The 144,179-nt window shown below is 36.0% G+C and overlaps 1 protein-coding gene and 1 pseudogene across 1 annotated transcript; one reads left to right on the top strand and one right to left on the bottom strand.

Moving 5' to 3' along the window:
- Positions 1 to 61,535: 61,535 nt before the first annotated feature.
- LOC102971522 lies at positions 61,536 to 129,357 on the bottom strand (annotated as a pseudogene).
- Positions 129,358 to 139,797: 10,440 nt separating this feature from the next.
- On the top strand, positions 139,798 to 140,292 carry FERD3L (Fer3 like bHLH transcription factor). The gene has a single exon (XM_007089076.1). It carries the CDS (start codon positions 139,798 to 139,800, stop codon positions 140,290 to 140,292), a length of 495 nt encoding a protein of 164 aa, XP_007089138.1.
- Positions 140,293 to 144,179: the final 3,887 nt, after the last annotated feature.

Here is a 144,179-nt window from a genome sequence, read left to right as displayed (position 1 = left end):
TCAAAGACTGGTTGACTGTATTTATGAAGGTCTATTTCTGGGTTCTCTATTCTGTTCCATTCATCTATTTGCCTGTTCTTTTGCCAATCCACACCTTCTTGATTACTGTAGCTTTGTAGTAAGTCTTGAAGTTAGGCAGTGTTAGGCCTCCAACTTTATTATTCTCCTTCAATATTTTGTTGGCTATTATAGGTCTTTTGACTCTCCATGTACACTTGAAAATGAGTTTACTGAAATCCATGAAATAACTTACTGAGATTTTGCATTAAATCTATAGATAATTTTGAGAAGAACTTGACAATACTGAGTCTTCTTATCCATGAATATAACTAATTTATTTAATTTATTTAGTTATTCTTTGATTTCATTCAAAGTTTTTAACTTTATTTTTCTATTCTTTAAATTGTTTTATCTTTTGTGTCTATTGGTTTAAAGAGAGGGTAGGCACACTGGGAGGATTAATGGTTTAGTCCTTCAATCATTCATTAGTGCTGTTGAGGAAATAGATACTTCCTAATGAAAATCCATAGTATAACTTATTCACCTTATTTTTTTCTAAAATTAAGTAAAAGTAATACTCATGAGTATGTTTCTGATTTAACCTTTATGAGCTAATTAAATGGATATTTCTTAACTGTTTAGTGCCAAGATTCTATATTCAGGTACAAAAAAGCATAAATTGCAAGAGAATGAAATACTTGGTTTTGATTTTTTTTAAATACAAGGTTTTACATTTATTTAAGTCAGAAAAAAAATTTTTCCCCTCTGTCACTTCAGGGCTGGGTAGAATATTTCAGACTCTGCACGACACCTTATTAAGGAAGAAAATGAATGGTGAAAATCTTAAGGAGTCATCCCAATATTAGTATCTATAAAACACACAGATTCAGTGTGTGCCTGGGTAGATCAGTCGGTTGAGCGTCCTGCTTCAGTTAGGTCATGATCTCACGGTTCCTGGGTTCGAGCCCTGTGCCGGGTTCTGTGCTGCCAGCACAGAGCCCAGAGCCTGCTTTGAATTCTGTGTCTCTGTCTCTCTCTGCCCCTTTCCTGCTCTCTATCTCTGTCTTTTTCTCTCAAAAACAAACATGTAAAACACACACACATGCACACACAGACTCAAGCTTCATTATCTCCTCAACACTAATTGGGTTTTATCATTACAATTGTTAGACAGTTTTGGTCATAATTAGATTCAGGGTAACTGGTATAAACCTAACAATTTTGGAATAACAATTTTAGTTCCTAGTTTGTAATTTCATTCCATGGTTGTCATTCAAATGTCGGTGAGTCGTTAAGAATTTGGAATTATCTCCCCAAGGGTTTGCTGTGACTTTTGCAAACTCAATCACAGCAGAGCTCCTAGTGTGTAGAGCAGTCAATGTCAACAGTTCCTCAAGATACTTTGCATTAAAAATAAAAATTCCAACCACCTCACACACATTTGGATGGCTACTATTTAAAAAAAAAACAACCATAAAATAACAAATGTGGATGAGGATGTTGAAAAACAGGAACCTTTGTGCACTGCTGGTAGGAATATAAAATGGTTCAGTTTCTATGGTAAATAATATGGCGGTTCCCCCAAAAATTAAACACAGAATTACCCTGATCTAGCAATTCCACTTCTGGGTATAGACCCAAAAAACCCATAAGCAGGGTCTCAAGGAGATATTTGTACAAGCACATTCATAACAATATTACAATAGCCAAAAGGTGAAAACCACCCAAGAGTCCATTGCTGGATAAATGGATAAATGAAATGAAATGGAATATTATTGAGTTAAAAAGGCAGGAAATTCTGACACATGATACAACATAAATAAACCTTGAAAACGTTATACCAAGCGAAACAATCCAGCAACAAAAAGACAAATACTGTTTGATTCCACTATATGAAATATCTAGAGTAATCAAATTCATAGAGACAGAAAGTAGCATGGTGGCTTCCAGGGGCTGGAGAAGTGAGGGGAAATGGAGATATTGTTTAATAGGCATAGAGTTTTAGTTTTGCAAAATGAAGAGTTCTGGAGATGGAGTGTGGCTATTGTACCAACAACGTGAACGCACTTCACATCACTGAACTGTACACTTAGACAGGGTTAAGATGGTAAATTTTATGTTGTGTGCATTATGCCACAATTAAAAGTTAAAATACATTAAAAATAAAAGACTTCTAAATTCAGGACTATTTGGTATACCATACATTGCTATGAACTGATGGGAATATAAAATAATTCATAGGTGATTCTACATTTTCAGGTTGCTAATAACAGGGAACATTCTTTGAGTGCTTTTTATGTTCAGCACTTAAATGCACCCACTATCTCCTTTAGTTCTCACTCCAGAAGAAATGAGTACTATTAGTTTCCCAGGTTTACAGTTAGGACAACTAAATTATAGAGCCTGCCCAAGGTCAAACCTGTCAATGGTTGAAAATGGATTTGCACCCAAATCCATTCACTTCCAGCCGATATACAAATTCTGATTTACTTGGGTAGTTGTTTATTTTTTCAAGTATAAAAGTAATAGATACAATTCTTTTAACATTTATACCAAATCTTTCATGAGAGGTTTTGTGTGTGTGTGTGTGTGTGTGTGTATTTATAAACACATAAGAATCCTGTTCACTATTATGCATGTCACTGAAAAGTACAAATTTGGAAATGTAGCACTGTTAGTCCAATACTGGGACTAGCAATCTGGTGGCTTTAGTGATTGATATTCCTGCTTTTGTTGCTGACATTATAGCCTTGCACATCACCTGAGTCTTAAATTTTTCGTTAGTAATGTGGGATAAATTTATGTTTTCACTCACAGTGTGGTGTATTGGAAAGTGTACTGTTAAAAGAATCGAAAGATTTCTGTTCAATTTTAATGGATGTTATTTAGTTATGTGGCTTTGGAAATATCACTTCTTTAAGTCTAGTTTTCTTACTATGTTCATGACCCTATTGCAACAGGAACACATGGGATTAATATTAGCTACTTATCTTGAGTTCCTTAAATATTGTAGGTCAATCCAAATTAGTACTCAACATTTGAAAAGTAGCATTTAGATGTAAGATTATGAGCTATAAGCATGTATATCTGAACAAATATTGGTTTATAAAATAAAAATAATTACACCAAATTGGTTTTAAAAAGAATTTTTTCTTTTATTTATTTCCATGTTTAGGAAAGGGAAAGAAATCATTACCGTAGTATTTACTTTCTTCTTTCTCTTCTTGCATACTGTGATGAGTATTCTTACTCCGTCATTCTATCATCATCTTGACAGTCTCCAAGTGATATTTCATCCTTCCTTTTTCATCACCATCCTTATTTTGTACATTCCTTCAAGAAGCAAAAACAACTCTCTCCCCTCATCACAAATAATTTAAGAAATCCTGATACATATGCAAAAACAGCCTGTTCAAGGTCTCTCCATATTTTCCATTTCCATGCAGTTCTGTTTCACTTGTTGAATGTGGGAACTTTGGTTTCAACTTCTTTCACAATATGGTTCTATACAGTGTCATTTATCTTCTGCTTTCAGTGAACATGATATGCTCTAATCAGTGAAGAAACATTAAACTATGTAAGGATGGTCCATTCAAATCTTTGCAGGTCAACAATGCACTCCTTAGAGAGCTAGTCAAAATATTATGGTGGTTAAGATGAAAGTATAATTTAGATAGGATCTTTAAGTTTTGCAAATACCAAATTCAGTTCAATGTGTTGAATATGTCTCTTGACTACTTCCAGTTTTCTCTATATGCTCTATGGCTTTCTTCAGGCTATTTTTTTTAATGACTATAATCCTAGTTCAATTTTTCTTACCAATATTATCTGTTACATAAGTTAAACATATTTATTTGACTTTAAAAAATAAAATAAACAAAAACTTTCCCTAAAAACCCCATTTTCTTAAAACTGTTGTATATAATTTGTCATCAAATTAGGTGTAAGATTTACACAAATTGGAAAGTACATTTTGAGGGCAAAATTTTAAATGTTGAGGAGACCAGTGCAAAATGAGAAGACACTTTGTTGAGTTCTCCCATCCAGAAAAAATATTACTGATTTGTGGAGTAAGCTACTGTAGCAACATGTTATTTGGCCCGACCATTACATAAAAAGAGGCCCCTGCCATTCTTATTCTTCCTTGCAAATTTACCTCCCAGAAAAGAATGAGATAGGTAGAAATTTTCTTTCTTCAAAGAAAGAAATTTTGGACCTATGGCTTCAACTACTCTGCCAAATCCTTTTTCGTGGGTGTCTAGCACCAAATTCTCCTCAATTTTAGGCAATACATTTGAGCAGTTAAGTTAGAAAATTCAATATTCATTCAATTCATTAAAGCAAGGTAGGGAGGAGTCTTTGGAAGCAGTTTGAAAAAATTTTATACTACAGGTTGTATTATTCTGTGGTAAGACTGGAAAAAGAGCATTAGTACATTTATATTAAAGATTTATTGTACCAAGTAACGATTGCATGAGTAAGATCTGAACAAAACAGCCTCTAATCTCATCTTCTTTTAAGAAAGAGCTAAGCATATCAGTGAAACTGGCAGACATATAAGGCTGTTCTTTGATCTGTGCATAATATAAAAAATGACTACAATGTCATCAATGTGAGAGTTCAGAAAAAAGAGAACTCCGGCAGCTTAGGAATTGGTAATCCTGGTCTTTAAGAAGTACTGTGCTGTTAGTTTCCTCTATTTCATTGTAGGTTTTCATTTGTAAGGCTTTGTAAAAGATGTATATGGAAGAATCCACAGGTATGTTCAGTAAATACAAAAAAAAAACCTTAATAAAAACAAATGAAGACATCTATCTTACAAGAGTCTGCACAATGTCTCCAATTAGGCAAATCCTCTCATTACAATTCTATTCTTTACAACCTATTATAGTCACTTAGTAACTGCTATCAAAACAGTCCTCTTGATTAATTTATCTGGAAGAGTGGTTCTTATCTTCTTTTGGAAACATAGTACTTCATATTTTAACTTTTCTCAAGGACCTTTAATTGTCAGCAATTTTTCACTAAATCATCTGCAAAGTACTCTACAAAAAACTCCAGATAGGAATTCTAGACAGATTAAGCCTTTTAATTAGTTACTCTTTTTTTCCTTTCAATGGCAACATAGCTAGGGGATGTGGCTTCCAAATATTTTAGTCCGATTTCCTCAGGCAGGATACTGCTCCAAGATGAGAAAAACAAACATTTAACACATTAAAGTACAGGAATACTTGGTATGAGTCAATGTATTTCACTTTCTGCCTAGTTTAAATATCACATTGTCAAATGACAATTTTAAGCACCTGATTACAAAATACAGAAGTAATTGTGTCTCATGCTTCTCCATCTGCAAACCTTTTCACATATTGAAGGGTTTTGTTGCTTAGTTTTACTGATTTTTTTTTCTTCACTTACCTTGGCAGTGACCCCATAACCATCAGCAGATCCATTATTAGTGTTTTTCTAATTGACACTCAGTTTCACGTTTCGGGTTATAAAATCATTTTCTCCCTGTGGTTCCTAAAGAAAGTCATATTTTTCTACAATAAGGGGTATTTATCACAGAATTATGTAGAAAGAGTATCTGTTTTCTTGTTACAGAAATAACTTAAGAACTAAAAATATAATCCATTGCATAGGTAAAGATGGCTTGGCTTAAGAGCAATTGTTTTCTGAGAACACACTGCATCTTCTAGAAGTTCTCTGATGGCCACCAGTCTCAGTCTGGGTGGGTTGCATTCCACTGCTGAGGTACTTAGGTTTTCTATTTAATTCAAATGTCACCATTCGGGATGTTGATTTTTCAATGTTTTAGTCTTGGAGACCCAACAAATCCGCAGCCAATGAAAACTCATTCTTTTAGTTTTGTGCCCGAAATATATCATCATGTAACTTTAAAAGATCATAGTTTTTATTGCAATATCAGATGGGCTGCATTTGTTACCTCCCAGCAGATTAACCTCCAAGTCTGTACCAATTCATTAAACATGCACATCAGTCACCAGACTGCAATATAATTTATTGCAATTAAGCACTTCTGTGTTGGGGAACCAAAATAAGATTGTCCATTATCAGTACTGTTAATGGTTTTCTGAGCAGTTGCCAGTTCATTCACCCCACCCACCCTTCAATAATAAAATAATTTTGACAAAGGGTCCATGTTTCAACATTTTTAATAAAAACAAAATAGAAAAACCATCAGTAACTGAGCAGTAAAGTTTCCTCTCTCTTTCTTCCTTGCCAAAACTAACAGAAAGGAAAATGTCAGTCTGGCGTTTTGCCAAAAAAAGAGGAAATTGAATGGTCTCAGTTCTTATTCTTTGACTAGTAGCATTGTGTACATAGAATGCTTGGCTCTCGGGCTCATTTTGACAGAAGTGAAACACAGATAAGAAGTTTTGAGGACTCCATTCTGCAATTTATAGACCTTGATTCTGTTCAAGATCTTTCAATACCACATAACAAATCAATGTGATTTAGAAAATAATGTTGTTTCTGCCACTGACATAAGCCATATGTGAACTGCTAAGCTACTATGCAAGCCACAGCTATAAATTTTGGTCACTTGCAGGAGATACCTTATTATTTAGGGGCCCAAAATAATTCAAGCCATTATCATCATCTTGATGATGTCTCACTAAACTGCTGCCTGGCAATGAGCTGAATGAAAGGTCTCTCACACTAAGGGCAGATAGAGCTGTTCTTAAACAAATTTCCCAGATAAGTCATTCAGAATAATAGGACAGTAGCTTCTGTCTAAATAACAGATTTTGATATATCAAATCATTAATGTTCCTTTGTAATCTATAGAATTCAAAAATCTGACACAATGTTTGATCCAGATAGCAAAGTGATTAATTACAAAACAAAAACAAAAAACAAGTGTGGCAATTTGTCTCCCTGCAGAAAACAAAACGTGCTCTTGCTACACTGTTAAACTCAGTCTGAATGTCTCACTGAGAAGCAGCCTGAATGCTCATCATTTTTGCTGGAAACAGCTGAATTAGTGTATGTGGTACAAAGGACAGATGAAATACTAAACTGTACATAGGATAGAAAATTTTCTGCTTTGTTATCCTCTTTTATAGTGTATGCAAAGCATGGTAATGAAATTCCTTAGTCATTAGATATAATCTCACATAAAAAGAAATCTAAATTATTAATACCCTCTTCAGATTTGCCAGTTATTCTATTTCACATTACAAAAATAGGGGCACCTGGGTGGCTCAGCCAGTTAAGTGTCTGGCTCTTGGTTTCTCATGAGTTCAAGCCCCAAATGGGGCTCTGCACTGAGAGTGTGGAGCCTGCTTGGGATTCTCTTCCTCTCTCTCTGCTCCCTTCCGCCCTCGCTCGCTCTCTCTGTCTCTCTTAAATAAACTTAAAAGAATTAAAAAACAAAACAAAGGAAAACAAAACTACTTAGAATCAGAAAGTATTTTCTTTAACATCAAATCCCCTATTAAGCTTACTTTGTAATTATAGGGGAAAGAATTTTTCTGAGAAATAAAATGAAATTAGATTAATATGTCTAAAACAAGTTTCCAAAGACTACTCAGGAGCTATATAGTCTCAAAAGAGTGTTCTAGTTTCTCTACTTTTCTTCTTCTCATCTCTTAAATATTCATTTTTATCCAAATATGGCCTCTTACTTTACATTTGCACAGAGAGCCATTCAACTGCTTAGCCAATTTCTAAAATGAACTCAAATCCTCCTTAATCATAATCATATGAAATATACTTAATTACTTTGTATAAATTATTTTTAAGCACGCCAAGTTCTAGAAATGTTGGGTTCAAAACACATAACCAATTAATATTAAATTTCCCTCTGATATTCTTAAAGCTAAGAATATTTGCTTATATTAATTATATTAATAATAATATTAGCTACTAGGCTAAGCAAATTAATTGTTTTAAAACATTTTCATTCTTCAAAATTGAATATTTTGAAATGATTGGCCATTTTAAAATATCTTATTTAAAATGATACCACAAGAAAACTGTAAGGAGATCTTAGATTATTGGTGTAAAAAGTTAATACTTTTTAAACTTACCCCTATGAAATATAAAATATTTACTGAACTACGTTTTGTAATTAATATCTATCTTCTTATCTTTAAAAAATGACTTTTCAAGTTGAAGAAAGGCACAGAAACAGAGTTCAAAATTGTCATTTGCTTGAGTTTGAAAATAACAGAAAAAGAAAAAATAATTTTTCTACTGATTTTATAAACACATAACATGTAAGACATATAATGTAATATATATAAGTGTATATATATAAGTGTATATGCAAGTGTATATACAAGTGTATATATATATAAGTATATATATATTGCATATAATACCTTGTATTAGGAACGAAGTGAGACATAAAAAAAGTCTAAGGTACAGATCACTGGATAAAAGTGATTAATTAACATAATTAAGACAGTAAAAGAAATATTCATTAAGGGACATTGTGACATTGCTCATAAGTTTTTTTATGGATTAAATTTGTTATGGTTCAAATTTGAAAGAAAAAGATTTGACTGTCAAAGGTGGAACAGTTTCCTGGAGTGGAATGTGGAGAATGAAAGCATGAGGGTTGAAGGTGCACCCCATGGGTACAAGGGAGAGAAGCCAAACAGAGTAGTCATGAAGGTGAAAACTGGGTCAAATCACCAATAAAGAGAAGTTGAAATAAAACCTGAGTGTGAAGCAATAGCTTTCTAATTATAAATATGCTTGGCTAGAACATAGGGGGTGGATTGGCAGGAAAAGGCTAACATTAATTTTGGTGGATGTGTTGTAACATGGAGAAGCTCTAAGGAGTTTAGAAAATCACTATATATTAGCAGATAATGTATATAATGCAGCCAATTAAAGATGAGGAAGGGGCACAGGATCGCTGTGGTTTACATTATTATCTTGTTTTAAAAGAAATGGCCCTATATTAATGTTACTAATGTTACGTTTGGGAATCAAAGAGGAAAAGTTGAAACCATGCTGGGTTCATTTCCATCCGGCAGAAGAAAAGGCACAGAATGCTGAATTTAGTTTCATGATATTCTTGCATGGTTAAAATAACACATAAATCAAAAAACAATAACCAAAGAAAGGATCCCCTTAATACACGGACTGCAGTTTAAGACCAATTATCTAAGGATGGACAGTGATTACATGTCCTCTCTCAAATGTATCTCAAAGGGTAATTTTACATGAGGTACTACTACAGGTTGGGAGATTTAATTACAATAAAGGAAACACAATCCTATGATTAGGCAAGACCTCATATGACATTAACCTTTACCCATTATGCCTCTGGAAACAGAAAAAGAGTTGAGCTTCCTGAACTCTGGTTTTCCAACCTATTCTGACCATTTTCTAAGCATAAGAGTAATAGAATATAAATCCTAAGAGAATGGCACTTAAAAAGCCCTACTTTAGAACTGAGGGAAGAAGCTAGCATGGCGGACTGGCTCCAGGGAATGTGGACTTCGTTGTACGGCTATTTCTGGTGGTTGGCTGACAGGTGGGAAGAAGACTTTCCAGAGGACCAAAACTACAGAGAAAATTAAATAGATGCTTACTTATGTTTCTCCTTCCTCCCTCCCTCCCTCCCTCCCTCCCTCCCTCCCTCCCTCCCTTCCTTTCCCCTCCCTCTGACTTCTGAAAGGTGAAGTGCCTATAACTTCCAAGAAATTGTCAGGAAAGGACTTAAAGCTGCTAACACTGAAACCTCCAGATCCTCCCCTAGCTTTTCAGTTTACTGTAACTGAACTAACCAACATTTTCTCATGATCAGATGAGGAAACCCAACTAATATCAATGCCATAGGGTTTCACCCTTTCACTGAATTTTAACATAACCTTCTTCAACACAAGTGCAACAGAGTGAAGGGAGCACCTATTTCCATCATCCTGCAACTAACTGGATATCTTAGCATTCCCCTGTCTTTAGACACAGAAGTTCAGGCCAAGGACACCAGGGTGGATCTGTGGTCTTTACAACATTCATGAAATCACTAATACACTGTAGAACCAATGGGATCTCAAAAATTAAATCGTGTGGAACTCAACTTATCTGCCTCAGAGGGATTAAGAGTACAGTTCAGTCTGGCAGAATTCAGAACTCTGGTTCCATGGAGTCTAAGTACTAAAGACATGGGGCTGAACCATCCCCCCAGCTATAATTATGCAAGTGGTGTATGGCAGGCAAATGCTATAATTAAAATCAGAAATTTTTTTATCATAATTTTCTTTTATTGGTGCATAACTTTGTGAGAAAAAATGCTCTTGTGTGTCTAAAATTTTCTTCTCTGGCATTGCACACTTCTTTTAAAAGACGTGGATAAATAGTGGGTCAACTCCTTCAGAATTAAGGTTGTATAAAAATATTACAAAATAATTTTAAAAGTTAACATTTTTATTTTCAAGTTGAACTTTGTACTACTAAAATGTCTCACATCTTCCACGCTAAAATATTTCCTCTTCTTAGGTAAGTTCCCTTGAAAAGTTACTGCAATGTTTTCTTGTTAGACTATTTTAACTTAAAAAGAATACAGAGGTACTTAAGCCTTTTAAATGAGAATGCAGAAGAAAATAAATAACTCATAAACCATTAACCTGAAAACTTTCCTCCAAAGAAGCATTCTTTCTTGCTTTCTGAAAATTCTATATGTGCCTGTTTCCATTCTCCAATTTAATTACAATTCCATGATCCCAACACCGATGTGGAAAGTGTCACTGTTTCCCCTATGACACCTGGAAAAACACATTATACATGGGGGAGATCCTCAACAAATACTAGTGATCCCCCAAATCCTAGAAGATGTCTTACTTTCCTTAAATTGCAGATTGTTTTTAAGTTAACTGCAATTTTAATAACTAGATAATACTCAGGGATGTGAAAATATAAACTTAAAACACATGGGAAATATTACACCGGGATATTTTTCATCAGTTTTGTTTGCAGAAATCAAGCAAATAAAGCACATGATTAATTAAAAAGAAAGCTGTAATGCCTCCTACAACTATAAATAACTGTTGGCCCTTGGTATCAGTGGAAGAAAACAGAAGGGTGAACAACCCAAGCTGACAGATCCTTGTCGGAAAGCCTGTGTTTTGAATCAAGCGATTGTGTTTTTATACTGACATTTGACTAAGGTGGAATCTGCTCCTCGGGGGACCCACTCCAAGGGAAATAATAACGTCCTACTGTAACGACACCACACAGGAGGCTCAATAAAGTTGTTCAGTTTCTCCAACCTTTTCCCTTCTTCACATTCCACCCCGTGCTGGGCGTATATCATCATGGAACAGATTCACGTAAAACTCCCTCTTTTACTTTTCCCCCAAAGGATTGCAAGTGGTTCAGTTTTCAAGTTTACAAAATCTTTTGTTAAAAGCTAAGGTAGAAATGACAACAAAAATGCTAATCAAACACACAATACACAATGAATGAATTTTGCCTGATGAATCACATAGCAAATACAGTGGTTAGCTGGAATTGTGATGCAGATATTTATACCAGATATTAAGAGACAGAAGCATGTGTCCTAGACTTGGATGCTCACCAGAGTGAAAGTGTTTTTTTTTCCCCAGATCATTTTTTAGAAAGAGTATTTTACAATCCTGTATCAAATTAAAAAGAAAATCTTAGGGGTGCCTGGGTAGCTCAGTCATTTAAGTGTCCAACTTCGGCTCAGGTCATGATCTCACGGTTCATGAGTTTGAGCCCTGAATCAGGCTCTGTGCTGACAGCTCAGAGCCTGAAGCCTGCTTCAGATTCCTTGTCTCCCTCTCTCTCTGCTCCTCCCCAACTCACACTCTGCCTCTGTCTCTCTGTCTCTCTCAAAAATAAATAAATGTTAAAAAAAATAAAAAGAAAGTCTTAAAGGTTTTACTTATCATTAGTGGATTTAATAATCACAGAAGTTGTAAGTAATTAAAAATATTTTTCTCAATAAAATTAAACTATGCTCCAAAAGCTCTTGGCAGCCTGTGAAATATAACAAAGAAACTTAGTTCATTATAATATGTTCCTAAAAACAGAAAGTTAACCTCATAGAAATATGAACATAAAAATGATTAAAAATCATTTTAGATTTGACATTTCAACCTTACTATTTAGACCAGTGTGCCACAGATGTGCAATGTGAAATCAGAAGGAGTCCACCAAGTAACAATTGTCAATACCAAGAAGACAGAAAAGACATCGGTTCACTTCTCTCTACTCTCCACACCTAGAACAAAATCTAATGAACAGAATGGCTCTTTAGAAAGTACTTATGAAACAAATGAATACTCTACAAACATGTTTTTTTTTAATATTTTTTTAAGTTTATTTATTGAGAGACAGTGGTGAGGGGCGAGGCTCAAGGCAGATAGAGAGGGAGGGAGTATCCCAAGCGGGCTCTGTGCCATCGGTGTGAAGCCCCATGCAGGCCTGGATCTCATGAACCCTGAGATCACAACCTTAACTGAAATAAAGAGCTGGGCGCTCAACCGACTGAGCCACCCAGGCACCTCTCTACAGACATGTTAATAGGCTTTTCACTCAGAAGAAGGAGTAAGACGAAAGGAGTTAAAAATTATTAAGACCCTCTCCCAATATTAAATTATTCTTCCAGATCTAAAGCCAATCTCAAGAATCCTGAACTAATCTGCAGTGGGGAGAGAGAGAGAGAGAGAGAGAGAGAGAGAGAGAGAGAGAGAATGAGAATGAATGACGTCACTCAGGTTGATTGCGACCTAGTCACAACTTCTCACCCTTATCTCAGGGGCAGAGAACAGATGTTATTCATTGTTGGATATACTGTTCTCCTCACAATACAGACACGTATATAGGTTGTAATACTGACTGTTTTATAAGATAAAAAGAGAAAACAAAACATTTTCCTAGGCCTAAGTACACCTTATAGAAACTTCCCCATTTCTTTGTTTTCCTCTCTAGCAAAGCTCTTCAAAATACCTGCCTATATTCAGAGAACAGTGTGTGGCAAATTGCAGGGCTCAACAAATATTTGTACAATGAATGAATGAAGAAGAATAGCACCACATTTAAAATGTAGTATCAGTATATTCCATGTTCTGGTTTGCCACAACCCTTTCTTGATTTACATATTCAATATAAATGTTTTGACATCTACCACCTATGGTGGCAATACTCTGAGCAAAGTACCGTGTGTGTGTGTGTGTGTGTGTGTGTGTGCGCACTACATGCATATATATGTACAAGGATGTGGTGGTGAGAAGAAATGTATCCCAACATTACAGCCCTCAAAGAACTTATAGTTCATATGTACAAAATTTAACTATACAACAAAGCAGTTTAATATGGTAAATGCAAGAGATACTTTATTTGTTCATTCCTTCAACAAATATTTGTTGAGCATCACCAAAGCCCACACTTAAGAAAAGCAACAAAAGTGGATGGAAATAAAAAGCAAAGTGAGACCACAGGGGATAAATGGCAGTCTTCTAGATATATTTAAGACTTGTATAAGTGGCAGGTTGAACTGGACTTATGAGAGTTAATAATAGATAAGATAAGAAGGAGGATTTTAGTGCATTTAGAAAAATAAGAAGAAACAAAAATGTAATAAGTGACATTTCTAAGCAAAAGCACCTGAAAAAGTGCAGGCAGTAAAATATCCCATGTAAAGAAGCATTTGCTTCAGTCACTCCCTGGAGAAGAAAGATATTTTTGTTCTGAATACATAGTATGTAGAAAAGACACAGACTCCACAAAATTTATTTCAGGCATGAGGGGAAAAAAGCCAAATACCAAGAAAAATATGTTCCAGACTATGACGATCAGATCAAATCATATTTTTATGAAATACTATGTGGGAGCATCCTGCATGGGCTTTTTATCCTAAATTTTTTTAAGACCAAACTAGCCAAGTTTTCATATGGAATTATTGCCTTGCTTTGAGTCTATAATGGTAGATATTATAGAATTGTCAAAAGAGGTTAACTTCAATTTTAGACCATTACATTCTTAGGCATTTTAAGAATTGCTCAACAGGAATATCTAACATCAATTCCGAAAAGCCTTTCACTTTGAAAAAAGTATTAGATACTTTGAAAAATACATAGTTTATAGCAGAAATGCTGTGCTCAGTATTATGTTTTTCAAAAGGAACGTTTGTCTGTTTAAGTGATAAATAAAAAGGTTCATAATGTGGTAACCATACGGGTCTGGGAAATTACCTGCTGCTCAATTGCTTCTGAAAATTTTATTTAGATCAATATTTGTGTTTAAAAATCAATATGCAGATAATTATCAAGGCAGAGAATTGGTTCCAAATTAACTAAAACATTCAGAGGGAAAAAATATAAGGAAACAGTGTGTCCTAGTTTCAAGTACATGAGCAAATTAAATGTCATGTTAGCAAGCTCTGAAAAACTTTTCAACTTGGGCTGTAACTCTTCATAATTCACCTGAGCCCCGATGTGGTTCTATCAGTCTGCAATGCTCTATCTTCAGAGCAGACTCTCATATTCATTAACTACAAAAAGAAGGAAAGAAAGAAAGAAAGAAAGAAAGAAAGAAAGAAAGAAAGAAAACAAAACAAAAACAAAAACAAACAAACAAAAAAAAACAGCACTTCTCTGCAGTAAGGAAGGATTAGGAAGGGCTGGTCCTAACAGACACAAAGAGTGGGCTCAGAAGCAGAACACCTATAAATTCACATTTTATTAGCCTGGTTCACATCCTGCTCAACTCCTCTCTCACCCCACAAGAGAAAATTCCTGTTTACATGTACAATCTCCTTGGGACTATGGAGGAGTATGAATTGTGCTCTCTGAAAAGAACTACAGTCATATGTGGGGAAAGCAAGCTTAATATGACCTGTGAGGGCTGTACATCTCCTAATCTAAATTCCTCTTAAGAGATCTACCATCATCAGTCCAATGAACTCAAACAGGAACCTCCTGTGAGCATCAGTTACTTTCAAATGTTCTACAGTTAATAAACCAATAAAACTGACAGTTAGGTATGACTGACATTCTTATTTTAAAAAATGAAGACGGACTAGCATGACTAAAGATAGCTTCATATTCTTAATGTAGAGGGCTCTTTGAAACATATATTGAGTGGGGGTTTTTTTAATCTGTTTTGTTATATAAACAAACATTCCTATTCATATGAATTCTAGCCTATCGAAGACTGAAGTTAAATGACTTATCAGAGTAACCTAATGGAAAAAACACATAATGAAAAAAGAAAAAGCCAGGGTGTCCAAATATTCTACTCAATGTGTTACCTGTGATAAAGACTGTTAGACTGGGTTACAAAAACATGAAGTTCTTAAAGATGCAGTTGGTGGAATTCAAATAAGATATAACAAATATATCATGCAACCCTATCTTCAGTTGCTTAACTTCTTGTTTCAGGTAAATTGTTTTGTTTTAACCACTCTCTGTTGACATGAGAAGCCTTAAGAACAGTAAACCATGGAGACACGGGTAGGAATCTGAAGATGGTTCAAAAGGGAATGTTCCAGAGCCAGGTTCGAAAAGTTTGAAAGAAAACAGCAAGCAGTCACCTTACACCATTGGCTTACATTTGGTGTGACTTTAAGGCAGAGGGGTTTAGAGTAGTTTACTTCTTTAAATCTCTCCTGGCCCTTATTATTTTATTTATTTCATTAATGAATATATAGCCGTCCCTGTTCCCAAAGTACTTGCAGTTGCTTATAAAATTCCACATGGTAAAACAAAATTTTAAATTAGGGAAATCATGGAATAGAGAAAAATGAGGCTCATATGTTATGCAAAAGCAAGAGAGTAACTCAGAAACAGATATGTACATTTCTGCAAAAGAATTAAAAGTGGGCCATAAATTAAGGTCCATCCAAGTCCTCTATAAGACAAACTGAAGTGAGAAATATGATTAGTTATAAAATTATCATCATGCATAAAATAAAAATATGCCAGCTAGTCCAGAGGAACACACATTTTCCTACAATGAAGTCCACATAAAATTCTCCCACAGTTCTTCTTAGAAGCAACACTGAGAAACTTTGGAAACATCATCCTCAGTAATACTCCTACATCACATAGAGATCTCCACAGAGCTGTTTCTTACTGTGGCTGCCCTACCATGTTCGCAGGAAATTCATGCCAAAGCACAGTTTAATAAACATCGCTTTAAAGGATTGCCAAAACCACACAATCTATGCACACAGTTTCTGTTTGCCTCACTTGATCCAGGGGTAAATTTGTAGGCAATTTAGCACACTAGATGGACTAGACTCCTACAGGCAATCTTTTTCAGTATTACTTCTCAAAAACCAAGTTGTGATAAGGGTTATAGTCTCTGACAATAAGCTGGAGTGTATAGATTGCATATGGTTGGCATGCTTGACAGTTTGTCCAACCCAGTTCCAAAATCACTGCTATTGGAAAATACAAGATACTGGTCTGAATCATTTTCCACTCCAAATCCACTGATAAGTGTACGAAAGTAGTATCTTCAGGAAAGCCAATATTATTTTGTGAAATAATTCTGGTTGTGCTACAAACACATACATTGTAACGCAGTTCACATAACACTAGAATTTAAACTCCCCAAAAAGTGGTGATCTTTGTCCATTTTATTCAATGCTATCTCCCCAATGACTAGAAACAACATCTGGCAGATAGTTGATACTCAGTAAGAACTTTTTGTTGTTGTTAATAATCGGCTAGAAAAATGATAATAATAAAGCTGCTAAGAGTCAGTGGCAATTAAAAATTGAACCTACATTTTATCACTCACAAAGCTTACATTTACATTTAATAAAGAGTAGTATGTGACATCTTTATTGTCTACAGATAATGCTTTCTGAATATTTGGACTCAAGGATGCCTTATATTAACTTGGATGTCACCCAGGGACCCACGATCCACAGATTGGGAAGCGCTGGATAACAACTTTGCTTTTATTATTTGGGCCTTGAAATACGTCTCAGAGGATTTCTCAAATTGCCCACCAGTGCTGTAGAAAAATGGTGTGGTTAAGTGAGTGGGATATGAACTTCGCAGACCTACATTTCAATCATGGCTCCACCATATTCTAGCTGAATGGCCTTAGGAAATGCACTTTGCTTCTCTGAAGTGTCTAAAAAGAGCATAATTATATGTGCATCAACTAAGTGTTGTGAAGAAAAATGAAATTGTTTCACACACAGTAAAAGTTCTTTTGTAAAGTGCTCCTGTCTTTCCAACAGATGTGAGATGGATATCAAAATTTAATTCATGACACCACTCTTGGTTCCTTGTAAGAAATTATTTCCATTAACATCTTTTTCTTTTCTCTACAACAAGAGGACCTATAGCCACATTTGAACCCAGTATCTGATCTACCAGGGGATTTTCAATGGACTTTGACTCTTACAGTGTCATTGAGATTCAGATTCTAAGTAAGTTTAATATCTGGATTTCTCATATAATTCTCATGAAAGCTCATCCTATAAGCAACCCCCTGAACTTAATGGTATGAGGCAAAGAAAAACGCTAATGATTCTCCATAGTTGTCATATTACTCCACAAATATTATATACTTAGTGACCTACTTCCATACCAGACCAGAAGAAAACATAGCAGCCCTGACAGTTTCCTGGTAAAATATTAACAATTAACATGATACTAACAAGTGAGCATTGCTTTAATATTTTTACCTAATATTTTGTTTAGGGTTATCCAAGAGAAAATCTAAATAATCAATGACCCTTTAGCATATCTGTGACAGGGACTACAAGGATCTCTTTCATCTTTTCCTTTTCTTGTAGCACCAGACAATAGTTTCTTTATTGTAGTTATTACTGACATTAATGCAAATATTTCTGACAAGTGGAAAATCTCCTTGTAATTAAATTTCTGTTGTACTTTAATGTTCAGTTTTTCCCTTAAGAAAGTCCCTGTTAACAGATTTCAAGCTGTGATAATAATATTTTCTTCCTATGTTATCGAAAATTGTAATCTGTTTTCTTTCTTGGACAGCACTCAAAATAGCTGTAAGATTTAAGAAAACTGGAAAAGATACTTTTTTCAAAGTTTGGGTGAACTGTTCTTGAATATCAACTTAGAGTTTCAGTAGAATGAAGAACACTACCAAACCTAACTTAATACCTTGAGCTGGAAATTAGTCTCAACAAATGTTATACTCTAGAAATTGCTGACTTCAAAATTTTTTTTCATGTTTATTAATTTTTGAGAGAAAGAGACACACACAGAGCATGAGCAGGGAAAGAGCAAAGAGAGAGGGAGACACAGAATCCGAAGCAGGCTCCAGGCTCTGTCTGAGCCGTCAGCACAGAATCAGACACAGGGCTCAAACCCATGAACTGTGAGATCATGACCTGAGCCAAAGTCGGATGCTTACCCGAATGAGCCACCCAGGCACCCCAAGAAACTGCTGACTTTTCAGAGGTGGATGGGGAAGTAAAGGGAGAGATAAATTAGAAAAATTGAATTTATATGTACTTTTAGACCCATAGCCTTTGTTATTTAACTTGTGACTTTTGAATATGACACAAATTCTGAAAATAATCTCACCGAGCTCAACTTCTCTGTTTTTGTTTTGATTATTTTACTTGAACAGGGATAGCCAACTATGTGTGATATAAAATTCCTTAATAAATAAGACTAAGTTCATGACAGATAAAACTCAGCCTTTTAAATCCTTATATTTCATATTCTAACACACCTACTTTGAGCCTTTTTTTACTTTTGATTTTTTTTTAATGGAGTCTCTCAAATAAACCAGTTTTCTTCAATTCCAGCCAAGTAACTGACTCCATTAAAAAATAGGTTATGGTATGTAAAACATTTAGAGAAAAATAAGCTGTTGTCCCCTCTGCACTAATCAAATACTTGTAAAACATAGATGCGATAATAAAAAGTGCTGCAGAAAAAAAGCCATAGCAGCTTCATAAGCTTTAGTCATCATCTAGTATTGCTAACTAACCCAAATGTTCATTTCTCAGGGTTTACCAACTGGCAAGTACTCACACCCACAGGGAGGGCAATGGCTACAATTCTTGGTCTCAGACAAAACTGGTGGGGTTGAGACCAATATTCACTGAGTTGGGGCAACGAGAAAATTTTAGAAACTGAGGTTTTAGTTTAACAACTGAAAACAATGACCTCAGATACATTAGAGGACTTTATCAAGATGTTAAGCTACTTTATCATCACACTAGAACAACAGCTTAACGAAGGCAGTTAACTTCCAGCCCCATAGTCCTTATTCCATACTGTACTGTTCATCAGTAGAGATCTCTTGTTAGAACTTTTCTTTTTTTTTTTTCTTTTGTATAAGTAGGCTCCACACCCAACATGGGGATTGAACTCACAACCCTGAGATCAAGAGTCACGTGCTCTACTGACTGAGTCAGCCAGGCGCCCCTAGAACATTTTTATTCACAGTTGTTTTATAGCTATGTGAATAGAGGATCCAAACTGTCCAGATGAACATCAGGGATTTTAAGTATTGGCAATTCTTTCTTCTACTGCATCTGCAAAACTAAATCATAGTCTCTGCAGAGATAAGCTATCAACTCACTCTGGACGTCAGGAAAATGTATCTGTAGAACATTTGATGAAAGAAGGATTTATAGTTTATCACAAGCCACTTAAATGGCCAAGTGGTAGGACAGTTCAGAGACTTCTGGTTTTCATTAATAGATAAACTTATAAAACTTGCTCCCATTTCAAAGATGAACTGCCTATTTGTAATCCTTAAACAAATAAAAATAACCATGAAAGAGACTCAGACGTTCAACAGACTTCAAATGGATGTGTTTGGGTTATTAGCACTTTAACCAACAGATGTACCCTTCAATGAAGACAGAAAGTTAACATCTTGGAAGGTTCCTGATAAAGGTAGAGTTGAAAAAAGAATCAGCACAGCCTTTGTCACAAATACTTGAGAAAGTTTGCTGCCACAATTACTAATAATTGATTTATCAAGGAAATATTTCCAGTTACTCACCACTAATATTTCACTCTGCTAGTTCTCATCCTAGGCTGTCAGTGATCGTTTTTTGAAAGCAACAAATTAAATTCCCAATTTGCTAATGCCATCAGAGAGAGACAAAGCCCTCCTAAAGAAAGACTTCCATGTGCCCTCAACTGTTACTTCCAGTGAGAAATCCCAGCTCCTAAATTACCAAACTGAATGATGATCTACAGCTAAAGACTTGTTTCTGGTACTATTATCTCTTCTCTAGAGCTTTCAAGAAATAACTCCCAGGATAAAGAGATCATATGCAACAGTATTCAGCATCCCCTGGTCCTGTGAAGAATTAACTTTCTCTGAAATCCTTTCTCCCCTTCCCATCCTACACACACACATTATTTGGTTGGTAGTCTTTAGCAAATGGCAAAAAGATGAAGGACAACTGATACTCAATGACTTCTAATGGCAGAAAATTAATCTCTCAGTGGCAGAATTAACCAAGAAACTTGTAGGCCATCAACAGTACAGCTTCATGCCAAATGCATGAAAATGACTTGTTTCCTAAGTGGTTTCTTTTGCAAGAATGTGGAGCTCAAGGTTCTTAACTATAGTCCTATCACTCAGAATGTAACATCCAGCTAGTTACTTAAGGTTTTGGACCTCATTTTTCTCATCAGTAAAACAGGGATAAAAATAGTACCTACATTTATAAGGTTATTACATAGCACAAATGAGATTATATACATTTACTGCTTAGCATAGTGCTCAATAAACATTAGCATTCTCATTGGATCCCTTTACTTTTTTAAAAAAGAATTTTTAAACAAGATTGCAAATACTGTATTTGGGAGAACATTTACAAGTCAGACCCAGGAAAAGAAAATTCTATGGCTCTCTCCAACATGCTTCTTAGAATGCATGTTCTTTATGTGGCAGACACTGTAAGCACTCTTGGAGTATATGTTTATGATATTGAATATGTGGTAATATATGCAAATTCTGTTACAGAATGGATATCCAAAAACATATAATGTAACTAAACTAAGAATGTAAGGAAATATGAGGGCATGCAGAAAAAAAAAAGGTTAATATATGAAAAGAATGCTTTTGGTCCACTAAACTTTTTAGAAGTGGGGCATGGATTTGGCTCTGTTTCTAGCAGTCAATGCAAAGAAGGTAATGTGATTATTGCATGAATCACCATGTTTAAATGATAGAAACACTGTAGATGCTGAGGATAGGAAAAGGGATTTTTTTTAACCAAACACTACTGATTACTATAACTCTACTAATACATTCAATCCTGATAAACTATAAAACTATCTACGGACAGCAACAAATAATATAACAGGAATTTATTTGGGGATGAATGAGATGACATTTAGGAAAAGAAATTATGTTGTGGCATTTGATAAAGTAACATATTATTTCTGGTATATATTCAAATCTAATATTAAAATGATTGTATAGCACTATAGTATTTTGGTCACTGTGTATCTTCATTCCTTATTATTGATGTCTAATATTTAACTCATGTTATATGCATTTAATCAGAAGATCGAAGTAAGGTTTCTAGCATTTTTGTAAATTCTGGCTTTAGTCTAGGCATATCACATGATGTCATGTTCTTCACAAAGCACTCTCCAAAAGAACATTTCTGAGAAGTGAATGACTTAGGGATTTCCTTAGAGGAAATTTATTCTTAAATCTGTACCCCCCCTCCACCCCTTGCTCCCTCTCTCTCCATTTCTATTTCTGTCCTTATCCCACTCCAGCTTGAAGCTAAAACTGGGCCCTAAAATCTAGAATTTACTCTGCTAATGTATAAATGTTGAATATGGTTGCTAAAACCTTTAAGAATCTTATTGGCTTTACAATATCAAACAGATAATGATAATATTATGACTACATGATAACTTAGCATTAAACTTATCTTTTAATATAATATTGTACACAAAAGGAACTAAGATTAAAAAAAGAAAATTATGTATATTCTGAGGGTTTCTATTATAGGTAAGTATATGAATAAAACAAACTATAAATATTCTTCTCAGTAGCTGAAGTAGAGAAATAGAGAAGCAAATTTTCCATCATTTAAAATCTAAATTCACATGAGAAATTGTCAATATCTGTGAGTTACTGCAACTAAATTCTCTATGTTACCTTAAATAGAACATAGCATTGGAGATGTTTACTGAGAATTCATCTTTTCATCACGTAGCTCCTTCTTTAATGCTTGTTTAGGTTTTGACGAATAAGGATAACTTAAGGACATCTCAAAATAGAGATACTGTTCCTTGATCTTTTACTGCCCAAACTCTCCTTTTATTTACTTATTTTGAGTGAGGGGTTTGGAGAAAAAGACTAATCATTGCTAATGAATTTGGTGCTGGTGAAAAATGCCAGATGGGCAGTCACAGAGACTGAAGTTCTTTTATTCACAGGCAAAAGCAGAGCATTTTCCCTGTTATACATGGCTTTCAGATGCAACTTAGAGTACAAAGTTATCGTGCATTCCCAGAGCTGTACAATCTCTTCTTCATTAATCAGCATTTTCACATTTCATCAAGTATCATTTCTGATAGGCATATTCCAGCTACAGAGAAATCACCATTTCTCATTACTCATTTCTCAGACAACTTTGCAAAAATAGGGGTTTTACATTAGCAATGTCTTTTGGCAGAAGGTTATATAGTGTAGGGAAAACAAAATAACATATATGATGACCTTTTTTTATTCCTTCAGTCATCTAGTTAGAGCAGATTTCTGCCAAACCAGTAGATGTATATATGTGTGTATTGAGCCAATCTGCCCAACTTAGAGCATTCCTGATTTTTAAAAAAATAGAAAATTCATACTAGCTTATAATGAATGGTGTTCCCAATTATTATGCCAAGAGAAATGTTCAGTTAGAGTGAAATGACAGTGGAGATGGCAGAATAGTTTTTTATGATTATTATTTCTTCAGAATAAACATTTTAACTGTGTCTACAAAGTACCAGTCCAAAATTCTTAAAGAATTGTTTTAAAAAACTAAGACCCCTCAAGGATTTACCTAACATGCTTAAGGTTACCCAGATAATAAACAGAAGGAATAATAATAAACCTGAATCTCTATGAACATAAAGTCTATGCCATACTATTTCTCTGTTATCAAATCTGTATCTCCAGACCAGATCTCCAGTCTCATGTGTCCAACTGCCTTTGAGATATTTTCAACTTACTATCAGCATGTCCAAAATTAAACTTAATATTCACTCACTAGTCAGTTCCCATTCTTTTGGAGTCCACATTTAATTTTTTTATCATTCAGGTATTCAATTTTCCATTTTTTTCCTGTAAAATTCTTTTTGGTTTTCAGCAATGGGAATTGTCTATATATATATATATATATATATATATATATATATATATAGACACATATATACATATAAAAAAAGAAGATTATGTATATTCTGAGGGTTTCTATTATAGGTAAGTATATCAATAAAACAAACTATAAATATTCTTCTCAGTAGCTGAAGTAGAGAAATAGAGAAGCAAATTTTCCATCATTTAAAATCTAAATTCACATGAGAAATTGTCAATATCTGTGAGTTACTGCAACTAAATTCTCTATGTTACCTTAAATAGAACATAGCGTTGGAGATGTTTACTGAGAATTCATTTTTTCATCATATATATATATGTATATATATATATATTGAGTGTGTGTGTATATATATATATGTATACATATATATATATACACACACACTCAATATATATATATACATATATATATACACACAATATATATATATACACATATATACACAATATATATATTGTGTATATATATACATATATAGTGTGTATATATATACATAATGTATATACACACTATATATGTATATATGTATATATGTATATATGTGTGTATATATATATGTATATATATATATACACACACACACACACACACACACTATTTCACACAAAATTTTAAACTATGTACCTCTTTAGATACCACAATGTCAAAATACATAAGACAATCAAGACTAGGAGGGTATACCCTAAAATAAAAATTCTTGTATTTGAATAGAACAAGTAAAAGTGATATTTTTCCCTTTTTTTCCCCAAAGTAACCTTTAATATATTGCATCATTGTAAGAATGTGAAAAATACCAAGGAGTGTCACCAAAAGTGTCAGTACTTCCTCTTTCCATTGCCACTACCCCTATGCCACTAACTCTTTGGGGCCTTGTCGTGAAAGTTTGCCACACACTCTGTTCCCTCTCCAACAAGCCATTCTGCAAAACTTTACGTACCTGATCTTCTTTAAATCGTTTTAAGACTCGTTCCTATACAAAAAACTTGGGCAGTTGTTTCAAGTCTAAAACACTGCTGGAAAACAGACTTTCCATAACTTTGGCTTACTTATGTTTCCAGCATCATCACTTCTTTAAAATGAGTACTTTCCTCTTGCTAGCTATCACACATTTCTTACTCCCATCCTTTGTTTATGTCCGAAAAGCTGCTGCATCTTTAACGCCTTTCGCTGAGAATTTAGTTAACATGCCAGGTCCTTTATAAGTCCTTCTCGATGACTTACTTTCTGCTTCCTTCATGTCTTGAAAATAAAGTCTATACCACATATTTAGATACTTGCTTACTCAGTGCTGTTTCATATTAGTCCCTTTGTATTTTTTTGCATATGTTTTCTTGAGACTAGGAAGTAGGTTTTATTGCCCTTCCTTTGAGCATTCAAGAGCATTCAGTAAATAGCAAAAGATTAATAAACTTTGATATATTGATTGAGATTAATGCTTCCTCTATAGCAGATATTTACTTTAAACACAAAGAGGTGATTTCAAAGATTTCATGAATTTTCTTTTAATTCAAATATTAGCATATTAAAATTTAAGACACCCAGGATTGAATAAAGCATGAGTTCTTAATCTTAATGGGTTAGGTTCTGGATTTGTGAACATTCCAGTAATTTCCTACCCAGAGAACTTCTATGGTTAAAATATATATATATATACATATATATATATATATATATATTTTAATTCTGTAATCTTTTTTAAATTCTAATTCATTTCATTATGCTTGACAATGACTTTTGGTTTATTAAGAAATATGTTATCAATTTCCTTTATACAGAGCAACCATAAATACTCTTCTACTAAAACTGCAAATAATCTTTTCTTGTAGGTAGTAGCGTAACTGTGTTTAGTTCCTTTAGGTGTTTCTGCTCAAATTGGCTTAATTTCTTAAGGATCTCAGGAAAAGATAGGTTGTATTAGTTTCTTTTTTTTTCATCTCTTTTTAAAACAAAATATTTGCAGAATTTTTTACTTGAGTTACAGCTTTTTTTTTTAGTGGTACATTTTATTTTTTTAATTTTTATTTTGTTAATATAATTTATTGTCAAGTTAGCTAACATACAGTGTATACAGTGTGCTCTTGGCTTCGGGAGTAGATTCCCATGATTCATCTCTTACATACAACACCCATTGCTCATCCCAACAAGTCCCCTCCTCAATGCTCATTACCCATTTCCCTTCTCCCCCAGCCAACCCCATCAACCCTCAGTTTGTTTTCTGTATTTAAGAGTCTCTCATGGTTTGCCTCCCTCTCTGAAACTATTTTTTCTCCTTCCCTTCCCCGATGGTCTTCTGTTTAGTTTCTCAAATTCCACATGTGAGTGAAAACATATGATATCTGTCTTTCTCTGACTTATGGAAAGAGCCCAAATGTCCATCAACTGATAAATGCATAACGAAGATGTGGTTTATATATACAATGGAATACTACTTGGCAATGAGAAAGAATGAAATCTTGCCATTTGCAACAACGTGGATGGAACTGGAGGGTATTACACTAAGTAAATGCTGTATTCTTAATAAAATAAAACCTCGGTAATTTAACTGGTGTTTGGATATTGTTTAAACCAAACTTAAAATCTTATTATTAATTTTTTCCAGAATCATGGAGTCTTGGAAACCTTATATTACCTTTTCAAGTAATTGTTAAAAATATTCACTGCATTAAAAAAAGCAAATACTATTCTTACATATTTAATTATATTAACCTTATGGCAAACTACTGACATTAAGATTTTTTTTTAGTTAATTGCCAGGGTGCCTGGGTGGCTCAGTAGGTTAAGCATCTGACTCCGGCTCAGGTCCTGATCTCAACGTTTGTGAGTTCGAGCCCTGCATTGGGCTCTGTACTGACAGCTTAGAGGCTGGAGCCTGCTTTGGATTCTGTGTCTGTCTCTCTCTCTTCCCCCCAGCACCTGCCTCCCCAGCTCATGCTCTGTCTCTCTCTCAAAAATAAACGTTAAAAAAATTTTTTTTAAGAAAACAACAAAAAAAACCAAAAAACAAAAAAATTTATTGCCAAATATTACCACTTCGTATATATCTAGCAAGTTTTGCAAAATTATGAGAAAAGGAAATGAGCATATGAAAATATAAAATTATAAAAAATGAGCAAAAACATACCTAAGGTTTCACAAATGTTACAAAAAGAATAAAAACGTTCTAACTTATTACCTAAAACTCTATTCTGGACTACAAAACTTTTAATAAAATAATATATAAAACAATTAAATAAAGGAGGTAAAATACCTAACAGCAGATAGTTCAAATCTAATTCTATCATTAATAGGTATGTACTTTGGACAAATTCATTAACATCACTGAATTTCCAGTCACTTCATCTGAAACACAATGAAATAATAATTCTTATCTGTCATCATGATGGGAATTAAATGTGAAAGTATATATGAAGTATATAGAACAGTAAACTGATGCACATGAATCACTGGTATTTTTATTGTCAATAAGATCAATGAGATTTTGAAACAAAATGACCTAGAACTGGGGTTGACTTCTAACACTTCAGATTTCCCTGTAGGATATTTTTACATACTTTCTTAAACTCATTGTTCAGCTCTGTATGCTTATACTGTACCCTACAAGAATCATGAGTACTATTTTTTTTAAGTTCATTTATTTTGAGAGAGAGGGAGAGCACCCGTGCAAGCAGGGGAGGAGGAGACAGAGAGGAGGAGAGAGAGAATCCCAAGCAGGTTCCATCTGGCAGTGTGGAGCCTGATATGGAGCTCTAACTCTCCAACCTTGAAATCATGACCTGAGCCAAAACCAAGAGGCAGACACTTAACCAACTGAGACATGCAGGAGCCCCTCAGGAGTATTATTTCTATGTGGCAAGAACATGGCCTCTATTTCCAGGCTATTCTTCACTTGCCTAAGTAGACCTCCTTGCTTATTAGTATGGTTTCCTCACCCACTATGTCCTTATCAGGTTCTGGGTTCCTCAGTCCTCAGTACTTAACTCTCCTGTATCCTCAAACTGCTTGTCTGCATTTGTTTTCTCACCAGTATGATAACGCATCTTTCAGGAACCCCACTTGGGACCATTAGAATAGGAAGCCAACTTGACCTTTACCCATACAATGCTACCAGGTGCATATTATTATTATATGCACCACAATTTAACTCCTTTTAAATGACCAATCAAATATAATTTAAAACTCCTTTCCTCTTATCTTCCATGGCATGGCTGCAGAGATTAACAGGCAAAAGAAGAGTAACCAGAAAGTTATCTTTAGGTATCCAGAAAGTTATTCATCTCTGAGACATATGATCATTCTGATCTCTGTGCTACTTAAAACAAAACCAATAATCACTTCTATAAGAAACATTGTTTTAATGACAAAAAAATAGATAAAATAACCTAAGCAATATCACACCTAGGAAGATTTATAAAATGTATCTACTTGATCCCAGCCCAAAACAGTTAAATAAAAATCATTTGGGGGCACCCGGGTGGCTCAGTCGGTGAGTGCCCAACTCTTGATTTCAGCTCAGGTCGTGATCCAAGGGTCAGGAGATTGTGTCCCACATCTGGCTCTGTGCTGATGGTAGAACCTGCTTAACATTCTCTCCCTCTCTCTCCGTCTCCCTCTCTCTCTGTCTCTTTCTCTCTCTCCCCCTCTGCCCCTCTCTCCTACTCATGTGCTCTCTCTCTCTTAAATTAAAAAAAAAAAAAACAACTCATTTGAAAACCAGTGCCCTGAAAGAAGGTAAACATGTGCATATCTGCTTACCGAGGCTTTCAAGCATTCTTCCTGACATGGCCACCAGCCTGGCTTCCATCTGAGCAGACAAAGGTTTCAGGTTCTTCATATCCAAACAGACTTCACAGTTCCTGGGCAATGCCATCATGAATGTGTGTTTTCTGGGCTCTGAGGGGGAACTCCTTGGCGGTGGCTGTGGCAGATGCTAAGACAACAGGTAATATAAAACTCTGCAAGGTTGATTGACTTTTATTTTAAGACAAAGTGACTCAAGAAAATGCATTTTGGAAGATTAATTTAATCCACGTTTTGTTCTTTGTGATAATAAAACTTTATCTGAGAGTTGCTGTGAAACTTTTGTGAGTCCCTTTGACCAATGTGAAACTTCAGTCAAGTAGAAACGAAACCATTTATTTACCAGAGTGATAAAACATGCAAGCGTCACATGTAGTCTCTATATACTTTTTCTTTAAAGAGCCTAATGGTTTCTTTAAGGTACAATTTAAGGACATGATATCAATTCATGTTACTTGAGCTGTGTTTACATTAAGACTTAGTTTCCTTTAAGTACTGTAAACATAGTAGCTTCAATGGTGCTTAGCGCATCCAGACACTCAATAAATGTTTTTTGATGATGATAATGACGAAGATGATTTTAACTCGTGCGTTCTTTCTCTTTACTTCCACTGAATGTCTTACTGAAGATCAGACCACGGGTTGTCTTATCAGTTTTATTTTTTCTCAAAATTATATAGTGGGGCTGTTATATAAGTCTATTTCTTTGTTGTCTTCATTTTCACAACGTCAAATTTTAAAAAGGAGGGAGCAGTACATTTTCTTAATCCAAGCTGCAATCTTCTATCAGTAAGCAGGTAATATGCCCTTTTATGCTCTGTGTCTTGTTTTTCGTTTCCTCACTCCCCTGATCTTCCTCAATAGCCGCTCTTCTGGTTACAGGCAATGTTCCCACAGGTAGTGCCATGAAGGGAGGGCAGGGGTCAGAGGTCAGTGGACTTGCTTTCATGTATGTAGCGCTTACTGTAACCCAATGCATCCCCCTCCCCTGAGCAAAGCATTTGTCTTCTCAGCATGAATTGTCTACATGCAGAACAGAGTAGGACCCCACATAATGCTTGAAGATCCACATTTGGAAAGTCAAAACCCACACTTGAGACTTAACTGCATTCCAGTCGATGAGAAAACAAGTATCAAACCACGCCAGCACCTCGTTATACTTTGAAAATTTGAAAATATTAATTGCCCGGAGTTCCAAAGAGTAGTTCTCAAACATCTTACTCGACTACAGAGTACATGCAAAGCGAGTTATGCACAGTTAGTTGTTGCAGTGGCTTCCCTATAAAACAAAGAATAGCCAAAAACACTACACAGACCCCTTCCAATCAAAGAGCCTGAGCTTTAAAAGTTAACTTTACTGCCTGATTCTGAAGTTTTCATTTTCTTTGCCAGACAGGTTCAAAAAGAATGTCTGTTTTCATTTCATCAAGCTTAATCCATACATAACATCCTTTCCCACTATTTACTAGACTACAGCTATCAAATGAAGATATGATGTCTGTGTTTGGGTTAGTTGCTTTAAATTCTAATGACCATGATGTAATCACTGTAATCAAGAAAAGCTTGTCTGTCTTTAGATTTAGGTCCTTTGCTATTGGCCTGGCACACTTTTGAGACTTTTCATTAAGCTAACCACAATTTTGCCTGATTTGTAATTATCAGTGAGCCTGCTTTACACAGTCTTGTAGCCCCAAATTAAAGCTTGTTCCATTGGTTTTTGTTGTGGTGGTTGTTGTTCTGACAAAACAATTTACAAATATTTGGATAAGAAAACTTTATCAGCAGTACATTTTTTACTATACTGATGTGTTTGTGCAATTTAGCATTTTTTTTTCAAATTATGCGCTTTTTTTTTTTACAATCACATCACAAGTAGAGGTTCTCCTCTTCCCTAGTAAATGTTTAGAGAAACTTGTACGTTTAGAAAGAATTAAGTTGAAAAAAAAAGATGAAAATCATCTTTTGTGTATATTCATGAGTGTATATTGTGAGTGTATATTCATGAGAATATATTTGTGTATATTCATGAGTATATACATGAATGTAAAATGTTCTCAAAATCTTCATTTCTTTGTTTCATAATCATCTTCATAAATAAAATGGAAATCATATACATTTTCCTAGTGTAAGGTAAGTTAACTTTTGTAAAGAAAACCCCATGATGTCCCTCTTCTAGGCACCAACCTTAAGAGTTACAAGATAATTCTTTTGGTTATTCACTAAAAAGGAAACTTAAGACCCTCTTTCTCTTTTTTCCAGGGAAAAATACTTGCTAATGAATTTGGAAATCAAGGGCCATTAAATGATTTTGGTAAAAATAACTACTCCAGTTGATAAAATTTTGCTACTCAAATCCACTTAAAACACCTTTCATCAGAGATGCCCTAGAAAACATTTGCATTTAGCTACTCTCCTGACATGTCCGTAAACCTACAAAAATCTGAATGTAGATGTCCATGTATTTATTTTGCACATATGGGATAGATTTTTTCAGTCTTTTAGGTTGCAAGGTGAGTTGACCAAAAGGGGAAGGAGAGAATGATCTAGTTGCTAAGCAACAGATTGGCAAGGACCAGGGATTTTTCAAGGAAGGCCTGATAAGCTTTCAGTAGTGTCCTGGGAATGTGATAGAGAAAGGGAGTATTCTCAAACTCCCTTGTTCCTTTTTTGCCACTTCTTTTAAACTGAAGGCTGTGGGGCTATTCAAATAGGAACATGAACAGTTGTTGGGGTTTTTTTCACAGTACGTAAATATGACTGTGGAAGACTTTAAACCTTCTGTGATGCCTTTACTCCTTTGCCTCATCAATGGCAGAATTATAGATGGATGGTCATCACTTAACCCCCACGGGATACCATCCAGCAAGGTTAATTAATTAACCCACATTAATTAATCACTAGGTTGGTTGAAATAAATGGATTGTCATGTACACTCTAGTACAATAACACTTTGGTAGATGCTGCTTCATTTTCCCCAATTAAAGTAATTCATGAAAGCCAAGAAAAAGAAAGAGACAGCAGCATTAATTCAGCTTATTTAAACTAAGCTCTCTTTAGAACTTATTTCATACTGGTTTTAATAAAGTAATACTTTAAATGCCTGATGTGAATGTCACCAATAGAAAGAACTAATTTCAGAATGGCAATAGTGACTTAGTTCCAGGAATGTAAGGGGAACAAAAATTTTCCTAGGTGGGAATGGTGGAAACTGTAATAAAATACAACCCAATATGACAGATATAATAGGGTGTTTAGGTTAATAGGTGTGGTACATGTATATTATAAAAAGTTGTTGTTGAAGCCATGCCTATTAACCTTTAACCCTAGAGCCTTATTTAGCAGTCAACTTGCTTACCAGCAGGATAGCTTTGTGATTTCTTAACTAGGTCTAAGCATAAGTAAGTCCTGACAGTGTGACAGGAAAGAGAAAAAAACAATTTCTCATGTTTCCTAGAACATAGTCTAGGAAACAAAAACTAAAACTAGAACTAAAATTTTTCTAGGAGAATTTTAGTAAACTGAAAAAAAATAGGTTTTTAATTTGTATTATGTGATAAGAAAACAACTATATCTATTTCAACATTATCAAGTTTTAAAATGCAAAATTTTGAAGAACCACTGACCAAGAAATTCAAAGAACCATGCAATTTCAGTGTGTGCTTTTAATCTGTATTAACTTCTAGTAAATGTTCATTGCGTGTTTTTATGTGTGTATATATGCATGAAATTGAGGTGTAAATTGATATAAATTGCATTTGTGCTTAGATTTTGTTTTCAATTTAAATGAATAAATTTTTTTAATTGACATTTTAGCGATACCCTTGAAAGAAACGGAGCTACTCTTGCACAGCACAAAACCAGGATTCTGATTCTCTAGCCTAAGGAGATGCAGATGATGCACAGATCTCTGTGGCGCCACTGGTTACACTGCTTCATCATATCTTCTCCATCATTCTAGTGATGTCATTTAATGCCCCATATGTTTAATTTAATTTTTATGTGTTTACTCCTCCAGATACTCTTATATCCTTATGGGAATGGATCCCAGAAGCATCAAACACAATGCCTCCTGAATAGTGGCATCTTAAGGGAGTATCTGTGGTCTTGGTTTGACTTAACTCTTATACGCTAAGGGTTTTGTGAGGCTAAGAAAATACTAGTAGAGTATGCGTGTGTTGTTTGCAGGGAAAGGACATCAAACATCATGAGGAAAGGAATGGGGTCAAACAAACACAAGTGAAGAAAGTGGAGCTGTGTTTGAAGAGGGGGAAACTCATAAGGAGATAATGAAAGGCAAAGCAGAAAACATAGATTCAGTGGTCATTGGTGGGGGGGAGGGGCGTGGGTATAGGATTGAAGCATTTATTTATCCTTTGGATGCAGAAGTCACAAATCCAATGCTAAAGAGTACCAGGGAGCTGAAGGTTATGAATGAAGCCAGTCAGGGGGAGATAGCAGTATTGCAGTGTCAAAGTGGAGTACATCATCCATGAAATGGGCACCAATACTCAGCTCTAGCCATCAGTGACATTCAGGAATTCAGGCACCATACTGCCAGACCTTCAAATCTTTTCAAGAGTAGCCAGACTCTATTATTTTGTAAAATATTCTAATTTTTAAAGATAACCTTTATTTAAAAACAACCACAGTGTACAGGTCAAATAAAACATATCTATAAGCTTGATACGATTCATGGACTATCAGTTTGTGACTTCTAGTGTCTATAAAGAAGAGTTGTGGAAATATTTTATCATTTTGTTTTCTAAAAGCATAAGGAATGAATTTTTTACTGCCATATAGGAAAGGACACAATATGACATCACATGACACATTTGGACACTCTCATATAGTGATGCTGCTCAAGAGACAACCAGCAATTTCAGCAACCGGTCCAGAGCATTGCTCAAAGTATAGGTGGGTCAGTAGTCCCGAAATATGCTGAGAAAATGGAGCTCCTTTATGCAGCTACTCTTCCACCTACTGGTTGGGGGCAACTGTGGGGAACTAACCTCTGGCTTTTTCCAGTCTAAAACTCAATTTGATGCACAGATATAACTCACAGTCTCTTTGAGTAGTAGTTGCTATCTTAGATGATTCCTGGGCACCTCCCCTCCCAAACCCTATACACGGGCTTCATCCACTTGTGCCCAGCAGAATTTTCTCTGTCCATCTGGTTTCTGGGCACTCTGTTTCTAAACTGTTCCTAAACTTCACAGCTGACTATTCTTGTGCATTCTTTGGGACAAAGGAAATCCCCCTGGGAACAGGGGCCACTTGACCTTTGCTAAGTTTTCTCCTCAGTTAAAACAGGTTCTCTTCTCAGGTGTCTACAGTCTCCAGATGGACCTTGGACTGATGGCCCATTTCGGCCTCTGCCATGGCTCACCACACCCCTCCTAAAAGGCCCAGTGGATCCCACTTCATCAACCACACCCATCTCCTTCCTTCTCAAATTTCCCTGAAGCCAGAGAGAGGAGGTATTCTTTATCATATCTGTTTTCTACAATGAAAGTGCTTTGTTGGCAAGCAGAAGGGGCATCCTATCTATACTAAAGTCCAACTCTAAGTATGGATCTTCCATGGTGGATTTTTGATATCTAAATGTGAGCTAAAGAAGTATGGACAATTCTTTCTCTAATCCCCAAACCTCGTTTCAAGCCTACTACCATCTTGCAAAAACATAGTTAAATATTGTCTAAGCCTCTCTCTCTCTAGAAGTGGGGTGGTTCAGTCAGTTGAGCACCTAACTCTTGATTTCAGCTCAGGTTACGATCCCAACTTTGTGGGATCGAGCCCCGCGGAGGGCTCTGCACTGGGTGTGGAGCCTGCTTGGGATTCTCTCTTTCTCTTCCCCTCTGTCCCTTTCTCCTGCTCACTCTCTCTCTCTCTCTTAAAAAAAGAAAGAAAAAAAAGAAATGTATCTAATCCACACATCACCCCTCACACCAAGCCCAACCTCCAGAGACAGGGAAATGTGCAAGCAGCATAAGCATGAAAGTCATGCATTTAGAAATGCAAAAGGGGAAATCATACCACAAATTCCAAAAATTTACCTGTGTTACCTAAGTTTTGCAGGGAGCTACAGAAATCAAAATCAAATGAAGCCATATTCCCTTCATCCCAAATTTGCCAAACTCCTTTTGCAAATCCTGTTTCTCCAGTTCCAACTCAAGGCAACTTTTAAACACTCAAGGCTTGTGCATCGTAGGTCTGATATAAATATGCCATGAACTTTTTCTGATAACAGGAACATGGATTCTGAGGCTTTTAGACATATTGAATGACTTATCTTTTTACTCCAACTAATTTCTACTCTCTGACTCTAGAAGGCACTCAAAACACAAAATGATTTAATACAAATGATGTAATGCCATGGATATAGTTTAGGCTTTTCCTTGCCAAAGTTCCATTAAAAAAAAAAAAAGGAGAAGAAGAAGAAAGAAAGAAAAAGAAATTATTCTCAGAAGACACTGCACGCGATGAAACCTATTTTTATCTCTCCACCACTCCCCCTTCGCTCAAAACGAAAACCTCCTCTTAAAAGCTTGTCAACAAATGTTTCAGAGTGGTACAGTAAAGAATCCTTGTTTTTAATGTGTCACAGTTAATAACAATGCTTGCATTTATTGCCTCCATAAAAAGCAAATATTCTGATTATATAAACAAAATCAACATTTGAAACCCCAGTGTTTTTATGTTGTTTCAGGAATATGCCAGCAAATCAGGATTATGTGTTGAAGGATTTGAAGTTAATGTAGCTAATTCAAGTCCAGTCACCTACAGTTGTAATTAGGTGGAGAAATTAGTGTATAATCTATACTAACTTAAGGATAGGGATACATCTTCACAGCAGTGTGTGACATTAGTTTTATTTTAAAGGAAAAAAAGAAAACCTACACAATTTGTTTCAATATTCATCCTCCCCCCCCCAAAATTAACAGACTGTTACTGAAATGAAAACTGTGATATTACGAAGAATTGTAACTAATGAATGAGCGTAAAAATAGCAAACAGCAAGGTTTAAGACGTTTGCTGTTCTTATTTTAGAAGATGACTACACAAAGCCAGCCTAAAGAGGAGGATAAGATTTCACATTTTATTGGCGTTTAGGGAAACTTTATACCCTGTCTCTGGAAAATCAGAAAGGGAAGTGGTTATAAGGAATCCACATAATAATGTATGGGAAAGCCAACTAGAATTTACAAGGGAGGGGATTCTGCTGGTGAATCAAAGAGCTGCCAAGTCACATGTTGCACAATTTATTAATCGTGGGCTGCTCCACCAGCCAGCAGTTTCTCCATTTTCTCCTCATTTATGACTCTATTCCCACTAAGCCAGTAAATTATTTTTGGTGCAAAATATGTGTTATGAGTAAAAACACAACACAGAACAAAATGAGAAGAAAGTAAACATTTGGCAGCTTTCAAAAGCAGGTGGAACAGGTCCAGCTTGTACACTGTCTACATTTTGAGATTGCGATTTTGGCCGGGGAATGGCATTTTGTTGTTAAATGCTACACAAGTCTCAGTTTGGTCTTCAAGGAACAGAGACACAGCATCGTTTTGAAGCCCAATTACTGGGGATCCACTGGCACTAAGAAATGGTATGTGCCCTTGACCTGCTCTAGCTTCCCACTGTGACTGCAAGTAAAAGAGGTTTATAGACAACTACTGACAGAAAAGATTTTTCCAGCAGTTCTCTTGAAAGATTCTCTTTAATCACTAATATGTATTGCCACTATTATCTTCTAACTGTGCGTGAATATCTATATAATCTCTTTCTTTGAGAAAAAAAAAAGATCTTTATACTTGGCCAAAATTTTAAGGTAGTGCATGCCTAAATGCATGAGATGTCTTTCTTTCCTTTTCTTTTCTTTTCTTTTCTTTCTTTCTTTCTTTCTTTCTTTCTTTCTTTCTTTCTTTCTTTCTTTTTTTCATGCACAAAATTTTCTAAACCTGGATAATATCCGACAGAGGTTTGCCTCAGGGCTTCTCACTCTGCATGCTTCTTCACCCTCAATCCAAAGCTAAGACACTTCCGACTACGGTAATTTGGGCTAAGCGGATGGAAAAGAGGAAAATCCTATGAATTTTGTAAGCCTCTTCCTCTAAATGAAATGCAATGGCTCAAAGAAACAGTATCTCCCTTCCAAACGATATCAGATGCCTTTTCCCCAGACCAGCCTGTGTGCCACTGAGCTTCACAGCCTCAATTAATCTCACTGAAACAGGACGATAGAAAAAGGTATGTCCATCTATCCCTACATTTCCCAGAAAAACAGTATTTTTTAAACATTCTGAATGATCACTGTCTGCCTAAACAAATAATACAGAGTTTGAGCAGGCAGAGCCACAAAGCAGCACAGAGCCTCACAGGTGTTTGGTAATTTTCGTTGCATCCCCTCTTCTCTGTTGCGCTCTTTGTAGCAAGTATTCGCATATGTTCCCAGGACTCCTCCCACTCCCCAAAGAGGAGGAGTTTGATACACCTTCTCAAATCCCTTCTATATCCCTCCTCTATCTTTATCCACCTTCTCTGTCCTCGTGGCCGCTGTGGACTCGTGCCAACTTGCCACAGTGACTGTCCTCCTCTTCGCCTTAGCTCTCATCCCTTCCTCCTCGAGGACTCTGCCTCACCACTTCTCTTGTGCTTCTTCACTATCTCTACTCCTGTGGACCGCTGCCTTTTATTTACAAATGTAATCAAACCATCCTTACACACAATACCTCTATTTACCCACTTCCCAATCTCTCCAAAATTTCTAATATTCGCAGAATCTTTGACTTCCAGAATATTACAGCAAGAAAGAAACTTGCAAATCTTTAATCTAATTAAATAATGTTGCAAATAAAGGGAAAATTCCATGCCTTTGTTAGTCTTTCCTCTATGCCCACAATTTTAAGAAATCCATTCAAAGGTAAGGAATGACTCATATTTATTTTTTCTTAGTCTTTATCTTTTCTGGCTTTGCTATTTTTGGTAATTGTTTCTTCTCAGAGAATTATTTCCTCCCAGTTACCCAGAACCCTACATTTATTCCAACATATAGTCATCTGGGATCATCCCAGATCCACACAGCTATCACCAGCCTTCCCATAAGATCTTTGCCCCCAATTCTTAGAACCATCCATGATTCCCTCTTTTTCATTTTTACTTTAAAAATAATAAGAAATTGGGGCACCTGGGTGGTTCAGTCTTGTAAGTGTCCAACTTTGATTTCAGCTCAGGTCATGATCTTGCAGTTCATGGGATCAAGCCCTGCATCAGGTTCTGTGCTGAAACTGTGGAGCCTGCTTGGGATCCTCTCTCTCTCTCTGTCCCTTCCCTGCTCATGCTCTCTCTCTCTCTCTCTCAAAATAAATAAACGTTAATAAAATAGTAAAAAGAAATTGCATCCACATTCTCTCTTTTCTATTGCCCTTTATGGTTCTTACTTTTTCTTTATGAGCCCTTATAACAAGCTCCTAAACAGGATCCTCACATTCTCTATCCTCCTCAGTAAAATTGCATGTTGGTCACTCTACCCTTAAAACCATTCTTAAGCTTAAAGCTCCAACCCCAAATGCAGTTGCCAGCTAAATAAACTACAACATCTAGCACTCAAAGCCATTCTGAATCTGGTCCCAATTTTTATTTCAAGCTCATCATTCACTAGTGCTTTTTGAACCTTAAATTATAGTCAAATTGAGGGACTGGATGCTCTATAAATTTATTCCATGATTCGCACCTGTATACCATGCCACTCTCTGTTACATTCATTTCCAGTTTCCTATACTTCTTTCCTTCACCACCACTTCTATTAACTAAAAGACTCATGCAAGGTAAACCTCAAGGAACATCTCACTCATGTAGCCCATCCTGATCATTCAAAGAGAATAGAGCTTTCTCTCTTTGGGAAATCACAGCACCACACATTCCATTTGATGCCACCTAGGATATTCTGTCTTATCTTTGAAACACTTGGGTCCTTATATCATTCCTTGCCTGAGAGTATAACTGAGAGGCTTGAAATTGTTTGATTTTGTTCCTTCCAGAAATCTTTGCACATTGTCTTGTGTTTAGATAATCAGCTATCAGCTATAAGTTTAGGTCTTGTCTTACAGATTTTAGAAAACTCAACATCATTTAGACTAAACACTCTACCCACACCCCAACTTGATCCCTTACTAAAATTTCTCTTTACAGAAAAGCCCTAGACTGGGCTAAGGGTCCACCAGTGATTTGGTACTCCAGTCCAAAAAGCTCAAAGTCTTCTTAAATTTCTCATCTTTCAGCATAATTCCCACCAATCATTCACACTGGTAAATAAGTCTTGTTGATGTGCTATTCAAACTCCTTATTAATCTCTCACTCTTTTCCATCAACACTCCTCCATCTTAGATCAATTCCTCAATATTTCTTACTTTGACCATTGCCATAGTCTGGAAACCGTATCTGACTTCTCCTTGTGACCTGCCTTCCACACTGCAACTAGGGTGATTTCTCTCAATAAGATAACTGATCATTTTAACCTTCTTTAAATCTTTCCAGGCTCCCTATAACTTAGAGGTGTGTCCAAACTCTTTGTATGGCTTGCAAAGTCTTTCACAATTTGTCCTCTGCCTTCCTTTCCAGACTCATTTTATGTTACCAGTTTACATAAATCATGCAAACATAGAAAAATTTTATAATGCCACTCTCCCTTAAGTAAATTCTATTTATTCTTCAAGACCCAACTTGATCTTCCTTCTGGTACACAACATAAAGGTATATAGCATATCTTTTGTCTGTCAAATCACGTAGTAACTGTAAATTTACTTACCTATTTTCACCAGAAACAGAGAATCTCTCCAGAATGGAACAGTGTAAAATTTTAGTTCATATTCATAGGGTTTAACAAAATACCTCGAATATATCTGTAGAATTTTAAAAAATGTATAAATTAATTACAAACACACAGTAATTCACCTCTGATTTATATCAAACTACATGTACTTATAGTAGCCTTTTCATAAGTTCAAAAACAAAGAAAACTAAGTAAGGTTTTGTTTAGACATGCATATTTAAGTTAAAAGTAAAAAAATAAACAAGAATACAATAAAAACAAATTTTAAAATAATTGTTTATTCTGGTGGGAAGGTGAGGAAAGACAGGATAGTGGAACACAGAAGTAGATACAAAATACTGTTAACCTACTTCTTTAACTGGACAGTAAATTCACTGTTGCTCATTCTATGTTGATTAATTATGTTTTTAAAAATGTGGCCATTCATGTACCAACAATAATAAAGTGTCATGAACCAAAGGATGCACTTAATCTAATTTAAGGGGGTGTTTGGAAACCACATTGGGCATCAGATTTCTTTGGCTACTAATTAACAAAAACTGCAATATTTTATTACTTACATCATAATAATCAAATGTTTATTAAAAAGTGATGTTTTTATAAGAGGATGTGCCTTTTGAGAGAGAGAGAGAGTGCAAGCAAGGGAGAGAGGTAAAGGGAGGGAGGGAGGGAGAAAGAGATAGAGACAGAGAGAAAGAGAGAGGGAAAGAGACATCTTAAGCAGGCTCCACACTTAGCACAGAGCCCAACACAAAGCTCAATCCCACGACCCTGGAATTGCGACCTGAGCCGAATCAAGAATCAGGCACTTAACCAACTGAGCCACCCAGGTGTCCCTCACTATACTCTTTCTGATCTGTTGTGTCATTGGGAAAAATATGAAAATATGACAGAACAGATAGGACTCCACAAATGTGAACGTGCAGACAAATATATCTACACTAATGTTCAGATTTGTATGTGGAAATTTACTTACAAAACGGATCTCTTCTCTGAGGAAAATTAACTACAATAAAAATAATACTCACAATTGAGTGTTCTCTTGAATACACTAATTAGATTAATTCAGTCTGTCATCAAGCATTTATTGAGGAACGGCTATATTCCAGAATACAACAGATACCGGGGGCACAAAAATAAATACAACAGGATTTCTGACAACAAAGAGCACACACAAACCAAAGCTTCCTCTTATGTCACATTTGTATCTTGGAAAATAGGCTTAGCAGCAACTTGATAGAGTGCAATTCATAGAAATGATTTCTCCTCTGTCCAATTCAAGTGAAATTCTGAAAATTTTGTGAAAGGTTTCTTTATATAAATTTAACAGGATGAACTGTTTATGGTACCTTAATTCCCACTATACACGAGTGCTTTTTTTATTTCTCTAACAAATTCTCTAGCAAAAATCTCTAACAAGATGAATGTGACATTTTAAAAGTATCATTATAGGCTGGTTTCTCGGAAAATTAATATTAAATGCAGTAATAGTTATCAAATCTTCATATGATACTTTTAAAGCCTTATTATTCAGTAATTTATAAAGGGAGTTTTATATAATTTTATTTAAAATGGAATAATAGCTTCGGCCCATTTCATAGTGACTTTGGAAACACTGTTTAAAATAATGTGAATCAAATTATAAATTCTGACTTCTTGCCTTTGGAATTTTATAGTAATTATTTATAGACCTTTTTGATATACACACAGTATCTACCCACTTATTGGTGATATCATACGTAAGAAACAAAAGTGATACAAAACTTCATTCAAATGAGAATGGAATAAGATATATGTACATCAGAAGACCACAAATGTGAAAAAGTATAAATAAAACTCACTACAGACTTTATACAGAGTAACATTACCTGTGAGTAACAGGCATGGGGGAAATGTTATAAGTTGTGTGTAGTATTGTGAATAGCATACATGAGTTAAAGATTCAGCTCAACACTGTTTTATGGTAAGTAAAGAAAGTGAAGGATACAGTGACAAAGTAGAAAGGTGAGATTAAGGTAAATGATAAATCGTCTGATTCTTTTTACTTTTATTTTACTGTTATTTAACATGCATTTCACAATTACCATATGATTCACAGGTGATATGCTTGGAGGGGGAATCCATACTGGAAGAAAAGTATTTGTACAACACTCTTAGAAGTGGCATGTGTAGTCTAAGTCATCTAAGTCATCAAAACTTCATAAAAGGAAAAGAAAAAGAAAAAGAGGGAAGAAAGGAATGATAGTTTTGTTGTAGGGATAAGCCTATGAGATTTCAGTGATTTATCATAATGGAAAGGCAGTAAGTAAAGAGAGAAAAATGAGAGCTTTAGCAGAAAGTACTTAGCATAAAACTTCAAAGAGACTTTCCATAATGTCTGTGATCCTAGTTATAAAGAAAAAAGAAAAGAAAATATCCATCTACTTAAATCTAAAACAAATGGTCATTTATATGGCATAAGTACCCTTGGTCCAGACAGGAGGGTCAAACCTGAGAAAAGAAAGAAGGTAACAATTCCTTCTTTGGAACACAAAGAGAACTCAATTTCATGGCTACACTTTCTAATGTTAGGAATGGAAAATCTGAGCTTCCTTATTCTAAATTCTCTGCATTCTCAGTTTTGAGAACTGAATAAGCCAAATCTAAACACATCTTTATGATTTACATGTATACATTTGTTTCTATTCCCAATCATAATCTATCATTAAATCTTAAGACATCGGGAAGTAAGAGAGAATAGTTTTGTTTTTTCTCAATATCTTGATGGGTTTATAGCCACAAAAAATGACATCTGATGATTTATAAGGAGTTGAATATTATTTTAAATGTGAACTGGTAATTTCATGAATTGTTATTGCACTTTATTTTTTCAAAACATATGTATCAACTCATTTGATCATCTTGGCAGTGTGGTGACATACTTTGTCATGTTACAAATAAAAACACAATGACAAAAACATTAAACAGCTGACCTAAGAACTCAAACATGTCAAAGATAGATGTGTGAAGGAAGCCAGGCTCCATATGACCCAAGAGTACATTCTGAAAAGACAAAAAAAAACTCCTCCTATTACAATCAAGAGGAATTCAGATGACCATTCAGACTCTCAACACTATTTTAGGAGACCTGTCTTGGGAGGTGATCACCTGTACCTTCACCTTGTGAGTCAGTGTCATGTAACATTCAGGTGTACCTCTTAGTATTTGTGTTCTCCCTCATGCCAGCATCAGATGATCACACAACTACGAAAATTACACAAATAGTACACGTTGACTATGGAAAGACGAAAGGCAGAACAGATTGAGTCATGATTCCTAAAATATACCTTGAAATACCTCAACATAAGCAATGTGATATAATGTATACCACATTATATGTATAGTATGCATGTACATATTGTATACATATACATATAAGTAATAATACATATTACTTAAGTTAAGGCAACACCCAAGTGCCCACCAAGAAAGCATATTTGCAAAGTGGTCAACTGACATGCGAATCAAGAATACCAAGTTTCAACGCAGAAAGATACAGCATAATTTGAGAATGGGCCACACTTGAGAGGTGGCTACCTATTCCTACTAAAATTTCTGCCTTTGATCAACAGCCAACATTTTGTTAATTAGGTTACTGGATATCCAAAATGGGTTTTTATTGGTGAAACTAATGACATATCTTGTTAATTTGAGTGATGAAATGAGCATTCATTAGCAAAATTAGAGGTAATTAAGATATATGGATTGCCTAAGATAATTTACAACTTTGCTACTGAAAGCAGGTCCAGTGTCCAACAGTATAAACATCACGTGGGAGCTTATCATAAATGTAAAAAATCTCAGGCTCCACTCCCACTGGCTATATCAGAACGTGCATTTTAACATCATCCCCAAGTGATTCACAGATACTAGTTTAAAAGGATTCCTAGGCAGGTTAAAAATGAACTCTAGCAAGACCTGTAACTTATACCCTAAGGATACTGCCTTGGGCTCAACCCTAGAGTGACTCTTCAATCATAACTTGGCTTCTGTTGACCAAAAGAATAACATAAAGCTGCTCTGGAATTCCGCGCCTGCTTAAGTAAATCTTTTATTCACAGTGCTAAACAGGGTAGATGATAGGACAAAGAGCTTTGATTCATCAAATCTACAGATGAGGTAACTATACATCCAGGACAGACTTACTTTATGCCTACTGTCTCAGTGTAATTACATCTAACACTTGAACAACAAGAGCTTGAACTGTACTGGGTTCACTCATACATGGATTCTTTTAATAAATATAGTAGAATGCTATAAATATATTTTCTTTACTTGGGATTTCCTTAATAACATTTTCTTTTCTCTAGATTAGATTATTGAAAGAATATAGTATATAATACACTTAATATGCAAAATGTGTGTTAATTGACTATTTAGGTTATTGGTAACGCTTCCAGTCAATACTAGGTTATTAGTAGTTAAGTTTTCTGAGAGAGTCAAAGTTATATGTGGATTTTTAACTGTGCCCTTAACCCTGTGTTGTTCAAGAGTCAAGTATACTAATAATGACCCATTTCACTTTCAAAAGTTTGAGTTTACATTATAAATTATGTGATCAATCTAATTATCAAGTCATATGAATTTCCACTTTTGGGCTTGCTTATTAATAGTAGTCTCCCACATTGATAGTTTTTACGGGGATAAGAGATGCAGAGCTTTTCCTTTTGGACCTCTAGCATTTATGAGGTCTTAAGATTATCAGTTTATTCTGCCATCCCTACAGTTCATCCTATCTAAAAGAATTACCAACTATGATGAAGGAGGTCTTGGTGGATTGAGAATTACAAAAGAAATCAAATGTACTTTCAAACTTATAGTCTGCTACCCATAACTCTGTAAGTCAGCTCTTCTACAAAACGTTTTATAATTTTAACAATAAGATGGGCTGGAAGATGCTCCAGTTCTAAAATAAACATATTGATGTGGAAGTAAATCAAGATTAAAATTTAAAATGTCTTAATCCAGGGGCAACTGGGTGGCTCTGTCTGTTGAGCGTCCAACTTCAGCTCAAGTCATGATCTCGCAGTTCATGAGTTTGAGCTCTGTGTCGGGCTCTGTGCTGACAGTTCAGAGCCTGCTTCGGATTCTGGGTCTCCCTCTGTCTCTGCCCCTCCCTCCTCTGCTCACTCTCTGTCTGTCCGTCTGTCTGTCTCTTTCTCAAAAATAAACATTAAAAAAATAAAAAATAAATAAAATGTCTGAATCCAAAAACTTAGTCCAAAAAAAAAATCTAAAATGTTTATTATTTATCCAGCCACATCTTTGCTAGCATTAATACAACCACTAAAATCATATGCATTTTAGCCAGTATTAAATCTTAATCAATGTTTTGAATCCCTATCATAATGTCTTACAATTAATAGGTAAATTGATGGAATTTTCAGGCTTTTTAAGTTCAAAAATCGAAGCACATCATCTAAACCAAACCACATTTGTAACAATGCAATTCAAGGCCATCATTCTAAGTTTTTGTTTTCTGAAAGTAAATAAAATGGTTTGGAGCTCTCATTTAAATAGATTCTAGATCTGTGGTATAGTTTTGGCAACGATAAGTTTTCTTGGTACATCAATGTTACCATAATGGTTAAGGAACTTATGAACATAGCATTTGTGGTAGTCAGTTTACAATTGAGAATCGAAAGATGCATTTTGGGGATCATAAATAAAACTAAATACCCTCTTATTCAAGAGAAGGAATATCCAAAACCTGACCAATTGTACAAGGATCCCAATTAACGAAGACGTTTCTTTCTAGCGTGCAGGCCAGTATGTGATTACCGTACAATTGTGGAAGAAGATCTCTGTGGACTTACTGTCTTAGACTATTCCCTTTTAATCTCAGCGACTTTCAACTATTCTTACATTAAACGTGGCAAATTAACTTGAACGTTAAGAAATAACAATAAATGCATTTATCAGACAGATTTATCAAGAACAAAATGGTAAATTGAAATACTGTATTGATTGGTCATAGAATTTTGTCAAAAAGATAGTTTTTGAGAGTACTGATAAATCAGGAGGAAAAGCTCACAACACACTCAGTTACAATGTTGCGACTGAATGAAATGCAAATAACCATTAATTTTTCATTCCAACTCATGTCATACTCCTCTCTCAATGGTTCTATATTAGTTTCTATTGGAAATTTATAAAGCACTGCTTTCAGAATTTGACAGAATACAGATAATTGTTTATAACTGACGAAAAATGGCCATTCAACACCACAAAACAAATCCATCCAGACAACTTAGCAGTCACACCAAAATATAGAAAGATAGGAGTATGTACACAGAACTGAAACACATAATCACTTAAACTAAATTTTTTGCCTTATCAGCAATCAATGCAATTTAAGAGTTAAAGAAATCGATGACAGTTAAATTCTCAACATTCCCATAACTGACATGTCAAATGTGTTGAAGACTAAGTTGCTAGAGATGTCTTTCAAATTGCAAATCTGTGAATATAAATTATTTTACCCTTGAACTTAGCAAAAGGAAACTAATGGACATCAATAACCTATATTTATTACCTACTATAAATTGGATACCCTATAGAAAGCACTAAATCAGAAGTTAGGAGATATCATAGGAGTTTCACTTCTACTCAACTACTCTTGTTTTATTCTTAACCACTGAGAGCATAAGATCTAACTAGGTTCATATCTTAATTGAGCCACTTACTGGTCATGTGACCTTGGGCAAGTTACCCTCCCTTTGCCTCAGATTGATCATTTGTTATATGGGCGTGAATATAATAGTTTTTCTTTGAATAGTAAGTGTGTTCATTCATACAAAAAGATTTAAAACAATGCCTGTCATAGAGAGTATTTAATAAATATTATCAGTACTCTGTAATGTGCTTGGTTTCACAAAAATTTAAGACGAGTGTTTCATAACAAGTATAGACTAAGTTTCTCCTTCCCCCTACATGCTCACTTGAGTAGATCTGATTTCAAGGCAGTCATCTTCAAACCTTTTATCTTACTCAGTACTGCATAGCTGAGGCAATCATAAGATAATCTTATTTAAACATATTTAAACTGTATTTTCAAACAGGATATGTATCTACAAGGAAATACCAAGGGAATATATGATGTCACAAAATAGTGTGACACATCCATATACAAATATAATCATATAAAAATTGAGGGGCTATAAAAAAGCAAATAATTAAACAATTAAACAGAACTATGAAGTAGAAAAGAGGTCACTACATTTTAAAGTAAAGCATAACAGAGATACTTCAATAGAATAATTTGAGAATCAGTACTCAAAACAATAAAGAAATGTGCCTGCCTTTTTTAACATTTATATCTCCGTGATTTGTGTAAGTAAACTTAGACCATGGATTCTACTACTGACGTGGCTGTTGACCTGATTTAAGTCAACTCTGGCACTAGAGGCTGAGAAATTCCAGCTGTCATTCTTGACAAACTGCTTCTTTTGTTGAAAGGTTCTTCTCCAAGGTTGTCTTTATGATAGCTGAGACATAACAATTTTATTATAACCAAAGACTCAAGTTCACAGGTTTTTGTAAAACCATCTTAAAGTTGCATGCATCAGTTTTATCTTTGTAAAAAAAAATTACTACTAACACTATGTACTTAAGAAAGCTCACAGTGGTTTTACCCAAAAGGAAAACATTGCTTTTGTCACCACACTGAAAACAAAAATACCTTTTAAAAACCTTGAAACAAAAAGTCATCCATCAAATACATCTTACTTATATAGAAACTAGTCATAGTTGTCTGGCAATGTGAATGTTTGAACTGACACACATGAGATTTTCTCATATCATAATAACAAGAATTTTGTACAAAATATAGTCATACTAAAACAAACAAAGACCTTAAAAGAAAGGGAAATCCTGGTTTCCAGAATTATGGAGATATATCAAACTAGAAGTGGTAAGCAGAAGTGAGAGCTCAGGGGAGTTTAGACCCACCTGTGGGTTCAAGAGTCTGATGACTGGAATTCTACTGCTGGTATGGGTACAGGAGATGAGAAACATGGTAAGCACAACATCTTTAATAGCGCCTGAAAATCTACTTCCTCCTTGAAAAAGGAACACAGTCCGTCACTGACCCAGATCTAGAGACCAAAATAAAATAAGATGAAAAGAGGAGAGAAATCAAAATTTCAGGAAGGGATCAAGCATGAGAATGCAAACTGAATTTATACTATTTTGCCTTTATTGTTCTTGTATAGTTTTCTTTATGTAAAACACAAATCCTTTGGGGGCGCCTGGGTGGCTCAGTTGGTTAAGCATCTGACTCTTGATTTCAGCTCAGGTCGTGATCTCAGGGTCATGACATGGAGCCGCACCTTGAGCCACATCTCATGCTGGGCATGGAGCCTGCTTAAGATTCTCTCACTCCCTTTCTACCCATCCCCTGTTTACACTCACTCTCTCAAATAAATAAATAAACAAACAAACAAATAAATAAATAAATAAAATTACAAATCTTTTTTACCTCAAATTGTTAAATCTACTTTTTTCTAAAATTGTAACTAAAAATTAACTGAATTTTATATTTTATTTAACATTTTACTCCTCATCACTATATTTCCCAACAGAACTATTTGGTAAGAACAAAATTAAACTCAGAAGGAAGAAGTGGTATGCAATGATGAAGAAATAAAATATTAAAATGCTAGTAAATCTAAATAAGTATTTGCCAATAATAAGTAGTAGTAGTACCTAATTTGGATAGTTTAAATATAAGATAAAAGGCACAGAAAGATGTAAATAAACAACTTTTTAATTCCCATGGTTGCCTTCAAGTAGAACTTGAACCAAAGCTTACTGGTGAGCTTGCTCCTTACTTGTACTCTCAACATATATATAACAAAATCACCCAAAACCCGAGCAACTATGACCATACTTCATTACAGCAATTATGAATGAAATGGAAGATAATATGGATAAATAGTAAACCACTGAGTAGCAAAGGCTCTAGAATACATGCATTTAATTTAAAAGGCAGAAGAGTTCTGTGTGACTCAAAAAGAACACTAAAGTCAAGTTAATTTGTAATTTTCTACAAGGTTATTGAAATGATGCAGAACAAACAAAGGTTTTCAGTATGATGATCATTTGCATCATTTCGCTAATACAAGAAAAAAAACCTCTATATAAACCTACTTGACATTTATATACATATACATATATACATACATATATACATATACATATATACATGTATATATTTGAGACAATTTGTTTTGATCACCCTTGTAAACTTAGAGCAGATGTCTATGATTTGCCTATATTTACACATGAATATTTGTTGAATGAAAGAATGTAAATATTTGCCATATTTTTAAAATAAATAATAAATAAATGTAAGGAAACTAATACACTTGACAAAAATAATAGAAAAAAAATAGGATAGAGGAAAGTAGAGTTAAGGCATTCTTGAGTTCTTTTATTATTCCAGTGAAGGACTCAAATGCCCCTAGCAGCACCTGGATGGTCCAATCTGATGACCATCAGACTCTTGATTTCACCTCAGGTCTTGGTCCCAGGGTGATGTGATCAAGCCCCAGCAGCAGGAAGCCTGCTGGAGAGTCTCCCTCTCTCCCTCTGTCCCTCTCCAACTCATGTGCACTCTCTCTCTCTAAAATTAAAAAAAAAAATTATAATGCCATCTAAATTCAGGCTTTTTTAGTCAAATATGAATATTTAGTTCCCATAAAACTAAAGAAATAAAAGGTAGGGAAACATGATGAGGGAGAGAAAAATAGAAACTGCAAAATAAAATAGTTGAAATTATTACAAATATCTGAGAAATTATAAGAAGCAAAAAAAGCCACTTATCTATTAAAAGACATGTAATTTCATCCTATATAATACAAGAGAAAATCCATGTATATCCTGTTGACAAGAATTTTGCAAAAATGAATAGCAAACACTCATAAATAAACTAGGACAAGGAAATAAAATAGAAACTACAAAATGGAAAGGAAAAACTAAAGTGTTACTTCTTGCATAAATATGATTTTCTGCATAATATATGGATAAGCATCTATAGAAAAATTATTATACCTAAAAAGAAAGTTCAGCAAGCTTTCTGAATTAAAGGTTAACATGTAAAAATCAACTGTACTTCTTTTTTTTAAATTTCTTTAAGTTTATTTTTTGAGATAGAGACAGTGCAAGTGGGGGAGGTGCAAAGAGAGAGGGAAAGAGAGAATCCCAAGTAGGCTGCTGCTGCCAGCACACAGCCTGATGTGGGGCTTGAACCCACGAAACTGGGAGATCATAACCTGTGCCAAAACCAAGAGTCAGATACTTAACCACCTGACCCACCCAGGCGCCCCTCAACTACACTTCTGTATAGTAGCAACAAATAAACAGAAAAAGATACTTTAAAAATGTGTAAGGTCCCCCCCTGAAAAACTTAATCTGAGATTTCTCCATTAAAATATAATAAAAGCAAGAATAAAAATATTATTTAAATAACTGAAAAGTTATACCATTTTCTTTGATGGAACAATTCAGAGATTCAGTATGTTGAAGATATCAATTCTACCCAAAATAATCTACAATTCCAGTGAATTTCAATTATAATCACAGAAAGGTGTGTGTGTATGTGTGTGTGTGTGTGTGTGTGTGTGTGTGTGTGAGATCAACATAACAAGCTTATTCTTAAATTCATATGGAAGGGTAAAGGGCAAAAATAATCAAGAAAAGTTTAAAGAAGTAAAAGAAGAGTCACTTGCCCTACTAGATAACACTGTAAAGCTAAAATAAAATTTAAAAACCTGGTAATAATTCATGTTTTATATAAATCAGTCAGAACAGAGAATACAGAAAGATACTTTTGCATACATAAGAACATACCGAATCACAGAGGGTAGCATTATTATAAATGAACAAGGTAATACTAGGATAGATAAGTAAGTAATGGTGGAGAAATGTTAGCCATAGAAAAAAAAGTTAGATTCCCACTGTATACCATCCATAAAAGTAAACTCCAGATGATCTAAATACAAATCTAAATATGAAAAACAGAACAATAAAATTTTTAAGAAAATATACAAGGATATATTTATGACCTCAATATCAGAAGCATTTCTTTAAAGCCATAAACACTAAAATCCATAAAGAAATATTTTGAAAGTTATGAAATCTAACATGTAGTAGGTACCTTCTCTGTACTGTTGTACTAGGAACCTGTGAAGTAGTATTATTGTTATTCCCATTATACAAATGAGTCTCAGAGAGGTTAAGTAGCCCAAGGTCTTAGGACTTACATGCAACCAAGACTTGATCCAAAGTCCATGTTCTTCATTATCATTTTATTTTGCATATTTGATTCAATTAAAATGAAAATCTTCAGTACACCACAAACCCAATTTAAACATAAGCCAGAAACTGAAAGACAACTGTCAACCTCTAGCCCATAAGTGATTACTATTGAAAAGATACTAACAACTCCCAAAATTAATTAAGGGCAATGCTTCTGTAAAGATAGGTAAAACAGTAACCACAGATATCAAATTAAAGCTACAGTAATACACTGGACTGGTAAAAATTTTAAAGTGTGCCAAACCAAGTATTTGAATATGTGAAGAGACAATTTCATAGGCTGCTGATGATGGTAAAACCAAAGGAACCCTCTTCAAGTAAACTGGCATATGCTAACAATGCAGATCCAGTGATTTACGGTCTTAAGGAATTCAGGATATTTCTTATACAAGGAGGTGTATACAAAAATTTTTACTAGATCACTCATAATATCCGAACTGTTTGAAAATTAAAAGCCTATCAACACAAGAAAATATGAAATATTTATCATATGTGGAATTCTATGTAAGAGTTAAAAAGAATGCATAATTTGTCAACACATTCATCTAAAGTATATAATGCTGACTGAAAGACTGCAGTAAAAAAAGTACAGTATATCTGCATTAGTTTCTCATAAAAATTAGAAAACACTAAATATACTCTACATTTGTGAAACACATGGTTACGATAAAAATACAAAAGCTAAAAACACGGTTGGTTAGGAGGAAGACAAACAACTTCAAGATGTTCATTACATCTGGAAAGAAAGGGCAAAGAATGGGCTCAGAAGACATAGAAAGGGGACGTCTACTATATCTCTGATGCCTATGCCTTTAAGCATAGAAAGTTTGAAACAGGGGCACCTGGGTGGCTCAGCCGGTTAAGCACGTGACTTCTGCTCAGGTCATGATCTTATGGTTGGTGAGTTCAAGCTCCACATTGGGCTCCGTGCTGACAGCTCAGAGCCTGGAGCCTGCTTTGGATTCTGTGTCTTCCTCTCTCTCTACCCCTCCCCTGCTCATGCTCTGTCTCTCAAACGTAAATAAACATTTTAAAAAATTAAAAAGGGGTGCCTGGGTGGCTCAGTTGGTTGAGCTTCCGACTTCAACTCAGGTCATGATCTCAAGGTCTGTGAGTTCGAGCCCCACGTCAGGCTCTGTGCTGACAGCTCAGAGCCTGGAGCCTGCTTCGGATTCTGTGTCTCCCTCTCCCTCTAACCCTCCCCTGTTCACGCTCTTTGTCTCAAAAATAAACATTAAAAAAATTAAAAACAAAAAAAGAATTACTGGCAATGTTCTATACAAACTCAGAAAGTTTAGTGTTTCTCAAAGTGTCCCTGGACCACTAGCACCAGAATTACCTGGGGAGACTGTCAGAAATGCTTATTCTTGGACATAACACCACACATTTTGAATAGAAATCTCTAAAGAACTTGGGGTAATCTTCCTATTTAACATGTTTTCCAAATGAGTTTTTATTTTAAAAAATGAATTTAAGAACAACTGATCTGTAATTAGTATCTAATTAGTAACTAATCTGTAATTAGTATTTGAAAAACAAAATGACATTCACTACATTAAACCAAAGTGTTGAAAGCAAAGACACATACATAATGTATGTTAGGAGGACAGAGATTTTTCAACTTAAGAAACTTCTAATTTATTAAAGTACTGTTGCTTCCACCTGAGTAACAGAAGTACATAGCAATAAATGCTATGTATAAAAATATGCATTTTTTCAAAAGTAAAATTCTTTAGATTTGCAATTATTAGACCATTACCCTAGGACTCTATAAGATGATTATTTTGTAATCATGAAGAGTATTTTCTATAACCACTTTTGTAATAATACAACATAATTATTTTTATATTATGTATCCTCATATAATATAAATGTTAGGGTCGCAGCCTTCAGAGAGAAAAAAAAGAATAAGTCAATTAGTAATTAAGGTCTAGGCCATTTTACCATTATTAATTGGTAAGAGCATGAGAATAATAAAAGATAAAACTACAGGTTTCATCTGATCCCCTAACTTTGAGCAATGTTACAATATACTTTTTTTTTATATTTATTGCAGCATTATTTACAATAGCCAAGATAAGGAAGCAACCTAAGTGTCCACTATTAGATGAATGGATAAAGAAGATGTGGTACATTTTATACATTATGCTAAATGAAATACTTAGAGAAAAACAGAGAAATTCCATAGGCTTTACTCATATGTGGAATCTAAAAAAAACAAAAAAACAAAAAAAAAGGGACAAACAAAAAAATAGAAACAGACCCATAAATACAGAGAACAAACTGGTGGTCATGAGAGGGGAGAAATGATGCTTTACTTATTATTTACATTACCATATTTTGTGTTTTCCATTTAACAAACAGTGGAAATGCATTAATAAGCACAGTACCTTCAAATATGGGCAGGAAATAGAAACTGGGGAGTTACTTTTATTAAAAGAAAAATTCTCATGGAACATTTCCTAACCTCATTATAAGAAGAGTGCATCAATAAAACATGGGAAATATGGAAGGAAATATATGAAAATAAAACAAAGAAGATAATAATATATCAAAGTAAGGGGTAACAAAAAATAGATATAAGTAATATATTTAAATATACAGTAGTAGGTCCTTTTTCTAACAATTTACTTTACATTTAAAGAAGGGTCTCTGGGAAGAGCATATAGTTGTGTCTTGTTTTTTGTCCAATTTGGGAATCCCTGCTTTTTAAACGGAGTGTATAGAACATTTACATTTAGTGTGCTTACTGATATGGTTGACATATTACTAGTTGTTTTATATTTGTTCCATCTATTTGTTCTTCCTGTCTCTCTTTTCTTATCGTCTTTTGGATTAACTGAAAAAAAGTTTATGTGTGATTCCATTTTATTGTTACTATTTGCTTTTCATGTGAACTCTTTGTTTCTTTACTGATTGCTCTATGGATTACATCATACACATTTAATTTATTATGGTCTACCATTAAATATCATACTACTTCATATATATTGAAAGACTCTTAAAACAATATAGTTCCAATTACTTCCTCCCATCCTTTCTATTTTTGTCATATATTTCACATTTTTGAGCAAAAAAATCAAGTATATAATAAAGACCATGATTTAAAGTTCTTTTTTTCTTTTTAATTCATTCTCTCTTAAGACCTATAAGAGAGCAATCTATCATTCCACAATCTGTACTTCTTTATTGAAGTTTAATTATCACACAGTGTTATATTAGTGTCAGGTGTATAATGATTCAATGATTCTATACATTACTCGGTGCTCATCAAGATAAATATACTCTTGATCCTCTTTACCTATTTCATCCCTTCCCATACCCACCTCCTCCTCTGATATCCACAAGTTTGTTCTCTGTATTTAAGAGTTTGGTATTTTGTTTGTCTCCTTTTTTCTTTCTTTACTCATTTGTTTCTTAAATTTCACATGAGTGAAATCATATGGTGTTTGTCCTCTCTGTCTGATTTATTTCACTTAACAACATACCCTCTAGGTCCATCCTTGTTATTGAAAATATCAAGATCTCACCTGTGTTTTTGGGCTGAGTAATATTCCATTGTAAATACATACCACACCTTCTTTATCCATTCATCTATCAGTCGACACTCAGATAGCTTCCATATCTTGGGTACTGTAAATAATGCTTCAATAAACACAGGAGTGCATATATCTTTTTGAATAAGTGTTCTCATTTTCTTTGGGTAAATACCCAATAGTGGAATTCGATTATGTGGTAATCCACTTGTACATGTTATAATTTTTAAATATTTTATTATTTTTCTTTTAGTTGTCAGTAATATATCAAGGATTTTTTTAAATATGTATTTCCAGTGATCTTTAGTCCTATACAAAGATATAAACTTTAACCTGCTATAATATTTTGCCTGACAAATTACCTGTAACTTTTCTTATAGCACAGGTCTGCTGACAATGAGTTCTCTCTGGTTTGTCTGGAACAGTCTTTATTTTTCTTTAATTTTTGGAAGGTATTTTGCTGCATATAATTCTAGAATAGAAATTTTTTGTTTGTTTGTTTTTTCTTTCAGTTAAGATGTTACTCTAGTGTCTCCTCACCTGCAAAGTTCATGACAAAAATTCTGCTGTCATATTTATACTTGTTCCATGTGTGTACTGTCTTTTTTCCTCTGCCTACCTGTAAACTGTCTCTTCATTACTTCTTTATCAGATATTTGGATATGATACGATTGTGTGGTTTTCTCCATATATCTTCTTGGAATTCACTGAGTTTTTGGATCTATGGTTTTACAGTTTTCAACAAATTTGGAAGATGTTTTACCATTATTTCTTTTATTATCATTTTTATTCTGCTACCTCTTCCTCCTGAATCTTCAATAACACATGTTAGAATACTTAATGTTGTCCCACAGTTCAATTTTCCACTACTTTTTTACAGATTTTTTTTTCTCTTTGGACTTTGGTTTGTATGTTTTTCATTGCTGTATGTTCAAACTGAAAGAACTTTTCTGCAATGTTGAACCTGGTATTCATTAAGGCATTTGGTTGTATTTTTCGTTTCAAATGTTACGTTTTTCATCTCTAGAAATTCATCTGAGTCTTTTCTATATATGTTTCTCTCTTATTAATATTCATTTTTCTTTACCTTCTGGAACATATAATAGCTGTTTTTCCATCTTTTTCTGCAAATTCTGTCATCTGTGTCATTTCTGGGTCTTTTCCTACTGATTGACTCAGCTTATCTGCATGCCTAGTAATTTTTAACATGATTCCAGGCAGTATGAATTCTATTTGTTGTATTACTTTAAATATTTTTTGAGAGAGAGAGAGAGAGACAGAGAGAGACAGAGTGTGACCAGGGGAGGAGAAGACAGAGACAGGGAGACACAGAATCAGAAGCAGACTCTGAGCTGTCAGCACAGAGCCCAACACAGGCTCGAACCCACAAACCATGAGATCACGACCTGAGACAAAGTTGGACACTTAACCAACTGAGCCACCCAGGCGCACCAAATATTGTTTGATTTTAACTTAGGGATGCAGCTAATTTCAACGGAATCATTTTATACTTTGAGACCTGCTTTTTATCTTTTAAGAACAATTTCAGAAAAGCCTCTAATTGAGTATAATTTTGTTTTGCCACTAGGGCAATACACTTCTGAGGATTCCACCCAATGCCCTATATATTAGAAAATATTTCCACTTTGGCTGGTGGCAATGTAGATTATTTCCAGCCTCATGTAAGCTCCAGAGATTGCCTTGTCTACTCCTTCCTGTTGGTTACTTAGTTTCGTGTATTTTCCTCACATGTATGTGCACTGCAGGGCTCAGCTAAAACCTCAAAAGGATACCATGCAGATATTTGGAATTCTGTGTATGTGTTGCTCCCTCATATTGCTATTTTGCTCCACAAATTCTAGGTGACCTGGTCTCTCCAAACTCTCTCTCACCAACTTCACAAGGCTTCTAAGTATTGTTTAGATTTCTCTTAACTACACCACCTCCTGGAAACTTAAGGCCATGAGTTGAGGCAGTTATGAGATTCACATACTTTGTTCTCCTTCTCTTAAGGATCAATATTCTGTGCTACCTTTTGGCCACTTCCTGAAAATGAAATGTTCCACTTATTTTGTTCGGATTTACAGTTGTTTAATGTGAGAGAGTAAATTTGATCCCACTATTCCATCAGAGTGAAAAAAGGAAGTCTATACTGTTTCTTTTTCTGTGTAAGTTATTGAATGTTTTAAACAAGAGAACCTTCTAATAAAAGGAATAAAAGGTACAGCATAGGGAATATAGACAATGGTACTGTAATAATTTTGTATGGTGACAGGTGGTAGCTACACTTGGGAGCATAAATAGTATAACATATAAACTTGTTGAATCACTGAGTTGCACACCTAAAACTAATGTAACATTGTGTGCCAACTATATTTCAATATTTTAAAGTATAACATTAAATTTTAATTCTTTTATTTCTATTCTAAGTTCTTCTCAATATACAATAAATTTTCAAATAAGATATGCTAGAAAATAAGTGCATTATGAAGCTTATTGTCATTGTATATTTAAATCATGTCTGAATATGTTATCAAATTGCTACATAAGATTGGCTTTCTTTTAGAGTCAAAAGTGTTAAGTTCAATTGTATTTTCCATTTCCAGTAAATATTGGGTTGCTAAATTCTAAAGACATTTTCAATGATTTCCTTTTCCTAAAAAGCAATCAGAATCAGAAATAATGCCAACTTTTAAAAAAGAGCTCCTCCTTGTAGAATTACATTTCAAAAATTCTGTATTTACTGTGGACTCTTCAAAGTTTTCATCTTTGCTTTTTCATTAATTATAGGACTAAAAGTAGAAGAGCCATAGCGTTGGGTCTCTCTATTGTTGGTTCTTCATAAGTAAGGGATAAAAGAATTTTTCATTCATCTCGGGGCTTAGAAGGAAAGAAGTTAAATGTTATCAAACATCATAGCTGAAAAGGAGATGTCTTTGTGAAGATAGGTTTATTGCCAATAAAACTATGTATCTGCTTGGGCTTCTCAGTCAATCTCCACTGAAAATACGGAGACAGCAATACAATTTCCAGTTTCTCTCAACTGAATATAAAACAGAGCTACTTGTGGTATCCTATTCAAAAGAGGATCATCTAATCATCCTTGCTTATTTCACCATGTTTGTTTGTTTTCATTTTTGAGGCTTTTTTTAAAGCAAGAATGAAAGATTGTCTTTGTCCAGAAAACTGGAATGAATCCACTGAGTCATCCAAAAAATTGAAAAAAGGAATTGAACTGAGGTAGACCCAAAATGATTGATCCCTGGATTTTAAATCCCCACAGCTCAATCTAGGTCAGCTAAGCCTTAATCTTTCATTTACAGAGTAAGTGCTTTTGAAACACATGTACTAAGAAAAGATTGTTTGGCAAAGAGTGCCATGTTCAGTGGTTGGGTAATATGCTATAATGACATTTTGATTGTGTACTACACAAAACTGTTATGTCGTTATGAAAACACTAGGCAACATTTGTCAAATCTAAGAGAAGGAGAAATTTCAAAGTTGCACCTAAAATTAGTGCAGTGTGAAATTTAAAATACTTTCATTTTTACTCCCAGACCAGATCTTGAAAGTGGTTAGAGTGACTCTTCCAAGATTTTGGATTAAATTAGAGGGCACAAACAATTTTTTTTCTTCCTCTTTAAATGACAGGAAACAGAAACAACTTCTCAATTAGGACAGACCTTAGACATTGCCTATGGAGAATGGTCACAAAACTGTTAGCTGCTACTCCCAGTTATTGTCAAGTCCTCTGATATGAGTCTTAACTAAAATTATAAGAGACCCATGGCATTTAAGCAATTGACATCTCCAATTTAAAATATTGTAAAAAAAAAAAAGCAAAAGAAAATAAAAGAAAAAAGAAAACATGAAAAATACAATTTCAAAAAATTTCAAAATGCTATGAAATTAAAGTATATTTTTCTGAGTTACAATTTGAATCAAGTGGACTTAGAGGCTGGTGTAGTAGTGAGCCTTGGTGTCCACCCAAAGTATCTATACCTCACTTCAATGTTCTGATTTCATGGTTTCATTTATCTCCCTTCCCCAATGTTTTTAATAAGTCTCGTGAAATGAATAAAGCATTGTCTCTATAGAAAATCCCCCAAAATACCAAGAGCTAGCCTTGTTGATAGAAACAAAAAGAAAATGGAGTGGTCTAAAAAAGTAAGAGTTCCTTAGCCAGTAAACAGAAGTTATAGATAAATTAGAATAAACAATTCAAATGTGATTGTTGTATGAATAAGTTCACCACACACTATGTGCATTAAGTACAAAAAAGAAAAAAAAAGAAAATATAACTAAGGAAACTACTTTAGCAATTACTTCTTACAGTACAAGAAGTGATCATTAAATGAGATAAAACTTTAAAAGAAAACTTGTGGTGTGAGGTTACACATAGGCCACACATAATTCTAAATGGAAATGTAATTGAGGAAAAAGCCAGAAGCCTATATAAGTACCCCATAAAGTAACAGGTGGCATAAGGCTTGTTTGTTTTAGAGATGTAAAGAATTAGAGGCTGTTCCTTAAAGTCCAGATTAGCTGATATAGAAATAAAATGTTTTTGCTCACATGAATCTCTCCAGTGCTTAACCCATGAACTATCAACACCATCCAGAGTTACTATTTTAATTATGCATATTCAGGTAAGTCCATGGTTCATGTTTCCTTAGAAATGGTGTAGTGTGGAGTGTATTTTATTGGCATTTATTGTAAAAGCATTTATAAATGACTTCAGTGGTTTTTTTATACTATCATTACACATCTGGGGAGGTTCCTTATATTTTTCAGTTTTATGTTGCTGATTTTTTATGGAGGTAATTATAAGGTAGAGTGATATTTTCAGATTTTTATTTACTAAAGATGATGGGATAAATTTTGTAGAAATAGCTAGGTTTTATGGCACACTTAAGGTGTAAAAACAATTGTTAAATAAAATTGGTGATTAAGATTTGAATATTTGTAGCTATGTTACACATTATGTATTCAAGTGCTAGACTTCATATGTAGAATTTTAAAAATGTGTATCAAGATTTCATTCCTACAATTAAATTCACAGTTTTGAAGGAATATAATAACAACCAAAATAAAGACAATTCCATTCAAATATGATGTTTTACATAAAGTTGGCGGAAAAACTGCTCAGTCTCAATATCTAAGATGGATTAACACCTAGACAGCCATCCAGCATGATGTTAAAGAATAGCTTGTTGATGAACATCAGTTGTAGAACACATGTAGCCCAGATGTCAACTGGCGTCTGCTTATGTCTTAAGATCTCAACTAGATTATTTGACTGCTCATTCATTCCATGTCCTTTAGATGAGTAATACCTTCCCAAACCTCTGGTCTTTCTGAGCAGCTGCTTCCACTGAATGAACTCAGTTTTGGATTATCTGAATATTCAGAGTGCTCTGTACCTGCCTACAATGCTTCAACCCAGATGGAGAATCAAGAACATTCTGTAATTTCCAACAAGTCAAAACAAAAGCCACTCATTCAAAATATGGGTCTGTCCTGTAAACTTTCCTGAAGATAATGAAGCAGTTTGCCTCAAGGGAGGGAAGATTTTCTATTACAACCATGTAGATGACTTCAAAGAGAAAATTAGACACAAACTTTTTTTAAAGGCTCCATCTGCCTATTTCTCAGAAATCACCCCATTAAATGCATGTCTCTTTTCCCAACCATAGGAAATTGGGAGATTTGGGAAGAGTTCAGCAGAGTGATTCTGACTTGGGCTGTGGTTTCAAGTAGACAGTAACGAGGGCTGCAACAGGTGGGGACTGGCTATACATTTCTCTCTTCATGTAGTCTCAGGGTTTCCCCATGTGACCTCTCCACACAGGCCAGTTTGTACTTCCTCACAGCATGGCAGCCTCTGAGAAACTGAACTGCTTACATAGTAGCTCAGGCTTTCACAGCGAACATTCAAGACATCAAGGCAGAACCTGAACTGCCTTTTAAGACCAGTCTCAGAAGTCACAGAGGGTCACTTCCATGTAGTCACAAGTCCATCTAAGCTCAAGATCAAGTAAAAGACTCCCTTCTCAAAATCACATATAAAATCAAAGCATGGGATAGGACATACTGTGGCCATGTTTAGAAAACACAAATCTGCCACATATGTTTAATTATTTATCCTCAATTCTTACCCAGTTCTTTTTAACATACAGTACGAAAAGTTAAGTTACATATAAATGCATTAATCTAACGTTTTCTTACTATTATGAGTACTGTTCTTTCAGTCACTAATGGAATGTTTAAAGATCTGTAAAACAAACAAAAATGCATGTATTTTACAAAATTAATAGTATCTAATTAATTAGATACTAAGACTAATTCAGCTGCTACAGCTTTAATTAAAAGCATGTCAATGCCACTAAGCGTATAGAATCTAGAATTAGATTCTATTATAAGAGGATAATGGTCTAAATCCCCCTGTAAACTCTGTGCCCTGAGGAAGGTGTTTAAACTTTCTGGCCCTTTTGGTTTGAGCCTCAATAAAATGTTTTTTTTAAATAAATTTATAATGTTTTCTCTTTCCTTGACTGCATAGAGGTATCATTATATCTTTTATAGATGATCCAATAAAGCTCTAAGAGATAAAGTATCTGTCCAAAATTGAAAATCACTGTCAAAGTTAAGACCAAAACTGAGTTCTAAGTTCACTACTCTCAACCATGCAACCTACTTGATCAATACAACAAAATACCAACAGGTGAATGCATTATCATATCTAGAATAAAATTAGAGTGGCTACAAAATTGAATGCAATTTTCCATCTGCTTTATTGATAAAGTCACTAATTACTACATTTCAACCATACTGAAAATACAGTCAACTCAGGCCAATTTTTCTCATCTGAATTTGCCAAGATTTGTGTCTAAAGAATGCCAGCAGACACATCTGTCTTTGTATATGCCAAACTAGACTGACACAATCCACCCTATTGTATTTTGGGCATACTCCAATGGCTGCTCAACCTGTACATTTAATCTGTTCATACCCATAGTCTGAGAGTAAATGCACATTTGTTTACAGAGTGTACTAATTGCAGTTATTATGTTAACATATTTAGATGATGTACTAATACACAATGTAAAAATATGCTCAAATGCCAAAAAGGTAACAAGTTTGCATGCATCTGGCAACTTCTGATACATTGGCTTTCTTAAATCAAGAATGAGAAGGGAAATCCTTTGGATATGATTTAACAATTGCATTGCACACTATTTCTTTCCTTCTTATTTAAAAAAAAAAAAGTTTGTTTATTGGTTTTTTAGTGCCAGGTGTTTATTTTCCCCACACAGTGAGATTGCTCACATATACAACACACACAGGCGCTGGCACCATGGGAGAGAAGAGCACCCCTGGCCTCTGTGGGGAGAACAGGACTTTCTCTCAGCTCTTTGTCTCATGGCACAAGATGGGGGAGGAGAATGGCTTCTCTCTCCTACCCTCACTGGGGACTGAGGAGACCCATGAACAAATTCCACACCTTCCACCTCTCAGCCAAGGAGGAGCCACCTTGGTGACATGTTTAGTTCCAAACATGACAGTAGGTGGAAAAGGGACTGGCCTGGTCCCAACCATTATAGGGTAAGATGTAAATGATAAGGAAGGGGTATAGTTTGGCCACGAAGGGGACAGGTGACACCATCAGAAGCATGTGCGGGGTGGAGATGTGTGGGAGGTAGGAGCACAGTCACTGGGCTTCTGAGCTACCTACTCCCTGGCTTATCAGGAAAAGGAGGGGAGATGGATGGGCTTGTTTGGCATTGATGATATCCACAAACTTGGGCTTGAGGAAAGCCCCACCCACGAGGAAGCCATCCACATCAGGCTGGCTTGCTAGCTCCTTGCAGGTTGCCCCAGTCACAGAACCTCTATAGATGCTACGGGTACTCTAAGCCACTGCGTCAGAGACATTAGACGTCAGCCATCCCTGGAGCTTTTCTTGTACTTCCTGAGCTTGTTGGGGCGTTGCAGTCTTGCCAATACCAATGACACATACAGGCTCATAGGCTCCAGTCAGTCCTTCACATTATCTGTGATGATCTTGGTTTGCTCAAAAACGACCTTCTCAGTGATGCCAGCTTCCCTCTCATCTAGTTTCTCCCCCATGCAGGGGTTTACTCCAAGTCCCTCTGCCAGGGCAGGGGCCACTTTCTGTCCAATCAGCTCATCTGACTTCCCAAAGACACGCCTTCTTTCCTCCCCCCCCCCCCCCAGACTACCCACGTGGCTCCACAGTCTTTGATCATGGCAGGGCTGATCTCCCCAGTAAAGGCCGCGTTAGGCACTTTGTAGCAGTCCTGCACAGCCACAGCAATCTTGGGATCTAGCTTCTGTCGGACAAAGTCGATTAGGCAGCTGGGGGGGTGGGGTGCACAAACCACTTGGATGTCATGTCAGCCAGCACCATGGTCATGTTCGGAGTGGTGATGAGTTCCTCCAGGTTCTTCTTCCGCCCATACATCTTCCTGTCCCCCTCCACATGCCCCCCTCCCCACGAAGAACTTCCTCGAGGGGGCCGTGGCGCTGGAATTGACACATGGAAGGTGTATCACCCTAAAAAATAACTTTTGAGATCTGTCACCTATGCACTTCACTCCAAGGGCACAGCTATGTACATTAAAGCTCTTTCTTGCAACAAAATTTGCATGGACTACTCCATGTAATTATGAAATTCTTAATTATACTGAGAATTTTCCAGGAAGAAAAAAAGTAGCTATCAACACTAACCCGGAGAAAAACAGAAAACTTGAATAGACCATCAACCATGGAGAAATTTGCAAAAAGTATTGACTAATCATTTTTACAAAAGACTTCAAAGACAGGTAGTTTTACTAGTGACCTCTTCAGAAATGCAAGAAACCTTTCATGTTTTGTCATAAAATTCTCTTAGGCTTTCTCAGTATATAAGCATACCTTCAAATATTAAATTGGATTTTCCTTTTTAAAAAAGGTAGTCTAGATAATCATTAAAAATAGGGTTACTGGAGTCAGATAGACCTGTTTTTGCATGCCAGCTCTACCGTGTATAAGATGTGTAACTTTGGTCAATTTAATTGACCTCTCCAAGTCACAGTCTCTTCATCAGCAAAATTAGAATAATAGCAATAATGGATTTCTAATAGCACCTGACGTATGGTAAATGTCATTAGATACCAAATAATATTATTGCTCATAACAATACTCATAAACATAATTATTGCTTTATTGGATATTCTGAACAATTCTAAAAGACACAGAATGGAAATAAAAGGTATAAGTAGAAAAGATTAAGTGACTATTATTATTAACCAGTGCACAATTTACATAACTGGAATTCCAAGAGAACTGCAAATTTCTTAGAATTATCATAGATTAGAAAAGTAGCCAGGTATAAGACAAATAAATAAAAACAATAGCTTTCCTTAATAAGTCAGAATAATTATTATAAAAGTATTTCATTTGTGGGGTACCTGGGTGGCTCAGTTGGTTAAGACTCTGAATCTTGATTTCAGCTCAGGTCATGATCTCATTGTTTGTGAGTATGAGCCCCCCATGGGGCCCTGCACAGAGCCTGCTTGGGATTCTTTCTCTCTCCCTCTCTCTCCCTCTACCTCCCTCCCTCTCTCTCTCTCTCTCTCTCTCCCTCTACCTACCTCTCTCTCCCTCTCTTTTTCCCTCCCTCTCTGCCCTGCCTCTGCTCATGCACTCTCTCTCTCTCTCAAAAAATAAACAAACATTAAAAAATATATTTCACTTGTATATGCAACAAAATTTTCCTGGAAGAATAAATGGAAGAGTATATATACAACAAATTTGGAAAGAAGAAGAAAGGGAAATTGATAAAGTTGTCATGAGAACTGACAGAAACCAATATGTCAGAAAATCTTTGTCTGGAAATACACACATTCAAACACACTTATGAGTTTAATATATGACAAAGAAAACATTGTAAATCAGTAGTGAAAGGATAGAACACCAATACTTGTTAGGAAAGCTATTTGGGAAATAATCAAGTTAGGTCTTCATCTATGTAATGACCACATGCCTACTGGTTGTGTCTGCAGCTCAAAATATTACCCCTTCCCCGGTAACTACCCTTCCCCTGATTCTTTGATAATGAATTTGATCCAGAGAATGGACTCTTAAAAGCCAGGGTTCATCCAATGTGACCTCATTTCAGGGCAACATTAAGCACCATATCCAAACTAGAAACACAGGGCCGTTTTAGTGGAATTTGGCCTGGAAGTGAAGATTTAGTCTTTCTCTGTATTGTTGGATGGTTCCCACTGGGACAAGGAAGTAGAGAAAACAAATGGGAAGGATGAGGAAATGGAATGAGGGCATAGGCCAGGGATGAAAAAGAATGGAATCCCAACAGCATGCCCATCCTGGTTCCCTGTCTCTCCCCAAAGTGTCACTGCATCCCAAACATGGTTCCGTGAAATATCCCTGTATTCATTAGAAGCAATCTAACCTTTGAAAGCTTCACAATTCTTGTGACTTGCATCCAAACTATTCCTAAATAAAATTACTTTATCTACCAAAATAAATCCCAAATGAAATATACACTAAATTTTAAAATGAAGCATAAGGCAACTATAAAAGTATTCATCTTTAGAAGGTAAAGAACATTCTAAACAGAAAAGCTCCATAACAACAAAAAAAACTACATACTTAGTATTTCATACATATGTAGCATTAGTATGATTACAATCAAATAACGAAAACGTCTGCAACATATATGGCACAAATATACAAATGATTTATTAATATTTTCATGTAAAAAGCACTTTAAAATATGAAGAAATATACTAACACCCTAAATTAAAAGCAGGCAAATCAGAGAACACACAAATCACAGGAGAAATATAAAAGATCATTAAACACGTGAAAAATATTCTAGAAGTGAAAAGGAATGTTTTCACACTTAAAATGCGTATTACTTGTGTCAATATTGATACACAGAAATAAGTACTCCATGGCTCACAGTGCTGTCAGAAAGTAAATCGCAAGATGTATTAAAGACCTTTACATATGAAGCCAGTGTACTAAATCATAAATCAGCACGTCTGCTTACAAGGGCAGAAACCCAACTCAAAATGCTGTCATGAGAAAACGGATGGATTGGCTCACATAGGTAAAAATCCCAGCAGTGCTCATATGGAATCCCCCTGCTCAAACATGCATTATGAATCTCTTTCCATGTCCAGTCTGCTTTCAACTGTTATGGCTTTTCTTTTTTTTTCCTGAGGCAGGCCTTCCCTCAAGGTGAAAGATGGCAACCTGCCCTTGAGACTCCATGTTGTGCTGCCTCACTGAGCCGGCAGAAAGAGGACCTGAACTTCCCAATAGTTTACTGTAAAATCCCAAGATTACACCTCACTATATTTTACTGGCATGACTTGGGCCACATGCTCCCCTGTGACACAATTGCTTTGATGAGGAAACAAGTTCAACTTCTTGGGACAAGGGCTGGGTATGGGATTCACCCTGTGTGAATCAGGGCTTGACTGGCAGGGACAGAGATTAGGAAAGGTAGTTTACAAAGGAAAATCCAGATGCTATTTCTAAGAGAAGCAAGATGGATGTTGTAGACACATGATAACAGATGTCAATCCATACCCCATACATACAATTTTAACTTCTACTTATCTAGTCTAAAAACATAATGAGAAAGAAAGAGAAGATTGTGTTAAGCATTTTTAAATAACAGCTGTATTTCTTATAGTAGAAAAATGAAAACTTATAGTAGAAAAATGACTACATAAATTACAGTATAAGTATGTTATCATACAAAAGAGATAAAGTTACATATAGCTATCACATTCAATAGGGAGGGAAGGAAGGAACGCCGAGGGTTTTGAGACATTTGGGCTTAAGATAGATATTTTGGAGCAATTCGTGTATAAACCCAAGACATGAAGACAAGACAATACAATAGATGTATCATTTAAATATATAACTCTATCTAGTTTTATAAAAAATACATTTTTTATTTTATTTACTTTATGTACTTTATGTATTTACTTTATGTATGTATTGATTTTATGTAAAGTATAATGTAGACAGTGCAACCATGGGGCAAACACAATAGTATAAAAAAGTAGAATAAAAATCTATATACAGAATATAATACCAGTTTTGTACATATTTGTATTTTCCCAGGGGAAGAAAAACTGAAAGGAAACAGACCATAATGACAATCTAGTGTGGTAGAATTTGGGGAATTTTCTATAGACACATATACTAGCTTTTATCAGTTAAAAACTCTGTTAAACAGTTACAAAATGCCAAAACTTGTTAGCTAATTATTTAGGTGCTCAGTACCTACTGTGCCTAGGCAGCCTGAAGTCATTAAATGCCTACATGCTAGTTAACCTCTGTACTACCTAAACCTGAGCATTGCTTGAAGACTTTGAACTTTAGTATCTATATCAGCAAAAGTGGGAATAAATTACATCTGCTTCGCAAACTTCACATATTATTATGAAAAGCAAACAGCATAAGTCAAAGCACTTTTTAAATTATAAAGTGCTAAAAATACTGATAGCTACTAGTGCCTGATACATACAAGGCACTTAAATGTAAATTCTCTGCCCACTTTTCTTCTTATACCCTACCTATTCCCTCATTTGTAAAATGTGCATGGCATAACTATTCAGAGTAGAGAGGAGAGTCGAATCCCTCCTTCCTTCCAGTTTTCATTTTTCCATGAAAGCCAAATCTCTTTCACAGAGCAAGGCAGTAGATTATGCAGTACAAAGAGCCAAACCAGTAGCTTCACAGATCCAGTGCTTACTACCTGGGGCAAGCTGGGCAGGTGTGACAGCACACAGTACTGCTCCACCTGTGGCTCAGAAGGTAGTTAGGCATACATAAAGGACCAGTGGGACTTTAGAGCCTCCAACATACCTCTTTCCAACTGGCTCCCCTAAGAAAATTGGGAAACTTAAACACAATGGATTTCATATGGAGTCATAGTGAGCGTATACACTACCTGCACACATTGCCAAATATTCAAGTTTAACTCAGTAAGAAGTGGGTCAAGGAATGATAAAAGAAACTACTTGAGAAAGCCATAGGACCTTCTAAATTTAAAAACTGTGACATTCCCTCTTTTGTCATAAAATTCAGCCTATCCCTATGACTCTGCCCCACTCCTGACCACCTAAATTCGGCCCCTCCCTTTTTCTGCAGCCTCTAGGGAAGTATATGCAGAATGCAAGTTCACCAGCGCCCACACTTCCCTTGCTCTGGCCTTGACCCTGTGGCAATTCTTCAAGACTTAAGACAAGAGCCTGTTTCTTTACCCAAATTACTACAGCCTGCTTAAAATGTTGGGCAGCTGAGAATGTAGCCTGTCCCCACAGGGTAGGAATGTATTAACCACCCTATAAAAGTTATTTTTAAAGTTTTATTTAAGGAACAGCAGCTGGAGAATAAAGAAAAGAAAGGCAAAACACAATTCCTTTATACCCAGGCTGCAATCCCTCCTACACCAATCTCCCATGGTTCTCTGTGGGAATTGCATCCATGAAAATGCTTTAAGCCTGACCTCCAAAACTGGAAATCAGAGAATCTAAAAATAAAACAAACAGGAAATGCAAAACAACCCTGTTTGATCAGACCCTTGTGGGTGCCTTGCTTAATTATATTAGGTAAGTTTGACAACAGGCTTGGAATTCTTTCATTGGATTTGGAGGGAATTACCAAAAAATTAAAAAGATATTAAAATACTATCATATATAATGAGCTCACTGCCATTTGGAAATTGTTTCTAATCAACAAGCTGTAGATGTTAACAATGAATATTTTCCAGGAGTTCATATCCTATCGATGAGAGAATAATCATTTGAGTAAAAGGGAAAAGAAATTTAGCAAACTACAAAGCCATGAAATAAATAAATACTAATGCAGTCTATATTTCATAAATCTCTAAATTGTGATAAAAATAATTCTGCCTCTCATTGCCTTTTTACTAATACTGCATTTGCAATATATGGTTGCTGTATTTGTTTGTTTAAAAAAAAATGCACTGCCAGTTTGCAATTCACCTCAGTACAATAAGATTTATTGAAAGCACCTACTGTGCCTAAAAGACAGTTTCTACCTTAAGGAACTTACACAATCACAGAAGGAAAATATATATGTGCACACAGGAAAATAAATACACAAGATGGAAAGTGCTATGAGCTGAGAATGGGAAAAAAATCACATCCAATCAAGGGTTCCAGAAAAGGTCCACTGGATATCACCGTGAAGAATGGGTAGAATTCTAACAGAATAGGAGAGAATAGTATAAGCAAGGGCAACAGTAGGAAAGGAGTGTGCATGTCTAGAAAACAATAAGTAATCTCTCAGCAGCATGAGACAGTGAACAAAGATTTCAGAGGAAAATGGGGTCCCAGCCTGATTCTACACTTGCTAGCTGTTTGACCTCTGGCAAGTTGCATAACTTCTCTAAATCTCTGTTTCCTCCTATTTAAAACTGAGCTACCAGTATGTGTGCCTTGTGAGGAAGACCATGCATGTGAAACACTTATCATTTGAACATATAGCGAATACTCAAAAAATGTTTAAAACAAATAAGGAAAGAGATGGAAGGAGGGAGAGTGGGAAGAAAGGAAGAAGAGTAGGAAAGAGATAAAAAGGAAGGAGGGAAAGAAGGAACGCCGAGGGTTTTGAGACATTTGGGCTTAAGATAGAGACTTTGGAGCAATTTGTATATAAACCCAAGACATGAAGACAAATGTCACAAACTAAACAAGGCAGAGGACAGAGTACAGGGATACTTACCTTTTGTGGGTGGAAAGACAAAATGACATATGAGGTCACCATGCAATGGAATAAGGATAGAACAAAGGTCCAGATTTTGGTTCTACCAAAGTCTGTGTAACTTTGAAAAAATTGCTAGAACTTTTTGAGTGGAAAAATATCTTCCCCACAGAATTGTCCTGAAGAATGAAAGAGATAGGATGTATATAAAAATCACATAACACCATGCCTTGTACATAGCTAACCATCTATAACTATTAGACCCCTCCTCACTTTCTTACTTGCCTCCCTTACAGAAAGGAAAGAGAACAACAAATTTAAAGAAAAAAAAACTGAAATAAGGGCATGACAGTGGCTCTAATGGAATAGAAGAGGAGAGAGAATAAGAAATGCTGTGAGGGTTATTGCATAGGCTTACCATTTATCCTAAGATTTCAGTTTCAGTAGAGGGTTTAGGTGGGAAAAATAGATTATAAATTGAAAATATTAAATCGGTGGTAAGGTCCATTTAGTGTGTTCCTACCTCATGTCAGGGTATTAAAGCAAAGATTTAAAAATAGTTTAACATGCATGGGAGTTAAGGTTAAGTGAATCCTATTAAATTTATTTAGGTATTTATTTTTATGGAATGGATAAAATGAAACCAAAAAGAAAATAGAAAGAAGAGGTACAGGATGAAGGCAAAATAAAAGGCATGTTTCATGGTGGCAAATTGAATCTAGTACATTGTTAGTCTTCAGAAGGAGATACATCTCCTCTTGAGTCACAGGTGTTGTGTTTGGTGGAGACACAAATTTCTTTTTTTGTTGTTGTTAATGTTTGTTTATTTCAAGGAAGAGAGAATGACAGGGGATGAGCAATGGAGGGGCAGAGAGAGAGGGAGACACAGAATCCAAAGCAGGCTCCAGGCTCTGAGCTGTCAGCACAGAGCCCAATGCAGGCTTCGAATCCACGAGCTGTGAGATCATGACCTGAGCCGAAGTTGGACACTCAACCAACTGAGCCACCCAGGCACCCTGAGACACACAAATTTCTTGAGAGGGAGAGGATGACAGCCAAGAAAGGTCATATTAAAAGTGTCCACCTTCTGAGTAGGATTCCAGGAGTGACTCTTATGAATGCCTGATACCCTGGAAGTAGGATGTTATCAATAGCTAAGAGTCCCCAAGTACTAGTGAAAGGCCTGTGAAAATGACAGATTATAGGGTGTCAACAAAACACATGGAGACAGAACAAAGGTGATAGACCAAAAGGATTCTGAGTTGGTGGAATGACGTCTTAAAATATCCATGGGAAAAGATGATTTAGAGTTCAAAGACTGGATCTAAGAGTTTTCAATTTTGGTTGGGCCCTCCCTTGCTGGAGGGGTCGGAGCATTAACACAATTGGAAGATCTACAGTTGATGGTGACATTCTTCTTAGCTGAGGCCTCAGGAAGATGCTAACATCAAGTGATTGGAGAGAATACCAACTAACAAACTGGATATAGGGTGAAAGAGATGGCCCAAACTGAGGATACCAAAAGCAAATAGTGAATGCAAAGGAATGAGCCAGCATTCAGCGAGCCAGTGAAGTAAAACCCCAATGGGTAAGAAGCATTCCTGGGGACACGCTTGGAGGAAGAGTCAGTTGCACCACAGCAGGAAGGGAGGCCTACCAAAGAGGCAAAGTAGACTCAACAAAAACTTTTCTATGCTCTAAAGGGGCTGAAGTGGAATGAAGGAAAAGGGTTCAGGTAGGCAAAAAACTGTAAGATCAGAATGCTAGAAAGCTCACTGATAGACTTTATGAAGTCTCCAAAGATGGTAACTGATGCACAGTGGAGAAATTGTTTAACAGACTTAACAAAAAATAGATGTAAAATTCCTGTGCACCTGGCTGCCTCAGTCAGAGGAGCATGTGACTCTTGATTTCTAGGTCATGAGTTTGAGTCCCAAGTTGGGTGTGACGCCTACTTAGAAAACAAACAAAATTAAAATTAAAAAATAAAAGTAGTGCTTCAATAAACATTCTGATGTAAAAAAAAAGAGCTAGCTTCCAGAATTTGAAAAAAGAAAAAAAATGATCACAGAATAAAAATTATGTACATATCTTTAATTATAATAGCATATTATATAATTATATACTATACAATATGAAAGGGCGGGCCTACGCCAGCCGACTCCATCTTGTTCTGTGTCCTCCACCTTGACCACGCCTCCTCCCCTTGAGTAACTTCCCGCTCACCTGTTCAAACTTCCCGATCAAAACACACACAGCGACCTGCGTAACAGGGCTCTGACCCTTCCCCAGCCAATCGGCTAAGGCCACAGCCATTACCTCACCAACTGCCCCTAGACCCCAATAAAACCTTTGTGCTTTTGAAACTCGCTCTCTCTCCGATATCTCACCACTGCATCGGTGCAGGTAGAAGATTGAGCTCGAGCTAGCTTGAATAAAGGCTCTTTGCTTTTGCATCAGATTCGGCTCCCTGGTGGTCTTTGGGGGATCACGAATTCTGGGCATAACATAATATAGTTTATATAATAGTGTTTCCCTATAGTTACTACTATATATCTATAAAATAATTAAGAAATAATGTTACTCTAAATTGCATAAATGAATGTAGTCCTGTTTGAAGATGCTAATAGAAAATTAAATCTGGGGCACCTGATGGCTCAGTTGGCTGAGCGTCTGACCCGACTTTGGCTCAGGTCATAATCTCATGGTTTATGAGTTCAAGCCCCGCATCAGTCTCTGCGCTGACAGCTCGGGCCAGCTAGAGCCTGGATCGGATTCTCTGTCTCCCTATCTCTTTGCCCCTCCCCCACTCACATTCTCTCTCTCTCTCTCTCTCTCTCTCTCTCTCTCTCTCTCTCAAAAATAAATAAACATTAATTTTTTTAAAAAAAAGAAAGAAAATTAAATGCTATAATTCCAAGGAAAACATTAATTTCAAATTTTTTTAAAAATCTGAGTGAATTATTTTGATTAAAATTTATAAAGCAATTATTTAGATTTTCTAGAAACTAAAGAATGATTGCATATATTTATTTATTTAAAGAAAGTAATTTGTTTTCCTAAATATATAATGTCCACATGATATAGGCTGGAATTATTTTAAAAAATTGGACAGTCTTACATTTGATAAGTTGTACCAGGCAAAATGTGGATTATATAAATTATATAGCACACATACATTCAAAAATTAAGCTAGAACAATCAAAATGTTGTAAGATAATAACACTTGGAACACTGGCACATGATAAACTCATCTTATTTCCAATGTAGTTAATATTGAAGTGCTTACATTATTTTGTACATGTTTCTCTTCTTCAACAAAGCAGCCACAGAACTGCAAATGGCATGTTATAGGCATGTTGCACTATCATCCAAAACTTAATAAATTCTTATAATTACTGAATCAAACACATACTTCTACATATTTACTCTTCACATCTAAGTGCTACTATTTATATACTAGAAACAACTTGCACGTTTCTATTAAGAATAGGCTCAATTTATTTTTTTAATTATTTTAAATTCTGCTGTTTAGATATGATCAATGGAAAAGAAATGTTACAAAACATCATAACAGAATATGTGCATTGGAATTAGCAGGAAAGAACTAACGAGGGTAAAAACATTTGTTCAGTTTAAAAAGTAGAGTTGGTAAATAATACACATACTGATAGGCTCCAATAATTATCAAACACCAAATCTACACAGGAGAGGTAGACTGATAATTCAATGGGTCCAGAAGGTAAGAGATTCCATAAGAATACTACTAAAAAAAACAAAGTCAATGATTTCTAATCCAGTGACAGGAAATAATTCCTTCTTGATCTGTTTTATCTTACTCTAACAAGGTGGTGAAAGAGCCACAAAGATACCAGAATACATAAGCAAAACCTGTCTCAGCTTTGGACATATTTCCACATGATATGAAGATCTTCACTGGAACCAAAAGAATTCTAACATACAATTATTAGGAGGCCTTTTATCATGCCTCTTTCAACTCAACATTAGATATTAGCAATCACTCCCTAATTATGCAAACACTCTTTACTTCAGGGCACCATTCTTTTCTGTATTTATTTTTTTTTAATAACTTGTTTTTTTTTATTTTTTTAAACTTACATCCAAATTAGTTAGCATATAGTGCAACAGTGATTTCAGTAGATTCCTTACTGCCCCTTACCCATTTAGTCCATCCCCCCTCCCACAACCCCTCCAGTAACCCTCAGTTTGTTCTCCACATTTGTGAGTCTCCTGTTTTGTCCCCCTCCCTGTTTTTATATTATTTTTGTTTCCCTTCCCTTAGGTTCATCTTTTTTGTCTCTTACAGTCCTCATATGAGTGAAGTCATATGATTTTTGTTTTTCTCTGGCTGACTAATTTCACTTAGCATAATACCCTCCAGTTCCATCCACGTAGTTACAAATGGCAAGATTTCATTCTTTTTGATTGCCCAGTAACGCATCTCTGGAGGCAAGGGAAACAAAAGCAAAAATGAACTACTGGGACCTCATCAAAATAAAAAGCTTCTGCACAGCGAAGGAAACAATCAGCAAAACTAAAAGGCAACTGACAGAATGGGAGAAGATATTTGCTAATGACATGTCAGATAAAGGGTTAGTATCCAAAATCTATAAAGAACTTATCAAACTCAACACCCAAAAAACAAATAATCCAGTGAAGAAATGGGCAGAAGACATGAATAAACACTTGTGTATTTCTTCACACAAGTCTGACCCAATTTCCAAATTCTCTTTCCCTAGTTTTTCTTTTGACTCCAATTATAACTCCTATATCTTGTCCAGTTTCCCCTTTTATTCATTCAACATACTGTATTTTTTTTTTTTTTTTGGGACAGAGAGAGACAGAGCATGAACGGGGGAGGGGCAGAGAGAGAGGGAGACACAGAATCGGAAACAGGCTCCAGGCTCCGAGCCATCAGCCCAGAGCCTGACGCCGGGCTCGAACTCACAGACCGCGAGATCGTGACCTGGCTGAAGTCGGACGCTTAACCGACTGCGCCACCCAGGCGCCCCAACATACTGTATATTTATTCAGCTCCACTGTATGCCAGAAATTGCTCAAGGCACTAATATAAACAAAACATATTTAATCCTTGTTCTCATGGTCTTGACATTCTAATGGGAGGGGGAGTGAAAATGATCACAAACAAATAAACTAATATTAAGTCAAGGTAGTGAGTTGATATGTAGTGAGTTGACTGGCACCACCATCGCCAATAAAAAAGAATATGTCCAAGTCTTAATCCCCAATACGTATGAGTATGACCTTATTAGAAAAAGGATCTTTGCAGATATAATTAAAAATCTCAAGATCAGGTCATGATAGATTGCGGGGGGGGGGGGGGGGCTCAATCATATGACAGGTGTCTTTATAGGAAGAGTTTATATAATGAGTTAAGTATGCACTGACCTGTTTTAACAATGACATGATGGAAACAGAAACTTTCTGCAACACAATAAACGTAATTATAAGATAAATAAAAGAAAGTTTTTTGTTCAGCAAATAGCAGTATGCGAGGTCCATTACTGTAAGATGTGACAGAGTCTGATGATGCTCAGACTTAGCTCACTAGATTGTTTAGAGGAAAAGAAAGTTAAAACATGACATTTCATGGCATGGCTATTAAAAATGTGGATACCTGAATACTTACCACTCTTTCAGGTTATTTTAGTACTTTTGCCACAAAGATAAGATCTGTGAAGGAGACATATTAAGAAAATCTCATGCTCTCTCTTTTGAAAAGAGAATAAAAGGATGAAATTCTCCAAATACTTTGTTTCCCCCCATATTTACTAAATGAATGGGCCACAGCCTACAAAGGCAGGGCAATCAAGATCACTACAGAATCATGTGAAAGTAATTACTGCCACCTTGAGAAAAGAATGAATGACTTACAATCTGTGCCATGGTCTAGTTGGGAACACATCTAGATGTGGAAATAATAACAGTCATTATTTCCACAAGCAACAATCTTTAAAACTGCACCACAGGTTCTGGTAAATTTATGGTATAGTTAGATTTGTGGTCCCCATTTATTTGTAATTGGTCAAAAACAGCAAGAGATTTTAATTATAAAAATCATCTCAAAGTGAAATGAAAATTACATTAGTGATATGGATAATTTGGCCACAACTTAGACTCTCTATTGGTGTTTTGTTTTGTTTTGTTTTGTTTTTAGTGAATGGGAGAAAATAAATGTTTGAAAAAGAGATAGCTATCACCACACAATCTTACCATTGGCTCTAAAGCCACCAGGACAGAGACAGAAAATTTGGGACTTCATCTTTTATTTCAAGGGCTCTATCTTATATCTTAGGATTCCAGGAATTCAATTTAGTTTTACTCACAATCTCATATGTTATTTTAAAAATTGCTGAAATTAAAAATAGTGGAAAGCTGATGGAAAATCTTTGTGGATGAAACATGTATTTTTATGAAGCTACTTTATTCCTGGCAACTATTTTCGTGGTATGGTGGTGATAGCATTCTTTAAATGCCAACATTCTGCTGGTACTCAACATTGGCACTTTTCACAAATAACTGAGAACTCTGAGGGTTAATCCATGTGAATTTCCCACCTCATGCTTGGTAGACTGCATCTCAGGGTAGACTGAACAGAAAGACAGAACCTCATAATGAATATTCAGATTTAGAGGTAGATTATCACTGTATATTCCCACTCATGCCTAATAAAATTTTAGGGGGGAAATGTGTTTAAACATTGAATCAATGGTTTCTTCCTGACTTCTGGTTTAGTTAGCTAGCTCACTAGTTATTTATTCTCTTTCATGTGAACATCCTAGTCTTTCTAATTTCTCTCCTTTCCTACCTTTCTTCCTGATGCAACTGGGAATCAAGGGACTGTACACGACCCTCTAGCGTCAGCCTCCTCAATGGTTCCTTTTTCTCCCCAACAAGCAACCAGAAATTTGTGGATCTTCCACATGGCATGAACAGGCCATGACCAGGAGTATAGTTTTTGGTTCATCTGTCTAATTAACCTATTCTAACTGTGGCCAAGGCTTGCGCAGAAAGCTATGTTTCTGCTGGAGTATCAAGCTTCTCTGGACTATGCCTAAATGAGCAGACTTCTAATGCCAATGCATAATCTCCAAACAATGTACATGTTTGCCCATGCCCTTTAAGGTTTCACCCTAGTACAAGAACTTTTGCATCTGACTGTCTCCCAACTGTTCTGTTCTATGATATTTAGCAACCTGGATGTGTTGATAAAATTTTAAGGGATTTTGAAAACTCTTCAACTCTCTTAATAGTATTTTCCACTATAGACTCAAAAAAAAAAAAAAAAAGCATCAGTACCTTCCCTCACCATCTCTTCAGTCAAGGTAACATCTGCTTTATTTCTGAACAGAAGAAAACCACTCAATGAGAAAGAAGTCAAAAGAAAACAGGATTTAATAACATTAAAATGCATCTGAAAAAATATCTAATTGCACCCCAGGAAACAAAGCAATAGTTTGTACTATCTACTTTCTCAGTACTGATAAACTTCCCAAATTCAAAGATAAGAATAGCCTTAAAAATAGTCTTCCAGAGATGATCCTTCTATCACTTCTGGGGGTACAAATGGGATAAGTGGCTCCAGAATGTCACAGCACATCTCTTAAAGCTGTTTGAAGGAAAACACTACATATTTAATGCTAAGTGTTGACAGCATAGTTAATGATGGTACAAAGCATGAAAGAGAATGTGCACAGTCCCTACAGATCTTCTCAAGAATCACTTTCATTAGTAACATATGCGGAGCCTGTTACTAAGACTGATTCCATAGCCACAGTCCAGATTTACTGAATCAGAATATTTTAGAATGGAAGCTGATATTATCTATTTTAACAAGTTGCAGGGATAATTGTGATATACATCTTTTGGTATCCCATGAAGGGCTACAGACATTCTCCCTTCTCTAGAAAATCTGTGAAGCCTGTACTCCACTCCACTGGATCTATGCTGATCCAACCTTTGGTAGTTGGCTTAGCAGAGATTAGAGAAAAGGGATACATGTATTGGATTCTAAATAATAATACAAATAACATTACAATGCAAAACTTACTATATGATGTCCAAAAATCCCCAATTCATTATCTCCTGGCATGTAGCAAACCTCAGTCATCACTAATGATTCATCACCTATTGAATTATATTTCATTAATCATGAAGACTCTTCTTGAAGCTACTGATAATTTAAGGTTTTATGAACACACAATTTATCAAATTCATATACTGATTGGCAAACGTATCTGCTTTCATGTTAACGGGCAACAGAAGGCCTCAGCAACTTTACCTTATTTTTAAGGTATTTTAAATTATTGTTTTTTAATTATTTTTTAACGTTTATTTATTTTTGAGGAGAAACAGAGGGAGAGAAAGAGAGAGAGAGGGACACAAAGAATCTGAAGCAGGCTCCAGGCTCTGAGCTGTCAGCACAGAGCCTGACATGGGGCTCGAACTCACAAACTGTGAGAGCATGACCTGAGCCAAAGTCAGACACTTAATTGACTGAACCATCCAGGTGCCCCAGTTGTTTAAATTATTTTTTAATTGAGGTATAGTGGACAATGTTATATTACTTTTACATATACAACATAGTGTTTGACAATTCTACACATTATGCAAAGCTCACCATGATGAATATAGTTATCATCTGTCACCAGACAACATTATCACAATATTATTGACTGTATTCTCTATGCTGTACTTTTCTAAAAGTTTCTTAATTTTTGATGCATCTGCCCACACTCCACACACAACTTACCTTATACATTTCTTGTCCTTATTTTCCATATTCCTCCAACATCATTTTTAAGTTTAATTAGCTTTAATTATTTATTTTTGTGTATTTACTTTTTGTTTTAATTATTTTATTTATTTTACTTTTGAAAAGCCACACATCAGCATATCTCCCCAGAATTTAGTTTTAAGTTATGTACCATTAGAAAGAAATATTTATTCCTCACTATTCAAATTTCCCTAAAGTGAGATTTCTGCTGAACACTTCTAGTCTCTCCCCATCCTCTGGGAGAGAAGGACAGGATGGAGAGCTGTACCTGACTAACAGGATGTGCAACAAGAAATTGACCCTCAGTCCCCTCACTCTTCTTCCTTTTGAAAACCTTCCTGTCTACATTGAGAATCCATTCTGGTTTGCTCTTCCAAGGCATACATTTTACAAGACAAGAACGCCCATGTAGGGAAGTCTGTGGCTGGTTAAGTCTGTCTGTAACTTGGTGGGTAAACCTAATTCTGAGGATCAACATGTCATCATTGCCACATCCTGCGATGTATCACTCATCTGCGTTAAGCTCATATTTTGATAGCCATCTGTCTAAATGGTTTGTGTCTATCTCCAAATTGGTATTAAACTCAGAAGGAAAACAAAAGTAACATTTATTGTATGCCTTCAAACCCCAAACCTATTATATAATTTAAGTAAATATATGTCTAATTTGTAACATACGACCACTCTTCTTGGGATTTCCTATTCCTCTTTGTCAACCTTCCAAGTAGACTCCATATTTACATTTAAGAAAAGCTATGTGGGAGTCTGCAAATAGTAGCCAATATATTCCAGAATAAAAGTCACCCAATAAATTGGAAGGTTAAGTGAGGCAGCATTATAAGATCTTTTTTACTTTAAATCTTAGCCGAAGATGATTAGTAATATCATTAAGGGAGAATTTCCATTCCCCAGTCCTTTGGTTTCTCTGTGAAGAAGCTTCTATTAGAGTAAAATACTTGACTCTGTCTGAAGGATGAAGTTATGAGGGAAAACCTGAGAATATCTGGCCCAGCCCTTCTGAATCCTTTCTTTGGGACAGGCCTACCTCAGAGAATATCTGTACTGGGTGTTCCCGAATAAGGAGCATTGGGGGGTGGCCTCTGCCTTTCCACAATTTCTTGTGTCTTTGCAGGGAATTCTGCTGAAGATCAGGTACAGTGATCTGAAGCCCATTATTTCCACCAACCTGAGCTATAGTCTCCAAATAGTTTTGTCAGTAATTTAGGACACAGTTTAATCTCTGGTTTTCCCAACTCCTGTGCCTACTGGTTGTTTTCAAATCAATTGGGGTAGGAGGTGGGGGGGGTGTTATTTATTAGGTGTCCCTAGACATCAACAATAATATACTTCCCATTTGAGCAGGCATTTTATTTTTTTCATTCCCATAGTGTCAGCACCTAGAATTGTGCTTATTGTACATTGGGCACTCAATAAATATTTGCTATATTTGTTGAAATAACTGGAATTTTATAATTTTCATACTTTACCTGAGGCAGTAACAGTGATATATGCCTTCAGTTTTTCGAGGAAAGACTCAAAAAATATGAGGAACTGAAATTCTACTTTAGATATTTATATATCCTTTGGGATTAAAAGCTTTTTAAGGTTCATTTTATCTTCATAAGCCTAGAGATCTTAGACTCTTAGAATAAAGAATACTCAAAGCAACATCTTAAAACACAATGAACAGCTATCAAAATTCCTATAAAATAACAAGCACATCAAACGCTGATGAAGATGCAAAGGAAGTAGATTGTTCATACATTGCTGGTAAGAATGTAAACTGGTGCAACCTATCTGGAAAACGGTCTGGCAGTTTTCTTTAAAAAAACTCAATATGCAACTAACATACAACCTAGCAATTGCACTCCTAGGCATTTATCACAGAGAAGTGAAGATATGTATTTATACAAAAACTCGTACATGAAAGTTTATAGCCACTTTACTCATAATAGGCAAAAACTGGAAACAACCCACATGTCCTTCAGTGGGTGAATGGTTAAACACACTGGCATACCCATACCACAGAATATGACTCATCAATTAAAAGGGGGGGGGGAACTATTGATATAATCTATAACTTGGATGAATCTCAAGGGAATAATGCTGAATAAAAAAAGATCAATTCCAAAAGGTTGCTCAATGTATTATTCCATTTATATAATATTCTTGAAATGACAAAACCAGAGAAATAAAGAAGAGAGTAGTTGTTGCCATGGGTTAGGGATGGGGTGGAGGAGGAAGACAGATACAGATATAAAAAAATCATAATAAGGATCTTCACGGTGTTGGAACTGTTCTATGTCTTGATTGGAGGAGTGGATACACGAACCTACATAAATGATAACACTGTGTAGAATTAAATACACCCACACACATATGAGTACACATAAAGGTGGGAAATTTAAATAAGACCTGTGATCTTAGTATCTTGGTGCGATACTGTATCACAGTTTTTCTAGTATGTTATCAAGGGAGGAAATTGGGTAAAGACTTCACAGGATCTCTGAATAATTTCTATAACTTCAGGTGAATCTGCATTTATCTCAAAATAAAAATTCAATTAAAAAATCTAATTATTGGTGGTAGGGGTAGTTAACAGCAACAATCAGAAAGAAAGCATTTGTTTTTTCCTAAATTACATGATTTATGTTAACTCATTTATTTCCTTCTTTCTTTTTTATTTCTTTAAATATGTTTCAAAGTTTTTTTTTTTCTAATTACAAGAACAATCATACACACAGATAACAAGTCAATAAAGAAATGTGTAAAGCAATGTTCATAATCTTTTCCTCCCTCTCTCCCAACCCACTGTCCCCAAATAATAAACAGGTGTTCATACTTTTTAAAAACACTTTTAGATATATCCTTCTTACACCTTCTCCATGAAGCATAGACATATGTACTTATATGTAGTTTTTTTAGAGAGAGAGAGAGAGAGTGTGCATGAGCAGGGGAGAGGGAAAGAGGAAGAGAAGGAGAGAGGGAGAGGGAGAGAGAGAGAAACAGAGAGAGAGAGAGAGAGAGAGAGAGAGAGAGGGAGAGAGAGAGAGAGAGAGAGAGAGATTCTTAAGTAGGCTGTATGCTCAGCGTGGAGTCCCATGGGAGGTTCAATCCCACCAACCCAGGATCATGACCTGAGCTGAAATCCAGTCGGACGCTCAACCAACTGAGCCACCCAGGCACCCCTATATGTAGTTTTTATATAGCAACATCATATTCCATATGGAGATATATCATAATTGAATCAATCAGTAATAGAAATTCATATATTGCCCATTTTCATGAGGATACTTGGTACCAAAATTAAGTTTTAATAAATATTCTTTTAGGTTTATCCTTATATTGTAGTGCCTTTATTTTTAGAAAACAGATTTTTCTAAATAAGTTATTCAGCCACTATTCACATTTTATCAAATAATGTCTAGATTTTAAAAAGCTCAACACTGAACATTACTTAAAATCTTCCATTTGAGGTCTTTATGAGTATCTAAGGAAATATGGGATAACCAATGACAGTCTGGTAATTATAAGTGTAATTTTTCTCCACTCAGAGGAAAAAGTCCAGAATTTCAGCATTTTAACGCAATATTTCATAAAAAAATTCTTCCCCTTTTTATACTTTGCAAGATTGTAATTTTTTAAAAATTATTGGTTGTCTAGCTTGCATCTTATATTTGGGGCTTTAACTTAAAAAATCTTATATTTAATATTTTAATAAAATTTAATTTTAATCTATAAATACTCTAAAAAGCTAAGAAATTTGTGTATGGTGCACTATTTGCACTATTATTATGCTTTCCAGTATATGTATCATTAACTTGCACCCAATTTTGTAATTTAGGTAGTTGACAGAGGACACTGATAGAAAACAGTAAAGAACGAAATCTATCATGATCCAAGCAACATTCCAACACATATAGTCTTTACAGCCAACTTCCTAGTAAACAGTCCCCTGTTGGGTTTTAATTCAATTGGGTACCGGTTTTGGCTGGTTCCCAGCGGAGGTCACACAGCCAGAAGCAGCTAGACCAGGGATGTGGAAGGCATCACGTTAGACCAATGAGGAGGAAACCTCACACAGGAGTCTTAAGGTTGGCAGCTGTGCTGGTCACTTAGGTGGCTGTCCCTTGCCCAAGAAAGACAACTTTGTATAAGAACAGGAATAAAGAGAGGGCATCAAGTTTCTGGGTCTTATTACCATTCTAGCCAGGGTACAAACTTCCAGCCAAAAGGCAGGCTTTCTCCTCCCATAGAGTAGTCATGGGCTAGAGGACTGCAACCTAAGCGACGGACATGAAAGTGTTCCAATAAGACTGTACTCCTTGAAAAGCCCCTGAAATAAAAGTAATGGAAGAAAAGAAAGAGTATTTGGGGTGCCTGGGTGGCTCAGTCGGTTGTGCGTCCAACTTCAGCTCAGGTCATGATCTCGCAGTTCATGAGTTCAAGCCCCGCATCGGGCTCTATGCTGACAGCTCAGAGCCTGGAGCCTGCTTCAGATTCTGTCTCTCCCTCTCTCTCTGCCCCTTCCCCGCTCATGCTCTGTCTCTCTCTGTCTCTCAAAAATGAATAAACGTTAAAAAAGAAAAAAAAAAAAAGAAAAGAGAGAGTATTCACCAAGTTTGTACCAGCTCAGAGTCCAGATGAAAAGCACTGGAAGCCCTGTAGTATATCTACTCTTATCGGGATACCCAAATCTCGATTATGAATTGCCTGTGTGGCACAACCCTCTTGATTTCTAAAGTCCACACAGCATGCTGAGCAGGGGGACGTATGATTTTTGTTAATGCCTTCCAATCCCAATGGGTCATTTCATATCCATTTCCTATTGCTTCAATTATCTCCTTAGTAAAGGAGCTTTGGACACTGTTCTCAGCAACACTTCATTTCAATTCCCTACAGACAGTAAAAGGGAGGGAATCATTCCTAGGTTGATGTCCAGCAGTAGTAATGACAGGGAATGTATGAAACTCCCCAGTAGCATATCCCTCTGGTAAACATTGCTGCATAACCCATGGTTTATGTCCCTCCCATACAGGTATTGGTTTTAAGCAATCGGGAGGAATAGGGACAGGAGGAGACGGTGGAGGAAGGTCATCCGTTGTAGGAGGTGCCAGAGGAAAGGCAGATGTTAGGTTTTCTTACTTAATTTGTTCCTTCTCTAGAGATACATGTAACATACAATATGCTGTAGGGACTAAACTCCAGGTCACTAAAATGGGAGCAGGAACCTTTTCTCCCTTTTTATGTTTTCTTTTTAAATTTCTTCCTTCTTGTTCTTGTAGATCTAAATCAATTGTACCATCGTTGGGAAACTAGAGGTAGATGTCTCATATTGTTGCTAACAATTTAATTAATTGATCTTCTGTAACAATACAATGAACCACCTTTAAAAGCTGCTGCAAAGTTTTTAAATACAATAGCTGTTTTGTTATCATTTGTTGACCCATAGTAAAGAAGGAGAAAAGAAATACTCTCACTGAATACTAGACACGTTGGCAGCTATCCCAAGCAGGCACTGCTGTCCCTTACCGAGATGAGGTCTGTTTGAAGTCTAGATGGTTTCACTTTTGTCTCCTGAACATGTTGATTCTGCTGCCTGAAAATCTTCCTCTCAAAGCTATCACTATCACATTGGGGTCACCAAGTGTCTGTTCTGCTCTTGGCTTTGTCCAGCAAAGCCAAGGGTGGCAGAAAGTATTACTCAAGACTCTATGCAAGTCAAAAGAGGTGAAAGGGATACTAAGGGAAGTTCTCCAAGCTGCTGTCAAGCTTGCCTATTTATTAAGTGTCCATTTAGAAAAAGAGTACACAATGCATCAGTGGGCTACGTGCCAGTAAGAAGGTATTGAAAGCCTGCAGAAAAACAAGTTAAGACATTCCCAAGACTACAAAAGTGGAGATGTAGAAAACAGGGTGGAAAACAAGATAAGATATTCTATATGATAACATGGTCTAAGGAATTTATGAGCACAGGCAGGACCCAACCCCTAGATATACATTAGATAACAGGCAAGGCATGCCCCTTAGGTATACATTAACTAGACAAGTGAAAGCTGTTTTCAGCAAGGCCAGAAAGCAGAGTTCTGCTTTGCAATGTGTTCCCTATGATCTCCTAACCCAGGACATGACTATTTGATTTCCCACAAAGTTGAAAATGTCAATTTAAAATATTTGTTACTAATAATACCCAGTACTGGTAAAAGTACAAGAGAATTCACTGATTCATAGCTCCTTCTAGGAATTAGTAAATATTGACAAACAGCTATGTATATATGCATACTCTTTAATGGAATACCTACACTTCTGGGAGTTTGGACAAGCAAATAATCACAAAGTAAAAATAAATTTTTAGAAAAAATATTCAATAAGATTGAGAAATGTCCACAATATGTTGCTAAATAAAATAGTTTATAGAAACATTATGTTAGTTAAGGTTATTCTGCTATTAAAATAAATAAAACCCACTCCAGCTCAGTTAAGCAAAAAAGAAACGTATCAAAAAAAAAAAAAAAAAAAAAAAAAAAAGACAGGAATTTATTGGAGCCTTGGAAACATTAACCATGGCCTCCATGGTATTTAGAACCCCCTCCCTGTTTCTGAATTCTGTTCTTTTCCACTGGTTTGCCTTACCTCCATCCCCTGCTGCAACCTGACTTTCTCTGACTTCCGGTCTACATGTCAGAAAATGTTTGGTTTCCTTGTGTCCAACAGACTAAGGAGTGTTAGGCTGGAATCTATTAATTCCAGTTCCAAATCCCCTAGATAAAGGTTTCATTGGCCCTGGTTAGGCCACTTACCCCCCTAATCAGCTGTTTGAGTATGGAGCTGGGGGAAAGGAGAGAAAGAGAGAAAAGCCATGTAATATAGCTATAGACACAGGGAGTCTTGCCTCACATGAGTAGGAAAGATACATGTATATATTTGTGGTTAGCCACCCAGCAATTTCATTTCCATAATATATTTAGGTGAATAGACATATAAAGCCATGGATATTAATAAAGATTATACTATTTAGGAATACATGTAAAACACATCTAAATGCTAACCAAATATTATCTGGTTATTACAGTGATAAGTTGTCATTTTTTATTTTTCTATATATTTTTTTAAATTTTCTCAATAAATATGAATTACTTTTATAATAAACACAAATATATTAAAATAAATATGTCAAATAAAGTTGAATAATAAATTATCAAAGACTTGCATTAATTTTCATTTATTGTTTCATCAATAGATGTTCCGAAGATGTACATGCAAGTTTTAAACTAAATCAGCCTAAAATATAGAAGGACATTTGAAAAGTAAGTACACACTCAGTACAATATTAAATTTAGTACACACAAATTACTGATATAGATTATAGACTTAGAATGTTAATCTATAGTGGCACCTGGGTGGCTCAGTCGGTTAAGCGTCTGACTTCAGCTCAGGTCATGATCTTATGGTTTGTGGGTTCGAGCCCTACATTGGGCTCTGTGTTGACAGCTTGCTCAGAACCTGGAGCCTGCTTCAGATTCTGTGTCTCCTTCTCTCTCTGCCCCTCCCCTGCTCATGCTCTACCCTTCTCGTTCTCTCAAAAATAAATAAATTATTGTCAATGTTATTGAGAATAATTACTAAAGCATGCCAAAAGAGAAATTTGGTTAATGAAGCATTTTACAGATGTAAGTACTGAATGTTTTTCTAGGATTATAATAATTACTATGCCTAAAAAATTAATGCGATAATTATTTAAGTTATTTTTATCTATATTTTTTAAACAAAACATAATATTCCTTTGAATATCATTGAAAGGGTCTTAAAAGCCAGTAAACAGACAGTAAATATAAACTATTATCTGGAAAATTTTTGCATGCCACTGTAGCTAGGTTTGTGCATTTTTAATGAATTTCCATTAAAGCTTGAATTAATTGTTCTGTAACTAAATATCAGTACACAGATTGAAGCCAGAAGTCAGCTAAAATAAGAAAACTGATTCAGGGAATAGGAAACTAGTCGGGATCTCTAGCTCCAGATCATTTCAGTGGTTTAACATTATTTTTATAATCTTTGTTCATTGATTTCAAAAATATAAAACATTATTCCATATATTCATACCAACAAATTGGAAGAAATATGAATGTAAACTCAATTTCTTGATCAAGAGAATCATAACTGAACTGTATTCAGTGAATCTTCCATTTTGATACTCTTATAATTATTGTGGTTTCCCTCTTGATACAATGCTGCTTCTTAACATCCATGTAACTCTGACATTAAGTTGTCCCTAGAGCCTGCGATTGCATCCAGAATGCCTGCGCCACTCAGATTTGATAAGTCTGCCACTATAAAGGGGCACATTAAATTCTGCCAGGTGTAACTTGCATCCACAAGAACGGCACAATTAGGTCTTGGAGTTAGCAGGGATCATACAAATGTTTGAACAGTTTTTAGATTATCTAAGGGCTGTGACTGTCTTAGAAAAACACTTCAGTTGTTTTGGCTGAAGTCAACCTAATAAAACCTCTCCCTAGGACAGTTGGAGTTAGTAATAGGAGGAAAGAAAGCAGGCTCTGAAAACACAATTCCCCTGATGATGTAGAATGTAGAAAACACAGGGAAATTGCCCACTCAGTCTTTGGTCCTCATCACAGGGTGTACCTACCCTAGTGTTCAAATATAGCATCCCCAATAAATGGGATAGGGCCTGGAGCTGGATGAAATCATCTGTGTACCTTCCGAAATATCCGTTCTATCCGTTATGCTCGTGCTATGCTGCTAGTTTTCCTTCAAATTAGAAGCCAAAGTAAAATTATGAACTCATCTAATGGAAAGACATATTCAGTTGTGTTTTTCAAACTCAGCTGCAACTATTTTTTTCATGCTATATTCTGCCTTTTCCCCCAGAAAATTCCTTTTTTGCTGATGCTGGAGAGCAGGAGCCAGGAGTGTGGTGGTCCTTACACCTTTACACCCCATTAGTTGAGGGACCGCTACCTAGAAGTGCCAAAACCTGTCACTTTGATATCTAGATGACAAGAAAAACTAAAAAGTTACATAGGGACACATGAAGCTAGAGGAAGGGATTACATAGATGTTGAATTCAGATTTCTATTCCCTACTCTAAAAGACAGAATGATGGCAGAGGCCCAGGAATCACTGGCCTTAAGCCCAGAGCTAGGCTTGTTAAAGGGTCCAACAGTGACCTTGAACACAGATCTAAAATCATGTGGGTTTGGGAATGGGAAAACACCAAGGCCTTATTTTCGTTCACAAACTCCTAGCAGCAGTTTGAGCTTCTCTCTCCCTGTGAGCTGCAAGATCTTAGGCAGATGTGATCCTAGACCATTTCTTTCAAGGAGTCTATCAGAGAGATAGCATATTTGACATGTCAATTTTGAAAAAAAAAACAGAGCAAAAATATGCTACTGCCTGAACATCAGTTGTAAAGATTAAAAAATAATAAGTTGGAAATGCTAGAAATATAAAACCCTTCTATAAAGTTTTATGCCCGCCGTGCTTAAAATTACACATTAATCCAATTTGCAGAGTTGGTAATCTGATAAAAATAAACAAAGCTCATATTTAGATATGAACTAAATTCCTCCATCTGTCAGAAAGCAACTACCATTTAAGCTGCTTTTTCACTAAAATGTGTCTATTTTGGGTCTTGCAACCACTAATGTGCTTGAATCATAAAATGAAAAAGCCTAAAATTTCATGTAAGATAACCTTTCCTCAGCATTCAAAATACTTTGCAATGTGATCCTCTTCTTAGTTTAAAAATCAAACTTTGGTTTACATCAAAAGCACTATGAATAATGAAATTGCTGTATGGTAAGCTTGGAAATAGATCAGAGCAGAAGTGGGGGAGGTGGATGGAAGGGTGCCCTAACTAGAAGACTTCAGTCTTGTTTCCCCAGTCAGGCTGTATTAGTTCAGGTCACCAAGAGCACAGAAGGCCTCCTTCCCTCCCCTAAGCCTAATCTTTATTTCTCTCTTTTTCACCCAGAGGCAACGTAAATAACTAAAGTTCATTAGGTAATTATTTCACACAAATCATTATGTTAAATTCTCACAAAACCCCCCAGGAGGTAGGCCTTATTGTTATCTTCACTTTAAAGATAAGCAAATGGTTCACCCAGGGTTCCAGCAGCCTTATTCACAACAGCTCAAAGGTAGAAGCAACCACGGTGCCTTGACAGATGAGGGGATAAACAAAATGTAGTGTGTGTGTGTGTGTGTGTGTGTGTGTACACGAATATCTATATCTATCTGTATCTGTATAGATAGATGGATGGATAGAGATAGATAGATAGATAGATAGAGATATAATCCAGCTTAAAAATGAAGACAATTCTGACATGTGCTACAATGTGGATGAAACTTACAATATTATGCTATGGGAAATAAGCCAACTACAAAATAATAATAATAATAATAATAGTGCATGATTCCACTTACATAAGGTACCTAGAACAGTCGAATTCATAGAAACAGAAAGTAGAGCAAGTGTTGCCAGAGGCTGGGGGGAGGAGAGAGGGAGCTGCTGTTTAAGGAGTATAGAGGTTTAGTTTTACAAGATGAAAAGAGTTTTGGAGACTGGTTGAAAAGCAACTTGAAGGTAATTAGCAAAAACTGTACATTTAAAAATAGTTAAGATGGCAAATTTTATGCAATGTGTATTTTACCACAATTTTAAAAACATTATTAAAAAGATAAGCAAAGTGAGATACAAAGTCACAACACATTAACTTCACTTATACTAAATTACATATTAACTTCACTTAGAAGTTTTGTGTTACTACCATGGAACACCTGAGTGGTTCAGGAGCCTCCTACTTTGGCTCAGGGCGTGATCTCACCGTCCATGAGTTCGAGCCCCATCTCTGGCTCTGTGCCGACAGCTCAGGGCCTGGAGCCTGCCTCAGATTCTGTATCTCCTTTTCTCTCTGCCCCTACCCCACTTGTGCTCTCTCTCAAAATATATTAAGAACATAAAAAAAAAGAAAAAAACTATTTTAAAAAACGTTTTGTCTTACTGCAATGCTATATTGAAATGGCTTTAATATTTTTAAAAATAACTTCAAAATTTTTAAAGGAAATAAATTCATGACCAACATCCAGTCAACCCCTAATTCTTATTGATTAAACCAATAAAATATCCTTTCTTTTTTTTTTAATTTTTTATTTTTGAGGTGGGGAGGGACAGAGAGAGACAGAGGATCTGAAGCCAGGTCTGTGCTGACAGCAGAGAGCCCTATGTGGGGCTCAAACTCATGAACCATGAGATATGACCCGAGCCAAAGTCAGACATGTAACCAAATGAGCCACCCAGGCACCCAAATACCCTTTACTTCTATCTGTTCCTCCTTACCACAACTTCTCCTGCTTTATCCCAGGCTGTCATCACAGGAACCTCTGTATTCACTTCCTGTCTTATCTCCCTGTGTCCAACAAGATTCTTCATCCTGTGATCATGAGTCCCTAGACTGAAATCCGTCAAAATCAAACCCTGTCAAATGAAGCTTAATGTCCTTCAAGTGACAAACAAGGTCCTTCCTGCCAAAGAAATGTTTCATCCCCTATCTCATCTCATACCACTATCTCTGTTCCATAAGCTCCAGACAAAACCTGCACTCTGGAGGACCCAACTATGTCATGTCACTATTCAACTCTGCTGCCTCTGAATATGCTGTTCCCTCCATCTGCAAATCCTCCTTTCCCTTCTCACTAAAAAATATTTCCACTTATCCTTAAAGACTTATTTCACAGGTATCTAGTCTGGGAAGCCATTCTTAGTACCCATGGCTGCAAAGGACTCCCTCACAATGATGTAATAGTTTTATCGACTATAGAAAGTAGATGAGTTAAAAATGCTTCTATATTCTCCATTTCATTATGGAGACTGAAGATTTGCTAGAGAGCACAGAAGAATTATTCAGACAGAGGCGCCTGGGTGGCTCAGTCAGTTAAGCGTCCGACTTTGGCTCAGGTCATGATCTCGCGGTCCGTGAGTTCGAGCCCCGCGTCAGGCTCTGTGCTGACAGCTCAGAGCCTGGAGCCTGTTTCAGATTCTGTGTCCCCTCTCTCTCTGACCCTCCCCCGTTCATCCTCTGTCTCTCCCTGTCTCAAAAATAAATAAACGTTAAAAAAAATTTTTTTTAATTAAAAAATAAAAATTAAAAAAAAGAATTATTCAGACAAAAGAAACAGTTTCTAGAAAGAAGATAATTCAAAGCCAGTCTCAAGGGGTGGTCAACAGAAAAAAGTAATACTTTGACATAGACTAGGAAAAGAGAAGAAATTCTATTCCATACTATTGCAACAGTCGATCAATACATATGAGGCTTTCCACAGAGGCTACAGCTAGAATTTTTGCAAGAGAACAGATGACACCTTTTTCTTCAAGAAATGGTTAAAAAAAATGCTGAGTCCTTGAAAAACCTGAAGACAATTATTAATCCCAAAATGAAAAGATGTACATTAGCAGTTGACAGCTTCCTGATTAAAAAAAAAAAAATACAAGGACCAGCATAATGAAGAAGTGCTGTGTCTCATTAAGAGGGGAGCTTATACTTCTGGAGCAAGTATATGAGATGTGAATACAAGTTAATCATTAGTTAATCAAACCCACCAACTGCTATCAGTTGATGACTGACTCACCTGGGAGGACACCTGCCTCACTCACACAGGAGAATTTAATACAAAAGAAATGGAGGGTGCATTTCTAATGACTTTAAAATCCTTATTGAAAAAAAACTGGAGGACTTGAGGGCTTAAGTATTATTTTTTTCCCCAGTTGAAGGTCTTGAATTTAAAAGGAAAGTAATAATGAGGTTGAGAAGTAGCTTAAGTCAGATCATGGAGCAAAGAATTTGGAGTTTACCCAACAAGTAATTAGGAGCCATTGAAGTTCTTTGCAGAGGGAAGTAAATTTGCATTCTACCTTATAAATTAGACTCGCATAAATTGAATTTATGGAATCAATTAAGTGTGACATAAATGTCTCTAGAATCTATTAAAACTAAATAATTTCACGAGACTTGAAAGACAAAGTATTAAATCCTGAGTGGCAATAACTCTACTAAGCTTTATTGGACCCTGAAATCATTGGCCAAATATTCTTCAGTCCTCTATACATCACTTCTTATTTTTTTAATCTGAAATGTGTAAGGGTACTTACGAATACTACATGTACATCAACTCATATGTGTCTTGCGGGAATGTGAGAACAGTGCCCACCCCGAGTCCATTCTTCCTACTAACAAGGGTAATAAAACAGCAGCAATAATAGTATAATGACACATATACATGCACATCTATCTTTCCTGAATTACATCCCCGAAAATGGATAGGTATGATCTCTCATTCTTAGAGGGTTTATTGGGGGAATGTCCATTAAAATACAGATTTATACCAGACATAAATTTTCTTATGGAGCCTCAAGTACCAAGGTACAGCAAGATGTTTATGTGTCTGCCAACTGGAAAGGATATGCCATATTTTAAAAGGTACATTGGACATAAATAAATATGAATTCATATTTAAAACTGAAAAAGTCTCGGCAGTATACTCTTAGTTGCAAACATGGTATTTAATTAAACTGCTTGTGATTTGTACAACTCTACATAGTTTGCCCAGGATTGTGAGAACAGTATTATTTTTAACTATGTTCAATGATTCTCCAAAGCAACCCAAATGAGATTAGAATGTATATGTATTCAACACACTGTTGCTAAAAGGATGTTCATTATGGGACCCATGGAGTCTTATACAGTTCCAATGAAGCCAAGAAAGCAGAAGGCCCAGCACTTTGTGTTAACTAAACTGTTTGACAGTACAAGTATTACTGGCCCAAATTTTATCACAACAATAGCTCATGTATGTATGTATGTATGTATGTATGTATGTATGTGTGTGTGTATACACACACACACACACACACACACACACACACACATATATATATATATATATATATATATATACATGGCACTTGCTATATGCCAGGTACTATTCTAATACAGAAGATGATAGATTGATAGATATATTCATTTCATCTCCATCTATAATAAATGCAATCTTCATAACATCCTATAAACTAGATATTTACTATTCACATTTACATAAGAGGAAACAGAGACACATAGACCCTAAATAACATAACCAACATCACAAAGGGAGGAAATGGCAAAGCTGAGATTTAAATCTAGGTAGCTGGGCTCCAGAGTCCATTCTCAATCACCAAGTTTCAATGGTGCTTCTATAAGTGTTGACTCCATTTCACCCTTGTCTGTGCTTGTACAGCACCCTATAAATGCCTCCACGGTGGTGCTTTTCAAACTATGGTAAAATAACAGTATATGTGTGTGTATACAGTAATATTTTATTTATAGATATACACTATATGTTTATAGAAATATAGTAATATAACATATTAACAAATAATGATATATTGTTAGGGATATATAAATAATAATATATTATTATTAACATGTAACAATATATTATATTAATATTATATTATATAACTATGTAATTTTTAGTAATATAGTCCAAAATCCACTGTGAGCCCATTTGGGGCAGAAAGGATAATTGTTCCACATCTCTTTGTGCCCATATTCCTAACATAGTGATCAATATACCATAAACACCTAATGAATATCTGCTAATGAAAACCCATGTAAACATCACAGCTGCTTGCTACTATGGGGTTTTCTTACCTGCTCAGCTAGCATTTTCACTGTCTTTATGACACCTGACTTTCACTTTCAACTTCTGAACCCTGATCCCCTTTCAAATTCCCGCCCCTAGAACTAAAGCAGCAACAATATAACACCTATTATTAATGAAAATAATACCCACAATAAGCATAGGAGTTAATATTTATTGAGCATCAACTATGATTTCAGTCTTTGTTACCCATCACTGTCACAGTGACTGGGCTCTATGTGATACAAAAAGGAGTCTTCTCGAAGGCTGGTCTGCATGGGCCATGCAACTGTCATCCCAAGAGTACTCTAGAATAGAATACTTATTCTAAAAAAAAAAAATACTTATTCTAAAAAAAAAATAATCAAGAAACAACAGAGAGAACACTGTACTTCCCTGCTCTGTGAGAGAATCTATACCTTTTCTTTTTAAAATCAAACAATAGTTTTTTTCTTGTGGGTCACAGAGTATCATCTCTAGCCAGGGAGTGCACTTAATTGAATGCAAAACCCTACTGCTTAGAATATTAGCTAATGTTTCAACCTACCTCTGGAATGCAATTAGAGGCAGTAACACTAAGTCACAGTTTATCTCACTGTAACGATTTCTGGCTTATATATATAAGCATGCATATATATATATATATATATATATATATATATATACACATACATGCATACACACACATACACACACACATGCTATTAAAGAATGAGACCAAGAGCTTTCTTCTTCACAATTAATATTTACTAAGTCTCCAGGGCTGAAATTACCTCAGTCTTTTTCTTCAAGTCTACAATCACAGCTGTAGTTTTTTTTTTTTCCATTACTATAGCAACCACAGGAATGCAAGCATTGTGTTTCCTTCTCTATCCAAAACATATAAAAGGGGCCAAAGTAGCAACAACCACCAAGAGACAGATAAATACCCTAAAAAATGGTCATAATTAAGAATTTACATTTATGGGGCTATTTTGAAAGCACATCTGACTTCAGAGTACTTAGATCATTCAACTATGACAAAATACATATTCATTCAAGTTTATTGAATCAAGATTCATTAGTTTCATTTACAGAGACTTCCCACAGAAGAATCCTAAATTTACCAGTTTTGTCTTTTTGTATAAACAAATGATAGGAAAAAATCTCCTCCATTAAAGTTATAGAGAACTTTCCAAATTACATAAAACAATGTCTTATTTATACCCAAAAGGGAGCTAGAAAAAGACCAAAGTGTAAGAAGTTAATAGGTTGATCCCCGATTTTGTTGTTTATACTTCAAAATCATAGTAATAGTAAGGACATTCCTTCATGCCTACAGTTGTATCTTTAGTCTAAATTCATTATAAAGTAACACAAGCACAGTATTTTAAAAAGAACTCAATGGAACTTTCAAACATCTGACTTCCATTCTGTGTATCTATGGTTGTGACTTAGAAGTCCTCTGCCCCATTCTGCTATAATAAAACAAATTTTAAGGTGAAAGACCCATGGCATAAATAACATTATTCTTCAATGTAAATCAGTAATTTGAGGTTTTGGACACAGGCACATCTGGAGATTTGGTTCATATATATATTTGGGGAGAAACACAGGGATCATCTATTCTGATCTCTTTTTTCAGAAAAAAGAACTGATGAAGAGATAAAATGATAGATAGGTAGACAGATATCCCAGTTCTCACAAAGAAGGTTTCCATCATTGAGTAATTGTTGTTGTTGTTGTTGTTGAATTTCCAAGGAAGATGGCTACCCTAATTATTTTCTAAGGACAATATGTGCACTAGCTCCGCCAGACTATGTAGGGCTCTTCCTTGGGAGATAGACCCCAACTTCAATATGTATAATTTACTGAGGTAAGTGCTATAATAGATACATTTACAAAGCACAATGGAATCACATAGGATGGGCCCAACTCTTCCTGGAGCAGCTTCAAAGAGGGAGGATTGCTTTCTGTTGGGTGTTAAACACCGTGTTCACCAGAGGAAGGCATGAATTTTGGCACAGGGAGCCATGGGGAGGAAGTGTGCCAGAAGCAGAAGATGAAGCAGAAAGTGAGCAGGAAACGGGAGAACTAGCAAATAGGTGATAATTTTAAAAGGATAACTGGGGAGATGGATTGCAGTGAAGAGAGACTGTAGAACAGTAAACCAAGGAAGAAGTTAAAGAAGTTATGGTAAAATAGAGGAGATTAATTAGAAAGATATTTAGGAGGGAGACTTTACAGGAGTTAATTGCCTTGGATATATCTAAGAGTCAGTGAAATAAACTAGTTGCAAATAACCATGATAACTTCTTTTTGTTGGTATATAATTGACATATAATATTATATTGGTTTCAGGTGTACAACATGATGATTCGATATTTGGATATATTGAGTAATGATCACCACAGTAAGTATAATTAACATCCATCACCTCACACAGTTACAACTTTCTTTTCTTTAAGATCTACTCTCAGTAACTTTCAAATATACGACAACAGTATTATTAACTATAGTCACCATGCTGTATATAACATCCCCATGGCTTATATATTTTATAACTGGAAGTTTGTACCTTTTGACCATCTTCACCTGTGATAACTTCTAATTGGAAAAACATAAAAAGCCTAAACAGTGAGTCATATATAAAATTCTAGATTTGTCCTCAAAATTATGTGTCAACTTCTCTATTTTGTAGTATTCTCCACTCTATGCACTCTATCTTTGCTCTCCAGTTTACCATTATAGTTAAAATTAGTTAGTTTAACACCTTCTCTGACATTTAACTGAAAATGGAAAACACGTACCAAAATAGTCTATGCAAAAAAATACCACAAAAAAAAATAAACAAGTGATCTCTTCAGTTCTCAAATAAACCAAGAGATTTAAATATGTTATAATTATTTTTCCTTCATCCTTTGACTGCCATTCCTTTTGAGAGAGAAGAAAAACTCTTTAAAAATGTAACAATCTGGACTGCCTGGGTGGGCCAGTTGGTTGAGCATCTGACTCTTGATTTCAGCTCAGGCCATGATCCAGGGTCGTGGGATTGAGCCCTGAGTCAGGCTCCGGGCTAAGCATGGAGCCTACTTGGGATTCTCTCTCTCTCCCTCTGCCCCTCTCCCCTGCTTGTGCTCTCTCTTGCAAATAAAAAAGAAAATGTAGCAATCCAACAAATATAGTTTTAAATATGAAGGAAAGAATAGCAACTCACAATCATATTATCGGGAAAAAAATCTACCTCAGTTTTTTTCTAATAAATTCATCTTATTAGGTAGTGTGTTAAGAAATAACTATAGCTTGGGTCACCTGGGTGACTCAGTCGGTTGAGCGTCCAACTTCGTTTGGCTCAGGTCATGACCTCACAGTCATGAGTTTGAGCCCCATGTCAGGCTCTATGCTGACAGAATCCTACTTCAGATTCTGTGTCTCCCTCTCTCTCTGCCTCTCTCCCACTCATGCTCTATCCCTCTCTCTCAAAAATAAATAAATATTAAAAAATAAAAAATTTAGAAATAACTATAGCTTTGGAACATGTTACATAACTATGTAATATTACTATAAAAGCTGCTGCCTTGCTAATAGGACAACATAAGACAAAACTATAATCATATTACTTCATTACTATTAAAGCATAAGAAAGAAAACAGCATATTAGAAAGCGTAAGTATCACATTCTCTATATTTCCTTCTTTATTCAATATTACATTGTTATGATTTATATCGTATGTCATTCAGTTCCTTCGTTTCTAACTGCTGCATTGTAATAGGTCACATCTATTTCATTTCTTGTGCAATCTGCTTGCATTAGATATCTAGGCTTCCTTCACCTCCCTGCTACCACAAATAATACTGTAAGAAATAGACTTAATTTTGCTATGTACTGTAAGATTGCTTTCCAGAATGACCACTTAGGTCTGCACTTTCATTAGCAGTGCAAAAAAAAATTATGTCTTCCCACACCTTTGCCTGCATTTGCTAATAACCCCCTTTCTTAATTTCTGCCATTCTGAGTGAATTGAATGATGATTGATATATGAATTTTCACCTCTTGCATTACTAGTAAGTTTGAGCATCTCTTCATATACTTGAAAGCCATTCATAGCTCCCCTTCTATGAATTGCCTAGTCATGCTAGTTACCCATTTTACAACTTTGTTTCCTGTTTTATATACTCATTATATAAATTAAAGTCACAGGTGCACATAAACTCCTCACATTTTACATAGATAACTGAGTATTTTAAGTATGTGACTAAGTATACAAAGCACCTGCCTGTGAATAGGTTTGCAAAGTACTTTTCTTTCCTTTCTAATTTAACCTAACAATTGTAAGGCATTATTTATCAGAAACTTTATTCTTCCATATTCACATCACCTGAGAATTTACACTAAGTGAAAAATTCAATTGAAATGAGAATCTATAGGCAGAGCATCAGGAATCTCTAAAATTTCCACAGTAGCAGAAATGTGAAGTAAATTCTACTAGAACAGTATGGTAGAACATACTGTTACCAATAAAATTACAGTTACAAAGGTTGTATAATAATTCACTTCAGAAATACCTATTGAGTGCTTATGGAGGACCAAGTGCCACATTAGATGCAAGGAATACAGACATTACATTTTGGCTCCACACAAAGAGCTCATCATCTAGTTAAGAGAAAATACATGCAAACAATTATTAAAGATTCCTTGCATCCTGTATAGACATGCTTACGCACAATGTGCTATAAGATATAAGAGCTCAGATGACAAGAAACCTGCGCCAGGTGAAAGGGAAGTGCTTTGAAGGGGAGTCTAAAGGTAGGCTGAGTTGTAAGGGACATATGTTTGTCAAGTGCTCCAGCAGAGGAGAGAGACTGCCCTCTGGGAAGAAAAAGAAAACATATGCAAAGGCACTGAGGTGTGAAGGGAACATCTTGGGAATTCCCCACTGTTCCTTACTACTACAATCCTAGATATGTAACCAAGTCTTGCTGGAGTGAGATTCGAGGTTAGGGAGATATGCAGGAGGCATGTGATGAAAGATTTTTATGTCCTTCTGTGGAGGCCTCCAGATGCTGGACACATAAGTAACAGAGGCTTATAAACTCAGATATCAGGCATTGGCCTGGGGGTTGGGGATGTGGTGGTGTACAGGACAGACAAGCCTCTGTCGAAGGGTGTAAAGTGAAGAACTGACAATCCTATCTTATATTTTCAATGGTTGGTCTAGGTGCAGTGTGGAATTAAGAGCAGGAACCGAAGCATAGAGGCTAGTTACATTACTACACAATACACCAGACCAAAACTAAAGCAAAAAAAGTATTTATGATATAATTATGGGAAGTAAAATATGCAGATACAAAGTTGTGGTAATTAGCACAACCACCTTTTGAAGAGTATTTCCCAGTATAAAAACTTTCAAGTGAATGGTCTAATTCTTCCAGTAGTCTCTGAGAATAATATTATGATTGCCTCCATTTTTTAGGCGGATACTGAGCACCGTATCCAAGGCAAACAGCCAGGGGATGGAAGAAAAGGGATGCTATCGTAATTTACTTGGTTTGATATCCATCAAACGTTTAATGAATAACCTGTGCTATGTGTCCGACACTAAGAGAAGGGGCAGAGTGGGGGATTCCACCAAAGTAAACCCTTCTTCCCACAAGAGTCTGCAGTCTAGAGAAAGAAACCAGTAAGTGAATAGCCAAATACAATGCAGTACAATTGGTGTGCTGATCAGGGCTAAGCCAGAACTGCCTGTCCACTCAGAAATGTGTGAAGTATAATAAAGACATAAAGCCAAATAAGGAAGGAAAATCCATTGCACGAAGGGTGGCAGTGCTGGAATTTGTGTGTTTTCTTAAAAGTCACTTAATGTTGTTACGATGACACTCTACAAGGCTAAGGTCAGACAAAGGAAAGAGAATAATCATCAAACCCAGAGCAAAGATGACTTCATGGCAGTCATTTCTTTCCTTTCTATTAACAGAGCTCACAGAAACTGTGTGGTAACTCACAGGTAAATATTTGAAACAAAGGAGATAGCTATGTAGAATTTCCCTCAGCTTAAAGCTAAGTGTTTAATAATCAATACCAGGAAACAGACTGAAGAGGTGAAACATAGTAAAATATCAAGAACTAAAGAAACTGGATCAGATGACACTGTTTACAGTAAAGGATAAACATGTCAAATTGGACTTAATTACCAATGATGCCTACAGTTTTGCCAGCTGCATCATAATTCAAATCACTCCTCCACTTCTTCACCAAAATATGTTTGAGAATTTGTTTTGTGATACATGAGAACCTCACGTAACAAGTGCCAACTCTAGACTGAGTTTAAAAAAAAAAAAACACAAATTCATTTTTCATATTGCATGAAGACATATTATCCACAATATGCTCAAGTAAATTAAGAATTAGGGTATTTGCCTGTTACATATAAATTGTTAGTTTGGGTGTGGGGGGAACTATGGGTAAGGGTGGTTGGGGCGACGGCCTGGAAGATCAAACCATTATTTTATCATTACATTACTATGTAGGTTTTGTCTTAGTACATACTACATATCGATCAGAATGTTCATCAGGTACAAGTCTGAGGGACAATATCTTTTTTGTCTTTGATGAGGCCGTGGTGGATTTTGGACAGAACGCTGGATTTGAATCTGGAAAGTCTATGTTTTGGTCTACTTCTTGCCAGCTGTGTATCCTTGGGCAAGCCACTTAATAGCTCTGAAATCCAAATTCCTCGGGCAATTTCACATAAAGTTGTTGTGATGTTTAAGTGAGATAACATGTGCCAGCATTTGCAAAACAATAAAATGCCACATAAATATCAGTTATTTATTACCCTATGTGTAATTGTAAATGGCATTACTAAACTCTAATCAAAACCAAAACAGAGTTAAGTTTAAAAAAAAATTCTTGACTAGAAGCAGGCTTTATCTGCTTTCATTACCTTGTCACCTCATAATATTCGTGTTGAAGCTTTTTTTTGGTTGTTGTTGTTGAAGATGTAGGGTCATAATTGATGGGCTCCAACAGAACACAATCCAGAACTTTGGAGAACAAGGAAAAGATTAACATTTTTCAAGTGCTGCAGGGAAACTCTAGTAATTAAAGAGTGTACTTTCTGAGAATTTTGATACTCAAAATCCCTACATAATTAACTATTCCTCTGTCCATTTTTGGTTCGGGTTAGTAATTTTATCCTCTTCTTAAGGGAGAGAAACAAAGGTTAAGTGACTTATACAAAGTTCACGCTAGAAACAATCTTTAGATCTTCAGACTCTGAATCCAGGCCTTTATTAGCTATGTCACAATAAACCTTTCAAGTTGCCACTGACTCAGATAAAACCTTCACATCAGCCCATTTGTGCCATTGTTCCTTTATCTGTTGTGCCTACTTGAAATATTACCTTGTTTCATAACAGATCAAGATAGTGACCTAAAGCAGGCACATATTCCTTCCACTAACACTTCTGTTACCTTGAGAGATTCAAGCCACATCTAAAAAGCCTCAATGAGAAAACTTTCTGTGAAGCAAAATGGCAAATAAAGCATTTCTAAGCATTACATAGAGGAAAAAATTTAGGTAAAGGTTCTTTCTCATTAGCCTTATAATTAGCAAGTTGAAGTTCTGACAGGGGTAACACTAATTGTTTCCTTGAGTTCTATGATACGCCTATTTAGGGTAAAATACATTTTCTCTGGTTACTACATAAGTATTTCCATTATAGTCTGAGATAAAAACAGCAACAACAGTAATAATACCTGTAATTACACAGCATATACTGTGTGTCATACACTGTCCTATGTATTATATTACCTCATTGTCCCTACATATCACCAACACTATCTGTAAAAGTAGCCCACTGTTACCCTTCAGGTAACCACAATAATCTTTAGGAAACTCTGAAGCAGCTCCTAAAAGAGATACAAGTTCCACCCTCCTAGGAAAACCACCTTCTAGAAAACAAGCAGAACAATTTTAATCCCCTCTAGTGTCGTCAGGGGATTTAGTACCAAGAGGGAGGAGACATTCTGAGAAACAAAATTTTGTGAGCAACATAAGAAAGAAATTTCCTTCCAGATAATATACAAATGAAAACCGAACTTTTCCTGCCCAAATTGAGGGAGGTCAATGAAATCCTGCTTACCCCAAGCGCAAAAGGCCTTTTGCAGCAGATAGATTTTTGCTAAGTGTTAGCAGAATCATTCACATTGAAAAAACATCTGCTTCCCAAAAATTGCACTTATTTGTGCCATAGAAAATAGGAAGAGAAATAACCAGGGCCAGTAGAAATACAGGCACAATAGCTCGATGCTTCACAGATGGCATCTGAGCAAATGCAGACATAAACAAAGCACTCTGCAATGAGGATATGGGCTCAGGTTCAAGGAAGTGATCAGTATGTGGGTCTGGAAGATGTGCAGGGCAGTACAGATCATGGGAGTGAAGACCCAAAGCCAAGGAAACGGCGGGAGGGGGTCTTGTATGATCATGTTCTCCAACACTATTCCAGCGTGAGCAGGTCAACGGCAGGCTGTTTGCTGTTTTATTTTGATTTGTTTTAACTTAAAAGCTAAATTTGGTTGTTTAAAAAATGGTCTGCTATGAATTCAATTCATCTTTAAGCAGTCTTTTGCTGAACTCATGAATCTGCTGTCAGAGGCTGCCTCTCTCTTTGTCTTGTCAGGAAGAATTCCCCAGCCTGTTGTGAGCAACCAAAGTTGTGGCCACCATTTTGAGAGGTTCATACGGGGGCAGAGCAGGCAGCAGCTCTTTTGACAAAAGTACTTTTCTTGAATCCGCACACCCTTCTTGTGTATATCCTGAGCACAGAGCATGAAGAGGCAGCAAGAGGGATTACTTGTACTAACCCCATAACCCTTCACAGAGCAAAAGGCAGCAATTACGGCACAAAAGCAAATGCACAAGAGCCTGACCTAATTCCGAAGCAGTTTTAATTAACTTATAAACTAAACTTGAAATCACACCCAATCTCAACAGAATTATAACAATACTTTTCTTAATTCCAGACCACTGTGTTGAATCTAGAAATTAAGGGAAAGGGCACAGTTTGTCTTTTGAACTGGCCAAATACTGCTGATATGAAAGTAAAATAATTCCAAAATAGGAATCACAAAACTTTTTCTATAATTATTAAAGGCTGTATCAGAGCATAAAGCTCCAGTTACTTAATTCCATTAAGTATCTACTTGACAAGGCTAAATGCAGGCGAAGTACATTATTGTTGCTATTTAAAATAAGATGAAATGTTAAGCTCTTTAGACATTACAAAGCAGTGGAGCCTGATTTTCATACTTATAACTCGATATGACTATTTCCACAGAATAAGAACCCGGCTTAAGTTGTGTAATCATTTCAAAGGTCCCAATGTCTACTTCCTGGCTCTCTTCTCACCTCTCAAATGTCAAAAACACATTTCCTGACACAGCTGAGATGCATGCCAGCTCCCTGTCAATGAAAAGTAAGAATGAGAACTTTGACACGATGGCCATCAACAGCCCTCTGTGGACGCCACTGTTTGGAACCTGTTTCTCTCTCTGGTGATGAAACATCTTGGTCTGGTGCCTCTACTCTCAGTTCTACATCCTTTTCAAGCAATCGTGTCTTTGTGGGACTTTTCAAGATTCCAAACAAGCCATGTAATTTGTCTCTACTCTCAGCCACTACTTGGTTTTGGAACACAAAACCATTTCTTAAGATGATCAGGCACCAAAATAATCAAACCCTTAATTGTCTAGCATTCCTGTAATTCTGCAGTGACTGGAAACCCAAAAGAAAATACATACCCGGGGAAATAATACAATATGTAAATTTTAAGCTTACTGGAAGTTTAGGAATCAAATGATAAATAATGGAAAATTGAATTAGGACAAAAGTAATGTCAGGGATAAGTAGGGTTGTACCATTTTGCCTTGTCATTTTATTTAGTGAACTCAGTGTTTATTCACAATAACTAGCATATAAGTATTCAATAAATATTTGCTGTTAGCATTTATAGTAGTGATTGAGGATCCAGGTATCTCTAAACAGGAATGAAAACAAAAGCAGAAAGAGAAATATATACTACTACATATAATATGAATTTAAAAATATTTAGGCAGAGAGTTCTTCTGAGGAGATATTCCTTGGAAAAAATACTGTGCACATGGTGAAAGGCAGCAGCTACACTTGTGGTCAGCACAGCATAAGATATAAAGATACTGGGTCACTATGTTATACAACTGAAACTAATGTAACAGTGTATATCAACTCCACTCAAATTCAAAAATGTTTTAAATAATAATAATGAAAAAAATACTGTTATCAGTGGAAAACTCCATGGAGAAGAGATCCTGTCTTCTTGTTCTCTGTTTAAGTCTGAATAAATGGGAATAACGTCTGCCACATTTAAGACACTAAAAATATACTGAATGAATGAAAGAATGAATGAATGCAATCACTCATACTAAAACTTCCCTGTGAGATTCACAACACACATGTGCTAATCAAAGGCCCTAAGAAGTCCTGCTGTAAAAGAAGTCTATTTACTTTCTTTTTTAACCTACAATTTTTAAAATTTATTTGGCACAGAACACTTTTTCTTTTTTGGATGGGGGACTACTCATATTTCAGGGAGCTGATATATAAAGAAATGTATCTAAGGACTAGAAATTAAGGGACTACCCAGTAAGTGCAGCATACTGACCCCAAACATAAAGATACAATTTGTATCCTCAAAGAGCTCAGAGTCACACAGTAAAGACTGATATATTATCTATGATATATATATATATATATATATATATCATTATGATAAAAGACCAAGATGAAACATGCTATATTTATTATAAATATTTAAATATATTTTATATACACATTTTGTATACTACTATAAATGTTATATTAGTATAAACATATTAGTATAATATGTTAATAACTACTGTACTTTACTGTTACAATCTATCATAAAATATTAATATTGTGATCATATAATAGTATTAGACTAATATAATGTAAATGTTATTGAAGGTTAGAGGCTCTTGTGGTAAAACCAACTCACAGAGAGAAACAGGAGCAAACAATTTTTTTTAATGTTCATTTATTTTTGAGCACGCACGCGCACATGAGAGAGAGAGAGAGAGAGAAAGAGCAGGGGGTGAGGGGCAGAGAGAGAAGGGGACAGAGGATCTGAAGGGGGCTCTGTACCGACAGCAGACAGCCCGATGCAGGGTTCGAACTCACAAACTGTGAGATCATGACCTGAGCCAAAGTTGGATGCTTAACCAACTGAGCCACCCAGGTGCCCCAGAGCAAACAATTTTTTTTTAAATGAACTCTCAGTTTAATGTAAGATTTTAGTAAATTGAATATGTAAAAATTAAAGAGAATTCTCATTTCCCTTCTAAATCTTCCCACTTTTCCATTATGTACAAAATCACCTTGACATCAGATCATTCCAATGAATCTTTTATCATGTATGAGTCATAGCATCTTATCTCAGTAGGGTTAGCTAGCCATCAGTTAGTATAAATTTTCATTCACAAGATGACAAAAGAAACACCTAGTAAATTATTCTTTTCTTCTTTGCTCATATTATACATAATATTGTTCCAAAAAATTTCAAAAAAGCTTACACAAACATATTTTCCAACATTACTCAGGTAAAGCTGAAACTAAAAGTTGGAGACATTCCCAAAGTGTCAAGCACTTTTCTGATGCTCAAAAAAGATAGCGTGCCTCAATCATATGCTATCTCTAAAAGTGTTATTCTGTTATTTTGTTTTTAATCACTGTTGAAAATCCTAATGTAACAACACCTTTATAAAAAGGAATTAGGGCTTGGACGTAACCAAAAGTGAAAAGCAGAATTCTGGTCCTGGTAGAAGTAGACACATGTACAGGTAATAATAACAAATACCAATAATAAAGTCCACACAGCTTACAACACATGTCCTGAGAAAGCCCCCACGAGATAGAAGAAAACAAATCTTTGTTCATCCAATGAGCAATTATATTCTAGATGGAGTATTTGAACGTTTACATCCATGACACCATGTAGTCCAACAATATTTACAAGTTGACATGATACCTCAATTAAAAGTACGAACACTGGGGTTTAGAGAACAAGACTGACCATTTCCAAATATTCTCCTCACCCTCTCCAAAACAACCAAATCGACAAGCATTAAGAATTAATCCACACTAGAACTATGGCTTCAGCATTAGATAGACCACACTCCAAGTTCAAATCATACCTAAGTTAGAAGAAAGATAAAACACATTCCAGCAGGGTTTGCACCACCTGTCCACCCCTGAAACCAGCCTGTGGATACAGAAAACAGTGACGGGGAAACTGAAAAGGATCTGTGAAAGGGCAGAGGATATACTTAGAGTAAACACAGGCAAAATATCCACAGAAAAAGAAAGTGAAACAATAAATGCAAAAATGATGTCAACAGGTACAGACTTGGTAGTTCATGAGCCTGGCAAAAGGGAAGGAGGTTGGAAAGTCAGGGGATCAGAAGTGGTGAAACCCGTGTGTAGAAACTTCTGAAATTCCAGAGGTGGGGGATGGCGATGTGGGAGGATACAGAGTTTGGGCTTGTTTCACTGAATTACATAGTTTGTGTCATGAGGCCACCCACAGTAGGATGCATTTTCAACTATGGCCCCAGTCAGGAATCGGGAGAAGTAAAACATTCCCATACCTCACTCTTTCCAATCACAGCAGAGGTATATGATCACAGAACAGACTCTCCAGTTAGAAGTTGACCTGCAGTATTGAACAAATGAGGGAAGTCAATGCTTGAGTAATAATAATTCATAAGATATTCTGCAGGGCTTATGAAGGGGAAAAATAAAAACTTCCATAGTAATGGTATTGATCCATATTGAGAGATCTTAGACCAGTTGCAGTAGCAGAGATAAAGTATCTTCTGCAAGTAGAAACAGGGTCACTGAAACAAAGGAAAAAGGCACACAAGCACATGAGATAAGCAAAATTGGGAACACACAGAAGAAGATCATAACTACCTGTGTAAGACCAGAACTGAACAATTCTCTTATCCATACTCTCTTACCCATATCCATTTTCACCAAGTCCCTGAATAAAATGACTTGAGGTTTACAGTATTTCTCCTGTAAGTTGTTATATAATAATATTTAGATTAACTGAATAGAAATCTGTATTGTTCTTACTATAATTCAGTCATCCTCAAAGATTATGCATATCACCTTCATGAAGTTCTTGATTAAAGAATGTTTCTAACTACTTATATTCAGATGTGTGGGGCTGTGTGAATTCTACCTCATTACTACAATCATATTTTGGGGCCCAAGGTCAGGAAAACCAGTTAAGTTACACCCTTTAAAAAATATACCTTAGCCACATTTGTTTGTTTCCATGTGTTACATGTGACACCTTGACTCATTAAGAATTTTAACTGAAATGGAGGGCAGCTAGTTTTGCAGAAAACAGGTAATGATGTGAACAAATTTATTTCCATGTATTTGTTATGTATCCAATTACAGACACCTATTTTAAGTTCGTAAGATAAAGATATTTCTTTGTTTTCGTGCAGTAACATTTCATGCAAGGGATTGAATGAAGGGTCTATTTCCAGGAGACTGTTTTTGCCATTGAAAACTCTGTCTTCTTCAGGCATCTGCTGAATGATGCATTAGCAGGAGCTACAAGGATCACATTGTTTCACACCAAATAGCCTCTACACTTTGATTCATATATCACACATGTTCTGTTTCTTACATTTCTGTTTTCACACCCACTACCTAAGTGCAAAGGGATTTGAAGACAAGTACCACAGTTTTCTAACTTTCAGCTGCTTTGGTTGTATTGATGGAGGAAGTTATGGAACATGTAGAAAATAGAATCAAGATTAAGGAGATCATATTTCTGTTTTATGCCCTGTGATACAGTGAAGTTCACCAAGTAACGATTACTCAAAACATTCATTTTAGATCATTTAGCTTCACTGAAAATCCCTTAAGTTGGCAAACACAACTTTTAAAAAAGATATTTATTTTAGAGAAGAGAGAGCCAGAGGTGTGACTTCATGGAATGTGAAGAAGGCTATCAATAACAATAAATGATTGTCATATAAGAGAAATTGATACATAAGTCTCCATATCTTTTAAGAAAGTCAAAATATGGAAGTAAGCTTAACTCACTCCAGGAAAGTTCATTTCTTATAGATACTGAGATATAATAATGAGGATGGTTACACACTTTTCTTAATGGTGTTCAAAAATACATGTGCGTTCTACTAATGAGTCCTGAAATCTTCAGTAGTTATACTGCCCAGTGATTCCCAGATTCTAAAAAAATTAATTAAACAGATAACCTTAGGGAGTCTTGTCTAATACTATTAATTCACCTTTTACAAATTACTTTAGGTAAGTTCCTGATCCACCAAGTGAATAGGTAACCCATGTTCAACTCCCTAATAGAACAGAAATAATAGAACTAATTTTATAATGGAAGGGACCCAAGTAACCAAATAACTAAACCCTTTCATTCTACAGAGGATGGAAATAAGGCTAGAAAACATTACATACCTTTTCAATACCACATAGTGGTAGTAACAAATTCTGTATAGCCCAGGAACCTGGTTTCCAAGTCGATGGCTTTTGCCACTATATCTCATTTGCCACTTTATCTGAAACTACAAATTTGTTATTTTTGTCAGATCTACCTTGAAGGCAAGCTTCCTAACCTCCAAAGTGCCTGTAAAGAGACTTGAGTATCTGTTCTCACGCCACTGCACAAAGTTTTCTGCATAATTTTTTAATGACCACCGTGGAGCACGTAGAGTGAAACTATAAAAGCAGTACTGTATTGATGTTAACAAAGTGAGGATGAGAAAAATCAAATAGAAAGGCAAGGGGTGACTTAGGCACAAATTAAATCAAGTTTATGAAGGAACAAGTGAGACGGCGACCAGAGAACAGAGAGAACAATGCCTAAAACATAGAAAGCACTAAATCAATATTTGTAAATCAATCAGGAGAGGGATAGAGAGTAAACAGTATCTACAAAGGATAAACATGTGGAGTCTTGTCCACCTCCTTTTATCTTTCTATCCTAATTCACAATTCCTACTTTTAGCAACAGTTTGCCATCCACTGAACACCTACCTACCACGTTACTCTGCTCTACCAGATTCTACTTTTCATTTGTCCTTAGCAAAAGTACTCCTGGAACACAGCTTAGCACTCTTATCTTTATTCAACTACATTCTAGTTTTCAACTTAATCAGAAACCTGAACAACCTATCAGAAGCATTGTCTAGCGGACCCAAAGACATTTAGACTGTTCAATGAAAAAAAAAATGCTTTGAAAACATATTTTTGACTAAGTAGGAAAAGATTCCATATGTATATTTGTTATATATATACGCACATGCATATACAAATCTGGCCACACCAAGTAGATGGAGAATAAAATACTAAATATCATTTAGCATTCAATGGCACTTACCCACGTTATCACCATTCCAAATGATTCTAAACAAAGATTGACATAAAACAAAAACAAAAATCTAATGTTTCCAAGCAAGGGCTTAATTAAAATAAAAAGCTCGTCTTCAAAAATCATTGACAGTAAGCACTAGGGCTTTTGATGGATAGAACATTTGACTTTAAAGAAATATAAATTCTACACAGAAACTCTTCACTATGTCAAAGAATAAAGTCAAAGTCAAAATTCCACTGTTCTGATTCATGAAATCCTTAGAGCATTTTCTAGGCATTACACATGCAGATACCCATGATGCTTTCCTCAAGTAATCACTGACCACTAAGGCACCTGGAAAAGAAGGAAGACAATAACTCTTAAAAAGGAGAAGATCTTATCGCAAAGGGAGGCCAGATGAAAGTTCAAAAAGAAGGGAAAAGACTATCAACATCAGCAAAGCTGTGCTTAAAGGCAACTCCATCAGTATTGACTTGTCTAAGATCATCTAAGAAGCTACACTGTTAGCATCTTTCTTAGACCCCTTGTATTATTAAAACAAAATTTGAAGTTGATTTTTAATGTTTCTTTTTGTTTTTAATAAAGTTTTCTGGTGATTCAGAAAAAAAGAGTACAGTGCAGTGTCCCTTGCCTTCTCCCCCAAAACAAGCACAGGATCCAGACCAGTCTCTGCCATTTCCCAACACAAGACAAGAACCCAGACATCAGTAACTAACTACAAAGGAAAGGTCTTCGATGTTAGGTCATCTTGGATAGCACATGTCTGTGGAGGGAACTGATATACCAATACCTGTATTTTCTTTTGTGAACAGTGACTGGGGAGTCTAAGCATACCTAAAGTTATCTAGCCTCTTTAGATTTGTTTATTTTATTTAAAGAGAGATTTCCTAGCTTCCGAGTCATTTGTATTAAGCCATATATATCTCTCCATATTTATGTTTAACCAAAAAAGGTACATAGGTACAAAGAAATTTCATTCCTGCCACTTGAAAAACCTAAAACCATCTGGTTAGAGCTATACATTTACTTTATAATTAGTATTTGATGAAGAATTACAGAGACCTATCTAGTCTGAAAGGTAATTCTTTGCTATGGTCTTTCCACATTTCACATGTCACCATAGTTTTTCCTAAGGCATAAAATACTTTTATTTATTTGAAAAATAGCACAATTCTCAATCATAAAAAGTAGCCTTACACGTAATTCATAGGGTCCAACAAATACACATACCAACTGAATACCTGAAAAACAGCTGACATTACCTAGGTCCTTTATCAAAAGGCTCCTGATTGATTTTTAAAAGGTATGCCCCAAAGCATCTTGCAAGTAATAAGGCTACAGCAATCTCCTGCATAATAGACACAGCAAATCCTGCTAAATCCTACCTTTAAATCAAATATTTGCATTTAGCACACATGTTCTTGTCAGTGAATGTTCATTTCTCAGAAACATAATCTAAATGGAATTCAGACAACTGATGACATATGCCTATGGGGAACCTGTATAAGTGCAGAGGACTTATAGCAGTGCCTTCAAAACCACTTTAATGTAATCATTGGAATTATTTTTTTCTATTTTTTTTTTTTTTTGCTTTAACAACATATATGAGATGTTTTTAAAAAATAGACAGTGGAAGACAGAATGGTTCATATACAACCTGTGTTCTAATGTCCCTCAGTTTTGCATAAGAGCCATTCTTAAGGAGAAAAAACTGACAAAGCGAGAACTGACAGAATAAAGAAAATACAAAGCCTTGATTCTTCCCCTCTGGATATCTAGGATCTCATATGATACCACATCCTCCTCAGTTCTTGATTTTCAAAGAAAGGAATGTGTATCTTATCATGTGGTCTCTATATCCAGGCACAAAATTATGTTACTATGTGATTTAATTTAATTCCCTTGTTTGAAGATACCTAAAATGAATTACTTATTAAAATTTTATATTTGCTTTTGACTATTTCTACTGCAATTTTTTTAGTAGTAGGAAAACAGAATTTTTGTTTTCTTATTAACCTGGTGAGGAGTTAGCTACACCTAGAGAGACCTCACAGCAGTGAGTGGAGAGCAATGAGGTACCAATTGAACCTTTTAAAAAGGAAGAGCCTTTCCAAATCCAAGAATTCCAAAATCTTGTTTAAAAATATATAATCCCATGGGGCACCTGGGTGGCTTAGTTGGTTGAGCGTCCGACTTCAGCTCAGGTCATGATCTCACAGTTCGTGAGTTCGAGCCCCGCGTCGGGCTCTGTGCTGGCAGCTTGGAGCCTGGAACCTGATTCAGATTCTGTGTCTCCCTCTCTCTGCCCCTTCCCCACTTATGCTCTGTCTCTCAAAAATGAATAAATGTTAAATATATATACATATATATACATATATATATACATACATAGACTATGGTTTCAATACATTAAATATATATATATATATATATATATATATATATATATATATATACCTCTTTCTCTACCTGCTTGGTCCCCATTGACCAATAGTGTGTGACCTCAACAGAGAGGAAAATGGATTTTTTAAATAATACTAAATAATCCAGATCCTGGCAGATACATTAAAAATGACGGCAGGATTGTCAATCTAAAGGCAAAAGGATACCACTGTATCATTCACGAACTCCCTGAAATCACATGCAGTTTAAATGAACTCTTCTTTTCTATCCACAATTATTTATTACCCCAATTTTAATGTTTTTAGGCAAAGCATAGCACATAGCTCCAAGCATAGCTCAGTAGCCATCTCTCCCGCACTGAGTCTTTTAACCCTATTTTGATATTTTATGTGTCTCTACACTGCTTTGTAATCATATTTGTGCTTTTATCCTTTACCTACTCCCTCTTTATCAACTTTCATTTATCTTTAAAATGAAGATAGACAGGGGTCCCTGGGTGGCTCCGACGGTAAAGTGTCCGACTTCGGCACAGGTCATGATCTCACAGTCATGAGTTCACGCCCCGCATCGGGCTCTGTGCTGACAGCTCGGAGCCTGGAGCCTGCTTCGGATTCTGTGTCTCCCTCTCTCTCTGCCCCTCCCCTGCTCACACTCTGTCTCTCCCTCTCTCTCTCTCAAAAATAAATAAACAGTTAAAAAATTTTTTAAATGAGGATAGACAAACAAATATTATGCAATGAATGTGTAACACTTTACATACTGACGTAATGGTCATGGCTACTGAAATTTTGAATGTGCTGCTATGGTTTCCTTTATTTTAGACATATTACACACAAAGAAATCCTAAGTAACTACCTAGCAGAATCCAAGAAAGAAAATGGCTGCAAAAATATGACATCAAGGAATTTGTGCAAGACTTTACGCTTAAGAAAATAGAGAGTTTTGTTCTTCACAATGGAGTAACCACATTCTGATAGAATACATTATTAAATTTAGAATGTGAAGCGCAAATAAAATACACTGGGAAGATCAACACATGTTAGGAACAGTATAAAATGCAGCTTGAACTAATAAGGGTTTGGATCTACTTAGTTATGCTAAATTGAAATATATCTACAAAGTGAACTCTGGTTTCCTAAGACTATGGTTTCAATACATTAAATGCTTAAGCAGATCTCGCACTTAAATCATACTCTTGTGGCTTAAGGGTACTGATGATCTTGTGCACATGGACAAAACAGTGAAGTTAGGAATCACAGGTACACATTTATATTTTGAAGACCAACTTAAGATTGTGAAAAGTAATTTTTCTATAAATATTGTTCTCTAATTTCTCTCTTTTCTGTTGTTGCTTCCCTCTCCCAATTATGAAAACTTCAGTTCATTTTGTTTGTACAATTTGTTGCCAAGGCATAGGAACAAACCTACTATCAGGCCAACAGGGTAGTCCAAGGTGCCAAAATCTTGTTTAAAAATACATTATCCTGAAAGTGATTGAGCTTGCTTTTATGCACATCACAGTGTACCACACGCTCATCTTTCTGGCAGCATGTGTGTGTTTGGGATGGAAAAGTCCTTTGTAACAGGTCATTTCCTGTAACAATCACTTATATTTTGGTTTAGTCAGAGAACTAACATTTGTTTCACAGACCTTCTCCTCTACCAGCTCAACTTCAAACTGAATGCGGTTCTTTTGGAACATGCTAAATTTCCTCAGAGAGACCTAGTGGTTACGTACAGGATTGTTCCTACAGCCGGAATGATGTGTGGTGTCATTCTGGCCTGCCTCATCGTGGCACTACACAAGCAACCGGCAGTCACTGCTGTCCCTAGAAAACCACAGTGACTGGAAACACTGTCTTTGTGGCTGTGCCAGAATGAATTCCTATTATCAGTTCCTGCCTCAGATATCCATTCGTGATTCATAATTTCACTCCTTGAACCTAAGCTCCATTGCAATGTGACAACTCAACAAAGAAGAAAGTAAGTGTCGCCACATGAATGTCATCCCAAGCTTACACACAAACATGTCTTTGGTTATTAGAGCTTCATATTCACACTGGGGTAACTTCTCATACCTCTAATATTTCACAAGCACTCACTGAAAGGTTGATAAATTGAAAAGATGGCATCTCCTTCTTTGTACAGTCTTTTGCCAGCCTCCCCAAAATTGCCATGCAGTATTATATAATACTTCCTTAGCTAGATTCCAAGAATTCTATAAGCTGTAATTTAATCTTAGGGAAACCAGAGGATATTAAATGATCTAAACTGTCTTAGCCAGAAATCTCTGACTTGGCTGCCCTTTGAAGTTTCTATCTGAAACTTTTTGATGTCTTAATATTGTTTTAGAAATTAGGGGGGAGAGTTGACTTTGTAAATCATTTTAGGATTGCAAAAATGACATTATGATGATGAATGGCATAAAGCTTTAAAAAAAAGTTTCTCTGAATATTAAATTAATCACAAACCAAGGCTGTCTAACATTAGCTCCTGATAACGTAGAGATCTTGTGGCATTCCAGATGCTCTATGAAACAGAAATATTCTGTCTCTATTATGAGCACCTTTCCACATCTGCAATTCTGTTATACAATAAAGTCTTGTTCTTTTGTTGCAAGATTGCCCTGGTTCATTTTTTTATTATTAATTTAAACCATGTGGGTAAAGGGTAATCCAGTAAGCCATAGGATTTCAGATCAGAGCTTTCATACAATCACATGTAACACCAAACATCTGGATATTTAGATGGATAGGATAGGAAAAAAAATTAAAAGAACGAAAGCATTGTCTGAATGAATAGATATTAATTGTATTTAATTTTATACACTTTGAATACAACATATTCTGAGCATACCTTCTATGAACAATGGCCAGGTTACAGAAATTAAAAACCATAACCCAATTGCATCAGCCACATATAAATATATAATAACCAAACTGCTTTCAGTAAAAAGACCTTAAAATTATTATAAATTGCTTAAGTAACCTAGAATCACTTTTACTATATCTAAAAGCAAGTTTAACAATCCACTTAAAGAGAACATAATATACAAGTTTTCTTGGAGCACTAAGTCACATGGCTGTCTATTTAACATAAAACCTGTCCCAGAAACATTTCCCCTCTAAGGCATATTACTCAATTATACACAATAATTAATGTTTGCCTTCCTCTATTTTTTGCCAATCCCTACACATTTCCTATTCCTGCTTCCATAAAAGTTTTGATAAAAAGGAAGTCATGATGATGTACAATTGGAAAAAAATCTTGTTTGAAATGTTTACATTCTTCCAAGCTACCTAAAACTTAAAGACAATAAATAATATAAAGGAAATTTCTAAGAATCTTGCCAGTGAATGATTCTCTCCTGCATTTCAGAAGTCTGTCTAAAGCAAAGCAAAAAGGTACACTTAAGAAGCAAAACTTGTCCTTCTTAGTAAAATACTAGATTAATATCATTTGTATTAAAATGAGATTGAGAATAGTAAAAAGACCTATTCAGTACCAAAGAGGGAGGCATAATAGGTCTATCCCCCCAAAAAAGTTAAAGTTGAAAATCATATAAAATTATATAAAGTTCCTACTGCAGTCCAAATCAATTTATTTCCAAAGCATGATGCAGATACCAAGGCAGCTATTCTTAAAGGTTTGCCTGAATGGATGTTATTTGCATTCTGTAATCCAGATGCTGTGTATTTTACTGCATTTGCCAGGTGTGGACATTCAAAAGTAAAAACCTAAAGATCAAAGAAACAAAGGCTGATCCTGTTGAAATGTTTAGCCACAAGTCATTCATATGACTAGAGATTTTTTGTTTCATGAGGTGTTTACATCCTTTGTTGTTAAAGCTATTTATTACCTTTGAAAACAGTTCACCTCCCTTTTTGGAATACTATAGAGTGTGATAAGGTCTTAATGTGTGTTAAGGGAACATCCACATTTGCAAAGGTGATCCAAATGCCACCACTATTACTGCAAAAATAAATTCAATCTTTGGGGTTAGAAAATAAAAACAGGTCAATGTTTTAACAAAGAGGGGGCTCAGGCCCATAAGTAAAATATGATATAAACTAGATATATATGGAAACACAAAAGCAAAGTAAATGGGAAGAAAAATTTTTGAAAACTCAACTAGCCTCCAAAAGGTGGTTAAACAAAACAGGGCTGAAGCCACAAGTTATAATTTCTGTGGCACCATGCTCTTTTTCTCCTGATCAGCCTCAAGAGTTGACCCTCTGACTTTAGCATCTTCTTATTCCTTAACTCAACAAATATTTACTGAGTACTTTCATTCTTTATGTCACACAATGTACACACCAGCGAAAACAAGCTCCCTTAAGGAGCTTACCATCTACTGGAAGAGACAAAGGCGTTGCATTTTTCAGTAGAGTAGGACAGGGGTTAGATTGAGCAAAATTCATGCAGTCACACAAACATTAAGAAAGGAGACATCTAACTTTTTAGTGCATCTGAGCAGACTTTCCAAAGTGATTTCTATTCTCAGATTAGAAAAATACATGTTGCTCATTAGTCAGAGAAAGGGTTAGGGGTGAGGGACCCTGGCAGGAGGAAGGGACGTGCAGCTTCCCAGAGATGAGGCAGCCCAACAAATATACATAACCACACACAGAAAATGAGGACTCTAAGGCAAGCAATGGGGAGACTTAATGAATAAGAGGTAAAAAAAATCTCCAGATCATGACGAATTTTATATCTTATTTCATCTTTTTTTCCCCAGGAAGGGAGTCATCTCAACTCAGCTTGTACTATTCCATACTCAGTTCAACCTTAGGCAATAAATTCTTTAAGTATCATCTGAGGACTTACAGTCTTTCACTACCTGACCCAAACTGCAAGGCATACATTCTTCCAAAATACAAAAGTATTCTATTTAAAATGAAAGAAATACACAGAGAACATTTCACACTGGCATCCAAATATTTACTACTTACTCAAGAAAATATTTTTTTAATCATCTGCAAATAGCAGTGGGAAGGACTGGGAAGGACTGGGATTCTACTGGACCCTTTGCTCAAAAATAGAGAAAATATAGACTTAATCTGTTTGTAAACAATCTTTCTTGCTGCTACCTTTTATTTCCATTCTTATGATTTATATGGTGATAATTAAATTAATATTAATAAATTGGGCATCAGGCATCTAATATCTTCCAGACATTCCCATGGGTTTTTCATGAGTTCTCTATTTGTTCTTCACAATACAGACTTATAAACTCATTACAGTCATTATCTTCATTTTACAGAGTAAGATACTGAGTGTCAGCTATCTAGGTAGATCACAGGTCTGTTCAATACAGATTCAGGACACAAAGGTAGGACATATGAAAGTACACAAATATGCATGGTAAGTTTTCATACATTGTGATAATATATACACAGTCCCAGATGGAGAAATGAATAAAGATTCATCTCACAAAACAAAAATTTCCCAGGTCTATATGGTCCCACAGAGAAATGCTAACTGTTTTCTGGGGAATGATGAAAGAATTCCTAAGAGATACACTCTCCAGCATTATAACAACAGAATCATTTTCAGGTTCATCAGATTCATCCACAGTTGCAAATACATTTGTCTCTATTTCTTTCTGGAATTCTTTGGCCAATAGGTCCCTGCAATGATTAGTTTCAAACTCAGTCCAATCCCTAAACATTTAGCAACTACTTATTATTTCCTGCTTTTTGCCCCTGTTATCATAGATAGAAATAAACTATTTTAGTAAGAAGAGAGTCCACATGGTCCCATTGACACATTTTGTTTTAATACAATTACCCATAACATCCCATAAGCCTGAGCAACTATTTGGAGATCAAGTGTTCCTATTATCCAGTACTGAATATGAGTCATCTCCAAAACTTAATGGCTTCAAACAATTATTTCTCTCACATTGTTCTGTGAGTTGACTGAGTTCAATTAAAGTAGCTCTTCTTTGGGGTCTCTCATTTGATTATAGGGAAAGAGGAGCTGAGGTTATCTCAAGGTTTCTTCACTCACATGTCTGACACCTGTACTGAAATGGCTAGGATAGCCAGAGGCTAACCAGACATCCATACGGGTCTCCAGGTGGCCCAATGAGTTTCTTCATAGCATGACTCTCCAGCAGTCTTCTTACATGGAAGCTTTTTGCACTCACAATGAGCATTCCACGACATTATCATTGGAAACTACCAGTTTCTTAAAAGCTAGGCTTGGAAAGAGACACAAGGTCACATTGTCATACTGTACCGATCAGAAAAGTCACCAAGCTCACTTAGATTCCAGAAGTGGGGATAAGACCCTAAACCTCAATGAAAAAAAAAGCTCAAGTAATTTGTGACGACTTTTAATCTATGATACTAAACTCTTGGCTTGAAATAAGGCCTTAACTTTATTATTATTATTGTTATTATTATTATTTCAAAATTAATCTTAAAAATCTTAAAATTGATTTCAAAGAATTTTAAGTTCCTAAATGTCTAAAAGGAGAAAAAGAAAAAGTATTGAAATTCAATATGTTTAATCATTGTTCATAGGAAGAAAGTGACTTATATTGTATTAGATATTTAAGTGTGAATTAGCCTAAAACTAGTACAAAACGTTGACCAGTAGTTCAAGTGTACATATTCATGTTAGCCACTAGTCTGAAAATTTGATGGATGGTGTTATTTGGGGATTATAACCTCGATTCAGTTCAGAAGAATTGGCAAAGATGCCAAGATTCAAGATTAGAGGGAAGAAAATGGCAATTCTTTCATAGTACTTAAAATTATTTGGAAAAGTCAGAATTTATGATAGACTGCATAGCAAATAATATGCTCCTTTTGAATGACTTTATAATGATAGCAACAATTTTCATACACTTCCATGGGAGAATTTTTCTTTCCATAAGTATTTTTTAATGACTATTTAAACAATACTTGATATTCACACAGAATTTAAACCACACTATAATGGCTTGATTCACTTCATTAGTAAGTCTGTGGGAAAATCAGTGCCCCTTAATTTGGGACTAAAAGGTTTCTTCCTCTGGCCTTTAATTTAAATTCCCAGGGAGAAGCATAGGATGTGAGTCTTTAAAGTTACATATATGAAGTTAGATTATCTCAAATCCAGTTTTAACAGCACTGTTTTATGCTAAATAAAATTTCTGATCCAATCCACAAGAGAAGGTATGCAAAGACTGTTCGCAACGATAAGGAATAGGAGATCTGTGAGTCCACCACTGGGAAGAGGACAGATAAAGTGTACATATGCCTATTATAAACCACTGTCTGGCAACAGGGGAAATATTGAATAGGCATTTAAAAAGTAACATAGATCTTAAAATGTAATGCTAAATAGAAGAAAATAAGAAAATTAGACATATATAATGATACAATTTATGTAAGCTAAAAATCCCCACAACAATACACATAATTTTTAAAAGAACAAATACAAACAGTAGGATGTTCTCAAACAGGGTGAGAACATAGGATGGAAATTGAAGATAAAATGGGGTAAATGATTTTTTTAAACAGAGGAAATTTGCCCTGATCAATGACATGATTTGCTACAAAGTGAGAAGTTATGCTTGATTTAGACCTTGTCACCAAATAAGCAAATCATGAACCAATTACTATCATCTATTTTCAGGTTTAAATGACTAGATATTATAGAGTCTATTCTGCAGATTGATAAATACAACTACTTATTGGTTAAATGTCATATCGGACAAAGGAAACTATTATAACATCATTACACATAAAAGTCAGTCATATCAAAATAATTTTTAATATCGAACCAAAAGGGAACTTGCTAAAATCTCCCAAGATCTATTCACACTTTTCTAGCCCATGTTAACAGTCTCTGTTAACATGCATATTTTAAGGTTGGCCTATGTCCAAACAACTGCTTTAGGAGATTGATCATAAAGGCATATTAATTCCAAGAGGATTCTGGGAGTATAGTGGAATAGGAAGCACCAGGAACCTGTGTCCCCACCTAGACTACAATAGCACTAGCAAAATATGTCTGATGCAACTATTTTGGGACCCTAGAGACCAGGAGGGTTTGCAATCTACAAAAAGGCTTAGAAGGTCAACTGTGGTTAATTTTGGTCAACTTCAGCTCTTGGCACAATAACAGGAACCTGGTGCCTATTCCCCAGCCACATAACAGGCAGCCATGCAGGCATTCCAGGAACAGCTAATACACAGTTTCCAAAAAACACAGTGGGTAAAAAGGACCCTGTCTTCCAAATATCAGGGATCTGTGCTCTGATTGCTGACTGCGGCTTCTAATCACAAAGATGTAGATAAAGAGGCAGGTGGCCATTTTTGCTGTACCACCCCCCTGTTGCAAGCCCTTGCCCTATAAAACTCTTAGAAGAAAACACAAGGGAAAAACTTCATGGCATTGGATTTGGCAATGATTTCTTGAATATGACACCAAAGGTACAGGCAACAAAATAAAAAACAGAAAATTAGACTTCATGAAAATTTAAAAATTATGTACATTTAAAGACACTATCAGATTAAAAAAGAAGCCCACAGAATGGGATATAATATTTGCAAACCATATATCTGATAATTTATTAATATCCAGAATATATAGATAACTCCCAAAACTCAACAACAACAAAAACCCAATTTGGAAACAGGCAAAGAATTTGAATAGACATTTCTCTAAAGAAAATACACAAAGAACTATAAGACATGAAAAGATGATTAACATCGCTTATCATTAGGGAAATACAAATGAAAATTACAATGAGATACTACCACCTCATACACTTTAGGATCGCTACTATTAAAAACAAACAAAAAAAACTCAAAAAAATAACAAGTGTTGACAAGGATGTAGAGAAACTGGCCTTGTGCACTGTTGGTGAAAATGTATAGCTGCTGTGGAAAACAGTAGGATGGTTCCTCAAAAAGTTTAAAATAGAATTACTATATGATCTAGTAATTCCACTTCCAAGTATATACCAAAAAGAATACAAAGCAAGGTCTTTAAGAGATATGTGTACATCCATGTTCATAGCAGCATTAGTTACAGTAGCTTAAACATGAAAGCAACTCAAGTACTCATCAATGGATGAATAGAGAAAATATAATATATAAATACAATGGAATATTATTTAGACTCAAACAGGAAGGAGATTCTGACATGCTACAACATGGATGAACCTTGAGAACACTGTACTAAGTGAAATATGCCAGTTACAAAAGACAAATATTTTATTCTTCCAATTAAGTGAAGTACTCAGAATAGTCAAAAATCATAGAGACACAAAGTAGAATGGAGGCTGCCATGCGCTAAGGGAAGGGAGATTAAAGAGTTATTGTTTAATGGGTATAGTGTTTCAGTTTTACAAGACGAGACAAGTTCTAAAGCTGGATGGTGGTGATAGTTGCACAATATGAATGTATTTAATACCGTTAAACTGTACAGTTAAAATGGGTGAGATGGTAAATTTTATGTGAGGTATATTTTACCTCTAAAAAAAGGGAGAAAAGGGGAGGAAGGGGTAAGGAAGGCTCATAGCAATCGAGGATCTATTACAATTCAGAAATACAGCTAAACACTCATCAATTCCTTGATTAAAGCCAGATCAGTTGCCTGAGAGTGATTTACCATGGCTATTGGCTTTGCCTTCTGGCCTGTGTTTAGAGCTGAATAACTTTCTCTGTCTGCTTCAAGTCTATGAAAGATAGAAGACCCAGAGATCTCTTATCATCATAAGATGACTCTCTGCTTGTTATGTTAAAGTTAGTATATTTTCTTTAAAAGCCAGGTGGGTTTCTTGCTTATCAAATTATAATCCATACCACCCTGCATATGAATGAAGTAAAGTTGAATCAACAAGGAAAGGAAAAGCTTATTTATGACGTTAGACAGTTGTGAGAATTTATGTTAAAATTCAAACTTCATAATATAGTCAACAATAATGCTTTTATATATTTTTCTAGCATGGATTTATACGCAGAACATTTTAATTGTTTTTGATAGCATTATGTAAATTGGCTGTAAATGTCTAAGAAATTTTGAATAACATTTGTTGATATTGATAAATTCAGAGTTAATTTTAAATTTTATAATTCTTGAATTCAATATTATCACAAGAGTTAGAGAATTTAATTAACTTAAACACAAGTTTAAATCTGATGTTCTTCCAGGGCGTCTTGGTAGCTCAGTCAGTTAAGCATTCAATTCTTGATTTCAGCTCAGGTTATGATCTCATGGTTCATGGATCAAGCCCTGACAGTGCAGAGCCTGCTTGGGATTCTCTCTCTCCCTCTCTCTCTCTCTCTCTCTCTCTGCCCCTTCCCCAGTCATGTTCTTTCCCTTTCAGAATAAACATTTTTTTTAAAACTGATGTTTTTCCCTTAAGTTCATATCAATTCCTCTAAAAAATATGAATCAGTTTTGTCAAAATGAATGTAAATGCTAAAGGAAAATGATTTGTGGTTCTTAATTACATTTTTTGAAAACTTTTAAATATATTTCAAACAATTTGGGTATATAAATCTTCTTTTTCAACTGTAAGTTTTATGAAATTTAAATATAGATCAAGTATACCCAATGAAAATTTAGTGTCCAATTTGAGATGTGCTGTAAGTACAAAATATACTTTGGATTTTAAATAGTACTAAAAGATTGGAACATATCTCATTAATAATGCTTATTTTAATTAACTGTTAAAATGATATTATTTTGACATACTGCATTAAATACAATATATTATTAAAATTAATTTCACCCATTTTATATATGGTTATGTGTCAATTATCAATTTATTGCCTCTGAGTTCAAAATTCACTCTCCAGTACTTGTTCTTAACAATGGATGGGATTCTTTTTTTTTTTTTTTTTAACGTTTTATTTTATTTTTTAAAAGATAGACAGGGACAGAGCATGAGCAAGAGAGGGGCAGAGAGGGAGTCACAAAATCCAAAGCAGGCTCCAAAGCTCTGAGCTGTCAGCAAAGAGCCTGATGCAGGGCTCGAACCCACAAAAGCGAGATCATGACCTGAGTCAAAGTTGGATGCTCAACCAACTGAGCCACCCAGGCACCCTGCAAGGGACTGAATTCTTAAAGCATTTGGCCTTTACAGTCCACATACTTTCAAACTTTGTCTGAGGGTGTTAGATGCTGCGGGATGAAGAGGACTCCTCTACTTGATTCCGAATGCTGAGCTCTTGGTTTTTATCTTGCTCTTGCTGCACAGTCATCAGTAGTATGGATATTTAGGATATCTGGTGGTACTCTGCCCTAGCCAAATTTCTAGAGAACACAATCCCTCAGCAACCTCAACTTTGGAGTAGTGCCCCCTTTCCAAGATTATCCTTCCTTGAGTACTCTTCCTCAGGTCTAGGGTATCTTCTACAGTTTTCCTTATATCTTCATAGTTACTCTTCTTTCTCAATAATTCTTCATATTAAACTATATGTGATTTATGTCTCTTGATTAGACTCAAATTGTTATAGGGTACAGGTACAGAAAATTTGTAATAACCTATGTGGCTTGCATTGTGTTTATTTCAGGTAGTGTTGCTGTCAAGCATTTAACTAGAGAAGGCAGAGAGATGGGAAGCAGCAGAAAGTGTTGAAAACAGTAATTTAAAATTTTTAATTATAGGAGTGCCTGGGTGGCTCAGTCAGTTAAGCATCCAACTTCAGCTCAGGTCATGATCTCACAGTTCATGGGTTCAAGATCCATGTGTGGGCTGACAGCTCAGAGCCTGGAACCTGCTTTGGATTCTGTGTCTCCCTCTCTCTATGCCTCTTCCTCTATCATGCTCTATTTCTCTGTCTCTGTCTCTGTCTCTCTCTCAAAAATAAACATTTTTTAATTAAAAATTTTAATTATATTTAAATAAAATTAAGAACTGAAAAATCATTTCAGACTTCAAGAGACAAATGAATTGTTTCAACTGAAACTTCAAAATGATATGGAAATAAGACTCTACCTATTAAGATTCAAAGATTTTGATGGAGAAAGTCTGGAAGTCTTACCTGAGAGGTCACAGTATTTATTCTACTGAAAGGTAGTTTAAGCCACACCTCAACTGAAGAAAATAGAGAAGAAGATGCAGAAATGATTTTTTTTAAAAAAGGTAAGTCTTTATACAAAATAGCTATGTTTGGAAAAGGTCAAGGCAATATCAAAAATGACAGTTTGTACAATTAAGCCATGATCAAAATATGAATATCTGAAAAAAATAGTCTGTTTACTCCTTACAAACTACTAGTCCAAGCCTCAATTAGCGTAAGTGACCACAAATTAAACCATAAAATAAAACCACATCTTAACCTTATAATGTGAATTGAGATGAGCAACAAACATTCAGATATAAACAATCCACTTAGAAATGTATGATACTCCTTAGAAAAAGGACTAATCATTTTTGTCTATTCAGAATGGCCCCACCAAATCATTTAAAGTTAGGCGAATCTCATTGATTAAGAAGACAATAACTAATACTGTCTATATGAGCAATGTTATAATCATGATTTCATGTTTGATGGGAGACATATCTAATACTACTCCTTGGTCCAAAAATTCTAATTAATTTTTCTCTATGTGGTCTAAAAATGCATTTGGATATTTTAACATAATAACTAAATGTCTTCCTAACATGAGATATAGACCATCATATTAATCAATAACAACAGTCAGCAAAAGAAGGGAGGGGAATTTTACAGCAATATAAATTCCAGTGCACTCTAACTATAATTTCAGTCATGCAAGGGCCAGAATATTAAGCCATCAAAAAAATAATCCATGAGAAAACTGCTGATTCCATGTTTTCTTGTACTGAGTATAGCCCTAAAAATATGTTTCAGAAAGTTTGTTTAGTATTATATAACTACTGGGGTTATGTGGTTTTCATATTTTGTAGTCTATTTACCAAAACCATTGGTCCTACATTTAATTGCTCATCACACAGAAAGGCTTTCTAAGCTTCCAATAATAGAATCGCACTAAATTTCATCAAAGTTTAAGATGAGAATTGCATCAGGTTACATAGAGATGATAAATATAATCAAGACATTTTTACAATCATGCTCAGTACATGCGATCCATTAAAAAATACTAATTTAAAATTATGATATGAAGGCCTTGTCCAGAGTTACCAAAATCAATTAAAGCAATTACAAATTCGACTTCACAATACTCTACCCACCTTAAATGTTATATACATAATCTGAACAACAGGGTACAGAGCAATCTCACTGAATTGCTGGCGGCACAAAACCAGGAGACTGATTTCAAGAAATGCGTAACTGGACACCATGGGCTAGAATCCTAAGCCGATAAAACAACTTTTAAGGTTTTGGGAATTCCCAGTCTACACCTCAAGAACCCAGATCTATTCTCAAGCCACTGGCACCCACATTCTTCACACCCACTGGTTTGTGACTCTCACTTTTTTGGGTGTGTACCACTCAGTCTGCTGAGTAATCGCACCTCTCATCAACTCTGGAAAGCTAAAAGGGAGCTCAAGGGAAGTTCTATTAGGGATACTCTATTTTGTGTATATGTGTGGGTTTTCTTTTGGGTTTTTTGTTTGTTTGGTTTTGGGGTGTTTTTGGTAAAAGCAACCTTATTAAGGTGTAACTGATATATAGTAAATGTCACTTATTTAAACACAAGTTGGTAAGTTTTCACATAGGTATACGTCTGTAAAATTACCACTGCAATCAAAATCATAAGCATATCCATCACCACCAAGTTTCATGTCCTTTTCTAAGTCCTCCCTCCCAACCATATACCCTCATTCACTGGCCAACACTGATTTGCTTGCAGTTATTATAGGTCAGTTCACATTTTCTAAAAATTTACATAAGTGGAATCATAACATGTACTCTCTTCTGTCTTCACTAACTCAGCATAATTATTTTAAGATCCGTCTGTGTTGTAGTATGTATCAATAATCCATCCCTTATTACTGAGTAGTATTCCAATTGTTTAGATATACCATTGTTTACCCATTTATCTGTTGATGTGGACTGTTCCCAGTTTGAGGCTATTAAAGTAAAGCTGTTATGAATATTCATGTGCAATACCTATGCTTTCATTTCTCTTGGATAAATACCTAAGACTGAATAGTTGGACCATATGGTAAGTGTATGTTTAAATTTCTAAGAAACTGCTAAATTGTCTTACAAAGTAGTCATATCATTTTACATTACAACTAGCAGAATATAAGAGTTCTAGTTTCTCCAAACTTTAGTCTTTTTAATTTATCCTTTCTGATAGGTATACAGTGGTATCTTATTGTGGTTTTAATTTGTATTTATTGACTAATAACGTTGAACCTCTTTTTTTGTGCTTCTCATCATGAATATATTTGCTTCATTAAAGTGTCCAAAATTCTTCCTAGTTTTTTGTGTAGCTTTTTTTCTTATAACTGAGTTCTGAAAGTATTTTTAATATATTCTAAATATACTTCCTATGTATTCAAATATACAAATTTGTAAATAGTTTCTCCTAGCTTGTGGCTGGTCTTTTCTGTCTCTTAAGAATATCTCTTGAAAATCAAAAGTTTTAATTTTGATGAAGTTCAAGTCATCAATTTAGTATTTTTATGAATCATGTTTTTGGAGTCAAATCTCAGAAATTTTTGCCTAACTCAAGATCACAAGGATTTTCTCCTGTTTTTTTCTGAAGTCTTGTAGTTTTAGGCTTTACATAAGCCCAAGATCCATTTTGAAAATTTGATTTATCTCAATATACAAAAAATGAAATTTATTGATGTGGTGTCACTGAAGAAATACATGTAGATAGTTAGGTGGCCAAAGTTGCAATCATAAGTTTTGTGATAGAGATTTTTAGGATTGTTTGAAAATCCTACCACCTGAGATGTTTTATTTTGTCTATTTTTTTTCTGTTTTAAGCAGCAGAGTAAATTCAGTTCCTATTTTTCCACCTTGCCCAAAGGTCCTCTATTCTTTTTTTTTTCATGTTTATTTATTTTGAGACAGAGGGAGAGAGAGAGAGAGAGAGAGAGAGAGAGAGGGAGGGAGGGAGGGAGAGAGAGAGAGAGAGAGAGAGAGAACACATGCAGAAGGGGCAGGGAAAGGGAGAAAGAGAATCCCAAGCAGGCTCCATGCTCAGCATGGAGCCCAATGTGGGGTTTGATCCCACAACCATGAGATTATGATCTGAGTCAAAATCAAAAGTTGGACACTCAGCCAACTGAGCCTCCCAGGTGCCCCTCTGTTATTTATTTTTTAAAAGCACTAACTATACAATCTCTGTAATTACTTCCTACCTGGAGAAATGGAAGCAAAACAAAACAAAACAAAAAACCAGAAGGATGTGGTACCAAGGGTGTGGAGAAAATACCAGGCCAAAGGAGTTGGAGAATAACTATGTCCTATCACAGGAATTCAAAGAGGCCAAAAATGTGTAGAATAAAGTAAAAAGGTAAGAGATGAGTCTAGAGAGGATGAGAGAAATGAGATTACTGAAGACCTTCTAAGGCATATAATGGATTTCTAATTATATCCTAAGAATAACTGAAGTCACTGAGAGGCTGTAAACAGGATAGTTGTGATTAGATTTGCAATTTTTAAAGAGTTACTTTTAGTGACAGAGTAAAAAAAAAAAAACAAAAACATTATAGTGGGGTAAGATATTCAGAAACCAGTAAGGAAATGTGAAACATTTTGAACAGATATATGAATAAAGTCAGGGCTGTGGATGAGAGGTTAAGAGTGTACTATAACCAAAGGCAAATAATCAGGAACAAAGGAAGCATATTTCTGACATGGTTAAGAGAGAGCATGTGAGATTTAGTGGTACATTAGAAAACAGAGAGTCTGGGGAGTCTTTAATGATAATGAATGGAGTTCATATTATATGAATCACAAAATTAAATATTGAGCAAATTGAAGGTTTTTTGTGGAGGAGTGTCAGAGAAGTTCTTTAGGTTGGTAATAAGACAGCCCATGTATTAAAAGAGATGAGGATGAATTTCAAGGACATTTGAAGACAGCTACAGATATTGAATCAAACCAATATAGGATTTAAATTGATTTGCTAAAATGGGAATGAAATCAGAACAAAAATCTCTTTAGTCTTAAAGCCTCACAATTTATTCACAGTCATTCATTAAAGCAATCTCATTTCTCAATTCTGCCATATTTATAAATGATTATCTTACACACCTAAAATACTGCTTAGCCCCCAAAATGTTTTATGTATTTTAAGTATCTTTACCATACCACTTTGTAATATTTTCTATATTATGCAAAGCATTTCTGACTATATTTAGCATTATTTCCAACCACATAATTCTGATTAAGCTTAGCATCTTAATTATAAAAATCCTATCCATCCATTGATTTATACCCTAATCTGCTTTAGCATTTATAGATTAATGGTAATAAAATGATTAATAGTCAAATAAAACAAATTAACATCTTAATGACTCTCATTATTTATCAATGAAGGCAAATGATAATAGACTGATGCATGTCCATTTCCCCTTTCCTTTGGGGCAAATATCCTTAAGAAACCGATCTCTTTTGTGAAGAAAATATGTTGTGTACTAAAATTTGAGGTTTGGGGACCACCCAGGAGGCTCAGTCATTTAAGCGTCCAACTCTTGATTTTGACTCAGGTGGTGGTCTCATGGGTTCATGAGTTCAAGCCCCACATCTGGCTCTGGGCTGACAGTGAGGAGCCTGCTTGGGACTCTCTCCCTCTCTATCTTTCTGTCTCTCCCTCTCTCCCTGCCCCTCCCCTACTTGTGTTCTCTCTCTCTCTCAAAATAAATAAGCTTAAAAAAATAAAATAAAATTTGAGATTTGACTATTTGATTCAAAAATCGCCATTATAAAACAACTACTGATTTTTTTCCCTCAGTCTAAATTATAATTACTATTTTCAAAACCAAAATACTACATCACATCAATGAAACAAATGCTCAGGTTCAATAAAATTATTATCACCACAGACTTCAAATTAAAAATGACAATTCAGTAACTGTACAGGTAAATATACATCCTTTATCACACTATGTCTGATGGTTGAGCTAGATTCCATTAATATATGACTCACCATACCCCAGGAAGTCATTTAGGAGATGTCCTGATACACAAACAGCACATTAATCTGAGTTTTGAGTATGTCTTAGCAATATAAAAGTGATAACACTCAGCATCAGGTGTGGTAACCAGGCCTTTAAGCATCAGATTTCCATCACTTTCAAAATAAATAAGATGGATGTAAAGAATTTTTCTTTTCAATTTAAGTGCTACTTTTATCATGATCTTTCAAAACTCAGGGGATCTTTGATGTTCACAGACAGATAAATGGATAAAGAAGATGTGGTAAATATATAACAATGGAATGTTACTCAGGCATAAAAAATAATGGTATCTTGCCACTTGTGACAATATGAATGAACCAGAGGGTACTATGCTAAGTGAATAAGTCAGACAGAGAAAGATAGATACCATATGATTTCTTACATATGGAATCTAAAACACAAAGCAAACAAAAACAGAAATGGAATCATAATTACAAAAAACAAACTGGTGATTGCCAGAGGGAAGGGGTTGAGGGAATGGGCAAAATAGGTGAAGGGCATTAAGAGGTACAAACTCCGTTATAAAATAAGTCACATGGAATGAAAAATACAGCATAGGGAATACAGACAATAATATTGTGATAAAATTGTATGGTGATGGATGGTAACTACACTCATCATGGTGAGCAAAGCTTAATGTATAGAATTGTCAAAGAATTATGTTGTACACCTGAAACTAATACAACATTGTATTTCAACTATACTTCAATTGAAAAATAAAAAATATTAAATGTTAGTTGTTGTTACTACTAAAAAACCTATTCCATTTTTTAGTACAAAATTTAACTTGACTTCAAGATGATCACATTTTTATTCATAGGCTAATAACACAACACAAATATTCCAGTTGTTATTATTGATTCTAAATGCATCTCATCTTCCTTCTTGTTGGAAGTGCTGACTGAACTGAGTCTATAGGAATCTAACTCTGATTAAGCCCACATAACATGAGGTCAGAAAGAAGACAAAATCAACGTAAGACTTCACTATTTAGGCAATATTGCTTTCCCAACCCATGAATTCAACTGTAAGTGCTTTAGAGTCACTTGGGGAATTCACTTTAAGTGCTCATTTCTCTTGAATATTATCACACTATCAATAGTTTTCAATTCATAGCAATTCCAATATGCAGACAGGATTGAGAACAGCTATTAGACTTAACCCAGGAATGAAAATCTTTAGCATACATAGCAATATGCTGGGTAGGGAAACCTCTGTCTACCACCAGATACTGTGATTCCGTAACTCAAGAGTGGGTCCAGAAATCTGTCTTTTAGCAAGCAGGTCACTTTGAGATAGGAGGTGTATAGATCCAGCAAGAATCATTGTCCTTAACACAAAACAAGCTTTGTATTTTTCTGATCTCTGTTTATTAAGGCCTGTCTAAAGTACACATCCCCAGTTTCAGAGGAAAATAAGACCCAGAGAGTCAGAAAGGAGAGTGAAATCAGAGGCAGGGTGACATGTGAGCACTCCAGCACTTTCACCACATCCACACAATGTAATGAAGAGCAGTTAAACAAAGAATAAAATACCCAGATGAGAAGTTCCTTCTGTGCAAGCCCTAACCACTATGACTATGATCCAATAAAATGTCCTAGAATCTGCACCGGAAATTACTTCTCCTTGTGAGGTAAGATGAGGACTAGAGAGAGGCCTTGTGCTAAATGCTAGTGTTTTCTTTGTAATTACTGTTACTATAAAGAGTCTCAGTTGATTTCTTCAAGACTCTAATAGCACTCTATGAACTTTAATTTTTCATAACTTTAAATAAATTAAGAACCCGAAGATGGCATATTTTAGCATGTAAATGTACAACTTCATGCCACGATGATTCCAACATTCATCAAAACCAACTTTCTCTCCTTAGAAAACTCTGAATTGTAACATTCCAGGCCAATATTTTACTGAGGTAAAATAACTAATCCACTGTTTTACTTGGGTATTATTCATTGCCATATCCTATCAGAAAAAGAACTGCTCCCCCTGGGTATTCATGATGAAAACTAAAACTGATTGTTTAAATGCAACAAAATGTCTTAGGAGACACACAAAGAGAAATACTTAATCTGGAATGAATTCGTACCTTGGATGAGGAGAAACGACAGGAGGTAAACAGCACATGCATAGAGCCTGAGATATAGTTAAGTGCTCAACAGCCCTGTATCATAGGGTGACCACTCCCTCACTTCCCGCCCAGGCGGGCTACCCAGACTCCACCGAGGTGGACAAGTCCTTGTCCAATTCCTTCCGGGAGGTGCTGCCGCCACCACCCACCACCATGCCTAAGGCCGGCGGATTCTCCTGTTGCCCGGCCCTAGGCTGGGGCGGCGCTCAGCCCCTTTCGCCCAGCGAGCTTGATCACAGCAAGCAAGGCCCTGCCCTTGAGGCTAGCACCTGCGTCTCCCGGAAGCTCCACCGCCTAGTCCCTGGAGCGAGGCCCCGGACCGATGCCCCAGGACCGAGGAAGCACCGCCCACGCCCATCAGCGAGTCCCCGCCCACCCGGCTCCTCTCTGGCCCCCTGCCCGCTGCCCCCGGCGCCGCAGACTCGGCCGACCACACGGAGGGCTTTGGGGTCCCTCGCCGCGACCCGCTGACAACTCAAGTTTCCCCCCAACCCCACTGCCCACCCCTCCCCCATTTGTTGGGTGGACCCCCAGGTGATGATGGCGGCGCTGCCGCCGCCACCGCCGCCGGAGCAGGCTCGGCTAACAGAAGGCCTCAGTCGTAACCGGAAGTCCCTGGCCCGCCTCAACCCCGGCACTTCCGCCCCCAGTTCCAAAATCAAGGGGCTGGCGGGTGCCCCCAGTTCCAAAATCAAGGGGCTGGCGGGTGCCTACCGAGCCAGTAGACCGCTCAGCGTCCGAAGCAAGCACAATGACTAGGGAGGTCGGGCACCCTGTCCAGAAAGTCCTCAGTCCCAGAACGGCCACTCGAAACCCAAGTGGGTCGGCAGCCCCGCCCAGCTTCCCATCTGCCTCAACTTGGCCTACCTACCCAGTGCGAACAGCGCCTTCCTGGTGGACGAGGAGCTTTTCCCACCCGCGCGAGCTCTGCTCCTTTCCGCTAGCAGCGCCAAGACCAGAGCAAGAAAGAGGGCATGCGCGGGCGTCCTGGCCGTGCTGCCCACGGGCAAGTGGGATCGCGACTTCCAAAGCTTTAAAGTGGGCCCTTTTTAATTTAATATTATAGTGTCAGTGATGATAGAGCCTATGGCCTAATGGAAAAGCATGAGATCTAAAAGTCAGTTAGTAGAAATACGGCAAGAAGACCAGAGCAACATGAGTAGAAAGAAAAAGGCACAATATGGAACCCTGAAAAAGTCTACGGCCCCGTCCATTGTAATACTGTGTGTGTTTGTGATGTTTCTTCTCGGATAAGAAAAAACGAATCGACAGTGGCTAACAACATATGGTATTGCTTGCTATGTCGTTTTCTTTATTCCAAGGGCAACACTGAACCAGCTCATATTTTCCATACTACCCATAGCATGCCAAGTTCAAACCTGATACCCAAACAAGGTCAAAGTCACCACACTGTGAACTACAGTTGGAACAAAACAAATCATGCAAATTTTTTTTTACCTATAAAGTACAGATAAATTGTCAGAAACTTTAAAAACCACTTGATCTTTTTTCTCTAACATCTTAATTTAACTATAGTATCTGATCTTCCCTGCGATTTTCAATTGTCTCCCATATTATAACTGTACCTTGTAATGAATTGAAAGAAGTGTATCATCTACTTTCTGGTGGATTCCAACTGAAGATAACCAATCTGGAGATAATAGTCCCAAGAGCCACTTCAAAGTCAACTGCCCACGGAGAAAAATAACAGATCAAATCATGGTGCATAATCATAAATCCAAGTAGGAGTAACAGAGACTAAATTTTAAAGCCTTGAGAAATAGATAAACTGGGACTGCATACATTTGTGAGATAAATTTTAAGGAGACTTGAGAATAGAGCTATCCATATGGCCACAGGTGTGGCAACTTAATTTTTAACGTCCTTTACGTTAGGGCACCTGGGTAGCTCAGTCCATTAAGCCTCCCACTTTGGTTCAGATCATGATCTCCCAGTTGGTAAGTTCCAGCCCTGTGATGTGCTGACAGCTCCGAGCCTGGACCCTACTTTGGATTCTGGTTCTCCCTTTCTCTACTCTTTACCCATTCATATTTTCTCTCTCTCTCTCTCTCTCTCTCTCTCTCTCTCTCTCTCTCTCTCTCTCTCCCCGCCCCCCCCTCGCAAGCACACTCTCTCTCTCAAAAGGAAAAACCATTAAAAAAATTTAAAACTAACAAAGTTATTTGCATTAATAGTATGTGAGTGAGCCCGTGTGGCTCTAAAAGACAGAGGTGGGATAGACTCAAATTTGGATCTGAGAACTGTGTGAAATCCTGAGGGAATGTAATCAAAGAGGTCTAGAAAGTGGGTAACAAAAGTGTGTAACAAGCCATTTTGCCAAATAAGATGACTGATGTGATATTATTGCCACTGGGATAGGATTAAAGATAAATTTGTTTTAAAAGGATTTTTCTCTTGACATAGAGCAACACTTGTAAGACTGCTCTGGAGGCTCATCATCTTTCAGGACCCACAGAGATAATCACAGTAATGGCTTCCACCATGATGATGGTTTTCTCCATCCATGATACTAACCAATATGGAGATTCCATAATCCTCAAATGATAGCTATAAGAAGCCACAAAGAGGCTAAAGACAGTGGCAGGAGAACCAGAAAACCCTGCCCAAGGAAGGCTGGTGAGTCAAGAAGCAGAAAGATGGCTAGGAACCATTTCACTTCAAAGTTCCACTTTGTTTGTTTTGAAACAGCCAGCATTTTAAAGCTTAAGTAAATCACTTAAATTTAGAAGAGACAATATGGGACAGAAATAAATCTAAATGATACTCTTGGTATCTTTGCTTAAACAAAGTTATTTAATAAAAAATATCTAGTTAACCTAATGCAATATTCTTCATTGAAGAAAAAAAAAGGTGATAAAAGGCTTCCAAACTCCATGCAAATAAAATTGAATATTCAAATTCCATAGACTGAAAATTATTGAAGAAATATTACGTTAGACTCTGACAGGTGCTGTTTTCAGAAAGATGAAGACATGAGTTAGTGGGAAGCATTGTAACTTGGTAATCAAACCCCCTGGGTTCCGACTTTGAATCCCAACAGGAGCATTTACACATTTGTGAACTCTTTCATTTTGAGATTCCTTTTAAAAATGGAAAGTAAGAGAATCTACTGCATAAGATTGTTTATTAAATGAAATAATACATGCACAGCACTTAATATATAGTAAGTATTCAATAACTATTATTCTTATTGCAAAATGGTAGGGTTTTTATGGTTGTTTTCTAGTTTCTTGGGAGGAGTAACTCCCCTCCATTACTCATAGGTAACTCCTGTGAAAGATAAAGGAGGAGAAAACAGAATTGAGCTGGGAAAAGCTTGAGACTAGAATACTAATCTGACATCTGTGAAAGAAAAAAGAAAGAGGAGGAATGAAGACTACACAGGAAAACCTCATACTATGATGCAAAGCTGAGAAAAAAATCAGCAAACGTAATAGGGAATTCTGGAGCAAATATGATCTACTAAAAAGTCTCATGTTAGGCACAAATGGCCAACCTCTGGTACTCCTTTTGTGCTGAGGCTGACAGAAAGAGTACATGCTGAATATATTTGAATGCTGCAGTGACTCCTAAGGCACCGAGGATGAAGCCGGTTGGCTCATTGCAATCTTTGCACTTGAAAGAGAAATCCAATCAGTGTACTTCCATGGTCACCATTTGATTTCAAATTCTAATAAGGGAAACCAAAATTACACAAGTGAAGAAACAAATATATACCGTGCCAGATGTTTTGTGTGTGCTTTGGAGAAAGATAAAGCAAGTTAGGGAGTGCAAGGCAGAGGGAGCACTAGTTTATATAGGATGGTCAGGGGGTGCTTCCCTGATAAGCCAGCATCATCCAGGACCTGAAGGAAGAAAGGGAGTGAGCGAGGTGGATATCTAAGAGATGAATATTGCAGCCATAGGCAACAGAAATGTAAAGACACTAGGATAGATATTGTGCCTACATGTTTGAGGAATAGCAAAGAGACCAGCATAGCCAAAGCCGAGTGAGGGAGGAGGAAAATAAGAGATGAGTTCTCATGGGTAGGGGATGGGAAAATAGTGTATCATGTAAAATGGTGCCTTTTAAGACATAGTGATAATGTTTACCCCAAGAGAGATAGAAAGAAGCTTACTCAGTGTCCCCACTTGACTGTTAATAAATATATTAAGATGTTCAGAGCTGAACTCCTGATCTTCACCCTCCCCCACATCTGCTCTTCCTGGGATCTTTCTCCTTTCAGTTGATCACACACTTTCTTTCCAGTTGCTCAGGCCAAAACCTTGGGATTGCCCTTGACTCCTTTTTCTTCAAATGCCACATACAAGCATAAGCAAATCTTGTTGAATACTCCTCAAAATATATCCCAGATATAACCACTGTATGTCACAGCAACTGCTACCAACAGGTTACCAAAAGACCTGACCTCTGGTCAGGTCCCCCTATCTCTCTCTTGTTTCCCATCAAATTTATTCTGAACACATTAGCCAAAGGGATGATTTTAAACAGTAAGTAAATCTTCAGAAGGCTCCAGTGGATCCTCATCATATTCAAAGTAAAAACCAAGGTGGAAAAGGCCCTACATAATACAACCTTGCCCCATACTACCTTACTGACTCATCTCCTAGTATTCTTCCTTCAGTTCTTTCGGTCTAGTGGCCTCTGTGATGTTCCTCCAGTATCTCAGTCATTCTTCCACTTTATCTTGTCTGAAATGTTCTCTAAAATGACTCTGAAACACTCTCACTTGATATGCAACTAACTACCTCCCTGCTACCTTCAAGCATTTATTCAAATTAGACTTTCCAATTAGACTGTTACATGATAACTATTTAAAATAGCAACTTTCAGTATTCATGATCGTATTTATACTAACCAACTTTTTTCCATATTACTTACCACTCTCAATACCATAACATTTTTTTGTGCGTTTCCTACCTTATTTACTGATACACACCAAATTCCTAGATCAACCCCACAAGGATCAGGCACATTATAGGCATTCAATAAAAATTGGTTGAAAAAACTTGTATTGTGTATTTTTTAATTTACTGTGCAATGCATTTGCTGTACAATAGAATAACAGGTTATAATTTAAATATATTGATGCACGTAGTACATTCATGTATAATATTATTTTAAATATAATTCCATTTCCTTATTAAGTAGGAGTGTTTTTGAACATGTTAAGTTAAACCAATTAAGTTGCCCAATTTTTAGGTCAAAAATGGTTAGATTTTTGGAAGTTACATATGTCTCAACTTAATACTAATATTTTCCCCATATTGTAAATGAATAGTATAATGGAAAAAAACTTTTGAAAAATTATTAAATTGCAAAGTCACACATATACTGTTCAATATCCAAGTCTACAAGGAATTTATGGACTTGAGGATGACTGTCAAACCTACAATGTTTATTACAAAAGAAAGTCACATTTAAAAATAATGTGCCAAAATATAGGAAATGAGATTAAAAAGGAAATTATTTGGGGGTAGGTTTATAACATCCTGAGGGATCTTTTTTCTTCATACCACTTTAGTTTTCCACATGTTTTTCAAAAAGAAAGACTTTGGAGACGGTTCAAACAACAACCAATGTAATAACTAGTATAAGTGAAATTTGTAAAATAGATTTATTCCAAAAGATAATTTAAGTGGAACTATTTCGTGTGAAAAAGAAAAACCTGAGACAAAAAAAAAAAGGATTTAATAGCTAACTGTAAGCCAGTTTTATAAGTGACACTGTAAAAACAGATCTAAAGTAGCGTATCTATCTGTTTAATCCTTCAAATCATTGACTGTTTTTTTTTTTCAGGTACCAGTAGAAAAGACACCACAAAGTAAAGAGATCTGAGATACACTGGAAGAATATTTTTTCTCATATATTAATCTGAATTTGAGAGGTACAGCTCTACTCCATTATATCATTCCAAGTCCCAACTTTCTGTTGTTCTGCCATCACATAGGGCAGGATTCAATAAACTACAGCCTGAGAATCAAATTCTGCCTACCACCTTCTTTTTAAGTAACATTCTATTGGAACTCTGCTATACCCATTCATTTATATATTTTCTGTAGCTGTTTTCATCTTTTTTAAAATGTTTTTATTTATTTTTGAAGGAGAGACAGAGCATGAGCAGGGGAGGAGCAGAGAGAGAGGGAGACAGAATTTGAAGCAGGCTCCAGGCTCTGAGCTTTCAGCACAGAGCCTGAGGCGGGGCTCAAACTCACGAACTGTGAGATCATGACCCGAGCAGAAGTCGGACGCCTAACCGACTGAGCCACCCAGGCACCCCATGTTTTCATCTTACAATGGTAGAGTTTAGTAGTTATGACAGAGATTGTACAAACCTGAAACAGGTACTATCTGGCGCTATATAGAAAAAGTCTTCCAGTCCCTGCCATAGTGTGTTGTCCTTGTCTACATGGTCAGCGCTAACTCGCTGCCAAAGCACCCAAGCCAGAAGAGAGCAAAGGGCCAAGTGGGAGGCAAGCAATTTCATTTCCAAAGACCAACTTGAACTTGCACATATTATGTCTCATTGACTCCACTGTCGTGGCCTAGACATATGCCCAGCTAAAATGCAGTGGGTCAGAAATGGGCCCAACTAACATATGTGTGGGTAGGTCTGTTACTAAAAGGAAAAAGGGTAAGTAGATGCCAGGGAATGCTGAGAAGTTTCTGCCACAATGATGAGGGGGAAAGAGTGGTTTAGGTGGAAATAAGAGGGAAATGATAAATAAGCCTCTTGAAGCAGCTGCCTTCATTGAATGGATTTTGACAATTAGAAGCACTTCACAAAGTAAAAGACTGCTTTCCGGGAATTTTGCCTTTACTTATTTCTATTTAAGTGTAATTCACCCAAAACCTAGTAATACTAATATTTTAAAGAGCATATCATCATATTTGGTATTTGTTTTCAGTGACTATAAATAAGCCTTGAGTCTCTGCAATGGTAATGTTAGCTTGGTGTATGCCTCCCATGCAGAGCCTCTCCTTGTTACTCTAACACCTCAGTGTAATTTCAAAGACAGTACCTACAGATTCAGTTGCTTCACTTCAGGAGCATTTTTCCATTCCTTGTCCATCACACATATGTGTGATGTGTCCAACACACATATACACATGTAAACAAGATACATGCTCAACAACTTAATATTCGCTTACATGTTTGAGTGTCTTATCTTAGCAAGTCCCCCTAATAAGTATCCCAAGGAATGTGAAGATAGGCTTATTAAATAGGGCAGGGTCAGCAAACTACAGTTCAAGGGTGAAATCCTGCCCACTGCCTGATGTTGGAAATAAAGTTTTAGAGAACGCAGCCATTCTTTTTCATTTACATATGGTCTATGGCTACTTTTATACTACAAAATCAAAACTGAGTAGTTCAGCAGAGATTCTATGACTTGCAAAAATCCTAAATTACTATTTTGCCAATTAAAGAAAGTTTGCCAATCCCTGAACTACAGCATCCTGAGGAGCCCTTACTTTCATTTGAACTCAGGATTATAAGTAGAATAGCAAGCAGTTAGTTTGAATGTAAGCAAGAATTTCTTAACTCTAAATATAAACAAACCCTAGAATTTATTTCCTTTTACATTTCCTGAAAATTTTCCTGGAGCTTCCAAATGGCAGAAAAGGCAGTTATTCCATTTGTAAATATTTTAATAAAATGAATAAGTTTCTTGAGGTTTAATGGTTCCTTCCAAAGGGATGAAATGTTTTAAATCATTTTTATAAATTTATTACATTTACTGTGTATATTTACTGTGAAACCAAATATCCACAAAAGCATTTTAAAAAGAGATGTTTCAAAATAAACAGAGAAAAACAATTTCACTTATTTCTATTCTATCATTATACTTATAAACAAAAAATAGAGTCAGTCATTATAATTTAGATTTTAACATTTGTGTCACCATGATTAGAACCTTAAAGGATAAACTCAGATTATTGTGGTATAAACAGAAGTGTTTTCTTGGGATGTTATGATTAAAATTAAGAGAGAGGTATTTTTAAACTATTGCTACAGACATACCTATTAAGATATTTTTATGTTTCCTAATATTTTAATATTAATATTTCAACCCCATCCTGTGTAGTGTTCCATTAATTCTGCTACAGTACCTAATTTCATTAATTTTCTTTTGTGATAAGATTGTTGAAATATTCATCCCCTTTCATAAAATCCAAAAAATCCAAGAGAAGTGCCTCTTTAGATTCCCATGATAGCTTTTTACACCTATGGTATTAAATTTTACTTCTAAATATCTGTCATGTTTCCCTTCAGTAAGTGTCCTAATGTATTTTATTGCCAAACTAGATTCTCACAAGATGAGGTATTTAATCCACTTATGTTGGCATTTAAAACAGAAATGTTATGGGGCACCTAGGTGGCTCAGTTGGTTAAACTTTCAACTTTGGCTCAGGTCATGATCTCATGGCATGAGTTTGAGCCCCATGTAGGGCTCTGTCCTGACAACTCAGAGCCTGAAGACTGCTTTGGAAAGAGTCTCTGCCCCTCCCCAGCTGGCACTCTATCTCTCTTTCTTCCAAAAATAAATAAACATTTAAAAAAAATTTTAAGAGAAAAGTTATGAGAAACATTTAACAACTACAAATCAAATTAATCCTCCCATTTACTTATTCTTTAGCCACTGTTGAAATTTCAATTCATTTTTTCTTATTTTTCAGTCTGCTCTTTGAAAGAGGTTGGGTAAAAATCAACAGGCAATCATAATCAAGAATCTCATTTTCATTAACATCTTTCAAGAACATAAATTTCAATTCTTCTCTGCCTGAGTTATCACAATGCACACTGGAGCATGAAAAATAAATGCAAGAGAAAAGAAAATCAACTAAAGGACAAAAGAACAAGAGAGAACACAGAGACGAATGTATTAAAAAATGAATGAAAGAAAAAGAAGAATTCATAACGATACTGCTTTAATAGTATCTGGAAGCACAAACTGGGAGGTTAGGAAGAAAAGGAATTGTGCTGACCTGTTAGAAATAGGCGGTTTCTGGGAGCTGTCCAATGTACTAACTGAACGGTCATACAACTCCCTCCTTAATAGGAATTGATGTCTTCAGGAATTTTTTCTTGAACCAAGGCGCCTCTTTACTCGTCTTTTTAGGCTCTTTTAACCTATCTTTAAAACAATTTTCTAACATGTTTTTCTGCTCTTCTGTGTCTTCTTAAAAATCCCTACGCCGAATAATTAAATAAATATAGCTACTGGCAAAGAAGGAAAAATGAACACTTCTTTGTTAAAATATTAGCGATAATATGAAATTAGTAAAATTTTGTCTTCGTCACACCAAATTTCAAATATCTTTACGTCTCAAAAATATGATATAAAGATAACTTTAAAATCTCCCTTAAATAGAATTCAATACAGCATAGTTTCCACTGGTAAGTCCTGTAGGGCAGTACAAATCAATGAGGAAAATGACCCAGATGGAAGTGAAGATTTATCTTTGTTCACAAATACCGAGCGGCAATTTAAACATTGCAAGACTTCTCAACAGAGAGTGAGCGGATCGACTTATTGCTTTATCAAAGGGTAAATCGCATTTTTGAGAGGAGATTGAAGTTGTTTTGTTTTGGGGCGCGAGTGTTTGCTTTTGCTTTGCCCCCCGACCCCCCCCCCCCCCGCCACGCTGGGGTTACACAATTAAGCACACTCGGGAGAAAAATATTATGAGCTTCCTTCCCCCCCACCCCATTATCATTTTGCCCTGAATTAAAATCTTCCACTTTACATGAGGAGGATATAAGTAGGGAAAGGAAAGTCAAGTATCTCAGTTGTTAGGCTGATTACAACAAAACAGACTTTGGAAGTCAGGGTTTGTAACGCGGCAGGAGAGCCGTTTAGATGCCCTGGAAGGAGAAAGCCGGTTCCAACAGCGACTCTGGGGAATGCGCTCTCGGCCCCCCCTACCGTGCTTACTTAAGCTAATGGAAGATCTTGCCTTTCAGTAGCCGCTGCACTGGGATACCAGACAAACAGCTCTCCTCGACCCCTGGCAGACAGGGCCCCTCTTCAGGACATCATTAAAAGCACATGCACTTGTTTCAGACCCATTGGCAGCCTCGGGTGGCAAGATTCGGGACTTCTACTCTGAAGCCAAGGAGAAGCCAGAGCGGTGGAAAACATCCTCGCTTTGAAAATCCAAAGCTAAATTAAAGAGCTACATGAGATAAGGAGCCTGAAGAATATTAGTTGGCTGCGGGGGTGAGGAGAGACACAAAAAGCACAGCAGGTAAGAGCCGGGGGTTGTTGCCAAAAAGGAACTGTCCCAGGTGGCGAGCGAAAAGGATCTCAGCGTTGGAGGCCTATCCGTTTGAGATTTCCTAGCGCGCTCAAGCTTGCTTGTCTTTTTCCATCAGTTTCCAGAGGACGGACATTGTCAGAGCCTTCCCTATCGGTGCCACTAATCTTGTTATCAGCTTGGTTATAAATGTTAATTCCCCTGGCCCTTCGGTGATGGTGCCGCATCAGATTGGGAGCTGTTAGGAAGCCCCTCACCAGAATCTCGCCCCTCCCTGCGAGAAACCGATGAGAGGCAGGGCCAAGGCAACGCGATGGCGGCCTATCCAGAGAGGTGCGTGGACGCCACCGTGCTGGACTTCGTCGCAGACCTGTCCCTGGCCTCCCCGGGGCACCCACTCCTCTGCGACTTCGCACCTGGGGTTCCCTTTGGGGACCGAGACCTTGTGCTCCGAGAGGGAAGACGCAGGAGGCTGGCACGCTTTGAGGAGGAGGATCCCGAAGAGGAGGGCGAAGTAGACGAGGGGGAGGAGGAGGAGGAGGAAGAGGAGCATGGGAGAGGCGCGTCCCCGCTGGGCCGTCCCAAGAGGAAAAGGGTGATCACCTATGCCCAGCGCCAGGCAGCCAACATCCGCGAGAGGAAGCGGATGTTCAACCTCAACGAGGCCTTCGACCAGCTGCGAAGGAAGGTGCCCACTTTTGCTTACGAGAAGAGGCTGTCCCGGATCGAGACCCTACGCCTGGCCATCGTCTACATTTCCTTCATGACCGAGCTCTTGGAGAGCTTCGAAAAGAAGGAAACCGGCTGAGTCCGGGTGGGATGGAGGTGTCTGTCCCCTCCTCTCGTGGGCGTGCGCGGGCTTGGGGGTGCATCAGGACCCAGCAGGGTGCGGCCGAGAGACCTGGAGGGACTCTTTAAGACAGAAAGTCTGGCCTTCTGGAGCTTGGTCCGGACTTGAGAAATCCCCACAGCTATGGAGAAGAGTGGCAGCCGGAGAGTTAACATACACGCGATTGCTTTCTAAGGAGCCTGGGGCGCCTTAGGAGGTAGAATTCGCTGGGCCTGTTGAGGCGACAGCCCAGAAGCGGTTTCTGCCGGCCTGGTGGGTGGGGAGCTAATCCTCTCCCCAAACTGTAGACTTCGGGGCCTTCTACGGAGTCCAAACTCTTCTCTTTACCTTAAAAAAAAAAAAAATAGAAGTAATAAAATAGACATTCCTTTTTTTTTTTTTTTTTTTTTTTTTTTTTTTTTGCCTCAACAGTCTGTGCTGTCCAATTCTGTGCAGGCGCTCGGCTCAGCTCCCCGTCCGAGCGCTTAGGTAGGTCCTGGAACAGACACAGGGGCGCAGGGTGGAGGGTCTCCTGGGAGGCCGAGGGACTCCGGACCTCTTGTTCAATCCTCTTAGGCTTGTCGAGAGACGGAAGGAAGGAAGGAAGTGAAGAAGGAACGGAAGTCCAGGGGACAAGCGACCTCTTAGAAGGGACATCATTCTCCCCTCTCTTCGCCTTAAGGCGCAAAACCAGAAACCTTGTTGGTGTTCCTCCCGGAGACTGATGCTCGAACTCAGAGGAGGACGGAGAGAGCTCCAGTCCTACAGGCGGGGACGCTCCTGGGCTTGCCAGGATCTTGGGCTACAAGCTTTGGCCGCGGAGCTGGACTTTCCCCTGCGCTTCCGGGAAAAGGACCTGGTCTTCCCAGGCTCGGCGCAGCTTCAGCGCGCACTTTTACATTTTTATCTGTAGGTAGAGAAGACAGCTTCCTTTCTAGTCACAACTAGGAACAAGAAAATCAAAACTCAGAGGAGGAGATGCATGCTTCCACTTTGCAAATGTGTGTGTGATGGAGAGGAGGTTGAAGCAGGACCAAGTTGAGGACCCATCTTCAGTTTGGATCCTCTGCCATTCCACGGTTCTTCCTTCTGGGCGACCTGCTAACACCTGAACTGGGGTTCTTCAGATAGGAGTAGGTAAGTGAGGAGAGGAATCCGAATGAACAAGGCCCACCCAACTGCAAATTCCGTATTTCTTTATTTTGCCACTTCACCTCACACACCTTTGTGCACCCAAACACACACACACACACACACACACACACACACACACACATTCTCCCTATCATACCTTTAGAAATATTTTTATTAATAACTAATATATACTTATCCTAGAAAGTTTGGAAAACAAAAGCTAAAAAAGTAAATAAAATTTAAATCATTCCACATCACCACATAGTTAGCATTTTTATTTCCTTCTAGTCTTTTTTTTTTCTGTATAGATATGAATTAAATATGCTTAACAAATTTGAGGTACTTTTGGATATTGATCTTTCCCCACACTCATCAGTATAGAAAGAGCCCTTTCCCCCTGACTTTAAATATTATTCAAACATAATTTGATTACTGTATTTTATTGTCATAACGATGTATCACAGCTTAATGCCAGTCCTTTACGGGTACACAGCTAAGATACTTCCTTTTTAAAAAATAAATGGCAATGCAAAGAGCATTCTTCTAGATGTCTTGTCTGCCTGTGATAACTTCCTGATGTTAGAGAATAAGAAATAAAATTTCTTCATCAAATGAACATTTCAGTTTGTGGCTACAAATGGCCAGATTGCCTTCCAGGTAGGTTCTGCCAGTCCACACTCTTTCCCACCAGCACTGCCAGGATTTACTAGTCTCTCAAGTGTCTGCATTTAAAACTCTTCTAGTTCTCCTATCTATAGGAACCGAATTAGTTCCGAAATTTTGTCATTTCAGAACTAATTCTAATTGTCTTCCAGAGACAATTTCTTATTTTGACTGTGTCTTTTCACTAGGATTTTTCCACCTCTACCATAGGAACGTCAGGATAAATAGGTAAAAGAAAAAAAATGTAACCAGGTAAGACCAAAAAAAAAAAAAAAACAACAGCAAAATTAGGGAGTATATTTTTATTCTCTTGTCACTTTACAAAATAAACTGAAACTTAGACAATGACCTCTGTATCAGTTTTATAAAATAAAATTACTCATTTCCACTTCTTTTTCTAGACAACTTTTTGGCTACTGAGGCCAGTACATCTGTATTTTTAAAGATAAATTTAAAGTTACTCATTTCAATATGTTGACAAAAATAATTATTTCTGAACTTTTCATTAAACAGAATTCTGTTCCCTATCTTCTTATGGAGTGCTAGTGTCTCCATCAATACCTCATGTTTATTCAGTTATTTTTTAACCACTTTTTTAAAAAAATGTGTCAACATTTTACATATAGCGTGAATGAGTTCAAAACTAAAAGAACTTGCAGAAGCTTCCTTATTTCTCCCCTTACAGTACCCCTGAGAATTAAACATCATGTAAAAAAAATCTACAAGTGTTAAGTTTTTTAAAAATGGCTCAAATCCAGGAATCATCATTTTTTTAAACCAGAAATTAAAGAAAGAAATGTGTGTAGACAAAGGACCTCTAAACCACTGGGTCCTAAAGAGTAAATACAAGCATCCATCATGCTTAATCCTCTCCCTCATGTTACAGACCATTTTGTTACATTCTTAGTAAGCACATAATATCTTACAGTGAATAGTTCTTCAGCACATAAATAAAATCTAAAGAGCCTCCAAATAAAAAGTGATTTCCCCATTATTACCAGAAGAATTATGTCCACAATTCTTCAGTCTGTTAAATCGCATGAATGTTTTGTTCTCTGTAAATTTTTTGTATGTTTAGAAGCTGCTCTAAAATGCAAAGTCACTTAAGGCATTTTCTTAATCATTGTACTGATAGAATACTTTGAAGCCAAACAAGGATTGTAAACACAGAGAAATGGGTTGACTTATTTCTTACACCAAGTTATCCACAGAGATAAGTCATCTGCATTTTGAACGTGAATCCACTACACCTCCAAATCTCAACACTCAACTTTTCTAAGCAATGCGACCATTTTAGTTCTTTTCATGTTAGATCCATAAATTCAGCATACTTTTAATTTTTTTAATTCTTTTTTTTTTTTTACCTTAGTTGACACACATATTACATTAGTTTCAGGTGTACAACAGAATGACTCAACAACTCTATACATTATGCTATGTTCACCACAGGTGCAGCTATCATCTGTCAGTGTACTTTGCTTTTTTTTTTTTAATGTTGATTTATTTATTTTGAGAGAGAGAGAGTACAGGGAGGGGCAGAGAGAGAGAGAGGGAGAGAGAGAATCTCAAGCAGGCTCTGTGTCATCAGTGCAGGGCCTGACTCAGGGCTCCATCACAAGAACCATGAGATCATGACCTGAGCCAAAATCAAGAGCTGGATGCTTAACCAACTGAGCCACCCAGGTGCCCCTGTCGGTGTATGTTTTAACACAACTGTTTTTAGTATAACGTAACCTATGTTAACATTGTTTTATTCTTTATCTTTTAAACCAACACCAATAAAATATCAGTAGATACTGGTTTTTTAATACTTTCCACCAGTTTTAAAAAATCCTAATGTCAATTACTTCTGGAAATTCTTAATAATGTTTTTGAAATCTAAAAGTTATTTGGACATTTGGTATCTAAATACCATTTTAGACGTTGCATAGAGGTGATTTATTTATATACAATTTACTGACTGAAACCTGCCTTTTGGTCTCAAACTAAATTCCCCATAATTTTCAGGTTACTAGTAGTATTTAGACATTTATACCAAAGAAAAAAAGATCTAAATGAAATCATATTTG

This window comes from Panthera tigris, chromosome A2 (genome assembly GCF_018350195.1).
Source record: "Panthera tigris isolate Pti1 chromosome A2, P.tigris_Pti1_mat1.1, whole genome shotgun sequence".
Classification (NCBI taxonomy): domain Eukaryota; kingdom Metazoa; phylum Chordata; class Mammalia; order Carnivora; family Felidae; genus Panthera; species Panthera tigris.
Note: the sequence above shows the minus strand (reverse complement) of the source record. Positions and strands in the feature narration are given on the sequence as shown.

Coding starts and splice junctions, on each gene's coding strand:
- FERD3L (XM_007089076.1), top strand. CDS start 139,798: ATGGCGGCCTATCCAGAGAGGTGCGTGGACGCCACCGTGCTGGACTTC.